Source organism: Nomascus leucogenys, chromosome 5 (assembly GCF_006542625.1).
Source record: "Nomascus leucogenys isolate Asia chromosome 5, Asia_NLE_v1, whole genome shotgun sequence".
Lineage (NCBI taxonomy): Eukaryota > Metazoa > Chordata > Mammalia > Primates > Hylobatidae > Nomascus > Nomascus leucogenys.
Genome location: NC_044385.1, coordinates 23348694 through 23492872, shown reverse-complemented (window position 1 = coordinate 23492872; position 144179 = coordinate 23348694). Strand labels below are relative to the sequence as shown.

General features: G+C 42.6%; 2 protein-coding genes and 1 non-coding gene across 4 annotated transcripts; all 3 read left to right on the top strand.

The window, feature by feature from the left end:
• Positions 1 to 62590: 62590 nt before the first annotated feature.
• FBXO28 (F-box protein 28) lies at positions 62591 to 108314 on the top strand. Its single transcript, XM_003275066.3, has 5 exons — positions 62591 to 62895; positions 78440 to 78549; positions 82333 to 82471; positions 99445 to 99640; positions 103640 to 108314. Exons 1-5 carry the CDS (start codon positions 62629 to 62631, stop codon positions 104032 to 104034), a joined length of 1107 nt encoding a protein of 368 aa, XP_003275114.1. The 5' UTR covers positions 62591 to 62628; the 3' UTR covers positions 104035 to 108314.
• Positions 108315 to 125531: 17217 nt separating this feature from the next.
• Positions 125532 to 125657, top strand: LOC115835293. The gene has a single exon (XR_004030281.1). It is a non-coding gene; the product is annotated as a small nucleolar RNA SNORA72 (small nucleolar RNA).
• A 3750-nt stretch (positions 125658 to 129407) lies between these two features.
• On the top strand, positions 129408 to 139814 carry DEGS1 (delta 4-desaturase, sphingolipid 1). Of its 2 annotated transcripts, none has more exons than XM_003275068.4 (3): positions 129408 to 129647; positions 136031 to 136773; positions 138708 to 139814. In XM_003275068.4, the coding sequence occupies exons 1-3, from the start codon at positions 129566 to 129568 to the stop codon at positions 138852 to 138854; spliced, it is 972 nt and encodes a 323-aa protein (XP_003275116.1). In that variant the 5' UTR covers positions 129408 to 129565; the 3' UTR covers positions 138855 to 139814. The 2 variants fall into 2 exon arrangements, with proteins under 2 accessions (XP_003275116.1, XP_030668679.1); XM_030812819.1 differs by lacking the exon at positions 129408 to 129647 and adding an exon at positions 129935 to 130011 and having other exon boundaries at positions 138708 to 139804.
• The last annotated feature ends 4365 nt before the right edge of the window (positions 139815 to 144179 follow it).

Here is a 144179-nt window from a genome sequence, read left to right as displayed (position 1 = left end):
CAGCTGACCATTCCTCATCTATTTGTCATGAAAGTGAGTGGATCACAGCAGAAGCTCAAAAAACATGAGTCCTTCCTCTTCCCATCCATTTGGACCAGCATGCCTGTGTAAAGGCCAGAAGTGTGAAACAGGATGGCAAGCACCAGTTGTACATTAGAATGCAGGATGTGAATGAAAGAAGGCATTAAGGGGGCGATCAGGCCCCTCCTCCCAATCTTTGGGTCCACCTGTGGCTTTCGTAAGTCCCAGGACCAGAGTATGCCCTTCATGACCCCATCCACCTTAACACATGCTACTCAAAGATGGGGTGCCCACCAACCCTTCAGTCCATCTTCTCCAGCCTGGGCCTGCCTGGGCTTAGTCAGGAGATGTTTCAAATCCTCCTTCCTTAAATTCATCTTGCCACAGTACTACCATTATTTACTTTTCCCAAACAAATTGAAAATGAGAAGATGTGCCCAAAAGGAAACTTGGAAACAGAGACACCAAAAAAATTCAGATAATGCATGGCACTCACCTAAGAAATCCTTCCACTTAACTGGATTCCAACACATTGGTTATTCTTTGTTTCCCTGGTTCTTATTCTGCTTGTCAATGATCAAAACGTCAGAAAACAATTAACATCATCAACAGCAGGACAAACTGACAGTTATGAGTTTCCTGATGTACAGCCCCAGGAAGGATGAATCACCATTTCTGGCTATTGTCACCATGTTCTCATGTGCAGCCTGAATCTCATCATGAGAAAACATGAAATGAACCCAAATGGAGAGACAGTCTATAAAACTACAGGCCTACACACCTAACAGCAAGGTCATGAAAAATAAACAAAAGCTGAGGAGTTGTTCCAGATTAAAGGAGACTAAGGAGTCATCTCAAGGAGATTATTAAGACAAGTGGTAAAATTTGAACAGGGACTGTATATTAGATAACAATATTATATCAAGGTTAAATTTCCTGAATTTTCTAATTGAGCCATGGTGATAGGATTTGGCTCTGTGTCCCCACCCAAATCTCAGGTCGAATTGTAATCCCCGCATGTCAGAGGAGGAGCCTGGTGGGAGGTGATTGGATCATTGGGACTTACCCTTGCTGTTCTCATGATAGAGTAATCACAAGATCTGGTTGTTTGAAAGTGCATAGCACTTTCCCCTTCACTCTCTCTCTCTCCTGCCTCACCATGGTAAGGCACACTTGCTTCCCCTTCACCTTCCTCCCCGATTGTAAGTTTCCTGAAGCCTCCCAGTCATGTTTCCTGTACAGCCTGCAGAACTGTGAGTCAATTAAACCTCTTTTCTTCATAAATTACCCAGTCTCAGGTAATTCTTTATAGCAGCCTGAGAACAGACTAATACATGTGGTTATGCAGGAGAATGTTCTTAGGAGATTTCTGCTAAAGTATTTTGAAGTAAAACAGCACCAATCATTTAGGAAAAAAGTAATGTGAATAAATAGAGAGTAATAACATAGGGAGTGATAGGCAAATGTGACAAAATGTTAAGAATTGGAGTAAAGCAAATGTGGAAATTTTTTGTACTGTCATAACTCTGCTGTAAGTTTGGGATTATTTCTAGAAAGAGAAAAGAGAAAACACAAAAATAGAACATTCAAGAATCAGATCCTTCAACTCTATTTTCTGATAGGTTTTTCATGTAAGAAAAGGGGAGAGTTTACCTGCAACTCTCCTGTCAGTAGCATTTTTAAGTTGAGTAGTAATAGTGATCATTGGGAAAGGGATTCGGTTATTTGGTTACATGGACTGTATTAGTTCATTTTCATGCTGCTATGAAGAAATACACGAGACTGGGTAGTTTACAAAGGAAAGAAGTTTAGATGACTCACAGATCTACATAGCCGAGGAGGCCTTGGGAAACTTACAATCATGGTGAATGGGGAAACAAAGACATCCTTCTTCACATGGCAGCAGGAGAGAGAAGAAGTACCAGCAGGGGGAATGCCAGATGGTTTATAAAACCATCAGATCTTGTGGGACTCACTCATTAACATGAGAATGGCATGGGGGGGAACCACTGTTGCGGGAAGTCAGGGACCCCAAACGGAGGGACCAGCTGAAGCCATGGCAGAAGAACGTGGATTGTGAAGATTTCATGGACATTTATTAGTTCCCCAAATTAATACTTTTATAATTTCTTATGCCTGTCTTTACTGCAATCTCTAAACATAAATTGTGAAGACTGCATGGACACTTATCACTTCCCCGATCAATACCTTTGTGATTTCCTAGGCCTGTCTTTACTTTGAACTCTTAATCCTGTCAGCTGAGGAGGATGTATGTTGCCTCAGGACCCTGTGATAATTGTGTTAACTGCACAAATTGTAGAGCATGTGTATTTAAACAATATGAAATCTGGGCACCTTGAAAAAAGAACAGGATAACAGCAATGTTTAGGGAACAAGAGAGATAACCTTAAACTCTGACTGCCAGTGAGCCAGGTGGAACAGAGCCATATTTCTCTTCTTTCAAAAGCAAATGGGAGAAATATCGCTGAATTCTTTTTCTCAGCAAGGAACATCCCTGGGAAAGAGAACACGCACCTGGGGGTGGGTCTATAGATGGCCCCTTTGGGCGTGGCCGTTGTCTATGGTCAAAACTGTAGGGATGAAATAAACCGCAGTCTCCCATAGCGCTCCCAGGCTTATTAGGAAGAGGAAATTCCCGCCTAAAAAATTTTGGTCAGACCGGTTGCTCTCAAAACCCTGTCTCCTGATAAGATATTATCAATGACAATGGTGCCCGAAACTTCATTAGCAATTTTAATTTTGCCCCGGTCCTGTGGTCCTGTGATCTCGCCCTGCCTCCATTTGCCTTGTGATATTGTATTACCTTGTGAAGTACGTGATCTTTGTGACCCACACGCTATTCGTATACTCTCTCCCCTTTTGAAAGTCCCTAATAAAAACTTGCTGGTTTTGCAGCTTGTGGGGCATCACGGAACCTGCTGACATGTGAGGTCTCCCCCAAACGCCCAGCTTTAAAATTTCTCTCTTTTGTACCCTGTCCCTTTATTTCTGAAACTGGCCGATGCTTAGGGAAAATAGAAAAGAACCTACGTGACTATCGGGGCAGGTTCCCCGATAAACCACCCCCATGATCTAATTACCTTCCAAGTGGTCACTCCCCCAACATGTGGGGGTTACAATTTGGATTACAATTCAAAATGAGATTTGGGTGGGGACACAGAGCAAGACCTTACCATGGGTCTACCAGCCTTTTTCCCTCATTAGAGAGAAGGCATTGATTTGCCTCATAGGTTCTCCTAATTAATCCTGAAGTCCTCTACCCAACTGGTCCGATGGAGAGTTTACTCTTCTATGTTCACAAATAATAGTAGTGGATGAGCTGGATGTGGTGGCTCACACCTGCAATCCCAGCACTTTGGGAGGCCAAGGCCAGTGGGTCACCTGAGGTCAGGAGTTTGAGACCAGCCTGGACAACATGGTGAAACCCCACCTCTACTAAAAATACAAAATTAGCCCAGTGTGGTGGCGCATGCCTGTAATCCCAGCTACTTGGGAGGCTGAGGCATGAGAATCGCTTGAACCTGGGAGGCAGACGTTGCAGTGAGCTGAGGTCACCCCATTGCACTCCAGACTGGGCAACAAGAGCATAGTATATCCACTACAAAATAGTAGTGGATAAGTATTAAATGCTTATATATGAAACACTGCCTTCTTAATTTTTATTTTATTTTTTAAAATTTATTTTTGAGATAGTGTCTTACTCTATCGCCCAGGCTGGACTGCAGTGGCATGAATGGCTCACTGGAGCCTCATCCTCCTGGGCTGAAGCAATCCTCCCACCTCAGCCTCCTGAGTAGCTGGGACCACTCAGCTATGCACCACAGGTATGCACCACCATGCCTGGCGCTAATTTTTTTATTTTTTGTAGAGACAGGTTTCCCCATGTTGCCCAGGCTGGTCTTGAATTCTTGTGCTCAAGCAATCCTCCCACTTTGGCCTCCCAAAGTGCTGAGATTACAGGTGTGCACTACCACACCCAGCCATGCTAACCTTTTAATAGCATTAAGTCATTTAATTCTCACAAGAATACTGTAAGCTATGTACTATTATTTATCCATTTTTACAAATGAAGAAACTGAGGCACAGAGAGGGCAATACATTTCATGACCTCACAAAACGACTTGGTGGATCAACGAGACAGAAAGTTAACAAGGATATCCAGGAATTGAACTCAGCTCTACATAAAGTGGACCTAATAGACATCTACAGAACTTTCCACCCCAAGTCAACAGAATATACATTTTTTTCAGCACCACACCACACCTATTCCAAAATTGACCACATAGTTGGAAGTAAAGCTCTCCTCAGCAAATGTAAAAGAACAGAAATTATAACAAACTGTCTCTCAGACCACAGTGCAATCAAACTAGAACTCAGGATTAAGAAACTCACTCAAAACCGCTCTACTACATGGAAACTGAACAACCTGCTCCTGAATGACTATTGGGTACATAATGAAATGAAGGCAGAAATAAAGATGTTCTTTGAAACCAACGAGAACAAAGACACAACATACCAGAATCTCTGGGACACATTCAAAGCAGTGTGTAGAGGGAAATTTATAGCACTAAATGCCCACAAGAGAAAGCAGGAAAGATCCAAAATTGACTCCCTAACATCACAATTAAAAGAACTAGAAAAGCAAGAGCAAACACATTCAAAAGCTAGCAGAAGGCTAGAAATAACTAAAATCAGAGCAGAACTGAAGGAAATAGAGACACAAAAAACCCTTCAAAAAATTAATGAATCCAGGAGCTGGTTTTTTGAAAAGATCAACAAAATTGATGGACTGCTAGCAAGACTAATAAAGAAGAAAAGAGAGAAGAATCAAATAGATGCAATAAAAAACGAAAAAGGGGATATCACCACCGATCCCACAGAAATACAATCTACCATCAGAGAATACTACAAACACCTCTATGCAAATAAACTAGAAAATCTAGAAGAAATGGATAAATTCCTCGACAAATACACCCTCCCAAGACTAAACCAGGAAGAAGTTGAATCTCTGAATAGACCAATAACAGGTTCTGAAATTGTGGCAATAATCAATAGCTTACCAACCAAAAAGAGTCCAGGACCTGATGGATTCACAGCCGAATTCTACCAGAGGTACAAGGAGGAACTGGTACCATTCCTTCTGAAACTATTCCAATCGATAGAAAAAGAGGGAATCCTCCCTAACACATTTTATGAAGCCAGCATCGTCCTGATACCAAAACCTGGCAGAGACATAACCAAAAAAGAGAATTTCAGACCAATATCCTTGATGAACATTGATGCAAAAATCCTCAATAAAATACTGGCAAACCGAATCCAGCAGCACATCAAAAAGCTTATCCACCATGATCAAGTGGGCTTCATCCCTGGGATGCAAGGCTGGTTCAACATACGCAAATCAATAAATGTAATCCAGCATATAAACAGAACCAAAGACAAAAACCACATGATTATCTCAATAGATGCAGAAAAGGCCTTTGACAAAATTCAACAACCCTTCATGCTAAAAACTCTCAATAAATTAGGTATTGATGGGACGTATCTCAAAATAATAAGAGCTGTCTATGACAAACCCACAGCCAATATCATACTGAATGGGCAAAAACTGGAAGCATTCCCTCTGAAAACTGGCACAAGACAGGGATGCCCTCTCTCACCGCTCCTATTCAACATAGTGCTGGAAGTTCTGGCCAGAGCAATCAGGCAGGAGAAGGAAATAAAAGGTATTCAATTAGGAAAAGAGGAAGTCAAATCGTCCCTGTTTGCAGATGACATGATTGTATATCTAGAAAACCCCATTGTCTCAGCCCAAAATCTCCTTAAGCTGATTAGCAACTTCAGCGAAGTCTCAGGATACAAAATTAATGTACAAAAATCACAAGCATTCTTGTACACCAATAACAGACAAACAGAGAGCCAAATCATGAGTGAACTCCCATTCACAATTGCTTCAAAGAGAATAAAATACCTAGGAATCCAACTTACAAGGGATGTGAAGGACCTCTTCAAAGAGAACTACAAACCACTGCTCAATGAAATAAAAGAGGATACAAACAAATGGAAGAACATTCCATGCTCATGGGTTGGAAGAATCAATATCGTGAAAATGGCCATACTGCCCAAGGTAATTTATAGATTCAATGCCATCCCCATCAAGCTACCAATGACTTTCTTCACAGAATTGGAAAAAACTACTTTAAAGTTCATATGGAACCAAAAAAGAGCCCGCATCGCCAAGTCAATCCTAAGCCAAAAGAACAAAGCTGGAGGCATCACTCTACCTGACTTTAAACTATACTACAAGGCTACAGTAACCAAAACAGCATGGTACTGGTACCACAACAGAGACATAGATCAATGGAACAGAACAGAGCCCTCAGAAATGATGCCGCATAGCTACAACTATCTGATCTTTGACAAACCTGACAAAAACAAGAAATGGGGAAAGGATTCCCTATTTAATAAATGGTGCTGGGAAAACTGGCTAGCCATATGTAGAAAGCTGCAACTGGAACCCTTCCTTATACCTTATACAAAAATTAATTCAAGATGGATTAAAGACTTAAATGTTAGACCTAAAACCATTAAAATCCTACAAGAAAACCTAGGCAATACCATTCAGGACATAGGCGTGGGCAAGGACTTCATGTCTAAAACACCAAAAGCAATGGCAACAAAAGCCAAAATCGACAAATGGGATCTCATTAAACTGAAGAGCTTCTGCACAGCAAAAGAAACTATCATCAGAATGAACAGGCAACCTACAGAATGGGAGAAAATTTTTGCAACCTACTCATCTGACAAAGGGCTAATATCCAGAATCTACAATGAACTCAAACAAATTTACAAGAAAAAAACAAATAACCCCATCAAAAAGTGGGCAGAGGACATGAACAGACACTTCTCAAAAGAAGACATTTATGCAGCCAGAAAACACATGAAGAAATGCTCATCATCACTGGCCATCAGAGAAATGCAAATCAAAACCACAGTGAGATACCATCTCACACCAGTTAGAATGGCCATCATTAAAAAATCAGGAAACAACAGGTGCTGGAGAGGATGTGGAGAAATAGGAACACTTTTACACTGTTGGTGGGACTGTAAACTAGTTCAACCACTGTGGAAGTCAGTGTGGCGATTCCTCAGGGATCTCGAACTAGAAATACCATTTGACCCAGCCATCCCATTACTGGGTATATACCCAAAGGACTATAAATCATGCTGCTATAAAGACACATGCACACGTATGTTTATTGCGGCACTATTCACAATAGCAAAGAGTTGGAACCAACCCAAATGTCCAACAACGATAGACTGGATTAAGAAAATGTGGCACATACACACCATGGAATACTATGCAGCCATAAAAAATGATGAGTTCGTGTCCTTTGTACAGACATGGATGAAACTGGAAAACATCATTCTCAGTAAACTATCGCAAGGACAAAAAACCAAACACTGCATGTTCTCTCTCATAGGTGGGAATTGAACAATGAGAACTCATGGACACAGGAAGGGGAACATCACACTCCGGGGACTGTTGTGGGGTGGGGGGAGGGGGAGGGACAGCATTAGGAGATACACCTAATGCTAAATGACGAGTTAATGGGTGCAGGAAATCAACATGGCACATGGATACATATGTAACAAACCTGCACATTGTGCACATGTACCCTAAAACCCTAAAGTATAATAAAAAAAAAAAAAAAAAAAAAAAAAAAAAAAAAAAAAACGACTTGGTGGAGGAGCCAGGAATTGAAATCAGGTGAATCTGGCACCAGCGTCGATGCTCTTAACCATGCTACTACACGACATCTAGGCAGAAAGAGCCCTTGCTGGGGCAGCATTTTGTTGGGAGGAGCGTTGATCTGGCATTCCTACTCTTGGCACTAGGATTGAATACTGCCCTGAGTCTGGATATCTACCTAACCGTCACATGCCAGAGATGGCTACAAAGCCTTTAAGAATAGAAGTAGGGGTCAGGCATGGTGGCTTATGCCTATAATTCTAGCACTTTGGGAGGCCGAGGCAGGTGGATCACCTGAAGTCAGGAATATGAGCCCAGCTTGGAAAACATGGCAAAACCCCGTCTCCACTAAAAATACAAAAATTAGCCAGGCATGGTGGTGGGTGCCTATAATCCCAGCTACACAGGAGGCTGAGGCAGGAGAATGGCTTGAACCTGGGAGGCAGAGTTGACAGGGAGCCAAGATAGCGCCACCGTACTACAGCTTGGGCAACAGAGCGAAACTCCATCTCAAAAAAAAAAAAAAAAAAAGAATAGAAGTAGGGTATCTTTCCCTCCTCCTCTGGCCCCCACCATCTGTATATGAGTCTTAGGGATTGTAAAGACAACCAAGATGATGATGGAACCCACACCATGGAGTGAGAAAGACAAAATTCGGCCATGATGAATTGTGATGTTAATGTACCTCCATCCCCCGTTGTCTGGTTCTGTGGGCCTCCTCCCTATTCCTCCTTTTCCCGTGCAGCTCCTCTGCAGCAGGGTCAATGCTGACTTCATATCAAGGCTCTCCCTTTCACTTCGCTCCACACCAACTCAAAGTTCAACTGAAGTCCAGTATGGGCTCTTTATTTCCCTCACACCTACCATACAAAATGCCCACAGCTGGTTACGGCTTCTGCCGCCTCTGATCTGAGTGTTTCTTTCTAGGAGAGTTCTCTGGTAGTGGCCTCCGTACTCAGCTATTCTGTCCCCTGCTCTGCCTTCTTTGGGGCAACAGAGGAAATATTTTATATTCTGCTTCTTTGGGCAGCAAAAGTAAATTACACAAGGTGTGGCTGGAGGGGGGTCCAAGTTGAAAACAGATTTCTATGTCAGGCAGAAACATGGATGCCTGTGACACTCTGAGTAACGACATTCAAAACCCATTCTGGATGCAGAAACCTGTAAACAAAATGTAGGCAGTGTGTAGGAGTGGGAGGGAGGAAAGAGCAAATCCTTTTAACTTTCCAGAGAGGGAAAAATTTGTAATGATCTGAAAATAATAAAACTGTTGGAAACACATGAAATCCGCCTTACAGCAGGCTCATCATTCCTTAAAACACATCTCTGTTTGTTCTGCAATGATGTAGAAACCACTAATCATGCGCCACCATAAACCGTTTAGACTTACCGCCGTCCCATCTGGTAATCTTCATTTCCATATACTGAGTCACGCTATGGCCATGCTATGTCAGTTTGAGTGCCAGCACGGCAGCAAGATGGGTAGATCTGAACTAGATCTGGTAGCAGGGGTGTGGCAGGTGCTTGGGGAATGACCAGTAGTAGGTAGCAGGACAGTACCTACACTGAAGAGAAAACTCTCCAGGGGTTAAAGGTGGAGCGTGTCCAGGTTCTTAGCGTCTTGAACAAAGAATTGGACAAAACGCACAAAGCAAGGAAGGAATGAAGGGATTTATTGAAAATGAATGTACACTCCACAGTGTGGGAGTGGGCCTGAGCATAGGGTTCAAAAGGCCCTGTTACAGAATTTTTGGGAGTTTAAATACCCCCTACAAAATTCCACTGGTAACTTTGGGTACGCCCTATGTAAATGGAGAGGATGAAGTAAAGTTACAGTGACTTACAGTGTACGCTCTATGGAGAGGATATTTTCTGTTATAGCCGAAGTGTGAATCGGCCTTATGTTCCCTGCCTCCAGACCCTATTTTCCTGCCTCACAGGAAGGCAGAACAATGACTCAGATGATAAACAAAGTCACAGTGAGTACCCAGTGACTAACATGATGTCTCGGGGTGTCCTGCGAAACAGGTGAAGCCCTACCTATAATACTCAGAAATCAGGGAGTTAGCATTGTGTAACTGTTAGCTGAATGCAGGCCACCAATCTCCAGGCCATGGCTCTTGGATAGACTGGCTTTTTGGAGTAGATGGTACTGGTGGGAAGAAAGTAAACTTTAGGATTTGAATAGAAAGAGTACTAGACAGACTTAAGCACATTAGCGATCACATCGAACCAGGCATCAGAACCAGCTCACAGGCTCCTCTAGTCTAGAAGCAAGGGTGAATTGGAGGCAGTCCTAGAATGTTGATTTACATGGTCAAATGTCTCTCTATGAGGTCAGGATTGGTCCTACAGATCAAAGCTCCAGGCCACACATGTTAAGGACCCTTAGCCCAGGGAGGTGGCTTTAATCTTGGTTCTCCAGTGTCAGGAAGAGATCCTTCAGTCATGGGGTAAGTATTTTCTGAGCACTTAGTATGTGCCAGGCACTGGACTATAATGGTGAATAGTCCCTGCCCTCAAGGAGCTCTGAGAAACAAGACTCATTGGACCATCAGTCTGGATTCACTGAAGCAGGATTCTTTACAGCACTTCTGATGCAATTGTCACGGACTGGAGACCAGCCTCCACACAGGACCTGCAGGCACATTTTGCTATGCCCTGCACAGCGAAATACAAATCCAGTAGAGGTAAATGCACAAATCTGAGGGGAACAGCTTGAAGATCTTATATACCACCCCACTACAGTGTTTTTAAAGGTTAGGCAAAGTCGCTGAAAATAGAGAAAAGGAAAGGTACATCCAGAACGTGGAATAATAACCCTCCAAAGACATCCACATTCCAATCCCCGGGATCTGTGAAGACGTTACCTGATGGAGTGAAATCGACTTTGCAGATGTGATTAAATTAAGGGCCTTGAGGTGGGGAGATTATCCTGTATTATCTGGACGGGCCCAATCCAATCACACGGTTCTTTGCATCAGAGAACCTTTCTTGGCTGAGTTCATAGTCAGAGGGAGATGTGACTACAGAAGAACGGTTGGAGACGTGCAACATTGTGGGCTTTACAGAGGAAGGAAGGAGACATGAGCCAAGGAACTCTGGCAGCCTCTAGAAGCTAGAAAAGGCAAGGAAACAGATTTTCCCTTAAAGCTTCCAGAAAGGGACACAGCCCTGTAACACTTTGATTTTAGCCCAACTGGGTGTGTGTCCCACTAGTGATCTCCAGAACTGTAAGATAAGTGTGTGTTGTTTTAAGCCATTAGGCTTGCTTGTGATTACTTGTTATAGCAGTGGTAAGAAACTGATACATTGGCTTTTTTTTTTTTTCCAGACAGATTCTCACTCTGTCGCCCAAGCTGGGGTGCAGAGGTGTGATCTCAGCTCACTAAAACCTCCGATGCCCGGGTTCAAGCAATTCTCCTGCCTCAGCCTCACAAGTAGCTGGGACTACAGGCATGCACCATCACGCCTGGCTAATTTTTGTATTTTTAGTAGAGATGAGGTTTCACCATGTTGGCCAGGCTGGTCTTGGCATCCTGACCTCAGGTGATCTCCCCACCTCAGCCTCCCAAAATGCTGGGATTACAGGCATGAGCCACCATGGCCAGCTGGCATGTTTTATGACGCTAAAAAGATTGGGTACTATCTATTCTCTAATACTTGCTAAATCTTCATCTATTGTAACAGGAAATAAATTGATAGTGTCCAAAAAGGATAAATTTTAAAATAACAGTTTAAGCTTATTCTTTACATATGGAGGCAAATATCAAAAGAAATGCCCAAGAGAAATGAAAGTGGGTGTCTCTGCAGAGTGAGACTAAAAAATGGGGCAGGAATCTGCTGTTTTGGTACTACTGATGCAATTTTTAAGAATCAGAATGCACTAAAACTTTGACTTAAGAGATGCTAAAACAATGTAATTAGACCAGTGTTTTCTTTCATATAAGCAGGTATTGTCTAGAGCTGTACTGATCTATATAGTTAGCCACTAGCTATATGTGGCTTTTACATTTCATGTTAAAATTAACTAAAATTGGCCAGGCATGGTGGCTCACACCTGTAATCCCAGCATTTTGGGAGGCTGAGGTGGGTAGATCACCTGAAGTCTGGAGCTCAGGTCAAGACCAGCCTGGCCAACATGGTGAAACTCTGTCTCTACTAAAAATACAAAAATTAGCCGGGCGTGGTGGCACATGCCTGTAGCCCCACCCAGCTACTCGGGAGGCTGAGGCAGGAGAATCGCTTGAACCTGGGAGGTGGTGGTTGCAATAAGCCGAGACTGCACCACCGCACTCCAGCCAGGGCGACAGAGTGAGACTCTGTCTCAAAAAAAAAACAAAACTAAAATTAAATTAAATTAAAAGCTCAGTCCCTCATTCACACTAGCCACACTTTGTGTGCCAGAAGTGTATTGGATTCGTAGATTAAGAACTTTCCATCAGAACATTCTATTAGGCTATGCTGGTCGAGGTTCTTTTGTTCTCTGCCCTGCACACCCCTGAAGCCATATGGGTTTGTAACTATTGCCTAGCGGCAAGATAGGTCTACAGATGTGAGTGTATGGGAGCCTGCAGGCCAGTTAAAGGAGTTACATCGCCAGTCAGGGTTAATGGAAAGCAAGATTAGAAAAGGAACAGACCAGCTCACCAGTTATCTAGGACTACATACCAAACCACCTCAAAACGTGTGTGTTGCACAATAACCATTGTATTTGACCCTCAGCTGGAATATCTAAGGATGGTCTCTCTGTGTGGCCTGGGCTTCTTCATCACATGGTGCCTGGGTCCAAGAGACAGGAAGTGGAAGCTGCCAGGTTCTGAAGACCTGGGCCTGGAGAATGGCACTGCTCACTTCCACTGTATTTCATTAGCCAAGTAAGCACAGAACCCAGATTCAAGGAGAGGGGACATAGACCCCACTTCTCAATGAGAAGAGTATCACAGAATTTGGGGGCCTTGTTTTAAAACCACCAAAGCTCAGAACTCCTCTTCTTCCTTATCAATGCCTACTTTTCAAGGAAAGATTTTTTTTTTTTACAAAACCTTCATAAAGACAGTCTTTACGACTTGCATGCCTTTGCTATTCTAAAACTATCAAGTATGCCACTACATGTCAAACGCTGTGTAGACTATTACTCTTTCAAGTAATGACATAAAGGAGGAAATAGAGAAATGCAATATGAAGAGAGTTTCTTTTATCTTTTTCTTTTTCTTTTCTTTTTACATTTTTTTACATTTTTCCCTAAAAATTTCACTGAAGTGAGAAAGATTTTTAGATGGGAGAAAATGTGAACACGTTTATAGACAGGAGAAAAAGGGTGTTGCCAATATAGAAAAAGATTCTAAGTGTTGGCAGAGAAGGAAGGAATTGGCTAAAGAGTACCAGGGAAGGTGGAGCTGATTTCCAGATTAATTTTTTTAAAAAGGCCGGGCGCGGTGGCTCATGCCTGTAATCCCAGCACTTTGGGAGGCTGAGGTGTGTGAAATGCTTGAGCACAAGAATTCAAGACCAGCCTGGGCAACATGGGCAAACCTGTCTCTACTAAAAATACAAAAATTAGCCAGGTATGGTAGTATGTGCCTGTAATCTCCGCTACTCTGGAGGCTGAGGCAGAAGAATCACTTGAACCCAGGAGGCGAAGGTTGCAGTGAGCCAAGATTGTGCCACTGCACTCCAGCCTGGGTGACAGAGTGAGACTCCATCTTAAAAAATACAATAAAATAATTTAAAAATTTAAAAAAGAGTACCAGGGAAGGAATTTACATCAGGCCACAGGGGGCTACTAATTCTTTGTCCCTTCCAGAAATTTTTACATTTTCCTTTTAGCGAGTTTGTGTCTTTCTCCCTATGAACATTAAAAAGCACATTTGCACAGAACACTGTGTGGCCCACTTGGAATCCAATTCTAAAGGCAAAATAGCCTTCAATTCCATTATTTCTACCACTACCTCACCCCACTTAGAAGAGGGTGCGCATGTCAGTGTTAAATGCTGCTCCTCCAACGGTTCTTCCAAGAAGCAAAGAAACAGCCTGCTGCAATGGGATCTCTGAGCAATTCTGATTTGCTGGGAATTGCAAAGGTTTTCTTTTACTCAGTGTTCTTGAGGTTTTGCTTCCATCTTCGAGAAATGAACCTTTTACCACTCCAAATTATTCACCTAGAGAGACACTTGCAAGTCCACAGACACAAAAATGGCATTTATTAAACATTTAAATCACCTATAGGGTAATTATCAGATAAATACAGTATAAGGTTGCATTATTATCATCTCTATGCCTGACATTTTCATAAAGCCATTTTATTCTGCAGTTTAAGAGAAATTATTACCAATAAAGCATTTTTTTTTTTTTTGAGACAAGAGTCTCGCTCTGTCGCCCAGGCTGGAGTGCAGTGGCACAATCTCGACTCACTGCAAGCTCTGCCACCCGGGTTCACGCCATTCACCTGCCCCAGCCTCCTGAGTAGCTGGGACTACAAGCGCCTGCCACCACGCCTGGCTAATTTTTTTTTTTTTTTTTGTATTTTTAGTAGAGACGGGGTTTCACTGTGTTAGCCAGGATGGTCTTGATCTCCTGACCTCGTGATCCGCCTGTCTCAGCCTCCCAAAGGGCTGGAATTACAGGCATGAGCCACCGCGCCAAGCCCAATAAAGCATTTTAATTGAATATTGTCAGTGATTGAGCTTTGGAAGGTTTTTAATTGGGTCATGTGATTTTCTAAAACTACTAAGTTCCTACTTTCTGATTTGAGAAATACATGTGACATTTATAAGTGTAACATCTAGTTACCAAGGGGGAACAAAATCCAAAAACCATGAGTAATTAGAGGGCCGAAGCTGTGACTCCTATCATGCATTCATCATGCTCCTCTCAGGTGTCTCCTGCCACTCTCGGATTACAGCTGTCCACAGCTCACAGGTAATAAACTCAGGCTATTCCAGCTTTCTGACTTCATTTTCATTCAAATCTCAAAAAATATTTACAAAGTACTTATTATATAGTAACACTGCACAGGAGGCCAGTCAAATATGAGGAAGACAGTGGTAAATGTATAAGATGGAGCAAGAACTGCAACTAAAGAATCAAAGAGGGTATCTCTTCTAAATCCAGAGATATGAGAAAGAAAAAAGAAAAACTCTTATTAGATGTAGGAGTCAGGGAGCTTACATGAGCAGAAATGGCCAACCCGAGGACAGAATAGAATAAAGAAATCAAGTTAAGATAGTGAATTCTGAGCCAAATCTTTTCTTTCTTTCTCTTTCTCTTTTTTTTTTTTTTTTTTTTTTTTTTTTTTTTTTTTTGTAGCTCCTGGTCTCTGGTTGAAGAGCCAAATCTTTTTGAAAGAGTAGTCCTGCGGAGGGCCCACTGGGCACCTGCTAGGGAAACAATGGGAGGGATGAAAACAGAGAAGGAAAAGAAAGCAGATCCAGAGTTCCCACCTCCCTGGGTGAACCCAACTATCAATGCCCACATTAGACAAAAGGAGACGAAAAGATGTTTTCCTGGGCTCCTGGTTTGTGTTATTTGAGGCCTTCCTTTCTCAAGCAATGTAATCTAATGTATCAGGTATCTGATTCAAGAGGCACATTCATTGACATTCATAGTTAATTTATGGACTTAGGGCTACTAATATTTGTTGGCTGTTACAAAACGTTATCCACAGCTCATAAAGATTTCTTAATTGTGAGCAATAGCGATTTAAATCTTTTCTTAGGGCAGGTTTGTTTTTTAGCTTAGTTTTTGCAAGATTATTACAGTAATAGAACTTTGGCACTTTTACTAAGGGAAGGGAATCTTGAAGGATTTCAAAGCCAACTGTGTTTTCTAGTAAGCTCAGACACACAGAACCCTAGGAAAGAGGCTCAGAAAACATGAGATGTAAGGTGAGGTTTGGCATAGACTTTGAATGAGGAATGGCAAAGGCTGGCATCTTCATTCCAAAGTACCCTCTGGCACACAGCATTTGCTAAGCAATTTACCGAGACAACAGGGGTAGCTTCCTTGGCTTTTTATTTATAAAAGCATGCTAGACACATCTTAGAACAGTGATTGGGAAGTCTGTCTGATATTGTTGTTGTTACTGTTATTATTGTTATCACTTTTTTGAAAATCGTGAGATTTTTTGAACTCTGATAATGTGCCATGTAGAAGACAAACCAAGAGGCTGGGCATGGTGACTCACGCCTGTAATCCCAGAACTTTGGAAGGCTGAGGCCAGGAGTTCGAGACCAGCCTAGGCAGCATGGTGAGCCTCCCATCTCTACTAAAAATACAAAAATTAGCCAGGTGCAGTGGCAGGCACCTGTAATCCCAGCTACTCAGGAGGCTGAGGCAGGAGAATCTCTTGAACCCAGGAGGCGGAGGCTGCAGTGAGCCAAGATTGTGCCACTGCACTATAGCCTGGGCCACATCTCAAAAGAAAAAGAAAAAGAAAGTAGACAAACTAAGATACAAAGGAAAGAAGAGACTTTTCAGAAAATCTATTTTTTAAGCTCTTGATTCATAAAGTACAAAATGATACTGGTCAAACAATTGCTTCAGAAGTCTAACCCTAAAGAAAATCTTATCATCTTCTGTAAGAACAGATTGCCAAAGTAAACAGTGAATATGTTCTCACTGCCCAGAAAGGCCCCACCTGTCACCTTTCTGGCAGGAGAGTGAAGGGAAGTAAAAGGTGAAAATGCACAAGGAAGTTGCAACCTAAGTGAACCACGAAACCATCCCCACAGGCAGGCAGTTGATATATGAAAATTCCATTGCTCTTTGGTCATTTTTAAAAATAATTTTCTTAACTGTTTTTACTTAGATTTTTTCAAAATCAGTTATAAACTTTCCTTATGGGCCGGGCACCATGGCTTATGCCTATAATCCCAGCACTTTGGGAGGCCAAGGCAGGAGGATTGTGTGAGCTCAGGAGTTTGAGACCAGCCTGGGTAATATAGTAGGACCTCTGTCTCTTCAAAAAAATAATAATAATAATTAGCTGGCATCAAGGCACACACCTACAGTCCCAGCTACTTGGGAGGCCAAGGCAGGAGAACTGCTTGAACCCAGGAAGTTGAGACTGCAGTGACCCATGATCATGCCACTGCACTCCAGGCTGGGCAACAGAACGAGACCCTGTCTCAAAAAAAAAAAACAAAAACAAAACTTTTCTCATGAAAAATTCCTGAAATATAAACATTTATTCCAAGGCCAGGCATTCATGCCTGTAATCCCAGCACTTTGGGAGGCCAAGGCAGGTGAATCGCTTGACTTCAGGAGTTTGAGACCAGCCTGGCCAGCATGGTGAAACCTCATCTCTACTAAAAATTAGCCAGATGTGGTGGTGGGTGCCTGTAATCCCAGCTACTCAGTAGGCAGAAGAATTACTTGAACTCAGGAGGTGGAGATTGCAGTGAGTCAAGATCATGCCACTGCACTCCAGCCTGGGCCACAGAGTGAGACTCTGTCTCAAAAAAAAAAAATAGTCCAAGCAACAGCACACACACCAAGCCTCACAAATCACCACCAGCTTTACATTTTTAGATTGTGATCATATGGAGAAGACACAGGCTGAGGGCTCTACTGGAACTCATTTTCCATCTGCAGAAACCACCATCTGGATAAATCTTTACCCAGAGAAGAAGCATCATATTTGTCCCAAAAGCTAGATGGTCTAATAGTATACCAGGGCTCTCTGTACCTCAGTGTCCTCAAGTGTAATTGCCTTATGCAGTTGTATAAATGCCCTAGTACTGTTTCTTTCTTTCTTTTTTTTTTTTTTTTGAGACAGAGTCTCGCTCTGTCCCCCAGGCTGGAGTGCAGTGGCGCGATCTCGGCTGACTGCAAGCTCCGCCTCCCGGGTTCACGCCATTCTCCTGCCTCAGCCTCTCCGAGTAGCTGGGACTACAGGCGCCCGCCACCACGCCCGGCTAATTTTTTGTATTTTTAGTGGAGACGGGGTTTGACCGTGGTCTCGATCTCCTGACCTCGTGATCCGCCCGCCTCGGCCTCCCAAAGTGCTGGGATTACAAGCGTGAGCCACCGCGCCTGGCCGTACTGTTTCTTTTTTTAACTTCTTTTCTTGCCTCAGGAACTTTGCACCTAGTACTTGTTTTAAAAGTGTACTACCAATATTAAGATGAGATCCAAAGGAAAATCTGAGTGGAGCTTGAGCAGTACAATCTGTAGCTTCACCCTTTAAGAATTTTTTTTTTTTCTTGAGATGGAGTCTCACTCTGTCTCCCAGGCTGAAGTGCAGTGGCGTGATCTCGGCTCACTGCAACCTCCACCTCCCAGGTTCAAGTGATTCTCCTGCCTCAGCCTCCCAAGTAGCTGGGATTACAGGCATGCACCACCACATCTGGCTAATTTTTGTATTTTTTTGGTAGAGATGAGGTTTCGCCGTGTTGGCCAGGCTGATCTCGAACTCCTGGCCTCAAGTGATCTGCCCGCCTCAGACTCCCAAAGTGCTAGGATTACAAGCGTGAGCCACTGCACCCGGCCTCCCTTTAAGAATTAATTTCCCTATTGAATCATTTAAAACAAAAAAGGCTCTGTAAATTATCACTGGGTTTCATCCTGTCTGGAAGCAAGAAACACCAGGGTGAGTTTAGCTGAGACTCAATTCTGAAGTACTTGCCTAAATGTCTAGGATAGTTATGAGTGTTTTCCTGAGAATCTTCAAGCAAAGAAATTCAGTTTCCTGAAACAGTTGAGCCTTCAAGTCAAACTACTACATAGGAGAGTTAAATTAAATAACCTCTAAAGGTTTTTTTCCAACCATGGCTTTCATTTTTAATTGTCTTAGGCTTCTCCCTCTCTCTCCTTTCAAAGGTAATCAGGAAGTCTCCTAGGATAAGGTTATTATATTCAAGTCCTGCCAAAAAATGTAAGAAAAGAAGCTCCTATTTGAGTGGACCAAAAAGAACAATTATACCTCCTAAAAATAAAATGAGCCTAAGCTAAGAAAATGAAAAGGTTTCTAGAGAAGAAGGTCAGTACTTCTTTTTTGGTCTCCTTTCATCACTGTGTGATTTACTTTAATAGTACCCTGTCAAACTAGATGACTCAGTGGCCTCATGATAGCTTACAGAGCATTTCATCTGTGGTCACTCATCCTGCCTATGAGGAAATTGACATGTAGTCACTACAGAGAAACACTGCTCACCAATGGTTGTTCACCACCATAACCTCCTGATCCTTGCCTAATCAAACAGAGAGATGCTATCCTGCTTTTACCTACACAGAAAAAGAAAAGATAAAACAATGTTAGGGGGTTGTGGCTCATTGATGGTCAGATATGAAAAGCTGCTTCAAATGCTGTCCCATCAGTTCCTAAAACTGCAACATGAAAATGCATCATCATAACTACCCTTTACCTATCTCCCAAGAGTGAAATTGTTTTCCCCAATAAAAGTTTAAGGAAATGAAGTAATTGCTGTTTGGGGCAGAAATGTTATGAGTATTACCATACAGTTTTTTCCCTAAATGGTTAATTAGAAGGAAGTATGGCATTCTTACAGCTATTTTTTAATTAAGCCAGCAGACTCTACCAAGAATCTGATCCCCTCTCTAAGCAGATAATTACAGTGACAAGTGACTTTCAAGTTTATGCCCATGTACTCCTAGATTTCTGATGTGCTCCAGAAGGAGGTTACCATTTCAGTGTTCTGAGTGCTGGCCTCTGGGCCTGACCCCCTGTCTGCCTGGATTTGGAACTTTGCTTTCCCTTAACTTGTGACTTGCCCCACTAGATTCCAGCCTGTCCTTGACCTCTGGCAACAGCAAACTCGTTAACACCTGCTCCACATGCATAAATCCTTGCCTTCTGCCCAATTCTTAATTCTGATTTTTGGACTTCTGGACCAGGCTAATCCTTACAGTCTGGGGAGAATGAAAACATTGTTAGACTGAAATAGCTAAGCCCAGAGTTTATGATTAACGAGGACAGACAGTCCAAGGAGTCAGTAACCATACAAATGTTCACAAATGATTTGCCATAAGGCCTTAGATTTTACGTATTATATATATATGAGGTTCATATGTTATAGCCAGTGTCAGGACACTAACAAGTGAAAGACTTTTCAAACCCAGGTCAGGGAACTCAAAGCGTAGCCCTCAAAATGTACCTCAGATCATAGGGCAAAAATATGCAGACATATGTAGTCACTGTTGCTGAGCTGACAGTGTCACCCGTGCCCCGAGGACAAGTTTGGTATCTATTTAAGACCTGAGCATTGAGAGTCTGTAAGAGGTGCATAAATTCTGGGAAAGTCTTCATCCTTTACAAACACAAATGCACAGTATGTAAAATTACATGCATTTCTTCGAGGAAACTCTCATTATAAATGTTCAAATATGGTAGGGGCTATAAAATAACAAATGGAGTTTGGACTATAAAAGGCTGGTGTGGAAGACCAAAAGGAATGCACAGTGGAGAATTAGAAGACTTGGTTGGAGAACTTGCTCAGGCACTGATCAGCTGGCTCTCAATTTCTTTGTTAAAAAATTGAGGAATATATTTCTAAATCATGTTTATAGCCCTTTCAGCTCTGAATGATTCTTTGACCTTGACATAGAATAATAGGACTGGAAAGGACCTTAGTTACTTAATTCAACCACTAATCCTTCAGGGACAGAGACAATAGCATCTCCTGGGCCAGCCCTTTCCAAAGAGCTCTTATCAGAAGAAAGGTCTTTTTTATCTTGAACTGGCACCTTTCTCTCTGTATTTTCTACCATTAGTTCAAATGCTGGCCTCCCAGAAAACATAATCCAAATTTAATCCTTAACCCACATGACAGCTTTTCACATTCCCCCTTAAATTCTGTCTCAAGCAAAGCACCGTTAGTTGCTTCATACATTCTTCATATGCTGAGGTTTTTTTGTTTTGTTTTGTTTTGTTTGAGACAGAGTCTCACTCTGTTGCCTGGGATGGAGTGTGATGGTGTGATCTCAGCTCACTGCAACCTCCGCCTTCTGGGTTCAAGCAATTCTCCTGTCTCAGCCTCCCAAGTAGCTGGAATTACAGGCATCCACCACCACGCCCAGCTAATTTTTTGTATTTTTAGTAAAGACAAGGTTTCATCATTTTGGCCAGGCTGGTTTCAAACTCCTGACCTCGTGATCCGCCCGCCTTGGCCTCCCAAAGTGCTGGGATTATAGGCATGAGCCACCTTGCCTGGCCCATACGTTGAGGCTTTAAAACCTATCTCCAACCATTCACTTTTTTTTTAGAGACGGAGTCTCATTATGTTGCCCAGGCTGGACTCCTAAACTCAAGGGATCCTCTTGCCTCAGCCTCCTGGAGTAGCTGGGAATACAAATGCACACCACCATGCCACACCCCACCTATTCACTTTTGTCTGCTTCTGTTATCTGCTGTCATTGTCCTTCTTAAAGTATGGGGTGGGGGACATCAGAGCATCCAGAAGCAAATACTAAGGCCAGAGGGAGTATCACTTTCTCTCCCCTGTTCTGAGCATTATTCTTCATTAATGCAGCCCACTTATGAATTAGCATTTGAAGAACAGTCATATCACATCATTGAATTACTGCATGTTTATCTTACAGTTTTTTCCACGTGTGGACATTAAGCAACACCTCTTCTATTCTGGGTTGTTTAATCAGGGTTTTTATTCCAAGTATAAAACCTTACAGTTTATCCCTGTTGGATTTCATCTTGTTAATGTTGAAAGATCCTATAAGAAAAGCCCAAAGCAAAAAGGAATCAGTAATGGATCTTCAAGGAAAAAGAAACAGGAAATAGTCCCAGAAATGCAAGGAGTTAACTAGGAAGCCTAGCTGAGGGACTACTAAATTAAGAAGGCAGACGGAACCCTGTGTTTATTTTTGCTTCCTCCTAAAACTCCAATGAATCAACATAACAGGATTCTTTCTAAGGCACAAACTCACAAAGAAGTATGGAAAAGCCATACAGCAATAAAATTTTGGAATTTGAAAAGCTGATGACCAAGTGGTAACTAACTAGCACATCTGAGAAAGCAGTTCTTAAGCTAGAAATGGGGAAAGCCAAAAAGCAATTTGACATTCACCTCCGAAGTCCTAAAAGGCTCAGGAATTGGTGGTATGAGGTTCTACTGAAAGTGAGGGGGAAGGAGGGCTAAAAGCAGATTGATTGGTTGAAGGGTGTTTGAAGAACACACAGGATCCCTGGAGCTTCTTCTCCACCTCATCAGTAGGAGGCATATTATCTGGACAATAAGGCACTATTGAAGGTTGGCATACTGTTTCCAGGAGATTAAAGGGAATATTCTCAGCTCAGTCTTTTTTTTTTCTTTTCTTCTCTTCTCTTCTCTTTAGACAGGTTCTCACTCCATCAACCAGGCTGGGGTACAGTGATATGATCTGAGCTCCTCTGCCTCCCCAGCTCAAGCCATCCTCCCACTTCAACCTCCCGAGTGGCTGGGACCACAAGTGCACACCACCATGCCTGACAAATTGTTTGTATTTTTTTTTATTGTTGAGATGAGGTCTCGCTATGTTGCCTAGGCTGGTCTCAAACTCCTGGGCTCAAGCAATCCACCCACCTTTGTCTCCCAAAGTACTGTGATTGCAGGCATGAGCCACCATGCCTGGCCAGCTCAGCATTTTTCTTTTTTTTTTTTTTTTTTTTTTACAAACAAAATATTAGAGCATCTTCTCTACAGAATCCAACCAGTCCAAGAGGAAATACAGAATAATTTCAACTTTAAGGGTTCCTCAATGACATTCCTCCCTTCCATGGTACCAGTCCATGGCCTGTTAGGAACTGGGCTGCACCGTACGAGGTGAGCAGCGGGCCAGCGAATGTTATCACCTGAGCTCCACCTCTTGTAAGATCAGCAGGAGCATTAGATTCTCATAGAGGTGTGAACCCTGTTGTGAACTGCACATGTGAGGGATCTAGGTTGTGTGCTCCCTATGAGAATCTAATGTCTGATGATCTAAGGTGGAAAAGTTTCATCCTGAAACCATCCCCCAACCCCAGATCATCATACAATGAAGCCCATAAATAAGCCCCACCCACATGCTCAGATCTTCCAAACAGCCTGCAAGAGTGCCTCTCTTGAATATAAGTAGCTATCTAAGACTCACCAAGCATCTGAGGCAAACCTCCAGTATGATAAACAGACCACAACAAACAGAAAACAAAACACCTAACTTGGAGGAAACAGACTGCAGAGAAAATAAGACATCACAAAACTGTAATTAATAACCTTAGAAAGATAAGAAGATATTGCATTCAAGAAATAAGGATATTTAGAGATTATTAGCAGAAATGAAAATCTCAGTGAAAGATTTGAAAGATACGGTTGAAGAAATTTCCCAGAAAGTGGAGCAAAATGACAAAAAGACAGGAAATAGGAATGTAGAGATTTAAAGAAAATAAAAAGATCATTCAAGAATATCTAGCACTTGAATAACAAGAATTCTATAAGACAGCCATCCCAAACCTTCTTGGCACCAGGGACCAGTTTTGTGGAAGACAATTTTTCCACGGATAAGGGTTGGGGTTGGGGGATGGTTTCAGGGTGAAACTGTTCTGTCTCAGATCATCAGATACTAGATTCTCATAAGGAGCACACAACCTAGATCCCTCACATGTGCAGTTCACAATAGGGTTCACACCTCTATGAGAATCTAATGCTCCTGCTGATTTGACAAGAGGTGGAGCTCAGGCAATAACGCTCACTTAATAATGCTCACTTGCCCGCTCCTCACCTCCAACTGTGCAGTCCAATTCCAGGCCATGAACCAGTGCCAGTCCACAGCCCAGGAGTTTGGGAACCCTTGCTCTAAGAGAAGAATTGGGAAAAAAAAAAATGAAAGGAGGAAATTATCAAAAACATCATTCAAGAAAATTTATCAGAACTGAAAGGCATAAGTTTTCAGATGGAAAAGGCCCATCTAATCCCAGCACAATATGTGAAAATAGAACCACAGAAAAAAACGCATGTACATGACATTTAAGAACACTGGGGTTTATAAAAGATTTCAGAAATGAAAACAGGCCATATATAAAGAGTAAAGAGTTAAAATGTCTAGAATCCAGAAGAAAATGGAGCAGTGCTTTCAAAATTCTGAGGAAAAATTACTTCCAGCCCAAAATTCACATATGAATTAAGCATAAGGGCAAAATGAAGACATCTTCAGACATGAACTGTCTAAAAATTACCTCCTATGTACAGTTTCTTAGGAAGCTACTGAAGGATGTATACCACCCAAACAAGGAGATAATGAAAGGAGAGAAAGAGACAAGAAAAAGAAGCTCCAACTCAAGAGAAAAGCATAAAGCATCCCTAGGAGAATGGTGAAGAGATATCCTGGGAAGATAATTGTGCAGCAGGCACAGAGAGCAGCCAAGTCAAATGGAGTAAGTTGGAAAGCTCAGGGAAAGATTTCTCCAAAAAGATGAAAATGATAGAATATGTGATGAGCTTGAAACTGTTGAGAGATTTAGGCAGTTGGAGAGAGATTGCGGTTGAATTAGTTATAACTACAGAGAAAACCAAGGGGAGAGGGGAAATAAGACAATTATTAACCTCAGAGAAATTAAAAAGTTGTGCGAGAAAGAATAAATAATCACAATATACTACATGGTTTATCTGCAAATAGTGGTTATTATAATGAAAATTTGGAATTGTGCTCCAACCAGGATAGAGTGGGCCAATGGAAAGTGTACATAGATATGGTAGTGGCGTAGTGGCAGGGGCAGTGGTGAAAGAAAATTCAATCTTTATCTTTCATGGTAGGAAGTCAATAGATAATGTCTAACACTGAAATACCAAGAAATAGCAATATAAGCATGTTATTTAGAAATAGGAAGATAAGGCCAGGCACGGTGGCTCACGCTTGTAATCCCAGCACTTTGGGAGGCCGAGGTGGGCCGATCACGAGGTCAGGAGATCGAGACCATGGTGAAACCCCGTCTCTACTAAAAATACAAAAAATTAGCCAGGCATGGTGGCGGGCGCCTGTAGTCCCAGCTACTCGGAGAGGCTGAAGCAGGAGAATGGCGCGAACCTGGGAGGCGGAGCTTGCAGTGAGCTGAGATTGCGCCACTGCACTCCAGCTTGGGCGACAGAGCGAGACTCTGTCTCAGAAAAAAAAAAAAAGAAGAAATAGGAAGATAAATACCAAAAAAAACAGTGTAAGTATTTGAAAATTGTTGCCTCTGAGGAAAGAAACAGGATGCAGGGTAAAGCAATATTTTTGTAACAAGGCTTGCAGAATTACTCATCTCTTTAAACTATGAACACAATAACAGCGATATAGTTAGGATGTTTGTCCCCTCCAAATCTCATGTTGAAATGTAATCTCCAATGTTGGAAGTGGGACCTGGTGGGAAATGTTTGGGTCACAAGGGCAGATCCCTCTTGAATGTCTTGGTGCTGTCCTTGTGATAGCGAGTGAGTTCTAGCAAGATCTGGCTGTTTAAAAGAGTGTGGCACCTCCCTGCCCCTCTCTTGTCATATAATACTTCAGCTCTCCCTTTGCCTACTGCCATGATTGGAAGCTTCCTGAGGCCTCATCAGGAGCCAAGCAGATGCTAGCATCATGCTTCCTGTACAGTCTGCAGAATCACAAGCCAATAGAAACTCTTTTCTTTATAAATTACCCAGTCTCGGGTACTTCTTTATGGCAACACAAATGGACTCACACAAACAGTAATAGAAATAAAAACTAATTTGAAACAAGAATGAATAAATGAATGAAGAAAGCAAGTAGGAAAGCCATGTACCCTCCCTAAGAAAACCCTTTGATGATGAATAAAGAGAAAATAGAACTCATCCAACACATCAAAGCCAAGTGGGAAGGGGACCAGAAGTGAAGCCAGGGACGAAAGACCACCGATTGAACATATAATTAGATTTGTGAGGAAGAAGCATGGGTCAGCCACCAAGGACTGTCACTTTCACCTTCTGGATGTTTCTTGATTTTATTCACTTTCCTCCAACTTTATTCCTGCTATCTCAATTAAGGCAACCTGCATCACCCTCCTGTGATCCCTCTGATAAAATACTGTTATGGTTTTTCATTGCTCTTAGCATAAAACGAAGTAATTTATCAGGGAAATGATATGACTTATTTTCTTTCTTTCTCTCTCTTTCTTTCTCTCTCTTTCTTTCTTTCTCTCTCTCTCGCTTTCTTTCTTTCTTTTTCAGAAAAAAAAAATTCCACCCTGTCGCCCAGGGTGGAATGCAGTGGCACAATCTTGGCTCACTGCAACCTCCACCTCCCGAGTTCAAGCAATTCTCTTGCCTCAGCCTCCGGAGTAGCTGGGATTACAGGTGCCTGCCACCACAACCAGCTAATTTTTGTATTTTTAGTAGAGACAGGATTTCACCATGTTGGTCAGGCTGGTCTCAAACTCCTGACCTCAAGTGATCCACCCGCCTCAGTCTCCCAAAATTTCTATTTTAGAAAGGGAATCTGGCTGCTGTGGAGAGTGGATTGAAAGAATAAAGCTAGAGCAGGGTGACTGTTGCAGTAACATAGGAGAGTGCCACATTCACCTCATATACTCAGCATCCAGTAAGTGGCTGACGTGGTAGATGTTCAATGACTATTTGTTGATCAGAGCCACTTATGCCCTGAGTGCATGATACTATATCTATTGCTGGGAATAAGTTAGTAAAAACACGTGATTGCTATAGCCAATTAGAAGAAAATAATTATAATAATTGCAAACGTTTACGTAACTTTTTATGACACTATACTAAGGGCTTTACATACATTAACTCAATCTTAAAACTCTATGAGGTAAATACTATTATTAACGTTGTTGAAATTGGGATTGTATTTAAAGCATTTCATCTGGAGGGACTAGCAACAACAACAGATATTAACTGGTAATTTAGAATCTGTGGAGGTGGAAGGAGTGGGTAACTGTTGACACCAAAACTAAGTCCCACCAAAGAACTGACTGTCCTCATTTGGAAGATGTTGCTGGACTCTTTAGTAGCTACACTGTCCTGGGGAGATTCTAAGAGGGTAATAACTAAGAGATTCTAAGAGGGTAAAACCATGGCCATATGTCATACCAGGGCCTTGCTTCCTAGAAACCATGTCCCCGCCTCCTTGAGAACGATATTCTTATTGCACGCTTTATTCTTCCCTGTCTTGACAAATACTTTGCTCTGAGTTACAGACGAGCTGCAGATAAGGGTTCCTCAAACTGAACCCCTCTCCACTCTCCTAATCAAGGTCATAGGAAAAGTGGAGACAGACACACAAATGAGGAGAGGGAGATTAGAATAAATAGTGGACCAGACACAGTGGCTCACTCCTGTAATCTCAGCACTTTGGGAGGCCAAGGCAAGCAGATCACTTGAGGTCAGGAGTTTGAGACCAGCCTGGCCAATATGGTGAAACTACTATATGGTCTCTACTAAAAAACACGAAAATTAGCCAGTTTTGGTGGCAAGTGCCTATAATCCCAGCTACTCAGGAGGCTGAGGCAGGAGAATCGCTTGAACCCAGGAGGCAGAAGTAGCAGTGAGCCAAGATCACGCCACTGCACTCCAGCCTTGGCGAAAGAGTGAGACACTGTCTCAAAAAAAAAAAAAAAAAAAAAGTGAATGAAAATAAACCAACTAAATTCCATTTATCATTATGACCAATAGATGCCATTACTTCATTCACTATGCACAGGCACTGAAACAGGCCCTAGTGAAACAGCAATGTTAAGGTAGCACTGTCCTCAATAAACCCAATCTGTTGGGAGTTTGCTGTCTTCATTTGATTTTTCTTCAGAATACAGCTCTTTTAGAAACGAGGAAGTAAGAGACAGGTGCAGAATGGAGTGCTAAAATGCCTAGCGTGCTCTGCTGGCTCACACTAAACTCTGCTGAACTTTGCTTTGGCAGCTTATCAGGTACACTATTAAATGTACTTGATAACTAAAGGTACACTACCATGTGTGCCTGTAGTTTCTAGCACATCACCTTTTCTCCAAGAAGTTTAAGCCACACTCAAATGACTAGTGATAACATTTAGCACAGCATAACCTCAAGCTGGGACCAGGGACAGCCAAAACCCAACCTGAGAGACTCTAATTCCAAGAACATTTGGGGGAATTCCTGATCATGTTAAGGGAAAAAGAAATGGTTCCTGAAAAGAAAGAGAAAAATAAAAGCCCAAAATCAATAGTAAATGGGGAAACATAACTTCAGTAACTGCCTAAGCAATCTTTCATTGGCTTGTAATACTGCAGCTCTAGGGTTACTCAGAAATAGAATGATGGCGTGTTCCTATGGGTTCCTTGAGGAGTTCATTCTTTCATGTAATCAGTTTGCTTACTTATTTGTTTGAGTGTGCATTTAGAACCTGTCTTAATCTAAAAAAGATTTAAGGTAACATGCTACTATAATATCTTCGGAGAGAAATTGAACAATCTATGTGGTTTTCTTTGCCCTCATTAAAAGAGATTTCTACTGACTGGAGAAAAAGATTATCTAAGTAGGAAAGTAGTACAATATTCTGGTATGCCAAAATAACATTAAGAAATTCTCTGCATCGAAACAATGCCATTTAGCCGGGCACAGTGGCTTGTGCCTGTAATTCCAGCACTTTAAGAGGTCGAGGCCAGAGGATCACCTGAAGTCAGGAGTTCAAAACCAGTCTGGCCAACAAGGTGAAACCCCCTCTCTACTAAAAATACAAAAATTAGCTGGGCATGCTGGCACACACCTATAATCCCAGCAACTTGGGAGGCTAAAGCAGGAGAATCTCTTGTACCCAGGAGGCAGAAGTTGCAGTAAGCTGAGATCGTACCACTGCACTCCAGCCTGGACAACAGAGTGAGACTGTTTCAAAAAAAAAACAAAAGAAAGAAAAAAATGACATTCAAAATATGCATTTTGAAGCCAATATTTTGCAGAGGAAAGAGTATTATGTGCTATATAAATACTTAGAGGAAGTCAGATTATTATTTTTATAAGCTACAGAGATGAAGGTGATACTGTCAAAGATGCCTTTTTGGTATAATGACATGTGAAGCTTTGTGATAGGAGCTATTTATTGCAAGAGTTTAGAATGTGGTCATAAAATAACCCACTAATGGCAAACTATAGATATGTCAAGAAGACATTATTTTTCACTAGAGAAAAAAAGGTGAGCGCTTTCTAGCCTGTTAAGTGTATTGCTGGCTTTTTGGCAGAACTTTATTATTGTGAATCTCTTTCACTTGAAAAGCGTATTTCCGACATTTGTCAACTTGACTCCTTGGGGAGATTATTACACTGGTGGATTTTTAAGCTTGCTTTACAGGATATAAAAGTGTAGAGGATTAAACCATTTTTCCTTGGTCACTGCTAAGGGGACAGGCTAGGAACCATGAACTTAGATGGCGGCAGCCCTTTGCTGCCACCTCAAATTTCAAGCTTCAATGACATTTCAGAAAGCCTACGAAGCTTTTAAATATAAATGGGAAGAGAAATAGATTTTGGCATTCCTAAGCCTATAGCAGGTCCTTCTAGATTCTAATAGAAATCTCAGTTTCAATTTTCAACATTTTGGTTTTGTTCAAAACTAATGCTGCACATATTGTCACTAACCATTAGTATAAGTAAGGTTTGGTGGAGAGTAAGCGGTCTCCACCAACTTGTACAGGGGGAAATGGACCCGAAGATCATTCATCCAGTCCATGAATATTTACGGAGCAACAGCTGTGTAGTGCCCTCCTAAATTCCAGCATAACCAAGTGCCAGCTGTTAAGCAGCCTTCAGGCCAGTGGGGAAATAAGATAATCACATACACAAAACGAAATAAGAACATAGGGCTGTGCATTCTTAAATGATCAATGAATGGGGCAGGCATTAAGTAGCCATCAACTGGTTCATTCTTTTCTTTTTCTTTTTCTTTCTTTTTTTTTTTTTTCTGAGATGGAGTCTGGCTCTTGTTGCCTAGGCTGGAATGCAATGGCATGATCTTGGCTCACTGCAAACTCTGCCTCTTGAGTTCAAGCGATTCTCCTGCCTCAGCCTCCTGAGTAGTTGGGATTACAGGCACCCGCCACCACGCCTGGCTAATTTTTGTATTTTTAGTAGAGACAGGGTTTCACCATGTTGGCTAGGCTGGTCTCAAACTCCTGACCTCAGGTGATCCACCCACCTCAGCCTCCCACTTTTCTTTTCTTTTTTGAGACAGGGTCTCATTCTGACACCCAGGCTGGAATGCAGTGCCACTATCGTGGCTCACTGCAGCCTCAACCTCCCAGGCTCAAGCAATCCTTCTGCCTCAGCCTCCTGAGTAGCTGGGACTACAGGTGCACACCAACATGCCCGGCTTTTTTTGTTTGTTTGTTTTTGTTTTTGTTTTGTAGAGAAGGGATCTCCCTATGTTGCCAAGGCTGAGCCACTAACTTTCTGAGAAGGGAGGTATCATTAGAGGATAGAGAGTCATCATCACTCAATGGAGCCCAGCTTCCTGTATTCAAATCTTGGCTCAGCCATTTGCCAGCCCTATGACCTGAAGCAAGTTACTTTACCTACCTCTGCCTTGGTTTCTGATCCGTAAAAAGCTGAGGTAAGGGTGGGGATAATGTAGAAGCAAAAACTGACACTTTGCATTGTCTCCAATACGATCAAACGTCTTATATTCCATAGTCAGGAAAAAAAAAAAACAAACAATGCTTTGAATATGAGATAAACCAAAAATAAGTCACCCTGTCTCATTCTGATCCCCAAAATAAAATCTTGAATATTTCCTACAAACTCCTTTAAAAAAAAAAAAAGTATCTCTTGTTTTTGCTATGTTGGTATCTGAAGACGTGTCATGACTTTCATGAATAGAATGATCATGTGAGAAAGTTGTTGCTTTTCCACCATAAGCTGATATGTAAACTTTGTACCTTTGTTAATTTTGTAGGTTTTATTCCGTTAAATGCCTGTATTTTGTATTTGGTAAGCCCGAACTTCTGAAGTCTCACTCTGTTATATTCTTTGCAAGAAAACTTTCTTTTTTTCTTTTTCTTTCTTTCTTTCTTTTTTTTGAGATGGAGTCTCGCTCTTGTCGCCCAGGCTGGAGTGCAATGGCATACCTCCGCCTCCCATGTTCAAGCAATTCTCCTGCCTCAGCCTCCCGAGTAGCTGGGATTACAGGTGCCCACACCCGACTAATTTTTGTATTTTTAGTGGAAATGGGATTTTGCCATGTTGGCCAGGCTGGTCTTGAACTCCTGACCTCAGGTGATCTGACTACCTCGGCCTCCCAAAGTGCTGGGATTACAGACGTGAGCCACCGTAACCGGCCTTTTCTTTCCTTTTCTAAATGCTTCTGCCTCTGAGTCTTCCTTTAAGTTATGATAGTACCTACCTCCTAAAGCTATTTTAAGGATTGAATGAGTAAACATTTATAAAACACACAGCACAGTGCAAGGGTTTTGTTAAATAATAAAGTGGAGGCCAGGCGCAGTGACTCATGCCTGTAATCCCAGCACTTTAGGAGGCCGAGGTGGGCGGATCACTTGAGGTCAGGAGTTCAAAACCAGCCTGACCAACATGGTGAAACTCCGTCTCTACTAAAAATACAAAAAAATTAGCCTGGCGTGGTGACAGGCGCTTGTAATCCCAGCTACTCAGGAGGCTGAGGCAGGAGAATCGCTTGAACCTGGGAGGCAGAGGTTGCAGCGACCTGATGTCATCGTCGTGCCACTGCACTCCAGCCTGGGTGACAGAGCGAGACTCTGTCTCAAAATAATAATGATAATAATAATAATAATAATAAAAGTGGAGAGAATTAGAAGGCTTCCCAGAGAAGAGTAGATTTTACTTGGTCCAGAAAAATAAGTAAGATTTAGATGGATGAGGGAATGGCGTGAGGACAAGGATGTGACAGTGTGACTAAAGAACACTGAGTAACCTCGTTGGAACAGAACAAAGGATTCACTTTGAGTGTGATGAGAGAGATACCATTGATGAGAGTTTTGAATTACACATTGAAGGGCCTGTTCTTGTGGGTGAAGATAATAGGGAGTCAGTGACATATTTCGACTCAGTGACATGACTTGGCCATAACTCTGCTGTAAGCAGAGTTTTCTTCCACAAATGCCTCTGGAAGCCAGAGCTTCCAGAAATCACAGAAATTTAAATGTATTTTGTATGCTGCCTGATGCCTTTGCTGAAAATGAAGCACAGCACTACTTCCTGCCTACTCCCTCCAACCTCCATAATGTCAGTGGCTGCTGTTTCCTGCAATCTGCTTAGAGGCCACAATTGAAGTTATTTTGTAAACTAATTAGAGAAGCCACAATTAGCTTCTTGCGTATGTTCTAGCAGCATTTTTTTCTGCCCATTGTATTTGAGGTCAAATCACTTCAGCTCTTGATACAATTTCTGTTAGCACATTGAGTGCTGTGCAACCTTCACTGAGAACTAGTTCCAGAACTCTACTGCCACTGATCACAACACTAACCAAGAAGAGAAGTTCATTTATGGGCCAGTCTAGAGAGCATTGCTAATTCTCTGTAAAGTATTCGTGTGAAGCTTGCTTTTGTTTTGCTTCTTCACTTTGTTTTCTAGCGTCTGAAATTCTATACTTCCTTTTTGATTTTCTAATTTTTAACAAAAATCGACCAGACATGGTAGCTCACGCCTGTAATCTCAGCACTTTGGAATGCTGAGGTGGGAGGATCATTTGAGATCAGGACTTTGAGACCATCCTGGGCAACATAGCAAGACCTTGTCTCTACTAAAAATTAATAAAATACAAAAGCAAGAAATTTAAAAATTCAGTACAACAGAAGACAAAGAGCCTTTCACAATTTTCTGCCAGTCAAAATATTTGCTGCCAAAATCTTTGACCCTACCCGAATCTTCTAATCCTTGGTGTTTTTCTATCTCTGCAAGGGAGTCCAGAAGCTCTATGGGTGTGTTTCAGGGAATGTAACTATTCACCTGTAGCAATTCCAATTTACTTGGTAGCTAGATTAAATCATTTAGTCAGCATGGTATTGGGAAAAGAGCACTGGGTTCTTGTCCTGACCATGATACTCACACATTGCATGTTCTCAAACAATACACCTACATTCACTAAGCCTGATTTTTCTCATCTGTAAAACAAGAGGGTTGAACTAAACTAGACAACACCTAGCATCCTTTCCACTATTAAAATTCTACAATCCATGACCTCATGTGTATTAACTAATCAAGATTCCCTAAGTCATCACACTCTGGGATACACTGATTGTGAAAGAAAACTTCTGACATAGCTCCCAACGTTCCATGACTCCTGATGTTCATTCCCTTATGTAATCCCCTGCCCTTCAGTGTGGGCTGGACCTGGCAACTTACTTCCAATCAGTAGAATACAGCAAACGTAATGTGATGTCACTTTCATGATTAAGTACAATACTGCAATGCCAACTGATGCTAATCTGATGCTAACCACCTGGGGTTAGAGCACACTCCACAGATGTAAGGGCACAGTCCCCAACTAGACTGCCTGCATGTCAGGCACCAGCTATAAGTTTAGTGGTCCCCAGGCCACCATCACTTTTGAACAATGAGCTACAAGTTTGGGGAGATTTCACTCTCCCCACCACCAGGTTCAATAATTTACTAGAGCAACTCACAGAATTCAGGAAAGTGCTACACTTACAATTACAATTTTGTTAGAAAGGATGCAAATCGGAACCAGCCAAATGAAGAGACACACAAAGCAAGGTCAGGAAGGGTCCCACACAGAGTTCCTGCGTCTGCTGTCCGTGGGATCAGGACACATCACCTTCCTGGTACATCAATGTGTTCACCAACCAGGAAGCACACCCAAACTTCAGTGTCCAGAGTTTTCTATTGGCATTCCATTATGTAGGCATGATTAACTGAATCACTGGTCATGTGATGTGATTAAACTCAATCTCCAACCTTCTCTGCTCCCTGGGGTTTATGCTGAAAGTTTCAACCCTCTAATCACATAATTGGCTGTGCTGGAATGGCCAGTCCCTATGCTGAAACTATATGAGGACCCATCATGAGTTATCTCATTAGCAAAAATTGAGGTGTGGTTGAGGGGCCCACCATGAGTAGCAAAGACATTCCTAGAACTCAGGAAATTCCAAGGATTTAGAGGTTATCTCCCAGGAACCAGGAGCAAAGACTAGACTAACTTTTTATTAAACAACATTAGGTCCCAAAATATTGTGACTTTTGTCTTGCTAGTAGAACAACTCTTTAACTGGCTTTGATGAAGCAAATGGCAAAGTATTGAGGGACGCCTCAGTCAGTGATGCTGGAGAAACTGAATCTCATCAACTGTGTGAGTGAGGTCAGGAGTATAGCCTTCCCCAGCTGAGCCTTCAGATGAGGCCCTTGTAAATGAAAAATAAAATGCTAAGCGCCCCAGCTGACGGAATGGACCCCTCCTCTCAGCCAAGGGGAATTTCAAAGAAACCTTTAAAAAACTAGTTTGGGCCATGATGGGAAGTTGGGGGTCAGATATGCCTCATTATACTCTCCTGTCTTTGGAATTCAGTCACAACTGACCATCATTAATATTAAAGCAGAGATCTTAAGATTGACAAAACAGACTCTTTGTAGCAATAAGATGCCAAATTCCAACCTGACTCTAGGATAGCATCATGACAGTTAGCAGGCCCTGAAAGTATGTTACCCTAAAATATATTTCCCTGACTTTTTTTTTTTTTTTTGAGACAGAGTCTCACTCTGTCACCCAGGCTAGAGTGCAGTGGCATGATATCTCAGCTCACTTTAACCTCCGCCTCCTGGGCTCAAGCAATTCTTCCACCTAGGCCTCCAGAGTAGTTGGGATTACAGGCGTGTGTCACCATGCCCAGCTAATTTTGTATTTTTAGTAGAGACAGGGTTTCACCATATTGGCCAGGCTGGTCTTGAACTCCTGACCTTGTGATCCACCCACCTCAGCCTCCCAAAGTGCTGGGATTACAGGCATGAGCCACTGCACCCGGCCACCCTGATATTTTTTCAATGGCCCTGCAAAGTTATCTTGTGTAGGGGAAATCTGCATTCTGTAGAGAATCCTCTTCTCTTTCCAGGTCTGTTTCTGATCCTGAAGAGATTAGCTGAGCGTTTAGCACCTTTTGAAAGTCTGAATAGAAAATATTTGGCTGGGAGCAGTGGTTCATGCCTATAATCCCAGCACTTTGGAAGGCTGAGGCAGGCAGATCATTTAAAGTCACGAGTTCAAGACCAGCCTGGCCAACATGGTGAAACCCCATCTCTACTAAAAATATAAAGATTAGCCAGGCATAGTGGCACATGCCTGTAATCTCAGCTACTTGGAAGGCCAAAGCAGGAGAATCACTTGACCGGGGAGGCAGAGGTTGCAGTGAGCTGAGATCAAGCCATTACACTCCAGCCTGGGCAACTTAGCAAGATTCTGTCTCAACAAACAAAAAAAAAAAAGTTTGCCATCTATTTCTTTTAAGAGTGGCCACCTATGAGACTTCTTCTACGTAATAAGAACCTTGGTCTTCACAGCCCCTTGTCTTCACCCAGACACCTCCTTTCTATTAATTCCTAGTCTTTAGATATTAATTTAACTCTTTCAATTCATTGCCAATGAGAAAATCTTTGAATCCTCTTATGACCTGTAAACTCCCACTTTGAGTTGTCCCACCTTTCCAGATTAACCAATACATACCTTACATGTATTGATTTATGTCTCCTTAAAATATATAAAACCAAGCTCTAACCTAACAACCTTGGGTACACGTTCTCTGGACCTCCTGGAGCTGCGTCACAGGTCATGGTCCTCATATTTAGCTCAGAATAAATCTCTTCAAATATTTTACAGAGTTTGGCTTTTTCATCAACGCCCTTGATTTCAGTCTTGTGAGAACTCCTGAAGCAGAGGACCTGTCTAAACCCTTCCCAGTTTCCTGATTCATGGTAACTGTGAAATAATAATTATGTGTTGTTTTAATCTGCCAAATTTTGAAATAATTTGTTATACAATACACATAACTACTACACTGGCTCTATTATGACTAAAAGCCAGTGATGTCCTGAACACAGAGAATGGGAAAATTAAAGAAATAGATTTTCTATGCTAATGCTAAGTGAAAGATAAAATGAGATGGATTTGTTTAAGCAGAAAACTACCAGTATTCTGAACTTCTTATCTTAGAAACAAAGTTGGAAAAGCTTGGCAATAAATCCTAATGTTAACAATGTTCATCTTAAACTGTATGCCAGGCATGGTTCTAAGTACTTTATAGTAATTATCTCATTTAATTCTCACAATAATTCTATGAAGGGGTTATATTTATCATTCCTGTTGCAGATAGGAAAACTGAGGCATGGAGAGACTGAATGACTTACCTTAGATCAAATAGGAAGTAAACTGTAAAGTGAAGATTTGAACCTCTGGTGGCCAGAATTCAGAACTATTGCACTAAAACACTACATTACACTGCCTCCAATAAAAAAAAACTGCAGGCTGGGCACTGTGGCTCACACCTGTAATCCCAGCATTTTGGGAGGCCAAAGTAGGTGGATTGCCTGAGCTCAGGAGTTCAAGATCAGCCAGGGCAACATGATGAAACCCCAGCTCTACAAAAAATACAAACATTAGCCAGGTGTGGTGACGCATGCCTGTAGTCTCAGCCACTCGGGAGGCTGAGACAGAAGAATCGCTGGAACCCAGGAGGCAGAGGTTGCAGCAAGCAGAGATCGTGCCACTGCACTCCAGCCTGGGCGACAGAGCGAGACTCCACCTTGTTAGATATGAGTTCTAAATTTCTTTTCAAATAATTAAAATGTCAGTATGTTCAATTCTTTGCCTTCTACTTTTAAACTTAACTTCCTCATAAAGCAACCTTTTTTGATTACCCTCCACCCTGACTCATTCCAATCACCTGCTCCACCCTAACTCATTCTGATTACCTGCCACCTGCTCTGCCCTGACTCCCGCCAAAGCACTCACCCCGTCATTCTCTTTCAATTAGCCAATCGGAATTAGTTTAGCCTGTGTGGTCTAACCCTAGCCAACAGGGGAACGACACAGCAGCAGAGGCCACGTGTGTCAGGGATAAGAACCCCTTCCCTTCTCTTGTCCAAGTGTGTGCTCACCATTGTTCCATCTGTAAGGGTGCACCCTTCTATACAGAAGTATCTTGCCTTGCTGAGAATTAAAAAGAAAATTTCATACTTGAGTGTTATTCCTTTTGCCGCACCAAAACTTTATATATAACACACCTCAAAAAAAAGAAGAGAGACAGGGTCTCACTCTGTTGCACAGACTGGAGTGCGATGGTGTCATCATAGCTCACTACAGCCTTGAACTCCCAGCCTCAAGTGATCCTCCCACCTTATCCTCTCAAGTAGCTGGGACTACAGGTGTGTGCCACCACACCTGGCTAATTTTTGTATTTTTTGTAGAGGTAGGGTTCTCACTGTGTTGCCCAGTCTGCCTCAACTCCTTGGCTTCAAGTGATCCTCCCTCCCTGACCTCCCAAAGTGCTGGATTACAGGCATAATTGCATCTGGCCCTAGTCAAATTGTAAATATGCTATTCAGACACACTGGATTCAAACACTTACAGCTTCTTATTTTGAAGTTGCAATATGATACTTATTCTTTGCTGTGAAATCTAAATCCTCTGAAACCACCCTCCACAGCCCAGCAGGAGAATGTCCTGCCACATGTAGCTATTTGAAGTCTCTGGCTCGCCTATTTGAATGCTCATTATTTCCTAGATTCAAATGGCCTTATAAATGCATCTATTGTATGATTATGGAAGAACTATTAAAAATAATTCAGGAAGCCAAAGGTTATAAAACAGAGACATGAGTAATTGCTTTGGTCTGTGATCGTTAAATGGCATCCATAAAAGACCAAGCATTTAAAGTGGGGCAGGATAAGGCAAAACACAGCACAACTTCCCAGAATGTCCTTTAGCAGATCAATGCTTATGGCTGTCTAATTTCATGTGATTATTAGAATAGACAAGTGAAGGCCGGGACGGTGGCTCATGCCTGTAATCCCAGCACTTTGGGAGGCTGAGGCAGGCGGATTCCTTGAGCTCAGGAGACCAGCCTGGCAACATGGTGAAACCCTATCTCTACTAAAAACACAAAAAATTAGCCAGGTATGGTGGCATGTGCCTGTAGTCCCAGCTACTCAGGAGGCTGAGGTGGGAGAATCACCTGAGCCCAGGAGGTCAAGGCTACAGTGAGCCGAGATCATGCCACTGCATTCCCGCCTGGGCAAATGGAGTGAGACCTTGTTTCAAAAAAAAAGACAAGTGAGTCTCGAAGGAAAGAATTAACCATGAAGGGGACTTCTCAGAACCTGGAGAAGTGGATTATGTAAATTGAAATCACATTGTAATGTTATACTATTATTTATATCAGTTAAAGGAAAAATGCATATCTTCATTGTAAAAATTCTTCTTCCTCTTCTTTTTTTTTTTTAAATGGAGGGAGTCTCCCTCTGTAGCCCAGGCTGGAGTGCAGTGGCACGATCTTGGGTCACTGCAACCTCCGCCTCCCGGGTTCAAGCAATTCTCCTCCCTCAGTCTCCCGAGTAGCTGAGATTACAGGTGTGCACCACCACACCCAGCTAATTTTTGTATTTTCAGTAGAGACAGGGTTTCGCTATGTTGGTCAGGCTGGTCTCAAATTCCTGACCTCAAGTGATCTACCCACCTCAGCCTCCCAAAATGCTGGGAAAGGTGTGAACCACCATACCTAGCCCTGTAAAAATTTCTAAAAGTAACATTTGCAAAAAATAATCTTGGCTGCTGAGAATACAAAGAAACAATGATTCTCAGAGTCATCAGAAAGCAGGGGAAATGAGGGTGTACCTCTCTGTGGATACACTCAGCACCTCAGGACAGGACCTGAGATATCTATGATTATAAAAGATAACGGGGGCTGTGCACAGTGGCTCACAAACACTTTGAGAGGCCAAGGCAGGAGGATCAGTCGAGCCCAGGAGTTCAAGACCAGCTTGAGCAACATCACAAGACCTCATTTCTACAAAAACAAATTTTAAGTTAGCTGGGCTTGGTGGTGTACACCTGTAGTCCCAACTACTCCAGAGGCTGAGGCAGGAGGTTTGCTTGAACCCAGGAGTTTGAGGCTGCGGTGAGCTATGATCACAACACTGCACTCCAGCCTCTGACACCACAGGTGAAAGAGTGCAACCCTGTCTCAAAAAAAAAAAGAAAAAAAAGATAATGAAGAAGGTATAAAAGAAGAAAAGGACTTAAAAGTTGAGAAAATTGGCTGGGCGTAGTGGCTCACACCTGTAATCCCAGCACTTTGGGAGGCCGAGGCAGGCAGATCACGAGGTCAGGAGTTCAAGACCAGACTGATCAACATGGTGAAAGCCCGTCTCTACTAAAAATACAAAAATTAGCCAGGCGTGGTGGCAGGCACCTGTAATCCTAGCTACTCAGGAGGCTGAGGCAGGAGAATTGCTTGAACCTGGAAGGCAGAGGTTGCAATGAGCCAAGATCGTGCCATTGCACTCCAGCCTGGGCGACAGAGCAAGACTCCGTCTCAAAAAAAAAAAAAAAGTTGAGAAACATTGTACCAGCCAGTGGGCCATGTCTAACTCATCTTCCTTTCCCCCATGCCTATAATTCCATTTAATAAAACTCTAGGACAAATAAATCTAATCTATGGTGATGGAGTGAATATCAGTGTTTGCTTGGGGCAAGGGCTGTGGGAAATGGAAACTGATTAGAAAGGGGCACAAGGAAACCTTTTGGGGTAATGAAAATGTTCTATATCTTGATTATGGTGTTGGTTCTATGAGGATATATATTTATTATTCATCAGACTGTACCAATAACTGTGTACACTTTATTATATGCAAATTATACCATTATTAAGGTTTTTTTAAGACTCTGTTGCCCAAGGTGAACTTGAACTCCTGGGCTCAATCAATCCTCCAACCTCGCCCTCCTGAGTAGCTGGGACTACAGGTACACACCACCACGCCCATCTATTAAGTTGATTTTAAAAGGAAACACAACATGTTCAAAAGAGAACCCTTGCCCTAAACCTGCTCCTCAAGTCTTCCCCATCTCAGGAAATGCCAACTCCATTCTTTCATTTATTTAGATCTTGGAGTCATCTTTGACTGCTCTATTTAATCTACATTTTCTTTATTTTCATTTACATTTGAAGGATACCCAGGCTCTGATCTCTTCTTAGTACTTTTCCCTCTTCCATCCTGGTGCAAGACACTGTCCTCTCACTGACGCAGGAACCTCTGAACTGGTCCCTTGCTTTCATAGCCTCCTGGCTTCTCCACTATTCTCCCTGCCATGACCAGAGTGATCCATTTGCAACATTTTTGCTCACATGACTCCTGTGCTCAACACCCCCCATAGTTTCCTTTCTAATTCAGTATAAATTCCAGAGTGCTTACATGGCCTGCAAAAGAACCTATGTGATCTGTCCCCAACCCTCTCTCTCACATTCACGCATTCTCTCCCACCCTCAACACACACACCTCTACACTTCTCATTACAATTCTCTTTGCTCATTAGGCTCACTGCCCTCCATGCTGTTTTTCAAACACACCAAGCACACTTCCACCTCAGGACCTTTGACTTGTGCCTTTGCCTTCAATAACATTGACATCCTCCCAGATGTCCCAAGGCCTCATCAGAGAAGCCATCACTGACTGGCCCATATAATAGCATTCCTTCTCCCTCTCTATCCCTCAATCCTGCTTTATCTTTCTTCATTTAACTTATCTTACATATTGTATGTGTTTTTTCTCTCCCCTAACTAGAATGTATTTTGTATGTTTTGTTTGCTGCTGTATCCCAAGAGCCTAGAGCAATACCTGGCACATTAAAGATGATCAATACATTTTTGCTAAATGAATTAATGAGTCCATTTTTCTTTCCTTTCAAGTCCTGACCATGAATATCTTAAAATTGGCCTGACTAAAATGTAACTCTTGGCTGGGCGTGCTGGCTCACACCTGTAATCCTAGCACTTTGGGAGGCCAAGGCGGGCAGATCACCTGAAGTCAGGAGTTAGAGACCAGCCTGACCAATACAGTGAAACCCCGTCTCTACTAAAAATATAAAAATCTCCCAGGCATGGTGGTGGACACCTGTAGTCCCAGCTACTCAGGAGGCTGAGGCAAGAGAATCACTTGAACCTGGGAGGCGGAGGTTGCTGAGCTACGTGAGCTGAGATAGTGCCACTGCACCCACCCTGGGTAACAGAGTGAGACTCTGTCTCAAAAAAATAAAAAATAAAAATAAAATGTAACTCTTGATTATTCTCATTGTGCTGAAACCTGTGCCTCCTTTAGTCTCTTCTTCCCATTTAACAGCCTCATCCTTCACCTTGGTGCTCAAAAGACTAGAAATCATCCTTGATTCCTCTCCTTACCTTATCTACCACATTCAATCCATCAAAGATGCTTTTATTAATAGATCTATCTCCAAAATATATCCTAATCCAACTATTTCCTTATATCTCTACTGCCACCATCCTAGCGCAAGCCAACATTGTCTCTGCACTGGATTATTAAAATAGATTCCTGACTATTCTACCCATATCCTCTTTCAATTCAATAGCCACACAGAAGCTGGTGACGTTTTCTTTTAGTGGTTGTTGTTTTTTTGGTTTTTTGTGGGTTTTTTGAGACACAGTGTCACTCTGTCACGCAGGCTGGAATATAGTGACGCAATCTCAGCTTACTGCAACCCTCGCCTCCCAGGTTCAAGCAATTCTCCTGTCTCAGCTTCCCCAGTAGCTGGGATTACAGATGTATGCCACCACACTCGGCTAATTTTTGTATTTTTGGTAGAGACGGGGTTTCACCATGTTGGCCAGGCTGGTCTCAAATTCCTGACCTCAGGTGATCCACCTACCTTGGCCTCCTAAAGTGCTGGAATTACAGGTGTGAGCCTCCATGCCCAGCCGCTGGTGACATTTTCAAATCAGAATATGTTATTTCCTGATGAAAAGACCACAAACTTCAGTGTCCAGAGTTTTTACTGGCATTTCATTATGTAGGCATGATTGATGTAGGTCATGTGCTGTGATTAAACTCAACCTCCAAACTCCTTGCTCCCTGAAAGTTGAGCTGAAAGTTCCAACCCTCTAATCACATAGTTGGCCATTCCAGCATGGCCAATCCCTATACTAAAACTATATAGGAGTCCATCATGAGTCATCATATTAGCATAAATTCAGGTGTAGTTGAGGGGCCCACACCATGAGGAACAAAGACACTGGTATAACTCAGGAAATTCCAAGGATTTAAAGGTTATCTCTCAGGAACCAGGACCAAAGACCAGACAAATTCTGTATTATACAACAAACCAACTGTTCTGGTCTGAATTTTTAGCGGCCTTGAGCCCTTAGAATAAAATATAATCATCTTCCTATGACCTAGAAGACCCTATGTGATCTATCTCTTGCCTATTACCTCCCTCTCATCATCATCCACCCCCCGGCTTTCTTTCAGAAACACCAAGTTCATTCTGACCTGGTATTCTCTTGCTTGAATCCTGTGATGGTTAATTTTATGTGTCAACCTGACAGGGCTATGGGGTGAAATGGCCTTTTGAAGACTCAGTGACTCAAATGTCCATGGTCTCCACTCCTACTACTAAAGGAAAATGCACTTATAAAGAGATGGAAGAGATGTATTAGAGAACGTTTGCAAGTATTCCTGTTGCAAGTAAACATGAAACTACTTTACCAATTTCTACCAATGTTGAAATATCTTATGTTCCAGTATTAGCCACTCTGACCTTAAAATATTCAAACCCTTTAATTCATTAATGTCTGATATAGCTTGGACATTTGTCCCCTCCAAAATCCATGTTGAAATGTAATCCCCAATGTTGGAGGTAGGGCATGGTAGGAGGTGTTTGGTTCATGTGGGCAGATCCCTCATGAATGTCTTGGTCCTGTCCTCATGATAGTGAGTGAGTTCTCACAAGATCTGGTTGTTTAAAAGTGTGTGACACATCCTGCCCCCCTTGCTGCCTCTTACTCTTGCCATGTGACGAGGCTGTTCCCACTTTACCTTCCACCATGATTGTAAACTTCCTAAGGCTTCACTAGAAACAGATGCTAGAGCCATGCTTGTACAGCCTGCAGAACTATAAGCCAGTTAAACCTCTCCTCTTTTCTTTATAAATTACCCAACCTCAGTTATTTCTTTATAGCAATGCAAGAACAGCCTAACACAATATCATTCCTGAGAAATTATTCTAAAATAGTTTTAATTTTTAATTTTAATCTATAATGTAACTAAAAAATTAGAAACAACCAAAGTGTCCAATATTTGGTAAATGGATGGGTTAACTGTAGACATTTTTTTTTCTGAGATGGAGTCTCGCTCTGTCACCCAAGCTGGAGTGCAGTGGTGCCATCTTGGCTCACTGCAACCTCTGCCTCCCAGGTTCAAGCAATTCTCCTCCCTCAGCCTCCCAAGTAGCTGGGATTACAGGCACATGCCACCACACCCAGCTAATCTTTGTATTTTTAGTAGAGACGGGGTTTCTCCATGTTGGCCAGGCTGGTCTCAAACTCCTGACCTCAAATGATCTGCCTGCCTCGGCCTCCCAAAGTGCTGAGATTACAGACATGAGCCACCATGCCCAGCCTAGACATTTAACATTATAATTACCAATTGCTATGGTCTGAATGTCTATGTCCCCCCAAAATTCATATGTTGAAACCTATTCCCTAATGTGATAGTATTAAGAGGTGGGGGTTTGGGTAGGTGATTAGGTTATAAGGGTGGAGCCCTTATGAATGAGATGAGTGCTCTTATAAAAGAGGTCCAAGGAAACTTATTCATCCTTCCCACCAGGTGAGGACATAGCAAGAAGGCATCATCTATGAAATAGAATGAGCCCTCACTAGACATGAAATCTGGTGGCACTTTGATCTTGGACTTTGCAGCCTCTAGAACTGTAAGAAAGAAATTTAAATTGTTTATAACCCACCTAGTTCATGGTATTTTTATTACAGCAGTTTGAATGAACTAAGTCATCGACCTTATACAACACCAAGGAAAAAAATATTTCTAATATATTCTATATTTTAAAAAAACCACCAAAATGTATTTATTTCCTTTTTTTTAGACAGGGTCTTGCTGTGTCACCCAGGCTGAAGTGCACTGACACAATCATGGCTCACTGCAGCCTCAACCTCCTGGACTCAACTGATCCTCTTGCCTCAGTCTCCTAAATAACTGGGACCACAGGTGCTCGCCACAATGCCTAGTTAATTTTTTATTTTTTTTTAGTAGAGACAAGATCTTGCTATGTTGCTCAGGCTGGTCTTGAACTCCTGGGCTCAAGCAATTCTCCCACCTCAGTCTCCCGAAGTGCAAAGTTTAAATTTATAAATTTTTGGCCGGGCGCGCTAGCTCATGTCTGTATTCCCAGCATTTTGGGAGGCCGAGGCAGGTAGATCACTTGAGGTCAGGAGTTCATGACCAGCCTGGCCAACATGGTGAAACCCTGTCTCTACAAAAAATACAAAAATGGTGCCATGCACCTGTATCCCCAGCTACTCAGGAGATTAAGGCCGAGAATCACTTGAACTCAGGAAGCAGAGGTTACAGTGAGCCAAGATTGTGCCGCTGCACTCCAGCCTGGGTGACAGAGTGAGACCTTGTCTTAAAAAAATAAATAAATAAATTTGTAAATGTTTATGTTAAAAATATGTAAAATGAGAGTATAGTATATAAGGAATTGCAGAGAAGTGAAACTACTGTATTAGAATAGCAAAAATAGTGGTAGTTTATGTTTTTAAAATTTTTCTTTAATGCTGGTTCAATAAATTTTTACAAGAAAAATTTTATACAAAACAAAATTATGTTTACTCTCAGATCTTGTGGGTACTATTCAGCAATGTATGCCTGAAGACTGGGTTTTCCAAACCTGCTAAACCTAAGAACTCCCTGAAGTTCTTGTTAATATAGGTTCCCTGGATGCACCCCAGATGCATTGAATCAACATCTCCAGAGAAGGTACCCAAGAATCTTTGTTTTTAATAAGCACTGATGATTTGGCAACCACCAATTTAGGGCAGCAAATGACATCATTGTGAGTTGAAAGAGCCACTGTCCACCAATTGACTTGCACCCATAAGTACATGTTTCTCATGCCTCCTTATTCCCTCTTATTAAAGAACCTCAACCTTGTTCTTTTATGAGCTCAAAGGATAGCAATGTTCTCAAGTAATACATGCTAACAGAAAAAAAAATTAGAGCCTGCCTTGGGTTACTCAATGAATTACAGGTAGAGAGCAGACCAAGATATTGTTTATGCAATCTGCAGGCAGAAAAAAAGCAGCTATTTTTTTAGTGGCATTAAAATGATTGCAATGATAGATTGGGAAGAGGGTGATAACAGAAGAAGGAAGTAGATAGGAACACAAAATCCAGCTTCCTATAGTCAGAGGGAAAGATGCCCCTGTTCCTTCATTTTCCTTCCCACCCTCAGCCCAAGGTAAGGGTGAGTGGCTACATAGTCAGAGTCTGTCCAGGAACCCAGCTCAAGTTTTATTAGGCTAAATGCTGTGAAGAAGTTCCCAGGGGGAAATGGTGGCCATATATTCATTCCCAATATGTGACAAGGTGGAAGGGTGTTTCCAGAACCTGTCAAATGAACTGTGAAGATATGTACTGGGAGAGTCAAGAGAAAGAACAAAGTACAAAACAGGTCAAGTGACTCAGTGGTTTGGTTCTTGACTGCATACCCCCTTTTTTAGGCAACAGCCAAACTGATGATGACAGCGGCCAAGTTATTTAGCGCCCCTATATTAGTCTGTTCTCACACTGCTATAAAGAACTGCCTGAGACTGGGTAATTTATAAAAGAGTTTTAATTGACTCATAGTTCCACATGGCTGGGGAGGCCTCAGGAAACTTTAATCATGGCAGAAGGAGAAGCAAATAAGTTCTTCTTCACACAGCGGGAGGAGGGAGAAAAATGAGAACTAAGCAAAAAGAGAAGCCCCTTCTAAAACCATCAGATCTTGTGAGAGCTTACTATCACAAGAATAGCAAGGGGGAACCACCCCCATGATTCAATTACCTCCCACCAGGTCCCTCCCACCACACATGCGGATTATGGAAACTACAACTCAAGATGAGATTTGGGTGGGGACACAGCCAAACCATATCAGCCCTCCACTGTACTGGACAAGAGCCTCCCTCTACTATGCATCTTGCTGGCCCAGCCCATAAGATTAGGAAACTGCCTGCCCTGGTTTTCCACTTAACTCTGCAAGTTCACACTTAATCCAGCCCAGAACATTATTAGCTTACCTAGGAATTCTCGTGCATGCCTTTTTCTCATCAGCCTCTCCCCATTCACCGCCTGCTCTCTGAGATGATTTCTTAAACCATAGTTCTGCCAAATATTGCTCCAACCCACCAGACAAAATTTCCTTTGATAAGAATATCGTGGTCCATGTGCCACTGCACCCCAGCCTGGGCAACAGAATAAGAACACTGTCTCAAAAAAAAAAAGAAAGGAAAAGAAAAAAATAATGGTCCAGTTCGTGAAACCCCTGGGTTAATGGACTGCTGGCTCCTCCATCCTAAGGAGCAGTTTCTCCCACTCTGGTTCCACCTAGTGCCTTAACCCAAACCCTTGACATTGTACTCAAGTCATCATAAGAGATGACTGATACACAAAGGACATCAGAATGATGCTCAATGATCGTAGCTACATGCATGCGTCTGATATGTTGTAATAGTGCTGAGGATAAAGACACCTTTACAAGGTAACAATTGTTTATTTCCTTCAGAGACAATAATGCCTCAAGAATATCAGGACCTGAGCAGAAAGGCAGGCATGTGGCTCTTTAAAAGTTCTTCTCTCCAGTCTCCTACTTTCTGAGATGCATTCAGATCTGGTGAATGGGGTCTGAACCACAATTATTAGTTCAGAACCCATCATTTAAATTCAGAAATATTCCTGACACCCCCAAGTCTTCAGCCTTTGCCATCCAGTTTTCTCCTATAATATTAGTTCTCCCATTCCATGCCTCCACATCTGTAATCCACCCTTCTCAGTTCTTGGCATCTTCTGTTCTGACATGTGACAAGTTGGCTTTGCCCCTTGACTCTGTCCTCACTTCCTAATCTGGCTCTGATGTACTTCCGCTGCACTGCTTCCACTACTGATACCCTAAAACCTGCCTCCTCCAGTGGGCACAAGACAATGACCCGGGGACAGTAAAGACATCAGAAATGCTGTGTGGTGTATTTCTAAGCAAAGTTTGCAGACCTTTCTTCTTTTGAAAGCTGCAGAATCATTCTGGCTTATTGTTTATGGCTTAGGACTCCAAACCATGGTGTCACATTTAAATGAAACAAAAAAAAATGAAGCAGTTATTAATGAGAGTTGTCATCTCCAGGACCATAATTGCTGTCAAAGACTCCACAGACAGGAGTCTCCAGTTAGTCTTAAATCAGAAACACTTGATCCTGAAGCTGCGTAGATTCAGATTTCACTTGGGGAAGAGTATCCTTCACAGTGCATACGGGCTCTGGTTCACACAGCTGACAGCTGCTCTATCCACAAATGCCCAACCCCTGAAGATGGCAGGCAGTGATGCTGAACCCTCATTGTTAAAGAGCTAAACAAACACCTCACCCCCATTCCAGACCAATGGCTAATTAACTTTGAACACTGCCCATTGTGCATCATTATAGTTTTATCTAATTCATTAGATATTTGCAAGCCTCTACTATGCCAAAGTACCATGCCAGGTACTTGAGGCATACAAAGATAAATGAGACAAGTTCTCGGCTGTGCGCGGTGGCTAACACCTGTAATCCCAGCACTTTGGGAGGCCAAGGCAGGCAGATCACTTGAGGTCAGGAGTTTGAGACCAGCCTGGCCAACATAACATGGTGAAACCCCGTCTCTACTAAAAATACAAAAATTAGCCAGGTGTGGTGGGCGCCTGTAATCCCAGCTACTCAGGAGGCAGAGGCAGGAGAATCACTTGAACCTGTGAGGCAGAGGTTGCAGTGAGCTGAGATTGTGCCACTGCACGCCAACATGGGCAGAAAAAAAAATAAAGAGAAAGACAAGTTCTGGCTTGAGAAGAATTATAAATCCAAACCTAGATTTTAAAAATCAAACATCTATTAGAAAAAGTCAAATGATGACCTATCTCCCACAAAGCTTTATGAAAATCACTTAAGTAGAGGCCAGTGTCTGAAAGTAAGAGGAAAATGGCCAAAAAAAAAAAAAGTAAAAAGAGTTCTGAAATATTTACTGCTCAGAAAATCTGAATTACAATGGTACTATGAATTTGATTATACAATTACACAATTACCGCAGCTTTTTTACAGATTTGGGGGTAAAACATAAATACAAACAGAGCCTACAGTATGCCTGAGAAACAGGTGTGGAGCTTATTTACCATGAGATTCTCAGAGTTTCTGATTTGGTAGATCTTGGGTATGGTGCAAAAACCTTAACTTTTTTTTTTAAACAAGATCTTGCTGTGTTGCTCAGGCTTACCTCAAACTCCTGGGCTCAAGGGATCCTTCCGCCTCAACCTCCTGAGTAGCTAGGACCACAGGTGTGTGTCACTGCATCTGGTTGGAACCTTATTTATTATTATCACTATTATTATCATTTGTATTTTCTGTAGAGACGCAGTTTTGTCATGTTGGCTAGACTGGTCTTCAACTCCTGTCCTCAAGTGATTGCCCACTTCAGCCTCCCAAAGTGCTGAGATTACAGGCATGAGCCACCACACCCAGCCTAGAACCTTAATTTTTAACAAATGCTCCAGATGTTTCTGATCCAAGTTTCTCACCAGAATTTTGAGAAATACTGACCTTTAGCAACAAGAGATGGACAGATAATGCCTAGCTGGCTCAAGACTAAATTGGTATATTGAGATTCAAATATCCAAATGCCCTGCTGTCTACCAACTCCTCAGACCTCATTATCCTCCATTAAAATGTTCTCTGACTAAAGGCCATTACCCTAAGTGAAATAAATCAGAAACAGAAAGCCAAATACTACATGTTCTTACTTCTAAGTAGCAGCTAAACAATGGGTACACATGGGCATACAGAGTAGAATAACGGACACTGTAGACTCCACGAGGTGGCAAGGTGGAGAGGGGATGAGGGTTGAAAAATTACCTATTGTGTGCAATGTTCTCTATTTGGGTGATGGGTACACTAAATGCCAGAGTTCACTGCTATACAATATATGCATAAGAAATCTGCACTTGTACCCCCTAAATCTATAAAAAAAAGTTAATTTTTTAAAATAAAATGTTTTCAGAAAGTGAGAGAAGGGTCCTGTAGCAAGTGAAAGATGCTGACACTCAAGATGCATTTGCTTTATGAAGCTGGGCATGGTGGCTCATGCCTGTAATCCCAGCACTCTGAGAGGCTGAGGCAGGTGGATTGCTTGAGCTCAGGAGTTCAAGACCAGCCTAGGAAACATGGCGAAACCCAGTATCTACAAAAAAATACAAAAATTAGTCAGGCGTGTGGCATGCACCTGTAGTCCCAGCTATGCAGGAGGCTGAGGTGAGAGGATGGCTTGAACCTGAGAGGGGGAGATTGCAGTGAGCCAAGATCGCACCACTGCTCTCCAGCCTGGGCAACAGAGCCAGACTCTGCCTCAAAAAAAAGAAAAAAGAAAAAAAAAGATTCATTTGCTTTATTGAAAATCCAATTCTGCAAAAAAGTGAGCCATGGAAATATTTGGGTAAAGGACTTTCCAGGCCAAAAGAATGATGCTGAGGAGGGAGAAAGTTTGGTGTGAGAAGGAAAGAAAGACAGTGAGACCGAAGCAAAAGAGAGACGAGGCGTAAACTATGAGGTCAGGGCAAACCCAGAAGACAGACCTTGTCAAGTCTTACACGTCTTTATGAGGCCGTTGGGCTTTTATTGGGTGGAATGGGAACCGTTGAGCAAAGAGATGTGATCAGACTTATATTATAATAGGATCATTCTAGCTGCTGGATTGAGAATAGACTGAAAGGGGGTCAGGGAGGATGCAGGGACATCAGCTAAGAGGCTGTTACAATAACCCAGGCAAGAGATGATGGCAACTTGGTCAAGCAGCATAGATGGTAAGAAGTGATAAGATTCCCAGTGTGTTCCGAAAGTGGAGCCTATGGGATTTGCTGATGGACTGGATATGGGATGTGAAAGAGAAGAGTCAAAATGTCTTCAGCTAAGGAGGATGGGGTTTCCTTGTGGGGTAATGAAAATGTTCTAAGATGGATTGTGGTAATGGCTGCATCACTGTGAATATACTAAAAGCCAGTGAATTGAATACTTTAAGTGGGCAAACTGTTTGATACATATTATATCTCAATAAAACTGTTTTTCTAAAAAAATAATGATTTCAAGATTTTTGGTCTGAGCAACAGGAAGAGCGAAGTCACCCCTCTACTGAAATAAGGAACATTTTGAAAAGAGCCAGTTTAATGGAGCTCAGTTGGGGATACAGTAAGTTGGGAGATGCTAACTTTGAGATGCCTATTAAATATCTAAATAGAGAAACTCCTTAGACAGTTGGATATTTGAATCTCAAATTCACAAGAATGGTCTGGGCTGGAGATATGTTTGTTTTAAAAGCCAAGCACGGGCCGGGCGCGGTGGCTCACGCTTGTAATCCCAGCACTTTGGGAGGCCGAGGCGGGCGGATCACGAGGTCAGGAGATCGAGACCACGGTGAAACCCCGTCTCTATTAAAAATACAAAAAAATTAGCCGGGCGTGGTGGCAGGCGCCTGTAGTCCCAGCTACTTGGAGAGGCTGAGGCAGGAGAATGGCGTGAACGCGGGAGGCGGAGCTTGCAGTGAGCCGAGATTGTGCCACTGCACTCCAGCTTGGGCGACAGAGCAAGACTCTGTCTCAAAAAAAAAAAAAAAAAAAAGCCAAGCACGGTGGTTCCCACTTGTAATCCCAGCACTTTGGGAGACAAAGGTGGGAGGACTGCTTGACCTCAGAACTTTGAGACCAGCCTGAGCAACATAGCAAGACCTCATTTCAACTTAAAAAAAAAAAAAAAAAAAAAATCAACCAAACTTGGTGGCACATGCCACGTGCCTGTAGTCTCATAGTCTCTGCTACTTGGGAGGCTGAGGCGAGAGGATCACTTCAACCTAGGGCATAAAGGCTGCAGTGAACTATGATCAAGCCACTGCTCTCCAGCCTGGGTGACAGGGCAAGACCCTGTCTCAAAAATAAATAAATATTTTAAAAAATTATAATAAATAAAAATTAAAAAGACTAGATGAAATCACCTAGAGAATTAATGAAGGCAATAAAGAGAAGAGGTCCATCTGGGCACGGTGGCTCATACTTGTAATCCCAGCACTTTGGGAGCCTGAGGTGGGTGGATCACAAGGTCAGGAGTTCCAGACCAGCCTGACCAACGTGGTGAAACCCTGTATCTACTAAAAATGCAAAAATTAGCTGGGTGTTGTGGCGTGCGCCTATAATCCCAGCTACTCAGGAGGCTGAGGCAGGAGAATTGCTGGAACCTGGGAGGCAGAGGTTGCAGTGAGCCCAGATCACACCACTGAACTCCAGCCTAGGTGACAGAGTGAGACTCCGTCTCAAAAAAAAAGAGAGAGAGAGAGAGAAGAAGCCCAAGGACTGGGCCCTGGGGCACAGCAATGTTAAGGAGGGAGATGTTTTGGTTGCTATAGGCTTGTAGTATGATTTGAAGTCAGATAATGTGATACCTCCAGATTTGTTCTTTTTGCTTAGGATTGCTTTGGCTTTTCAGGCTCTTTTTTGATTCCATATGAATTTTAGGGTTGCTTTTTCTAATTCTGTGAAAAATGACATAGTACTGGTATAAAAGTAGAAACACAGACCAGTGGAACAAAACAGAGAACCCAGAAATAAAGCCAAATGCCTACAACCAACAGATCTTCAACAAAGCAGACAAAAACACACACTAGAGAAAGGACACCCTATTCAATACATGATGCTGAGATAAATGGATAGCCGCATGCCAAAGAATGAAACTGGATCTGTATCTCTCCCCACATACAAAAATTAACTCAAAATAGATTAAAGATGTAAATGTAAGACCTGAAACCATTAAAATTCTGGAAGGAAACATAGGAAAAATTCTTCTGGACATTGGCCTAAGCAAATAATTTATGACTAAGAAAACAAAAGCAAAATCAAGAAAACCAAAAATAAATAAATGAGACTTAATTAAACTAAAAAAGTGTCTGCACAACAAAAGAAATAATTAACAAAGTAAATAACCTACATCTGACAAAGGACTAATATCAAGAATCCACAAAGAATTCAAAAAACATCAAGAAAAAAATCCCATTAAAAATCAGGCAAACGACATGAACAGACATTTTTCAAAATAAGATACGCAAATGGCCAAGAGGTTGGGCACGGTGGCTCGCACCTGTAATCCTAGTATTTTGGGAGGCCAAGGCAGGCAGATCTCTTGAGATTAAGAGTTCGAGACCAGCCTGGCCAACATGGTGAAACCCCATCTCTACTAAAAACACAAAAATTAGCCAGTGTGCTGATGCACGCTTGTCATCCCAGCTACTTGGGAGGCTGAGGCAGGTGGATCACTTGAACCCAGGAGGCAGAGATTGCAGTGAGCCAAGATCGTGCCACTGCACTCTCGCCTGGGCAACAGAGCAAGACTCCATCTCAAAAACAACCAAACAAACAAATGGCCAAGAAACATATGAAAAAATGTACAGCATCACTACTCATCAGGGAAATGCAAATTAAAACCACAATGAGATACTACCTGACCTCAGTCAGAATGGCCATCATTAAAAAATCCATGGCCAGGCAAGGTGGCTTATGCCTGTAATCCCAGCACTTTGGGAGGCTGAGGCGGGCATATCACTTGAGGTCAGGAGTTTGAGACCAGCCTGGTCAACATGGTGAGACCCTGTCTCTGTTAAAAATACAAAAATTAGCCAGGCACAGTGGCAAGTGCCTATGGTCCCAGCTACTCAGGAGGCTGAGGCAGGAGAATCACTTGAACCCAGGAGCCAGAGGTTGCAGTGAGCTGAGATCGTGCCATTGCACTCCAGCCTGGGCGACAGAGCAAGACACTATCTCAATAAATAAATAAATAAATAAGTCCAAAAATGATAGATGTTGGTGCAAATGCATTGAAAAGCGAACATTTATACACTGTTGGTGGGAATGTAAATTAGTACAACCTCTGTGGAACATAGTGTGGAGGTTTCTCAAAGAACTAAAAGTAGATCTACCATTCAATCCAGCAATCCCACTACTGGGTATCCACTCAAAGTACAAGAAGTCATTATATCAAAAAGACACCTAAACCCATATGTTTATTGCAGCACAATTTACAACTGCATAGATATAGAATCAATCTAAGTGTCGGTCAACCAATGAGTGGGTAAGTATATACTACATTTATATCCCATGGAATACTACTCAGTCATAAAAAAATGAAATAATGTATTTTGCAGCAACTTAGATGGAACTGAAGGCCATTATCCTAAGTGAAGTAACTTAGGAATGGAAAACCAAATACTGCATGTTCTCACTTATAAGTGGGAGCTAAGCTATGGGTACACAGCAGTGTAATGGACATTGAAGACTCAGAAGCAGGGAGGGAGGTGAGAGATGAAAACTTATCTGCTGGGTACAATGTACACTATTTAGGTGATGGGTACACTAAAAGGCCTGACTTCATTATGTAATTCATTCATGTAACCAAAAACCACTTGTACCCTAAAGCTATTGAAATTAAATAGTAATAATTTTAAAAGATGCAATTGATTGATAAGGTATAAGATTGTCTTGAAAACTTACATTTGTTACAATAATTTCAGTCTTGTGTAAAGCTGCTAGAGCTAGTCCACTGATTAAAGACTCTCTAGGAAGTGTTACCATATCAACAAATGATATGGTATGGATTGTCTCATTTTTTCTCTTTCTAAAAAGAGAAAAAAAAAAGAATGAGGGAGATGAAGAGAGGTAGAGGAAAGGCCAGTGGAATAGAAGCAAAATCAGGATGGCATATTGACCTGAAAGCCAAGTGCAGGAAGTGTTTTAAAGAGGGTAGAATAATCAACTGTGTCAAATGCTCCTGACAAGTCAAGTAAGGTGAGTATTAAGAATTGACCCTTGGATTTAGCAATGTGGAGGTCCCCAGAGAACTTAATAAGAGCCATTTTGATGATATGGTCAGAGTAAAAGCCTGATTGAAGTGGGATCAAGAGAGAATATAAGAAGAGAAATCGGAGGCAGCAGCAAGAGTAGCCAACTCTTTCAAGACGTTTGGCTGTTAAGAGAAGGAGAGAAATGGGGTAGTAGCTAGAAGAGTAGATGAGGCAAAGAGATGTTTTCCTAAGATGGGAGAACTAATGGCATGTGTATATGCGGAAGAGAAATAGAAGCAATCAGAAGAAACATCCACAGACTGTTATATTTACCCATCAGTCTGCACCTACCTATGTGCTCTGCCTCCTCTTCTGTTACTGCGGATGAACTTTTTCAGTTCCCAGCGTTTCCACTTGCATAATAGATCCTGTCCTCTCTCCTCTACTCAAGAAATCAGCAATTCCTTCTCTCCCACTAAAGTTTCCTTGTCTCCCCTAAAATCTCTCTCTTTACCTACTATTTTGACATTGAAATAAAAAGTCAGGTCAATAGTTGGATGGGGGATTGAAGGTTTGAGAAGAGAGGAGAAGATGTAAAATAATCATTTAGAAAAAGAGTAGAGGAAGTGAACTTGGAAAATATGCAGTGACTTCAGGGTAGCAGTAGAACCCACTGGAGGGTCACAATTACAAAGTTAAAGTGAAAACAGTCAGCAAGGTTGCATATATTTTGGTAGCCACTGTCAGCTCTCTAATGCAGGAAGGAGTAAGTAGAGAGTTGGATTTAACAATATTCTAACCTGGCCAGGCACGATGGCTCACACCTGTAATCCCAGCACTTTGGGAGGCTGAGGCAGGTGGATCACCTGAGGTCAGGAGTTCAACATGGTGAAACCCCCTCTCTCCTAAAAATACAAAAATTAGTCAGGCGTGGCGGTGGACGCCTGTAGTCCTAGCTACTCGGGAGGCTGAGGCAGGAGAATTGCTTGAACCCGGGAGGCAGAGGTTGCAGTAACTGAGATCGCCCCACTACACTCCAGCCTGGGCAACAGAGTGAGTGAGACTCCTTAAAAAAAAAAAAAACAACTTAATAACTGTAGCAGGGAATTGGAACAATGAGGGATTGGCTAGTAAGAAGTAAAGAAAACTCTAAAGAATAAAAGAATAACAAATAAAGTAGCAGCCATGTTCTTTGAGCTGGGATAGAGTATCGAAGGAAAAGGCTCCCCAGGCCCAGGACCCAGATCTTGGAGGGCACAGGTATGGCTCACTAGGCAGCAGAGAAGTTGCTGTGGTTCTGTGTTGGCAGAACTGGCTGGAAATCTGCCCTTTGGAATTTACCAGAAATCTGTCCTCTGGGATGTCAGGGAAAGCACATCATGGAGAGGTGTCGCACCAGACACTTTACTACAAAGCCATTCAAGGGAAAAGGTGATGCCAAGGGAAGCTGCTGGTCAATGGGTGCTACTGACCCTGCCAGGCAGGACATGGTGCTGGAGAATCTGCGTGTGTGCTGCAGGAGCTGCCAAGCAAGCACACCGTAACCAGGAAGCAAAACTCTTTGCTCTTGCAATGTCTGCCCAGAGCCCTCTACTGACATAGCTTCACACTGCACCAGCTGATAAAGAAAAAAACATTTAATGGGCCCATATGTATTTTCACAAAGCAGGCAAAAAAGGGTGAATTTAGAGCTCAGAGGTAATTAACTGATAATTGACACAAACATTTTTTAAATAATTAAAAGCAAAAACAATCACCACTGGTCTACAGAATTAAAGTCCAAAATCCTGTGCACACATGCACTTCTCTCAACTTTTGGATGTTTACCTAATTCATGCTATTTGCTTTTACTGTTACCTTTGTTTGAAATGTCCTCACACCCTTCTTCACCTTTTAATTAACAAAACCACTGCAAGTATCCCAACATCATCATCCCTCTAAGTCAAGCTGAAAAAGAACCTTCTCTGTGAAACTTTCCCTGGTGTTCCCATAATTTTTGTTTACACACCTTTCTAATGGCAGAACAGAGGCAGCTGAATCATATGTCCAGAATAGTCCAGGAAATTAAGTTTTTCTTCCTGAATATACAACTTTAGGAAAACTGCACATGAGAAAATAAGGAAACACCAGTCCAGTCTGCCAGGTCAATGGAATCAATTCGGGCCATCAATGTGGTGACTGGTACTGCAGCCAGATTCATATCATCCCCAGGGTGGGAAATATTGTTTATATCTTAGTATCTTCCTAACGGTACCCATGTAGCAATCAATAAACACTTGCTGAATTGAAAGTCTAGTGGACTACCTTTTTCTGGAGTCAAACTTTAAATTTTAAAAAATTTATCTAATCGTAAAATTTCATATATTAGTCATGATAGAAAATGTCTCATCTAGTCAAAAGACGGATCTTTAGGCTGGGTGCAGTGGCTCACACTTGTAATCCCAGCACTTTGGGAGGCCAAGGCAGGCAGATCACTTGAGGCCAGGAGTTCTAGACCAGCCTGGCCAACATGGTGAAACCCCATCTCTACTAAAAATATAAAAACTAGCCGGGCATGGTGGCTTGTGCCTGTAGTCCCAGCTACTCGGGAGGCTGAGGCACGAGAATCTTTTGAACCTGAGAGGTGGACATTCCAGTGAGCCAAGATCACACCACTGCACTCCAGCCTGGGTGACAGGGCAAGACTGTCTTAAATAAATAAATAAATATTTAAAAAGATGGATCTTTAAAAACACAGTTAATTGCAATCCATAGAAATTTCAAATCTCTTTTTAGTTAGGATATGAGCTCTTCTTTCGTTCTTTCTAAATATATTACAAATCTGCTAACAAATAGAAAAATAATATTTAGTTTTAGCCTCTTTTTTAATATATAAAGCCCATCTTCCTATGGAGGTACCATTGAATAGGCTAGATCACCCCTCACCATGCCCCACCACACCCAACACCCGCCATCTCCTCAACACACACCCTAACCAGGGAAGTAGAAGCATAACAGAGTCCTCATTGTAGTAAATTCATTTTAACACCTTTAATCAGAGGCATTCAAAACCCCACCCATTTGCAGTCTCAGTTCATCCTCATTTCAACTGTGTGATATAAGAGAGGTAATATTCTCCCCTTTTACAAATACAAAACTAGAAACACACAGATCTTAAGAAGCATGTGTCCATCTCATACCCGAGACCACTGTCTTATAAAGGTCCTATTGTAGTCTGTTGGCATAAAACTATATTTAGAACCAAGAACTACTTTTGAATTCAAATATTTGTATTAGTTACAAATAATTGTTGTGATTGGAAAGCATATCCAAAACCAGCATTGATTTTAATAATTGAAACAAATCCAAAACAAATATTGATTCTAATAATTGAAACAAAGCAACCATTTGCTTTGAAATTCTCTTATTAAAAATATGTATGGGCTCACACTTGTAATCCCAGCACTTTGGGAGGCTGAGGTGGGCAGATCACTTGAGCTCGAGTGTTCAAGACCAGCCTGGGCAACATGGTGAAACCCTGTCTCTACAAAAATACAAAAATTAGCCAGGTGTGGTGGTATGCACCTGTAGTCCCAGCTACTTGGGAGGCTGAGGTGGAAAGATGGCTTGAGCCCAGGAGGTGGAATTTGCAGTGAGCTGAGATCATGCCACTGCACTTTAGCCTGGGCGACAGAGTCAGACCCTGTCTCAAATAAATAAATATGAACTTAAATAAATTTTAAAATGTAGGAGATATAAGGGCACAAATCCAATATACATAAACAGAACCATTTGAATGAGCTACTGGCAGGAACTGGTTTAAATTGTTCCCTACATTGTATTTACTCTATTGTTAGATCAATATTATTCTATTCAATGTATTCTATTGTTAGGTCACCTAATCTAGATGTTAACTAGCTGTCCTCCAGTGGAGAGTTAAGGGAGTGGGAAGGCTTTTCATGTGTCCACTTCAAGCAAACAAGTAATGATTGGATTTACAAAATAAAGTTAGAGAGTGATGATTCATATTTTAAAGGATTTTCTATGGGTTTCCTTTAAATGAGTTTCCATAATGAATTTAAAGCATGATTCTATTTACGAAAATTATATTTCAATCTAACCTATCAAGAAGCCATCTAGTTTTAATTAAAAAGGTAGAAAATGAATTTAATTAAGACTAAGTTGTAATGGGTTCTATGAAGAGACAGCAATATCATAGAAGAAAAGTAAAATTACAATCTATTAGTGGAGATAAAACTAACATATTATAAATATGCAAACATGTCAGAAAGAGTCAAGCATAAAGCATATGTTGAATGCTAAACAACCCAAAGTAGTAGAATCAAAGGAACAACTTCAAAACTTTTGCAACAATCATAGGTAAAATGATAATTGTTCACACGCCAAGTGAATGGGGAAAAGATGCCAATTCTGACAAGCTCAACACCACCAATTAATTTCTTTGCTTCAGTTGCCCCCACTTCCCTTAACCTTTAGTCATACTTAGTTTTTTCTGCAGTTTCCACATCTACTGTGCAAAAATTAGATTCCAAAAGAAAGGACATACTGGAAGCTTTAAGAATAAGACCAAAGCACTAGGGAGAAGAAAGCTTCAAAATTTAATGATTTGGCAGGCATGGTGGCTCATGCCTGTATCCCAGCACTTTGGGAAGCTGAAGTGAGAAGATTGCTTGAGCACAGGAGTTCAAGACCAGCCTGGACAATACAGTAAGACCTCATCTCTACAAAAAATTTTAAAAGTAGCCAGGCATGGTGGCGCACAAGTAGTCCCTACTTGGTAGGCTGAGGTAGGAACATTCCTTGAGTCCAGGAGGTCAAGGCTGCAGTAAGCCATGATCATGCCACTGCACTACAGCCTGGGCAACACAGTGAGACCCTGTCTAAAAAAAATAGTGATTTGTATACCTTTATCTTTGTCATAGGACATTATAAGTATGCAAAGATACAGAAAGTTTAGGCAACCTTTAAATTTTTTTTTCTGAAATAATTACAAGATAGTAGAAGGACGACTCTGGTATACTCTTCAACCAAATTCATCAATTAATAACATTTGTTGTATTTGCTATATTAACCTCATCCTCTATCTATTTACTTGAACCATTTGAAAGTAATTTGAGGCATCATTTCCCTCTACCCGTAAATACAGAAATACCTCTGAGATATTGAGAGTTAGACCACACAGGCCACCACAATAAAGCAAGTAGTGCAATAAACCCAGTGACACAAGTAAGTTTTGGTTCCCAGTGCATATAAAAGTTATGTTTATATAAAACTGTAGTCTATTAAGTGTGCAATAGCATTATGTCTAAAAAATAGTATACTTTAATTTTAAAATATTTTATTGCTAAGAAATGCTAATCATCTGAGCCTTTGGTGAGTCATAATCTTTTTGCTGGTAGAGGGTCTTACCTCAATTTAACAGCTGCTGATAGATCAGGATCGTAGTTACTGAAGGTTAGGGTGGCTGTGGCAATTTTCTAAAATAAGATAGCAATGAAGTTTGATACACTGATTGACTCTTTCACAAAGATTTTTCCATAGCATATGATGCTGTTTGATAACATCTTGCCACAGTAGAACTTTTTTCAAAATTGGAGTCAATCTTCTCAAACTCTGCCATTGCTTTATCAACTACGTTTATGTAATATTTTAAATGCTTTGTTGTCTTTTAATAATGATCACAGCATCTTCACCAGGAAGAGATTCCATATGAAGAAATCACTTGCTTTGCTCATTCACAAGAAGCAACTCCTCATCCATTCAATCCATTCAAGTTTGGCTTTTTTTCTTTTCTTTTTTGAGCTGGAATCTCGCTCTGTTGCCGAGGCTGGAGTGCAGTGGCACGATCTCAGCTCACTGCAACCTCTGCCTCCCGGGTTCCAGCAATTTTCCTGCCTCAGCCTCCCAAGTAGCTGGGATTATAGGCGCATGCCACCACGCCTGGCTAATTTTTGTACTTTTAGTAGAGATGGGATTTTGCCACATTGGCCAGGCTGGTCTCGAACTCCTGACCTCAGGTGATCCACCCACCTCGGGCTCCCAAAGTGCTGGGATTACAGGTGTGAGCCACCGCACCTGGCCTCCATTCAAGTTTTATCATGAGATTGCAGCAACAATTTAGTTACATCTTCAGGCTCCACTTCTAATTCCAGTTCTCTTGCTATTTCCACCACAGCTGCAGGAGAGGAAGAGAAATGAGGAAACAGCCAGTCAGAACACCTACATGTATTGATTAAATTTGCCATCTTATATGGGTATGATTGATGGCACCTCCAAACAATTACAATAGTAACATAAAGATTACTGATCTGCCAGGCATGGTGGCTCACTCTCGTAATCTCAACACTTTGGTAGGCCAAAGCAGGCAAACTGCTTGAGCACAGGAGTTCAAGACCAGCCTGGGCAACGTGGCAAGACCCTGTTTCTACAAAAAAAAAATACAAAAATTAGCCAGGTGTGGTGGCACACACCTGTAGTCCCAGCTACTCAGGAGGCCAAGGTTGGGGGATTGCTTGAACCCAGGCGGTGGAGGCTGCAGTGAGCCATCATCCTGTCATTGCACTCCAGTCTGGGCGACAGAGCAAGACGCTGTCTCAATAAACAAAAAAAATTACTGATCACAGCTCACCATAACAGATATAACAATAATAAAAAAGTTTGAAATATCAAAGGAATTATCAAAATGTGACAGAAAGAAACAAGGTGAACACATGCTGTTGGAAAAATGGCACCAAGAGACTTGCTCACGGGTTGCCACAAACCTTCAATTCATTTTTAAAAACGCAGTATCTGAGAAGCACAAGAAAGCAAAGTGCAATAATACAAAGCATGCGGCCAGGCGCCGTGGTTGCCTGTAATCCCAGCACTTTGGGAGGCCAAGGTGGATGGATCACGAGGTCAGGAGTTCGAGACCAGCCTGGCCAAGATGGTGAAACCCTGTCTCTACTAAAAATACAAAAATTAGCCGGACGTGGTGGTGGGCGCCTGTAATCCCAGCTACTTGGGAGGCTGAGGCAAGAGAATCGCTTGAACCAGCTGACATTGCACCACTGCACTCTAGCCTGGGTGACAGAGCAAGACTCCATCTCAAAAAATAAATAAATAAAGGAAAATAATAGAAGCATGCTTATCCTTCAACGAGTATTTCCTAAAGACAAAGACATTGTCTTATATGACCATAATACAATTATCCAAATCGAAAATTTTAATGATTACAATATCATCTAATATACTGTCCATTTTAAAATTTTGCCAGTTGTCACAATAACGCTCTTCATAGTTATTTCTTCCTTAATCCAGGATCCCATCCAGGATCACCCATAGATTTAGTTGCCATGTCTCTTTAGTCTCCTTTAATCTGCCACAAACCCTTAGTCTTTGTCTTTTGTAACATTAATACTTTTGAATAATTTATGGGCCAGTCATCTAGCGATGTCTACCTCAAACGCAACTCATGTGCTTTTTTTGCATGAATACTACATTATGCTGTGTCCTTTTCAGGATATTATATTAATAGGCATATGATATTGGCTCCTCCTATAATTGTGATGTTAGTCTTGATCATTTGGTTATGATGGTGTCCACCAAATTTCTCTATTGTAAACTTTTTTTTTTTTTGAGACAGAGTCTCACTCTGTTGCCCAGGCTGGAGCGCAGTGGCAGGCTGACGGTTCACTGCAGCCTCGAAATCCTGTGGCTCAAGCAATCCTCCCATCTCAGCCTCACGAGTAGCTAGGACCACAGGACCTAGCCACCACATTTGGCTAATTTTTTTGTATTTTTTGTAGAAATGGGATTTCTCCACGTTGCCCAGGCTGGTCTCCAGCTCCTGAGCTAAAGTGATTCTCCGGCCTCAGCCTTCCAAAGTGCTGGATTACAGGCGTGAGTCAACACGCCTGGCCTTGTAAACTATTTCTTTTCATCTTTGTAAATAATATATAATTTATGGGGAGTTATTCTGAGACTACGTAAATATCATGTTCCTCATCACGTTTACCTCCTAGTTTTAGTACCTTTTGATGATTCTTGCCTAAATCAGTTATTAGACTATAATTCATATATGATAAAATTCATTAAAGTATATAGTAATTCAGTGGTTTTTGTATATTCATACGGTTGTGTAACCATTACCACTAATTCCAGAGCATTTTTATCACCCTGAAAATGAAACCCTTCACCCATTAGCAGTCATTTCCCCATTTCCCCCAGCCTCTGGCGACCACTAATCTACTTTTTATCTCTATAGATTTGCCTATTTAAGACGTCCTATATAAATGCAATCACAATATGTGGTCCTTTGTGTCTAACTTCTTTCACTTAATATGTTCTCACAGTTCATTCATGTTGTAGTTCTTATTGATATTTCATACCTTTTTATTTGCCTAAATCAATCATTTCTATGATTCCTGAAAAATGGTGCTAGTGTAACTACATTATTTCCATCTACACTTACTAGGCAACATCTTTATCATCCTTTGTCAGGAAGCCCTTTAAGAAAACTGCACAGTAAAGTTCATTTTAATAAAAAGGGTTTCCTTGCTCTCAAGTAGTTACTAATCTTAGACAAAAGGGTCTAGGATGACTACCTTTCTTGAGGTTTACATGATGTTTCCTGACTTCCACTTGAAAGGTACCCTGTGAGTCTCTCTCCGCCTGTTATCCCACAGGCTCCTCCCCACTCCTCCAGGTACCCCTTCCCCGGCGGCTGCAGGAGGAGGAAGTGACGCACCGGAAGTGTCCCTGTTCCCCTTGCTGTGGGGGGTAAGGAATCAAACCCCCAAGATGGCGGCGGCGGCGGAGGAGCGGATGGCAGAGGAAGGAGGCGGCGGCCAAGGCGACGGCGGCTCCTCTTTGGCCTCCGGCTCTACCCAGCGACAACCCCCACAGCCCCCGCCACAGCACCCGCAGCCGGGGTCCCAGGCGCTCCCATCTCCGGCGCTGGCTCCGGACCAGCTGCCTCAAAACAACACGCTTGTGGCGCTGCCCATCGTAGCCATCGAGAACATCCTCAGCTTTATGTCCTACGACGAAATTAGCCAGCTCCGCCTGGTGAGGCCCCCGCAGAACTCCTGCCTCCCTCTCCCCGCGGCCGAGGTCTGGGAGGGGAGGAGAAGGGAGCGCGTTCCCCGGGAAGGGAGCCCCCCGCGAGCCCCAGCCGGCTACAGATCCGGGAGGGCGCCGCTCCTGTCCCGAACTCTCCCTTGGCGTCAGTCAGCAGGAGTGGGCTGGTTCCCGATTGCGTCCTAGCTGCGGAGCTGGGGTTACTTCCTGAGGGAACTTCGCCTTGGGGGCTCCTTGCCCCCCGCCCGGAAGCGGGCCCTCTATGGGAGGGGTAGCGGAGCTGGTCTTTCCACCTTCCGCCTGGCCTGAGAGTAGACCCGGAGAGGTCATGTCGCCTGCCTTTTGTATGCCGCTTCCAGCCCCCGACCTGGGTTTGGGGAGAAAACTCAGAAGTAGGCAGATGATCCCAGCCAGGTTTGGTTTATCTTGCAAGAATAACGTATTGTTCCCCACCCCAACCACCCAAGTTTTCTTGCTCGAGAAGATTGAGTAGAGTAAGGTGGCTCAGTGACCCCAAACCGGGTAGAGGTTCCGAAGAATTCGAACGTGTTTACTTAGCCTTAGCCCCAGCGCCCTAGTTGACCACTAAAGTAGAGCCTTGGGAAATGACCATTCCTGCTTTGCCTCATCCTAACGCTTCCCACCGTAGAGAAGCAACTTACCCCTTGACGGGTTTTTTCTCTTTTGCAATTTATTTTTAACTAGTGATTTACGCCCACCCACCTGCTTTAGGAGAGGTTTCTTTATACCTTAAAATCACAATAGGTCAGTCCATGATTTTTAAGAATAATGAATTTGCCATTGGGCTTTTACTTCACTCCAGAGGTTTGAAGATGTGGTGATTGTTAGTTCAGTTAGATATTTTGCTGCCTTTCAATGAAATTATCTTTAAGTGGTAAAGAAATTGAAGGAGGTGGACATTTTGAAGTGATTGCAAGCCGATTCTATGGAGAAGCTAAATCTGTGCTGGGGATTGTTTTTAAGAGGACAAAGACATATTTCTGAATGTGCTGTGTATAACATCTTCATATTACTCAATATGCTATATTGTAGGCATACACCTCCAGTTTCAAGTGGATTATAATTGCATTTTTAAAGGAAATCATAACTGGTTTTTAAAAGAGAGCTTATAAATATTAATTCAAACTGATGGCCAATTTTTTTTCTAGTCAACACAGCAGTTCAACCATGCCAGTCTGCAGGATGGAAAATTTCTTCAACTGAAAATAGATATTTCACAATTGATTGCCTCTGGATTTCCAAAACATTTTCATCCTAGAATTTCATGTAGAATCTTAAATATTCCTTCAGATTTTTACAATCGATGGCGTTTAATCAAAATTCGCGCTGTACATTCATGGTGTTTGGAAAATTGAGCATATAACATTTGATTGAATTGAACCATTCAACCAGACAATGGCTTTGTAAATCTTGGAATATTCACAGTTCTGTTTTGTAAGTGTTGAGAAAAACTGAGTTTTATTTGTTTATCATTTTACTATTAAAAAAAATGTAAAGTTGTGGGGGGGGGGGACCAGCCTGTCCTAAGTAGAGTTACAACACATCCCACAATTTATGAATAAATGACATCTCTGTCAGGTGAGATACTCAGCTGCATTCTTAATTTTTAAGCAGTTTTCTGGCCTTTTAAGGTTATAAATTTATAATTTCAAACTCAGATTTTTCGTAAGGAGTCCCTTCAGTACAACTGCCCACCCCCAGGAAAAGATTCTGCCCCGTTTTACATCTGCAAATATGATTTTTGAGTAATGGGGAACTGTTTTTCTTTACTTAAGGCTAATGGATAATTCTTGAATAGATTAAATAGATAATCTTTTGTGGGGAGGTGGAAGTGTCTTTGCTTGGAAGGTACAATTCAGGTAACGTTATAAAAGAAAGATGTTCCTTCTTGCCACTAGGTGTCAGCATTAATTTAATTATGATCTTTTCTGAACTTGGCAGTCAAGAGACAGTGCTTAGGTGTGCTGTACATGCCTTCGTAAGTAGCCATTTATACCTAAAGAATTGTTTGCAAAAAATCAAGGGACTTTAGTATATGCTGCTATCTGACATATAAGTTACATAGTTCTCTTCATTGTAGGTATATTTGTGAGTGGAATTAAGGCTGGATATGCTTTGAAGGGGGTAATATTAAGAACAGAATTAGTTTTCATAAAGCTAAATGTCAGCTGTTAGGTAGCTGAGACAGGAGAATCACTTAAACCCCGGGAGGTGGAGGCTGCAGTGAGCCAAGATGGCGCCACTGCACTCCAGCCTGGGTGACACAGTGAGACTCTGTCTCCAAAAAAAAAAAAATCCAATTTATTTTTATTTTTATTTTTGAGACGGCGATCTCGGCTCACTTTGTGCAACCCCCGCCTCCCGGGTTCAAGCAATTCTCCCACCTCAGTCTCCCGAGTAGCTGGGATTACAGGCACCCACCATTATGCCTGGCTAATTTTTGTATTTTTATAAAGATGGGGTTTCACCATGTTGGCCAGCTGGTCTTGAACTCCTGACCTCAGGTGATCCGCCCACCTCAGCCTCCCAAAGTGGCAGCATTACAGGTGTGAGCCACCGCGCCCAGCCAAAAATCCAATTTAATAAGGCATTCACACAGTCCCTTGGAAATCAGTTATTCATGGTAAGAGGAAGCAAAGACTATTATCAACTAAACAGTACAAATAACTGAAAAATGTTATTATTTTTTTTTTTTTGAGACGGAGTCTTTCTCTGTCCCCCAGGCTGGAGTGCAGTGGCGTGATCTCGGCTCACTGCAAGCTCTGCCTCCCGGGTTCACGCCATTCTCCTGCCTCAGCCTCCCGAGTAGCTGGGACTACAGGCACCCGCCAACACACCCGGCTAATTTTTTGTATTTTTTTTAGTAGAGACGGGGTTTCACCGTGTTAGCCAGGATGGTCTCGATCTCCTGACCTTGTGATCCGCCCGCCTCGGCCTCCCAAAGTGCTGGGATTACAGGCTTGAGCCACCGCGCCCGGCCAACTGAAAAATGTTATTGTAGCAATTTCAACATAGAGCAAATCTTTTAAAGAAAATGCAGAGTAATAAGTACATGGATTGTGTACCTATTGTCTACATTAGGTGCTAAGCATAGTTGTAAGTGAGGTCCCAATAAGACAAGCAAACTGAGAAGGAAGAAAAAAAGTCCAAAAAAAAAGTCCCTGAACAATACATAAAAAAAAAAAAAAAAAAAAAAAAAAAAAAAAAAAAAAAAAAAAAAAAAAAAAAAAATGAACAATAAAAACTAGCTCAATATGGTTTCACCATATTGCCCAGGCTGGTCTCGAACTCCTGAGCTCAGGCAATCCACCCACCTAGGCCTGGATTTATTTATTTTATTTTATTTTATTTTATTTTTTGGCCATTGACTATTGATCAAAAGATGTATCCTGAGTCTGGTGGTTTCATAGAAATTACTCCTTAAATATTGAACTCCTCCAATGTAAAATTATTTGGCTGAACACAACCTTTGAAATGACAAAACATGTACTTTGAGTTGTTTTTCCAGTAAAACAGACAAATTTGTGCTGATGCAGCACTAGTATGTCATCTAGGCCCCCTTGGCAGGTGGGTGAGAGACTTTGAAACAAGTGACAAAGGTTAAGAAGTGAGATCCTGGCCGAGTGCGGTGGCTCACGCCTGTAATCCCAGCACTTTGAGAGGCCAAGGTGGGCGGATCACTTGAGGTCAGGAGTTCGATACCAGCCTGGCCAACATGGTAAAACCCCATCTCTACCAAAAATATAAAAAATTAGCCAGGCGTGGTGGCACGCGCCTGTAATCCCAGCTACTTGGGAGGCTGAGGCAGGAGAATTACTTGAACCCGGGAGGCGGAGGCTGCAGAGAGCTGAGATTGTGCCACTGCACTCCAGACTAGGTGACAGAGCGAGATTCCATGTCAAAAAAAAAAAAAAAGAAGTGAGATCCTACCTTCGGGAGCAGATCAGAGCTAACTTTGGACCTATGTAACTGGCTTATGAGCATTATATTCTTACCTACTGAAAAACAAGTATAGGGAGCTTTTTAAATTATTTATTTATTTATTTATTTTCAATTTTTGAGACAGGGTCTCCCTCTGTCACCCAGGCTGGAATGCAGCAGCGTGATCACAGCTTACTGAGGCCTTGATTTCCTGTATTTTTTGTGGAGATGAGGTTTCTCCATGTTGCCCAGGCTGGTCTTAAGTTTAAACTCCTAGGCTCAAGTGGTCCACCCACCTCAGCCTTCCAAAGTGCTGGGATTACAGACGTGAGCCACCGCACAGTATAAAAAGGGAAAAAAATTTTTTTTCTATTTATTTAAAGTACAATATAAAAAGGGAAAAAAATTTATCCTGTTTCAAACACAGCATTATATAATTTTACCTGCCCTACAGGAGGCTTTTAAAAGATGTTTTAGAGAGATACTATCAGTTTTTTTCCTCTGTGATTCAACTGGAGCTCTTATCATTTTAATTGGAATCATATTAGTGGTTCAGAACATGAATTTGACTAAAGGTTAAGTTGAAAATTCTTGCTTATTTTCTGGAATGAAATTTTCCAGTCAGCAACAAAATACATAAATACGTGCTTTTGTCTCAAGATATTTCTCTAGAGCACTTTAGCTAATTAAATCTATTACCTATTTATAGTTCTTTTCACATCTTTTCTTCAACTATGTTAGAAAATTTTAGTTATAGAGTGGGTTGGTTGGTAGGAAATATGAAGGAAAATGAAGAACCATTACTTCTTTTTTTGTTTTTGTTTTTAAATAGGCAAGCTGTCTTCCTTGTATCTCTCACTCTGCACAAGAGTTCTCAGTTTTTTTGGTCTGAAGACACCTTTACACTTTTAAAAGTTATTGAAGACCCATAGAACTTACCTTGGAAAATTCTGGAAAACACAAGAATACACATAACATATTCCATTAGCTGTCAGAACAATAATGTCAGCACATGTCATATTGCTTCTGGAAAATTCCACTGCATACTCGTGAGAGAATGAGTGGAAAAGGCAAATAACTTCTTGGTACTCTGAGAGTAGTTTGGCCTTGCAAACCTCCTGAAAGGGTCTCCGGGACCCTGGGGATCTCCCACTGCCCAGACCACACTTTGAGGACCACTGCTCTGTATCGCTCCATTCCAGAGAATACATTCTGTTGCCGATTTTTTCTTTTCTTTTTTTTTTTTTTGACGGAATCTCCCTCTGTCGCCCAGGCTGGAGTGCAGTGGCGCGATCTCGGCTCACTGCAAGCTCCGCCTCCCAGGTTCATGCTATTTTCCTGCCTGAGCCTCCCAAGTAGCTGGGACTACAGGCGCCTGCCACCACGCCTGGCTAATTTCTTTTTATATTTTTAGTAGAGACGGGGTTTCACCGTGTTAGCCAGGATGGTCTTGATCTCCTGACCTCATGATCCGCCTGCTTCAGCCTCCCAAAGTGCTGGGATTACAGGCGTGAGCCACCGTTCCCGGCCCCGCTGATTTTTTCTTGTATTTTTCTCCCACTGTCTCTTCAGGCTGTTGATTTTATTAATAAGTGTGTAAGTACAGGTAAGAAATTATAATCTCTTGGGGGCAGTTCATTCTTCCTGTTCTCACAAAGTAAAGAGGTTCAGTCAGTAAGTCTGTCCACTGTATCGTCATCAAGAGAAAATATACATACCTTCCTTGAGCACGATTATACAGCACCAGGATAACAAATGCAAAGATGGTAAATATAAGTGTTGAGGTTACTTAGGACTTAATCAGGAAAGACCTCCTCAAGATAATAAGTTTTTATCCAGTTAATAAAGGTAGAAGAGCATTCCCAGCAGAAAAAAACGATGTGTAAAGTAATGAAGTGATTGGAGAAGACTGACTTAGAGGGATTCAGATAAACTTGAATTTGGATATGTGAAATTGTTAATGTTCTAGATTAGTGGTCAACCATCCTCCTATCTCCCCAGCTTTTTTATTTCACAGACCAGTCAGATTTAAGAAACTGTTTTTGAGAACCTCCAGGGTTGACATCTTTTGGTGGGTGGAGCAAATAAGGGCATTTTAAAAAACAAAACAACTTCCATCTCTTATCATCATTTCTTAAAAGACACCAGATATATCTGCATACCTTGATAAACTGAATAGTATGAATTCTTACAATATTGAAGAAGATACTATGTTAAAAGGATGACCTGTGCATATAAATCCAATTTCATAATTTTTGAGACTGGGAGCAAAAGATAACCTTTAATAGAGGTTTCCCTTAAACACCTACTTCTAGCATCTTGTACTTAAGATTGATTGAAACATCAAGCTCTTCAGTTTCCCAAATACCTTGGGCCTCTCCAAGCACATGCCTTTTCCTGTTTTCCCTCTCCTAGAAAATATTTGTACCTTTGGCATATACCTCATTCTATAATTCTTCTCTGAACTTTATGTAGGTAGTATTTCTAAGTTTCCATTGCATCATTATTGCACTTACTACATTGGAATTATCTTTGGAAGAGCCTGTTTTCCAATTGCCGTAGTCTGTGATGCAATATAAGTACTCAGTAATTACTGAATAAATGAAGTAGCTCTTAAAAACCATTTCACTGCTCTGAATAAACAATAGAAAATATATGTCATTGTAGGGCTGGACGTGATGGCTCACGCCTGTAATCCCAGCACTTTGGGAGGCTGATACAGGTGAATTACCTGAGGTCAGGAGTTTGAGACCAGCCTTACCAACATGGTGAAACCCCGTCTATACTGAAAATACAAAAATTAGCTGGGCGTGGTGGCGGGCACCTGTAATCCCAGCTACTCAGGAGACTGAGGCAGGAGAATCACTCGGACTGGGAGCCAAAGTTTGCAGTGAGCCGAGATCATGCCATTGCACGCCAGCCTGGGCAACAAGAGTGAAACTCCATCTCAAAAAAAAAAAAAAGAAAGAAAAGAAAATATATGTCATTGTAAGATAAATGTTTTCCGTATAAACTATAATAGTGTTACAAAATCAGTTGCTTAATATTTACTTCTGAGAGAGGAGATTTGAACTTTTTTTTTTTTACATTTTTCATTCACCCTAGAATGTCTTTAACATTTTACAAGACCATTTTATGAAAATGAGTGACTAAAGAAAACTCTTAGGAGTTATTAAAATTGATTGATGACACTGATCTGAAGCCAGTATGTAATTAACAAGATAGCCATTTACAATAGTGCATCAGGGTTCCTTTGTTTTAGTCAACATTTAATTGATTTATTAATGAGAAAGATAATGGTACAGATAATCAGAAACAGAACAATCCAAAAGGTTTTTTTATGTGGTGGTTAGAATGCATTATAGGAATCCTAAGAAGAAATTATTCTTCCTAATTGTTTTACTGAGATTAAAATGAATTTATATTTTCTTTCCAAGTGAGTATCTAGGGTATATACCCAGAGAATCTAAAATTTGTTGTAATTCTACCAGCAGATAATTGAGAATTTCATATACATATATATGTGTAGTATATACACAACACACACAATATAGTAATACAAGTGATGTGATCTTAGGCAGTCCGTAGAAGAGAGTTGCTCTGTCACCCATGCTGGAGCGCAGTGGTGAGATCACAGCTCACTGCAGCCTCAAACTCTTGGCCTGAAGCAGTTTCCTGCCTTGGCCTCTCTAGGTGTTGGGATTGCAGACGTGAGCCAGCACACTTGGGCAAATAGAACTTTTTTTTTTTCTTTTGAGACAGAGTCTCAAGGCTGGAGTGCAGTGGTGCGATCTTTGCTCACTGCAACCTCCACCTCCCAGGTTCAAGTGATTCTCCTGCCTCAGCTCCAAATAGAATTTTTTTTTTTTTTTAGACTGAGTCTCGCTCGCTCTATCGCCCAGGCTGGAGTGCAGTGGCATGATCTCGGCCCATTGCAACCTCTGCCTCCTGGGTTCAAGCGATTCTCCTGCCCCAGCCTCCCGAGTAGCTGGGATTACAGGCCTGCACCACCACGCCTGGCTAATTTTTGTATTTTTGGTAGAGACAGGGTTTCACCATCTTGGCCAGGCTGGTCTTGAACTCCTGACCTCGTGATCCACCTGCCTTGGCCTCCCAAAGTGCTGGGATTACAGGCGTGAGCCACTGTACCTGGCCCCAAATAGAATTTTTTTTAAAGATTAAAGTATTCTTTTGGAAGAGGTGGCAAGTTGTATCCATATTTAGGTGAGGGAAATTAAGATGAGTTCACTGAAAACACAAACAGGACAAGAGAAAGAGCCAGAATGGTTGTGATTCGTTCATTATTCATTTTTTAAATGATTTTTTTGGTCCATCATTAACTTTTTGCCACATTTGCTTTATCTGTTTCACTTTTGTGCTCATTTTCTCTCTCCTGAATGTGTGTATGTGTGCATCTATCCCATGAACATACTTATTTTACCAAACCATTTGAAAGATGAAAATACTGATATTTTGCCCCGAGTACTTTTTTTAATGTGATCACAATATCCTCATTTCCAGGGTATTTAACATTACAGTTTTTATTCAGATTTCTCAGTTGTCCCCAAAATGTTCTTTATAGCTCTTTGAGGTGGGTTTCTTCAGTCTAATTAAGGATTGGTCTCTAATCTAGAACATTGTCCCCACTTTTTTCATTCTTTCATGCCATTGACTTTTTTTTTACAGCCCCCCACCCACACACACACACAATGAATGCCACTGACTTTTTGAAGACTAGGCCAGATGGCTTGTAATGGTTCTGTAATTCACATTTGTCTAATTTTTTCCTTGTGATTGACTTCAGGATTTTGAACTTTGGAAGGATTATAGGAAGGTCTTGGTCTAGCTCCATCTGTCTAACCTTTAGCAGTGTGGTGAGAATGCCTATTAATGTCCTTAAAAATCCCTTATTACCTCAAGAAGTCCTAGCTTTTAGAGTAGTGCCAGCAGTTCTATAACAGCAGAGTATCAGTTGGGACTCTAATCAATTTGAAATAAATAGGATAATTATTTCAGTTTATATAGCTGTGGGTCACCAAGTTTAAAATGGCACAAATTAGAAGACCTGGATTCTTAGTTTCCCTTTTGCTGCTGAATAGCTGGATGACCTTGGACAAATCACATAATTTCTTAAGGCCTCAGCTTTCTCACTTTAAAAAAAAAGGATAGGTTCTGATGTCTTTAAGTTCCTTTCAGTTCTGGAGTCTTAACAAGCAGCCTAATCAGCTTGTGATCATTTAAGAACTGTAGAGTACCAAATTAATACATTTTATCTATTTATTTATTTATTTTGGTTCTCTGTTTATCTTACACAATGATGAATACATTTTAAAACTGGGTTCCAGCTAGGCGCAGTGGTTCATGCCTGTAATCCTAACACTTTGGGAGACCGAGGTGGGTGGATCACTTGAGCCCAGGAGGCTGAGGTGGGAGGATTGCCTGAGCCCCAGGGAGGTGGAAGCCTCAGTGAGCCATGATCATGCCACTGCACTCCAGCCTGGGCAACAGAGGGAGACCCTGTCTCAAAAAAAAAAAAAAAATTGGGTTCCATTACAATATTTCCTTGATTCTAAGATACAAGAGTCTCATATTTAACATTTTTGAAATCAGTGCATCTTGATCAATTTGTATGTATATTATCGTGGTGGTGCCTTTTTTTTCCCAGAAAAGTTTTTATTAAGTTGGTAACATGTCTCAAAAGTCTCTACAGCATCTTAAAATCGAAGGAGTCGAGCATACCATATTTCAAGGCATCTAAGAAAAAAATGCTGCCAATTATAATTCTAAGACATTATATATCGTAGGTCTATTCCACTGTCAAATGTTTTAAAATGTGCATCTTAGAATCAGTTAAGACTTAAATAAATAAAAATTTTTTTAAAAGAATCAGTTAAGACTTGAGGCCGGGCATGATGGCCCATGCCTGTAATCCCAGCACTTTGGGAGGCTGAGGCGAGTGGATCACCTGAGGTCAAGAGTTCGAGACCAGCCTGATCAACATGGTGAAACCCTGTCTCTACTAAAAACACAAAAAATTAGCCGGGCGTGGTGGCAGGTGCCTATAATGCCAACTACTTGGGAGACTGAGGCAGGAGAATCACTTGAACCTGGGAGACGAAGGTTGCAGTGAGTGGAGATTGCACCGCTGCATTCCAGCCTGGGCAACGAGAGCAAAACTCCATCTCAAACAAAAAAAACTTGAAATTAAAGATAAAACAAGAAAATCACGTTTCACAAATGTATAGCCTATGTGTCTTGCATTATTAAGAAGGACCATGGTAGCACAAATCTAAAAACAAACAAAGAAAATTTTTCATTACTGACCACAACTAAGAAAACTACATTTATTCTCTTACAGTAGAACAGTAACAGGAGCCCAAGCTCTATCTTTATTCTTCAGTGATTTATTCTATTCATTCCCTTTTGTTTTTATAGTATATTCTTTTCCTAATCTTTCAGTGCCCTGATAGTTTTTGACATAGTCATCATCTTTACGCTCCATATATTAGGCTTCAGGATTTTATTTTACTGTCTTGGGTAAATTGCCAAATTGCTAGGATTTTTGTTTGGTTGTAGTCACTGGGGAAATAAAATTTCTTCCCCTTAGCTTTGGGAAAGTATTAAAATACTCCTAAATTTAGAGCTACACTTTAAATGAGATAATGTGAGTTACAAGTTAGCATACATTATCAGCAGCTATCATTAAATTGCTTGTCCTAGGGAAGTTTAGTATATTTCTTTTTTCCAGATGTGACTTCTTTCTGAATCCTAAACAAAAGTTGTATGATCTCTTTTGTCGTTTTGTTTTGTTTTTGAGATGGAGTCTCGCTCTGTCACCCAGGCTGGAGTGCAGTGGCGCGATCTTGGCTCACTGCAACCTTCACCTCTCAGGTTCAAGCGACCCTCCTGCCTCAGCCTTCCAAGTAGCCGGGATTACAGGCACCCGCTACCATGCCTGGCAAATTTTTGTGTTTTTAATAGAGATGGGGTTTCACCCTGTTGACCAGGTGTTCTCGAACTCCTGACCTCAGCTGATGCGCCCAGCCAAAAGATGTATGATCTCTTGTGTTTTTGTGCTATTGGTTAGTCAGTGCTTCTTGAACATTTGAACATACGGGAAAGCTACCACATTAAGTACTGTTCTTTCCTTACAGTATTGCCTAGTATTGGTGCAGTCTCAGCCCACTGCAGCCTCCACCTTCCGGGTTCAAGCGATTCTCCTGCCTCAGGCTCCCAAGTAGCTGGAATTTACAGGCGCCTGCCACCACGCCCAGCTAATTTTTATTTGGGGGTTCACCATGTTAGCCAGGCTGGTCTCGAACTCCTGACCTCAAGTGATCTGCCCACCTCAGCCTCCCAAAGTGCTGGGATTACAGGCATGAGCCACTGCTCCCGGCCATTCATTATCTTTTTAAAGTTATTTATCTGATTTCTCAACTCAAAACATGGGAAATTTTATTCCTCTTAGCTTGGCCCACACATCTCATCTGTCTTCGGAAGTAGTTTGCTTGCTAACGGTTTGTTCATTCCAGACTTTGTGCCTTTGCATACACCATTACATCTAACTTAGCAGTCTTTGCCCTCTCCTCCTTCAAAGCCTAATTCAAATCTTTTGTCATGTGAAATCTTCCTTAATTGGGCCTGTCTGGTTATTTATTCTTATTCTCATCATCCAGCCAGTACTTAAATACTTACGCTAGCCAGCACTCATATTCATTTGAGTTTATAGATTATTGAAAGATATCTAAACCCTAGAAGTTAGCTAGATTCAGTGCGGCAAAACTAGTAAAATAATTTTGACTGAACCTTGAAAATTGTTACAACAGTAATTGACCTTAATTTTTGTCTTTGTAAATATATATTTCTGCTAAAAATTATTTCTTCTCAGAAATTATCAACAAGGTTGTAGAGTCTACAGAGACAAGAAGTGTTTTTCTACAAGGTTATGTTAGAGGGTACCTCAGTTTATTTTTAAGTCCACTATCTACTCATCTGATGATTTAACGTATCAAATAGGCTGGGTGCAGTGCTCAACGCCTGTGAACCTAGCACTTTGGGAGACCAAGGCAGGAGATCACTTGAGGTCAGGAGTTCAAGACCAGCCTAACCAACATAGTGAAGCCCCGTCTCTACTAAAAATATGAAAAATTAGCCAGGTGTGGTGGCAGGTGCCTGTAATCCCAGCTACTTGGGAGGCTGAGGCAGGAGAATCGCTTGAACCCAGGAGATGGAGGTGGCAGTGAGCCGAGATCACGCCACTGCACCCCAGCCTGGGCAACAGAGCGAGACTCCCTCTAAAAATAAATAAATAAGTAAAATAAAATATCAAATAGTTTTAATAACAAAACATAGTTTTTATAGTCCCCAGTTTTTATTCTCCAGAGGCACCACTTTCAAGTCTTTTGGCTGATTTTCTTCTATTTGATATTATCTGTTAACTTCCTAATAAGTTGAGAAGTTAGCCCTGTTGCCCTCATTTCACACACACAGACACCCCCTTTTCTTTCCTTCAATAACATGAAAGTTTTTTTTTCTCCCACATGAAGTTCAGTACTGGTATTTGTGGTCATGTGATTATTCAGGACTGGGGCACTGGTTCTCAAAGTGTGGTCCAGACACCCCAGAGAGGTTTCCAAGATCCTGTCACAGGGTCCATAAGATCTAAAGTTGTTTTTTTTTTTTTTTTTTTTTTTACAGTACTAAGGTTTTATTTATGTTTGGCACGCTTATTTTTTCCACAAGTATACATGGAGTTTTCCAGTAGCCACATGACATTTGATGATGGCATCACACTGATAGCTAATGAAACGTGCACTTGTGTGTTCTTGTGTTTTCCAGGATTTTCTGAGGTAGGAATACCTCAGTCGATTGAATGCAGAGACAGGTATGAAAATTGACCTGTGTTCTATTAAACCACATATCAAAAAGCCTTGCAGAAATGTAAAATAAGGCCAATCACTAAATGTTTTGTTTTGGAAAAAAGTTACTTTTCATTAAAAGCAGTTACATATATTGATATGTATTGTGTTTATGTCTTTGCTTTTTTCAGTAGACACTGAACAAATACTGATAACTGGTTTAGTTTAGTTAGAAATAGATTCTACCATATTTTGACATATTATTGGCCAAGCAGGGTGGCTCACCTGTAATCCCTGCACTTTGGGAGGCCAAGGCAGGCGGATCACCTGAGGCCAGGAGTTCAAGACCAGCCTGGCCAACATGGTGAAACCCCATCTCTACTTAGAATGCAAAAATTAGCTGGGCATGGTGGCGTGCAACTGTAATCCCAGCTACTCGGGAGGCTGAGGCAGGAGAATCGCTTGAACCTGGGAGACAGGTTGCAGTGAACCAAGATCACGCCACTACACTTCAACCTGGGTGACAGTGAAACTCTATCTGAAAACAAACAAACATTATTTATTAGAAATTACTCCGTACTTAAAGTTTATTGTGCTTTAATTTTGAAATTGAAAAGAACGGTTTTCCTTAATACCCTTTTAGGAAGTTATCTGGTTTTTAATATTAGAATATTAAAGCCTTCTTGAGCTTCAACCCAGTTTGCCAGGATTTTTGTCAGCCCTGTGTTCTCAGGAGAAAACAAACTTACATCAAGAGTTTCATCAGCATTTTGTTTCAACAAGTATTTGTTGATGATTTGTGTTTGGGTGCTATGAGATGCAAAAGAAGCATAAGACCGATCCTAACTGTCCATGTCTTGTACTGCAACATCTACCCCATAGGGTGAGAATTAACCTTCAGGTTGATGACTCAGTTGCTGCAGAATTCTTAGAGATCAAATCACAAATGAATTCTGTATACTAGATCTAATTAAGATAAGAAAGATGCTAGGATATCTCAGAAATATAACAAATATATGAAACAAAGTTTTCAAATTAGTACTAAGATAAACAAAGTTTATTTAACAATTTTATATAGCACTTTAGAGTTTACCAAGTGATTTAGTGTGTGTTTCATTTAATCCTAATGATATTGTATGGGTTAGATATTAGCCATGTCTTACAGGTAGTTTTCAAATGTAAGATGACTTGGACAAGAATGCATATAAGTTGTACTCAAATTTAGCTGTTCTGACTTCCGATCCTGTGCTTTTGCTGTATAAAAACACTATATCTGGCTGGGCATGGTGGCTCATGCCTATAACCATAGCACTTTGGGAGGCCAAGGCAGAGGATTGCTTGAGCCCAGGAATTTAAGACCAGCCTGGGCAACGTAGACTCCCATCTCTACAAAAATTTTTTTTAAAAATTAGCTGCTTGTGGTGTTGCATACCTGTTGTCTCAGCTACTTGGGAGGCTGAGACAGGAGGATTGCTTGTGCCCAGGAATAGGATGCTGCAGTGAGCTGTGATCGTGGCACTGCACTTCAGCCTAGACAACAGAGCAAGACCCTGTCAAAAAAAAAAAAAAAAACTATATTAAGGATTCAAAGTAGTTGATGTTCTGCTACACATGCTAAGATATTTTGGGCCAAGCGCAGTGGCTCACACCTGTAATCCCAACCCTTTGGGAGGCCAAGGCAGATGGATTACTTGAGGTCAGGAGTTCAAGACCAGCCTGACCAACATGGTGAAACCCTGTCTCTATTAAAAATACAAAATTAGCCAGGCGTGGTGGCACATGCCTGTAATCCTAGCTACTCAGGAGGCTGAGGCAGGAGAATCACTTGAACCTGGGAGGCACAGGTTGCAGTGAGCTGTGATCACACCATTGCACTACAGCCTGGGCGACAAGAGTGAAACTCCATCTCAAAAAGGTATTTTGGAGGATATACAGTGTCTAATATAAAGGCCTTGGTCATCATAAGCTCTCCATAGTTAAGCCAGATCACTAAAAGAAATAAGTAATAATTCTCATTATGGTTATAGATCATATAAACTTTATAAGAAGTTAGACTCAAATGGATACATTTCTGACTAAAAAGGAATTTTTCTTGTTTCAAACTATTAAAAAACCTGTAAATATATTGTTTTACTGATCTTCAGGACTATAGTCTCTGACCATAATAATGGGAATACATTCAGAACATCCAACAAACACCTAAAGTAAATGATGCTTTTTTGCCTGCACATAGTGTTAATTTCTTAATGAGATATTACAGAAATTACATGGTGTGAGAGATTCACCCACAGATATGAATCAGAGTTACATACAGCAGGCCAGCTGTGGTGGCTCACTCCTGTAATCGCAATATTCCAGGAGGCCAAGGTGGGCAGATCACTTGAGGTCAGAAGTTTGAGACCAGCCTGGCCAGCATGGTGAAACTCCGTCTCTACTAAAAATATAAAAATTAGCCAGGCATGATGGCACACACCTGTATTTCCAGCTACTGGGGAGGCTGAGGCAGGAGAATTGCTTAAACCTGGGAGGCGGAGGTTGCGCTGAGCTGAGATCATGCCACTGCACTCCAGCCTGGGCAACAGAGTGAGACTTTGTCTCAAAAAAAAAAGACATATACAGCAAACTGAGGAACAATAGTGGGATACAGAGAGCTTTAAGCCATCAGTTATGAGTCTCAGTTGTCTCTTATTAATTTGGTTATTGATTTTTTTGTTCTTTTTTTTTCCCTGAAGGTTTGTAAAAGAATGGACTTGGTCTGCCAGAGAATGTTGAATCAGGGATTTCTGAAAGTGGAGAGGTACCATAATCTATGTCAGAAACAAGTTAAAGCACAACTCCCAAGGTACGTTGTGGGTGGCAGTGACAATGATGTACAGTTGGTTTTGTTTGTTTCTTGACTTCTTTTTTTCAGTCTCATGGTTTACATATTGCTTCCCAAGTTTTTATAGAAAAGGGCACAGAGGTCACAATGTGATTTCTGCAGTGGTTTGTCCATTCTCACCGTTTGTGATCAACATTTTATTGGAGGTTCTAGCCAGAGAAATTAGGCAAGAAAATGAAATATAAGGCATCCAAATGGGAAAAGAAGAAATAGAACTCTCTGTTCACAGATGATATGATCTTGTGGACAAGGAGTACACTAATTGATTATTAAAGCTAGTAAACCAGTTCAGCAAGGATATGGGATATAAGAATAATATACAGAAGTCAATTATATTTATATACACTAGCAATGAACAATCCAAAAAGGAGATTCAAAACATTTTATCATAGTTTCAAAAAGAATAGAATACTTAGTAATACATATAACAAAAGCACAAGACTTGTATACTAAAAACTACAAAACACCACTGAAAGAAATTAAAGAAGACTTAAATAAGTGGAAAGGCATTCTGTGTTCATGGATTCGAAGACTTCATATTGTTAAGATGACAGTGCTCCCCAAATTAATCTACACATTCAGTGTGATAGGGGTTGACAATAAGGTACAATAAGTTTTGTTTGTTTCTTGACTTCTTTTTTTTTTTTGTAACCCCTGTCAAAAATTCCAGTTGTCTTTTTTTTTTTTTCCAAAACTTGATACACTGATCCTAAAATTCCTGTGGAAATACAAGAGTCTGACAATAACCAAAGCAGTTTTGAAAAAGGAGAGCAGTGTTGGAAGACTCACACTTCCCACTTTCAAAACTTAGTACAAAGCTATAGTAATCAAAACAGTATGGCAGTGGCATAAGGATAGACCTGTAGATCAAAGAAATAGAAGCAAGAGTCTGGATAATAAACCTTATATTTTTAATCAGTTGATTTTAACAAGGATGTCAAGATAATTCAATGCAGTAAGAATAGTATTTTCAACAAATGATGCTGGGACAACTAGTTATCTTGAAAATGAATGAAGGTGGACCTCTTCCTCATACTGTATATAAAAGTTAACTCAAAAGGGATCATAGATCTAAGTGTAAATGTCAGCACTATACTATATAACCCGTAGAAGAAAACATAGTAGTAAGTCTTCATGAACTTGGATTAGGCAGTGACACCAAAAGCACAAGTAGCAAAAGAAAAAATTAAGCAAATTGGACTTAAAATTTAAAACTTTTGTGGCTCAAAAGACACCATTCAGAAAATGAAAAGACACCCCATAAAATGGGAGAAAACCTGCGCAAATCATGTATCCGGATTATATGAGGAACTCTTACAACTCAACAATAAAAAGAAAACCTAGTTTAAAAATGGGCAAAGGGGCCAGGTGCAGTGGCTCACACCTGTAATCCCAGCATTTTGGGGGACTGAGGTGAGTGGATCACCTGAGGTCAGGAGTTCAAGACCAGCTTGGGCAGCATGGTAAAACCCTGTCTCTACTAAAAATAGAAAAACTACCTGGCATGGTGGCTGGCGCCTGTAATCCCAGCTACTCAGGAGGCTGAGGCAGGAGAATCACTTGAACCTGTTGGCGGAAGTTTCAGTGAGCCAAGATTGCACCACAGCACTCCAGCCTGGGCCACAGAGCAAGACTCTGTCTCCAAAAAAAAAAAAGGACAAAGGATTTGAATAGACACTTACTCCAAAGAAGATAAGTTAATAGCCAACAAGGACATGAAAGGTTCTCAACATCATTAGTCATCAGGGGGATGCAAATCAAAATCACTACGAGGTTTATATCCACTGGCGCTTTATATCCACTAGGATGGCTACAATGGAAAAATGTTGGGGAGGATGTGGACAAATTGGAACCTTCATATATCAATGTTGAGAATGTAAAATGGTGCAGTCACTTTAGAAAACAGTTTGGCTGTTCTCAGGCCGGATGTGATGGCTCACGCCTGTAATCCCAGCACTTTGGGAGGCCAAGGCAGGTGGATCACCTGAGGTCAGGAGTTCAAGACCAGCCTGGGCAACATGGTGAAACCCCATCTCTACAAAAATTTGAAAATTAGCCAGGCATGATGTCGGGTGCCTGTAATCCCAGCTTCGTAGGAGGCTGAGGCAGGAGAATTGCTTGAACCTGGGAGGCGGAGGTTGCAGTGAGCCAAGATCATGCCATTGCACTCCAGCCTGGGCGACAGAGTGAGACTCCGTCTCCAAAAAAAAGAAAACAATTTGGCTGTTCTCAAAAAGTTACACAGAGAATTATTGTCTGAGCCACCAATTTCATTCCTAGATAAGTACTCAAAAGAAATGAAAACATAATGTTTGCACAAAAGCTTGTACACAAATGTTTTTAGCAGCATTATTCATAATAGCCAAAAAGTGGAGACAACCCAAATGTCTATCAGCTGATGAGTAAACAAAGTATGATATATCCGCATGATGGAATATTATTGGGCAATAAAAAGGTACATGCTACAACAAGAACAAACCTGGAAAACTATGCTAAATGAAAGAAGCCAGAAACATAAGGCCACTGTATGATTCCGTTTATCTGAAATGTTCAGAATAGGTGGATCCAGAGAAACAGAAAGTAGATTAGTATTGCCAGGGGCTGGGAGAATGGGAGTGGCTGATAATGGTTACAGGAGTTCATTTTGTGGTAATGAAAATATTCTGAAATTAGATTGTGGTGATAGTTGTACAATCCTGTGAATATACTAAACACCACTAAATTTAGTCCTCTTTAAGATAATTTTATTATGTCTGAGTTATTTCTCTTTTTTTTTTTTTTTTTTTTTTTTGAGTCGGAGTCTGGCTCTATTGCCCAGGCTGGAGTGCAGTGGTGCAATCTTGGCTCACTACAAGCTCCGCCTCCCGCGTTCCCGCCATTCTGCCTCAGCCTCTCCGAGTAGCTGGGACTACAGGCGCCTGCCACCACGCCCGGCTAATTTTTTTTTGTATTTTTAGTAGAGACGGGGTTTCACGGTGGTCTCGATCTCCTGACCTCGTGATCCGCCCGCCTCGGCCTCCCAAAGTGCTGGGATTACAAGCGTGAGCCACCGTGCCCGGCCGAGTTATTTCTTAAATTGTTAAAAAGTTTAAAGGCGTTAAATTTTATCATCAAAACCGTATCATCTCCTGCCTATATTTCCATGTGTAATCCATTCATTTATCTAATTTCTGTGGTTCTAATAGCCATTAGATTTGATAACCAAAAAACCTTTTTTTTTCAATTTTTTATTTTTGAGATGGAGTCTTGCTCTGTCACCCAGGCTGGAGTGCAGTGGTGCAGTCTTGGTTCACTGCAACCTCCGACGCCCAGGTTCAAGCGAGTCTCCTGCCTCAGCCTCCCTAGTAGCTGGGACTACAGGCATGCACCCAACGGGGTTTCACCATGTTGCCCAGCCTGGTCTCAAACTCCTGACCTCAGGTGATCTACCCGCCTCAGCCTCCTAAAGTGCTGGGACAGGCTTGAGCCTCCAAGCCCGGCCCCAAAAAACCTAATTAAAATATATATATATATAATTTGTTTTGTTTGTTTGTTTTCAAATATTTTGTCAATGAGAACGAGTCCTTGGTAAGGATTTCTAGGCATAGTGATTCATTCGTCATTACAGTTAAATTATGACTCAATTGTAGATTTCTAAATTAACATGTAAAAGTCTGTTTCATTAAGCCATCTTGATTGCTTAATATTTTAGTCCGCAATACTGCTTTAATGGTTGCCTTGCTTTTATTATTATTATTATTATAGGAGAGAGTCAGAAAGGAGAAACCATTCATTAGCTCGTCATGCAGACATTCTTGCTGCTGTTGAAACAAGGCTGTCACTATTAAATATGACTTTCATGAAATATGTGGATTCCAATCTCTGTTGCTTCATCCCAGGAAAGGTAAAATAGAATTGCTTGCCTAGAACAGCTGGACTGCCCTACATAAACTTATTATAAAGTTATGAATTTTTGATTTTAGAAATGTTAGAATTGTTTCTACTTCTCTGAATGAGTTTCTACTAATGAATTTGGTTTCTGTACAGTTATCAATATAAATATGTATCATTTATACGATCTTTATATTTAAAATTCTAATTATGAAATAGTCGAAACCCTAATATTCTTTAGAGAAGTTTGTTAAGAGTTCATAAGAATAAAATTTGAGGTTTTACTGGTTGTTACGATGCCAGAGATAAGCAATGAACAATATACATATTGTCCCTGCCTTCAAGACTGTTATAATTTTGGGGAGGTAGAATAGGAGGGACAAGCTGGTTTTTGTTTTGTTTGAAAAATGTTTCATAAAGACAACTTTATAAACTTTCAGATTTGACAAGAATAAACAATTGCTATTTACCAATATTCACAGAACTAAGTAACAGTTCTTTTTAACACAGAAATAAGTATATTGTGGCATATTTACCATTACTAAGTTAATAAAAACTCCAACATTCAACACACTACTTATACCTTCAGTAGTACCCTACTCCTTGAATTAAGTGTAAATTGAGATATGTCTGTATCTTTTTATATGGAAGTGGTAGAGATATAATTAAAGGTCATTTTGCTACTTGGTTGATGCTGGCAAAAGTTTCCCTTAACATAGTTGGAAATAATTAATATCTAGTAAAATTTGAATGTTTGCTTTTTGTTATTTCCAAAGATAATTTACATTGGCAATATTTAATATGTACTTTGTCCATTTTTAGTTTTCTTTGACATTTATTTTTGGGGGGAATCCCATTAGAATTGTATTTGAAATATTTTGGTATATCTCACTTTCTTCACATTACATACATTTTCTTTTAAAGATCTTGTTGCATACCAACACATTACCTGCTAATGCTTTTTGTAGGGTGCTGTAAGAGGATGACCAGTTAGAAATTTCAGAGTGATTCTTATGCCAGATTTTTCTGAATCTGACTTAAAGGCCTTAACTTTTAAGTGTTCCTGAGAAGTTCTTTGAACTTAGCTTGTTTCATATAGCATTATAGTTTTTATTGCATATCTCATTGTTAGAAACATGAATATCTAAGAAACATCTCACAGTTATCATAACTTCAAAGACAGTTCAGTCAGTTGTTAAGGCAGAGGTTGCAGTGAGCCCAGATCACACCAGTGCACTCCAGCCTGGGCTACAGAGTGAGATCCTGCCACAAAAAAAAAAGAATTTAGACAGGTTACAAGTTTGCTATTATCTAGGACAGGGATCAGCAAACTTTTTTTGGTAAAAGGCCAGATCATAAATATTTTTGGCCTTGTGAGCCTTGTGCTCGCTGTGACAGCTATGCAATTCTGAGAAACAGCCGTGTGCAATGTGTGGTAAATGAATGCTTGTGCCTGCGTTCCTGTAAAACTTTATTTACAAAACCAGGCATAGGCTAAATAGGGGCATAGTTGGCCAACCCTAAGTACCACATTGATATTCTCTTTATCTTCTCTCAGAACTAAGATGTTATAGAATGCTGGCTTACTCCTGTATACATTTCTCAAATCTTCTATCTAACACATGGAAGTTACACTTTTTACAGGAAGCTCATATTAGTATCAGCAGTTCACATATACTGACGCACAACTGTATGTGAGCATTGAGCAACCAACCATTCATAGAGATAATAATGAAAAAACAAAACATGTGGATAGTCTCTGCTCTTCTTTTTTATTTTATTTTATTTTTTTTTTAAATATTTTTAGAAACGGGGTCTCACCATGTTGCCCAGGCTGTCTTGAACGCCTAGACTCAAGCAATCCACCCACCTCAGCCTCCGGCTGGAGTCTCAGCTTACTGCAACCTCTGCCTCCTGGGTTCAAGCGATTCTCCTGCCTCAGCCTCCCGAATAGCTGGGACTACAGGCACATGCCACCATGCCCAGCTAAGTTTTTTTGTATTTTTAATAGAGACGGGGTTTGACCGTGTTAGCCAGGATGGCCTCGATCTCCTGACCTCGTGATCCACCCGCCTTAGCTTCCCAAAGTGCTGGGATTACAGGTGTGAGCCACTGCGCCCGGCCCAGTCTCTGCTCTTAACTGTCCCTAGTAGCCCTGGTAAACCTTTTGTTCTTATTGAAACACAGTGGTCCCCCAAAATTAGGGTTTTTACAGTATAATTGACTACATAAGGCCATGAAGCTATATTTCCCTGAACAGACATAAAAATCTATATATTAGGCATTATTGGCTTGTATTTATTGTTCTGGGAAAGAAAATTGATGGTGGTAAATTTTTTTATTCCTTTTTTGTGTGTGTAAATTTTTGTTTTCTTATAATTTCAAGTTTACACAAAAATTACAAGACTAGTACAAGGAGCTGCCATATAGCTTATTTGCAAATCCAGCAGTTATTTACCTTTCATCCTGTTTGCTTTTATTTTCTCTTTATAAATACGTTTTGGCTGGGCACGGTGGCTCACGCCTGTAATCCCAGCACTTTGGGAGGCTGAGGCAGGCGGATCACAAGATCAAGAGATTGAGACCAGCCTGGCCAACATGGTGAAACCCCGTCTCTACTAAAAATACAAAAATTAGCTGGGCAGGTGGCGCACGCCTGTAGTCCCAGCCACTTGGGAGGCTGAGGCAGGAGAATCACTTGAACCCAGGAGGCGGAGGTTGCAGTGAGCCGACATAGCGCCACTGTACTCCAGCCTGGTGACAGAGTGAGACTTCGTCTGAAATAAATAAATACATACATACATTTTGGCCAGGCGTGGTGGCTCATGCCTGTAATTCTAATACTTTGGGAGGCTGAGACGGGCAAATGGCTTGAAGCCGCCAGGAGTTTGAGACCAACCTGGGCTGCAAAGTAAGACCCCTGTCTCTAAAAAAAAATTAATTAGCTCGGTGTGGTGGCATGCACCTGTAGCCCCAGCTACTTGCTTGAGCCTGGGCAGTCAAGGCTGCAGTGAGCTATCATCATTCCATTGCACTCCAGCCTGGGTGACAGAGCAAGATCTTGTCTCAAGAAAATAAAATATAAATACTTTGTTTTCCTGAACCACTTGAAAATAAGTTGGAGACACTGTGCTCCTTAGTTCCTAAATATTTCATTGTATTTCCTAAAAGCTAGAATACTCTTACTTAACCACAGTACAGAGAGCAAAATCAGAAAATTGTAACACTGATGTAATACTGTTATGTAGTTGACAGTTCATATTCAAGTTTCATCACATATTCCAATAATACTCTTCCTAGCAATTTTTTTTGTTAATACAGAATGTAATCGAGAACCGTGCATGGACTGTAATCTTATATCTGGAACAGTTCCCTAGGCTCTCTTTGTGTCACTTGATCTTCACATTTTTGAAGAACATAGGTCAGTTATTTTGAGGGATATGCTTCCATTTAAGTTTAATGCTTACAGAATGTTGTTTTTGTTTCTTTTAAAGTTGATTTTAAAGTGGAGATACTCTTAAAAATCAAGATTAGTTGGGAACGTTTCTCCTTTTACTATGCTTGTCCCAAAATAAATATATACAGCCATGAGCCTTTAAAAAAAAAAAAAAAAGTCTGTTTTCATATTAAAGAGAATATAACAGGCTGGGCAGGATTGCTCATGCCTGTAATCCCAGCATTTTGGGAGGCTGAGATGGGTGGATCACCTGAGGTCAAGAGTTCTAGACTGCCGGGCGCGGTGGCTCACGCTTGTAATCCCAGCACTTTGGGAGGCCGAGGCGGGCGGATCACGAGGTCAGGAGATCAAGACCAGGTGAAACCCCATCTCTACTAAAAAAAAAAATACAAAAAATTAGCCGGGCGTGGTGGCGGGCGCCTGTAGTCCCAGCTACTCGGAGAGGCTGAGGCAGGAGAATGGCGTGAACCCGGGAGGCGGAGCTTGCAGTGAGCCAAGATTGCGCCACTGCACTCCAGCCTGGGCAACAGAGCAAGACTCCATCTCAAAAAAAAAAAAAAAAAAAAGAGTTCTAGACCAGCCTAGCCAACATGGTGAAACCCCATCTCTACTAAAAATACAAAAAAATTAGCCAGGCATGGTAGCACATGCCTGTAATTCCAGCTACTCAGAAGGCTGAGGCAGGAGAATTGCTTGAACCTGGGAGGTGGAGGTTGCAGTGAGCCGAGATCATACCACTGCACTCCAGCCTGGGCAACAGAGTGAGACTCTGTCTCAAAAAAAAAAAAATTATTCTGAGAAATAAGAAAAGATACACCAGCCTGGCCAACATGGTGAAACCCTTTCTCTACTAAAAATGCAAAATTAGCCAAGTGTAGTGGCAAACACCTGTAGTCCCAGCTACTCAGGAGGCTGAGATAGGAGAATCGCTTGAACCTGGGAGGCGGAGGCTGCAGTGAGCCGAGACTGAGCCACTGCACTCCAGCCTGGGTGAGACATAGTGGGGAAAAAAAGATACAATCGGCTGGGTGCGGTGGCTCACGCCTGTAATCCCCGCACTTTGGGAGGCCAAGGTGGGCGGATCATGAGGTCAGGGGATCAAGACCATCCTGGCTAACAGGTGAAACCCTGTCTCTAATTAAAATACAAAAAATTAGTCGGGCATGGTGGCGGGCACCTGTAGTCCCAGCTACTCGGGAGGCTGAGGCAGGAGAATGGCGTGAACCTGGGAGGCGGAGCTTGCAGTCAGCCAAGACCGCGCCACTGCACTCTAGCCTGGGCGACAGAGCAAGACTCCGTCTCAAAAAAAAAAAAAGGAAGATACAATCATGCGTCATTTAGCAAAGAGGATCCATCCCAAGAAATGCGTTGTTAGGTCACTTTGTCATGTGAACATCAGAGTGTATTTACACAAACCTAGATGGTTCTTACACACATAGGCTATATGGTATAGTCTATTGCTCCTGAACTACAAATCTATACAGCATGTTACTGTACTATTGTAGGCAAATTTAACACAATCATATTTGTATATCTAAACATAGAAAAGGTACAGTAAAAGGGTATTAAAAAATGGTACACCTGTATAGGGCACTTACGAATGAAACTCAGTTTCTCTGGGTAAGTCAGTGAGTGAGTGGTGAGTGAATGTGAAAGCCTAGGATATTACTGTACACTTTGTAAACACTGCATACTGAGGCTGTATTAAATTGTTTTTTTTTTTTGATACTGGGTCTTGCTGAATCACCTAGGCTAGAGTGCAGTGGCATGACCACAGTTCATTGTAGTCGTGACCTCCCATACTCAAGATGATCCTCCCACCTCAACCTCCCGAGTACCTGGGACTACAGGCACATTAAAATTTTTTTTTCTTTTTTTTTTTTAATTTTTGGGGCCAGGCATGGTGGCTCATGCCTGTAATCCCAGCACTTTGGGAGGCCGAGGCAGGCGGATCACCTGAGGTCAGGAGTTCGAGACCAGCCTAGCCAACATGGCAAAACCCAGTCTCTGCTAAAAATGCAAAAATTAGCCAGGCATGGTGGCGTGCACCTGTAGTCCCAGCTACTCAGGAGGCTGAGGCAGGAGAATCGCTTGAACCCAGGAGGTAGAGGTTGCAGTGAGCTGAGATTGTGCCATTGCACTCCAGCTTGGGCGACAGAGCAAGACTCTGCCTCAAAAAAAAAAAAATAGGGGGGCAGGCGTGGTGGCTTATGCCTGTAATCAATCCCAACACCTAGGCCAAGGTGGGAGGATCAGTTGAGCTCAGGAGTTCTTTAAGTTTTAACTTCTTGACTTTTTTATAATAACACTTAGCTTAAATGTCGTTTTGTTATAATATTGATGAGAAAAAAAAATCAGGCTGGGCTCATTGGCTCATGCCTGTGATCCCAGCACTCTGGGAGGCTGAGGCAAGTGGATCACCTGAGGTCAGGAGTTCAAGACCAGCCTGGCCAACATGGTGAAACCCTGTCTCTACTAAAAATAAAAAAATTGCCAGGCACAGTGGCTCCCACCTGTAATCCTAGCACTTCAGGAGGCCAAGGCAGGTGGATTGCCTGTGTTAAGAGTTTGAACCGGCCTGGGCAACCTGGTGAAACCCTGTCTCTACTAAAAGTACAAAAAGTTAGCCAGGCATGGTGGTGTGCGCCCTTAATCCCAGCCACTCAGGAGGCTGAGGCACGAGAATCGCTTCAACCTGGGAGGCAGAGGTTGCAGTGAGCTGAGATTGTGCCACTGAACTCCAGCCTGGGGGACAGAAAGACACTCTGTCATAAATAAATAATTGTACCACTGAACTCCAGCCTGGGGACAGAAAGAGACTCTGAAATGAATAAGTAAGTAAATAACAGAATGAGAGTGTCTTAAATAAATAAGCAACCAAGCAAGCGTGTGGTGGTGCGGGCCTGTAGTCCCAGCTAATAAATACATATGTTAGCCAGGTGCGGTGGTGCAGAACCCAGGAGATGGAGGTTGCAGTGAGCCAACATTGTGCCACTGCACTCCAGCCTGGGCAACAGAGTGAGACTCTGTCTCAAAAAAAAAAAAAGAAAAAGAGAAAAAAAAATCAGTTCCCAGCCAGGGCCACTGTCTGTTGAATTTGTGCATTCTCCATATATCTGCATGAGTTTTCTCTGGGCACTCTGATTTCCTCTGACATCTCAGAGCTGTGCCTCTTAGGTTCATTGACACGTCTTAGTGGTCCCAGTCTGAGTGAGTGTGGGTGTGAGGGTACCCTACAGTGATATGGCATCCTGGCCAGGGTGGATAACCACCTGATGCCCTGAGCTGCCAGGATGGGCTCCAGCCACCTGCAACCCTGAACTAGAATAAGCAGATTGAAAAATGAATTAATAGGCCGGGCGTGGTCGCTCACGCCTGTAATCCCAGCACTTTGAGAGGCTGAGGCAGGCAGATCATGAGGTCCGGAGATCGAGACCATCCTAGCTAACACGGTGAAACCCCATTTCTACTGAAAATTCAAAAAATAAATAAATAAATTAGCCAGGCGTGATAGCGGGCACCTGTAGTCCCAGCTACTTGGGAGGCTGAGGCAGGAGAATAGCGTGAACCCGAGAGGCGGAGCTTGCAGTGAGCCGAGATCGCGCCACTGCACTCCAGCCCGGGCGACAGAGCAAGACTCCATCTCAAAAAAAATGAATGAATAGCCAGGCGTGGTGGCTCACACTGTAATCCCAGCACTTTGGGAGGCTGAGGTGGGTGGATCACTTGAGGTAAGGAATTTGAGACCAGCCTGGCCAGTAGAGACAGTGAAACCCCATCTCTACTAAAAATACAAAATTTAGCCAGGCATGGTGGCATGCAACTGTAATCCCAGCTACTCGGGAGGTTGAAGCACAAGAACCACTTGAACCCAGAGATGGAGGTTGCAGTGAGCTGAGGTTGTGCCACTGTACTCCAGCCTGGGAAACAGAATGAAACTGTGTCTCAAAAAAAAAAAAGGAATGAATGAATGAACCAGGTGTGGTGGTTCATGCTTGTAATCCCAGGACTTTGGGAGGCCAAGATGGGAGGATCACTTGAGACCAGGGGTTCAAGACCAGCCTGAGCAACATAGGGAGACTTCGTCTCTACAGAAAAAAAAAATTAGCCAGGCATGGTGGCACACACCTATGGTCACAGCTACACAGGAGACTGAAGTGAGAGGATTGCTTTAGCCCAGGAGGTCAGGGCTGCAGCGAGATGTGGTCATGCCACTGCACTCCAGCCTGGGCAACAGGGCGAAGACCCTGTCTCAAAACAAAAAAGGCCAGGCACAGTGACTCACACCTGTAATTTCAGCACTTTGGGAGGCGGAGGTGTGCAGATCACGAGGTCAAGAGATCAGGACCATCCTGGCTAACATGGTGAAACCCCATCTCTACTAAAAATACCAAAATTAGCTGGGTGTGGGGGTGTGTGCCTGTAGTCCCAGCTACTTGGGAGGCTGAGGCAGGAGACTCATTTGATCCGGGAGGTGGGGGTTGCAGTGAGCCGAGATCGCGCCACCACTGCACTCTAGCCTGGTGACAGAGCAAGACGCCATCTCAAAAAATAAATAAATAAATAAAAAGCCCTCCTATTTGTTATTGTTTGTTTCTGAACTGTATGTTGGTAGGAGGTGCTCCTTAAAATTTTTGCTCTACAAACATGTATTCCCTGATGTAACCCAATACCATGATGACTGCCATAGCTCACTGATTGACCAAAAATTGGACACATTATCTTACTTGTTTTTATTAATCTTTCTTAAATGTATATACAGTTCACATTTATTTCAGTGTTTGATATTAGAAGTGTTTTAGGGGCTGGGCGTGGTGGCTCACACCTATAATCCCAGCACTTTGGGAGGCTGAGTTGAGTGGATCGCTTGAGGTCAGGTGTTCGAGACCAGCCTGGCCAACATGGTGAAACCCCATCTCTACTAAAAAAAAAAAAAATACTAAAATTAGCCGGGCGTGATGGCGGACATCTATAGTTCCAGCTACTCGGAGGCTGAGGCAGGAGAATCGCTTGAACCAGGGAGGAAGAGGTTTCAGTGAGCTGAGATCGCACCACTGCACTCCAGCCTGGGCAACAGAGCGAGACTACATCTCAAAAAAAAAAAGAAATGTTTTAGGTCTTTATTTAGAGGTTTGGTGGTTTTTGTGACCAGAAATATGCCTTAGGAACTTAACACTTGTTTATATTAATTAGCCTATGATAAAATTGGTTTCATTACATGTCATTTCACTTAAAGTCAGGATTTTCAAGAACCTATCAACATTAAAATGAGGACTTCTGTATAATATAGTAAATACTAGGTGATGGGAATTTTTCAACTCCATTATAATCTTACAGGATGACCCTCATATATGGTTTGTCATAGACCATAACATCATGATGCAGCACATAACCGTATTCAAACAAACATGCCATATAAAGAATATTCGGCCCGGCCTGGTGGCTCATGCCTGTAATCCCAGCACTTTGGAAGGCTGATGCAGGCAGATTACCTGAGGTCACGAGTTCGAGACCAGCCTGGCCAACATGGTGAAACCCCATCTCTACTAAAAGTACAAAAATTATCCGGGCATGGTCCAGGCGCGGTGACTCACGCCTGTAATCCCAGCACTTGGAAGGCCAAGGCAGGTGGATCACCTGAGGTCAGGAGTTTGAGACCAGCCTGACCAACATGGAGAAACCCCGTCTCTACTAAAAATACAAAATTGGCCAAGTGTGGTGGTGCAAGCCTGTAATCCCAGCTACTCAGGAGGCTGAGGCAGGAGAACTGCTTGTACCCGGGAGGTGTAGGTTGCAATGAGCCGAGATTGTGCCATTGCCCTCCAGCCTGGGCAACAATAGCGAAACTCTCTCAAAAAAAAAAAAAAAAAAAATGTCTGGGCGTGGTGGCACGCGCCTGTAGTCCCAGCTACTCAGGAGGCTGAGGCAGGAGGATCACTTGAACCTGGGAAGTGAAGGTTGCAGTGAGCCGAGATCACACCATCACACTCCAGCCTGGGCAATAGAGTGAGACTCTGTCTCCAAAAAAAAAAAATAAAAATTAAAAAGAATATTCAGAAAATTTTAGATGCACTTAAGTTTTTAAAATATAGAGGAATTTTTTTTTCAAAAAAATAAAGGGTAGAAGGGAAAGTTAAGGAAATCTCAAGTACAACAAAAAGACAAAGATGAAAAATGAGAAAAAAAATGAGAATTTATGAGGTTCAATATTCTAGGAGGAGCTTTGTTTGCTAAACAGTAGATTAAAAAAGATTATTTCTCACCCACAATAGTCTAAAGGCCTAAATGATATTCATTGTATATAATTTGTTACTGTACCATTTTAGACATAAGCATGGTACTTCTACTGTGTGTTAGAGATGTGATGGTGTACTTTTTAATTTTCGTAGAGACTGTTTCTAGCTATGTTGCTCTTGAACTCCTGCCTCTCTTGGCCTCTCAGTGTGCTGAGATTACAAGCATAAGCCACCAGCCACAGCCTGTACTGTACTTTTATAAAACTAAATTTTTTTTTTTTTTTTGGAGACTGAGTCTTGCTGTGTCGCCCAGGCTGGAGTGCAGTGGCACAATCTGGGCTCACTGCAACCTCTGCCTCCCGGGTTCAAGCGATTCTTCTGCCTCAGCCTCTGGAGTCGCTGGGATTGTAGGCACGTGCCACCATGCACGGCTAATTTTTGTATTTTTAGTAGAGACGGGGTTTCACCATATTGGCCAGGCTGGTATCGAACTCCTGACCTTATGATCCGCTCTCCTTGGCCTCCCAAAGTGCTGGGATTACAGGCGTGAGCCACTGCGCCTGGCCAAAAATATTTTTTATAACTTGTAGTCAGCTCTGTATTCATGGGTTCCACATTCATGGATTCAACCAACCGTGGATAGAAAATATTTAGTGAGACTCTGTCAAAAAAAAAAAAAAAAAAAGAAAATATTTAGAGAAGAAAAACAGTTGCCAGGCACGGTGGCTCACGCCTATAATCCCAGCACTTTGGGAGGCCGAGGCAGGCAGATCACGAGGTCAAGAGTTCAAGACCAGCCTGACCAATATGGTGAAACCGCGTCTCTACTAAAAATACAAAAAGTAGCTGGGCGTGGTGGCAAGCGCCTGTAGTCCCAGCTACTCAGGAGGCTGAGGCAGGAGAATCACTTGAACCCAGGAGGCAGAGGTTGCGGTGAGCCGAGATCATGCCACTGCACTCCAGCCTGGGCAACAGAGCGAGACTGTCAAAAAAAAAAAAAAGAGAAGAAAAACAATTTTTAAAACCACAGCTATTTTTAAAATATGAATTTTTAAATAGTACAATAGGCCGGGCGCGGTGGCTCACGCTTGTAATCCCAGCACTTTGGGAGGCCGAGGCGGGCGGATCACAAGGTCAGGAGATCGAGACCATGGTGAAACCCCGTCTCTACTAAAAACATAAAAAAAATTAGCCGGGCGTGGTGGCGGGCGCCTGTAGTCCCAGCTACTCGGAGAGGCTGAGGCAGGAGAATGGCGTGAACCCGGGAGGCGGAGCTTGCAGTGAGCTGAGATCGCATCACTGCACTTCAGCCAGGGTGACAGAGCGAGACTCCGTCTCAAAAAATAAAATAAAATAAAATAAAATAAAATAGTACAATATAACTACTATTTACAAAGCTTTGACATGGTATTAGGTAGTGTAGGTAATCTAGAGGTGATCTAGGTTATATGCAAATACTATGCCATTTTATATAAAGGACTTGAGCACACACACATTTTGGCAATATGGGTCCTGGACCCAAACCCCTGAGGATGTGGAGGGACTGACTGTTTTATTTCTTACAGCCTGGGTAAGGTTCAACATGTGGTATATATCATTGGAAAGGTGTAGAAACAGCCATTAAGAGTTTAAATGACCTTCCTAAGGCCTGTGGTTTTCCACTAGACCTCAAGACTCATACCATTACATTCTTGTTAATGTAATTTGCAAAAAGAAAAAGATTAAATCTACTCAGAAAATGAACTATTTTGAAAATTTGTTAAATACCTTGCTTTCTTTTTTTTTTTTTTTTTGAGACGGAGTCTTGCTCTGTCGCCCAGGCTGGAGTGCAGTGGCGCAATCTCGGCTCACTGCAAGCTCCGCCTCCCGGGTTCACGCCATTCTCCTGCCTCAGCCTCCTGCGTAGCTGGGACTACAGGCGCCCGCCACCACGCCCGGCTAATTTTTTTTATGTTTTTAGTAGAGACGGGGTTTCACCGTGGTCTCGATCTCCTGACCTCGTGATCCGCCCGCCTCGGCCTCCCAAAGTGCTGGGATTACAAGCGTGAGCCACCGCGCCCGGCCAATACCTTGCTTTCTTAATATATGCCTCTAAAGCCATGGCAGCCACTTAAAACTCTGAATGGTAGAAGCAGTATGGTTCTCACACACATACTTTGCTTCACCTTATCCTCTGCTTAAAGCTTTTGGACAAAGAAAAGAAACTATTTTGAATTTTATTGAAAACATAGATTATCCCATTTGACTAAAATAATCTCTATACAGTAAGATTTTTAAATGTTCTTTTTTAATGGAAGACTGGGGCAAATGGAAAGAGTGAACTTGCTTTTACACTATATTTAGAAGACTACAGTAAAGATAATATTTCACAAATTATAGATGTGTTTTCACATTACTCTTAATGGCAAAACCACAGTTACTTTGGAACCGACCTAATAATTTACTGTCAGTTAGCAATCCCTGTAGGATATTTTGATATGAAAGTTATTCTGAAGAATAAGCCTCATGGAAGAGGACTGATTGTATAATATATGTTAAGAAACGGCCAGGCGCGGTGGCTCACACCTGCAATCCCAGCACTTTGGGAGGCCGAGGCAGGTGGATCATGAGGTCAGGAGATCGAGACCATCCTGCCTAACACGGTGAAACCCTGTCTCTACTAAAAATACAAAAAAGAAAAAAAGTGGCCGGGCGTGGTGGCAGGCGCCTGTAGTCCCAGCTACTCAGGAGGCTGAAGCAGGAGAATGGTGTGAACCCGGGAGGCAGAGCTTGCAGTGAGCCAGGATCGCGCCGCTGCACTCCAGCCTGGGTGACAGAGCGAGACTCTGTCTCGAAAAAAGAAAAAAAAAAAAAAAAAAAGAAAAGAAACACCCTAGAATAAATGCTTGGTATGTGATAGTACTGCATAACTACTGTATAAATGTTGACTTGCTATCCTATCACCTATCCATCCACATCATCCCTGTGCTCAACTCCACACTGTTTAGCCAGGTGTACCTTCCTCCTGCTCTAACTTTCCTTACCTGTTGAAATTTTACTTACTCCTCATTACCATGTCCTTCATTAGACCTACCCAGCTGTCTCAAGCGGATCTTAATCTCTACTCTGTTTTCACACAGCACTTTGCCTATACATTGAACTTATTACAGTCTGAGTTTTGCTTTGCTGTTTATGGGTCTTTCATGGAGTCATCTTTCACTGGATAGGATCTGTGTCTTATTCATGCCTATACCATTACAACAGTCCTATTCTAGCTCAAATACACTATAAATATTCTTCTGTCTACCAGTATTTATATACATAGAATATCTAGAGGTATATTAATAAGGCCGTGGGTATTTTATTATATAAGTACTATTTTAAGTATTATGTATTTTTACAAGTCCGTCTCAATAGAAATCTTGTTTACTATGACCTTTGTGTTCAAAACATAATCATTTGACTTCTGAAAAACTATATAATCTTTTTTTTTTTTTTGAGACAGTCTTGCCCCGTCACCTGGGCTGATCACAGCTCATGGGACTATAGGCATATGCACAGCTAATTTTTTAATTATTTTGTAGAGACAGAGCTCACAGTGTTGCCCAGGCTGGTCTCAAACTCCTGTCCCCAGACAATCTTCCCACCTCGGCCTCCCAAAGTGCTGGCACCATAGGTATGAGCCACCACGCCCGGCCAAAAAACAAATTCTTATGTTGAATTAACCCTGTCATTTGCCCTTAAACAGTTTTGTTTAGATGTATCAATTAATATTAAACAATTAATATACTTAACCGTCTTTACCCCTTATTTACTATCTGCCATGTGCCAGATGCTGCTAGGCTCTGGGGATCTGACAGTGAAACATGGTATGATCTCTTCTGTCATAGAGTTTACTGCATTATAGGGAAGATAGAAATTAACAAAAAGATGTACTTACAAATTGTAATGTGTGTTCTGGAGGGGAATAAAGGGTTGGATGAAGATGTTAACATGATTTAAACTGGAGGAGGGTTCAGAAAAGACTTCTGAGAAAGTACAGTGTTACTGTGACCTCATGTATAACTAAGGAATTTGAAGTGAGGGAGATACACAGGGACGGCATTCCAGGAAAGGGATCAGAATGTGCAAAAGCCTTGGGACAAAAAGGTGGGGGACTTGATTTAGTTCAAAGGGCTGATGGCCAGTTTGTATCTATAGATGCAACATATTAGCCTTTGGGGACAACATTTAAAAATTATGGAAGGCCAGGCGCAGTGGCTTATGCCTGTAATCCCAGCACTTTGGGAGGCCAAGGCAGGCAGATCACCTGAGGTCAGGAGTTTGAGACCAGCCTGTCTCTACTAAAAATACAAAAATTAGCTGGGTGTGGTGGTGGGTGCCTGTAATCCCAGCTACTTGGGAGGCTGAGGCAGGAGAATCGCTTGAACCCAGGAGGCAGAGATTACAGTGAACCAATACCATGTCATTTCCAGCCTGGGCAACAAGAGCGAAACTCCGTCTCAAAAATTATGGAGTACTGTGGTACTTTTCCTATATATAACCCATATGTAAAACTTTGATAAACACAAAACTGCTATGGGTCAATTAATATCCTAGCGCTATACATAAAATATCAGTCAGTATGAAGGACCCTTTAAATACTGGTTTTCTACTTTGGCTTATATTTTTAATTTTATTAACTATTTCTTAATTATGTATAAATATTATATAACTTTTAAAGCTTTGAGCAGCTAGCTTCCACAAATATTTTCTCTTTGGAGATATACATGTATATATAAAATTTGTCTATTTCTAGTCCTTGAACTCCTTGAACAAGCCAAGCTGACACTGACCTTGGGGCCACTGTCATTACTATTTCTACCTGAATGACTTTTCTCCCCTTATCTTCAATTGATCAGTTCTTCCTCATCCTTCAGTCTTACCTTACAAATGGCAAAGAATCCTTTCCCAACCACCCATCTCATGTTATTCCTGCCTTTCCTGGTAGAAACTGTCACATTACCCTCTTTTTTCCATGTGGCACTCCTTTAAATTATTTTTCTGTTTAGCTTCATGAGAATGATAATCTTGTCATCCTTATTTACTGTTTTTTTACTCCAGTACTTTGAAAGGTGACAAGTACATAGTAAGAACTCAATTAATACTTGAATAATGTTTATCTTCAAGTTATGATAGGCTTACATAATTAAATTGTAAGTCCAAGGGAAAGTACTCCATTTTTCATTTCTTTATATATATAGTTCCTAACATAGTAGTTCAGTAAGTTTTTATTGGGGAAAGGGGTTATCTTCTTCTAAAGTGAGCTCATAATATAGTAATATTGCCAGAAATAAATGTGTTTTCTCTTTTGGCAATCAGCCATCATCCAAAATTCCTCTCCTGAACTCCCATCCTGTATCTCAAGCCACCTGCTAGCAAATATCACCTACATGTCCCATGTGATGCAAAATCACACATCTCATCTCCCATCGTATCTGCCTGCGTACACCACCTCCGCCCAAGCCATTTCCTGTTCAGTTCTCCAGGCCCACAAACCTGGCCTCTTCTATGATGTCTTCTCAGGCTTATGATAAGGACACATCCTAAGGTTATATTTTGCTGACATTTATTAAGCACACATCATGCTCCATTAACAATGATCATCATGTTATGCTGAGAGTCTAGAAAATGTGAAGGGCTATGAATTTGTCCTGATACTATTCTGCAAGATTGTTTCTCTGGCTGTGCTCAGCAGCCTAAGTAAGTAAAAGAGAAGGGAAGATGGATTATAAGATTGATCCAGAGTTGGGAACAAGCTAGATAAATGCAGTGGGAGGAATATGTGGGATGCCAGGTTGTTTGAGATTTTGGTGACAGAATGGTTTGGTTGATTAATCCTCAGTTCTTATGAGGTAAGGGCCCATAGATGTCATCCAGATTGAGGTCTTTAGAATAGGAATTTTAGGTCAGGCATAGTGGCTCACACCTGTAATCCCAGCACTTTGGGAGGCCAAGGAGGGTGGATCACCCGAAGTTAGGAGTTCAAGACCAACCTGGCCAACATGGTGAAACCCCATCTCTACTAAAAATACAAAATTAGCCAGGTGTGGTGGCACATGTCTGTAATCCCAGCTACTTGGGAGGCTGAGGCAGGGTAATCACTTGAACCCTGTGGTTGGAGGTGACAGTGAGCCAGGATTGTGCCACTGCACTCCAGCCTGGACAACACAGTGAGACTCCATCTTAAAAACAAAAAAGGAATTTTATCTTCAGGTCTGTACTGAAGCCACGGGGAAGAATTAAGGATAACCTCACCGGGATGAAAGCTAATATCATAAATGCCTAAGAAAGGTTCACTTACCATTCCAGCAAGAGAGTTAGGTGTTCTCCCCATTACAATTATCACTAAAACAAAAAAGGATCTTCTGCTACCTTTTGGTGATGACAAGGAAGTGACAAGACTTCATTCCAATCCATAACAAGTCTCAGAAACAAAACTTAAAGGGATAGAGCACATGGGGGCAGTATTAAAAAGAGCAGAGAAATCACGCTCAGTCCCTGCAGCTTAGGGGAACAGATTCAGGTTTGGAGGTTTAATAAAATGGGTTTGGGCAATCTCCAACCCTACCCCAGCTCCCATACAGGATTTAATTTCTTAGTTTAGTCCTCTAGTGTCTATAGCAATTTGTACACCTGTTTGTGTCACTTATGTACACACATATCTCCCCAGTTACACTGTGATTTCCTTCAGGGTTAGAAGCTTTATTTTATTCATCCTGATTCCTCAGTGCCAACATAGTACCTGATACATAAAAGGTGCTTTATAAATGCAAGTATAAAGTATTGTAACAGGCTGGGCACAGTGGTTCACACCTGTAATCCTTGCACTTTGGGAGGCCGAGGTGGGTGGATCCTGAGGTCAAGAGTTTGAGACCAACCTGGACAACATGATGAAACCCATCTCTACTAAAAATACAAAAAATTAGCCACGCGTGATGGTGGGCGACTGTAATCCCAGCTACTTAGGAGGCTGAGGCAGAGAACTGCTTGAACCCAAGAGGCAGAGGTTGCAATGAGCTGAGATTGCACCACTGCACTCCAGCTTGGGCAACGAGCGAAACTCCATCTCAAAAAAAAAAAAAAAGTACTGTAGCAAGCCCAAAAGCTATGTGTTGCAAATAGCAATATTCATCAGTGGCCAGTACATCACTTAAGTCACCCTACAGGTCTTTACTGGAATTGCAAAACAAGCAGTTACTTCTCTGCCTGTTTAGCTATTTTCTTTATTAAAAAAGAAAAATCTAAAATGCTAATGAGAATTCATTATTTTAGGTGATTGATGAGATTTATCGTGTGTTGAGATATGTCAATTCTACCAGAGCCCCTCAACGAGCTCATGAAGTACTTCAAGAATTAAGGGATATATCCTCTATGGCAATGGAGTACTTTGATGAAAAGATTGTTCCAATTTTAAAGAGGAAATTACCAGGATCAGATGTTTCTGGAAGACTCATGGGCTCTCCTCCAGGTATCTCTACTTTACAATCATGTTTGTACATAGTTTTGTAACTTGCTTCCGGTTTTTTTCCACTTAACCAAGTGTCTTGAACTTTTTTGTGTTAGTAGTTGTTTATTGGCAGCATCATTTTTAATGAGATTTGATTATCAACTATAACTTATACAACCAATCCACTAGTTAGGCTCATTTCTTGTTTCTAGCTTTTCAGTACTTATACTCTGAAGAACAATCTGAGCGGTCTTGTGACTAAATCTTTGCACATATCCTTATTGACTTACAGTAAACTTACTAGAAATAGAATAGCTGGGCCCGGCCAGGCGCAGTGGGTCACACCTGTAATCCCAGCACTTTGGGAGGCCAAGGTGGGTGGATCACCTGAGGTCAGTAGTTCAAGACCACCCTGGCCAACATGGTGAAAACCCATATCTACTAAAAATACAAAAATTTGCTGGGCATGGTGGCACACACCTGTAATCCCAGCTACTCTGGAGGCTGAGGCAGGAGAACCGCTTGAACCCCAGAGGCAGAGGTTGCAGCGAGCCAGATTCATGCCATTGCACTCCAGCCTGAGCAACAAGAGCGAAACTCCATCTCAAAAAAAAAAAGAAATAGTACTGCTGGACCAGGCACAGTGGCCCACACCTGTGGTCCCAGCAGTTTGGGAGACTGAGGCGGGAGGATCGTTCCAGCCCAGGAGTTCAAGGTGAAAAGTTACATACAGATGCTCCTTAATTTACGATGGGGTTACATCCTGCTAAACCCATCATAAGTAGAAAATATTGTAAGTCAAAAAATGCACTTAATACACGAACCTACCAAACATCATAGCTTAGCCTAACCTACCTTAAACATGCTCAGAACACTTCCTTAGCTTACAGTTGGGCAAAATTATCTAGCAAAGCTATTTTATAATAAAGCATCCTTGTGTAATTTACTGAATTCATTTTCTGTTGTACTGAAAGTGAAAAACGGAATGGTTCTGTGGATACCTGAAGTACAGTTTCTACTAAATGTCTATCATTTCCATACCATCCTAAAGTCAAAAAATCATTAAGTTGGCTGGGCGCGGTGGCTCACGTCTGTAATCCCAGAACTTTGGGAGGCCGAGGCGGGTGGATCACCTAAGGTCAGGAGTTCAAGACCAGCCTGGCCAACATGGTAAAACCCTGTCTCTACTAAAAAATACCAAAAAATTGGCCAGGCACGGTGGCTCACGCCTGTAATCCCAGCACTTTGGGAGGCTGAGGCGGGCGAATTACAAGGTCAGGAGATCGAGACCATCCTGGCTAACATGGTGAAACCCCATCTCTACTAAAAACACAAAAAATTAGCTGGGCGCGGTGGCAGGTATCTGTAGTTCCAGCTACTTGGGAGGCTGAGGCAGGAGAATGGCGTGAACCCAGGAAGCGGAGCTTGCAATGAGCCGAGATCACGCCACTGCACTCCAGCCTGGGTGACAGTGCAAGACTCCATCTCAAAAACAAAAAATTAGCCAGGCGTGGTGGCGCATGTCTGTAGTCCCAGCCACTAGGGAGGCTGAGGCATGAGAATCACTTGAACCCAAGAGGCGGAGGTTGCGGTGGGCCAAGATCACGCCACTGCACTCCAGCCTGGGCGACAGAATGAGACTCTGTCTCAAAAAAAAAAAAAAAATCATTAAGTTAAACCATTGTAATTTGAGAACCATCTATATTTTTTTTATGTTTCTGATGAATTAATATTCATTTTTTTAAAAACAAATATACCAGATAAAATGCCAAAAACTCTTCAGGGAAATATTTGGTGAATTATTTCAGCCCCCAAAGTGTCTGCCTGCTACTTTATTTTTTTTATTATTATTTTTTTGAGATGGAATCTCACTCTGTCGCCCAGGCTGGAATGCAATGGCGTGATACCTCTGCTCACTGCAACCTCCGCCTCCCAGGTTCAAGCAATTCTCCTGCCTCAGCCTCCTGAGTAGCTGGGATTACAGGCACGTGCCACCACACCCGGCTAATTTTTGTATTTTTTAGTAGAAACAGGGTTTCACCATGTTGTTCAGGCTGGTCTTGAACTCCTGACCTCGTGATCCGCCTGCCTTGGCCTTCCAAAGTGCTGGGATTACAGGCATAAGCCACCACGCAGGGCTGCTACTTTAAAAGAGAGGGTTCATAAGGCTACTTTGAACAGTATCACTTCATCTGTGCTAAATAACTGTTTTTGCAAAAGTATATTGGCTCCTAGAGATTTGTGCCTTTATCTACTGAAAGACTAAATTATTTAGTATCCCCAACTCTGGCAAGTACTTTAAATTAGGAAAGAATTTAGTAAAACTTTTTGTTTTGTTCAGATTAGTTAGCTCCCTGTAGTACTCAGTGAGGCAACCGAGTGGCTTTCTGTAATTGAGTAATAAAGCCTACACATCTCAGCATTAATGTATGTTATTTATTGAGTACCTATTATGTGCACAGCACTGTACTGTGTCCTGTGGAGACTAAAAAGAAGTGTAATACGTGGTGTCTGCTCTCAAGGATCTTACTATTTCAAAAGGTAAGATACACCCAGACTTGAAGTTAAATTATCATAGGCAAAACAAATAAGGCAATGTCCAATTAAATGTCAAATGAGAGTGGAGAAACAATTTTAAGGTAGATAAGATCAGTGTTGGCTGGTCTGATGGAAACATCGCAGGAAGTAATGATTGATTTAAGCCTTGGTGAATAAGTAGAAGTTGGATATGGATAAGCAGAGAGGGAAAGAAGAATGCATCCATAAAGGAAATACAGTTATTTAGATGTGCAAGGAGAAGATTAACATGATGGATTTAGGATATGAATGGACCCATCTGGTTCTTTTAGAAAACCTTCAGTAGATAAGTTTAAAAGAAAGTAGGTTATTTGTTTAAAATAGTTATTTTTATGCTTGTGTCACATTCTAATTACTCCTAAAAGAATAGGTCCAAGGCCTTCCTACACCATGTCAGGAATTCTCTGTGGTCATAATGTATGATGTAACCCACTCTTTAATGGAGTCCCTATCATTTGGCTAAAGTTGAAGCCTTTGCATATAACTTAAGTGCAGAGTGAACTTAAGAACACGATACAGGTTGAGTATCCCTTATCCAAATTTCTTAGGACCAGAAGTGTTTCAGATTTCGGCTTTTTTTCAGATTTTGGAATATTTGCATTACACTTACTGGCTGCACAATCTCTTATCCACATACCCACAATCCAAAATGCTCCAATGAGCATTTCCTTGAGCATCATGTTGGTGCTCAAGAAGTTTCAGATTTTGGATTTCAGATTTCTGGATTAGAAACATGCAACCTGTAGGTGTATACTTCTAACTTGAAAGTTTATGTTTGTTATGTGAATTAGATAGAAAATAATTATTTTCTGGCCAGGTGCAGTGGCTCACGCCTGTAATCCCAGCACTTTGGGAGGCCGAGGCGGACGGATCACGAGGTCAGGAGATCCACACCATCCTGGCTAACATGGTGAAACCCCGTCTCTACTAAAAATACAAAAAGAAATTAGCCGGGCATGGTGGCGGGCGCCTGTAGTCCCTGCTACTCAGGAGGCTGAGGCAAGAGAATGGCGTGAACCCGGGAGGCGGAGCTTGCAGTGAGCTGAGATCACGCCACTGCACTCCACCCTGAGCGACAGAGTGAGACTCTGTCTCAAAAAAAAAAAAATTATTATTTTCTAATTTTACTGCTTGTATTTTGTTACTAGGTTCTAAAAATATCGTACAATATCTTAAATTCAAGTTTATGCCATTAAATGCCTTTCTCTGTTTCCTAGCAGTCTATATACTGCCACATGAGCAGGAGAATCAGAATTTAAACTCATTTATAGTTAAAATAAGGTGTTAAATTATGATGATTAACCCAACTGACCAAATGGATTGCAAAGAAGAAGAAATTATCAGAAGTGACATAATAAGGGTATTCCATTTTTAAATAAGTGTAAGTATTACTGGTAGAGAAACATTTTAAGTGACTGACCCTTTTGAATTATTCCTTCACAGTTCCAGGACCGTCTGCAGCCCTAACAACAATGCAGCTCTTCTCCAAGCAAAATCCTTCAAGACAAGAGGTTACCAAACTCCAGCAGCAGGTTAAAACTAATGGTGCTGGCGTGACTGTTCTCAGGCGTGAAATTTCTGAGCTTCGCACCAAAGTGCAAGAACAGCAAAAACAGCTTCAAGACCAGGACCAGAAACTGCTAGAGCAGACCCAGATCATAGGTGAACAAAATGCACGGTTGGCAGAGCTAGAACGCAAACTACGAGAAGTAATGGAAAGTGCTGTAGGAAATTCCTCAGGGTCTGGGCAGAATGAGGAGTCTCCTCGGAAACGAAAAAAGGCCACGGAAGCCATAGACTCTCTTAGGAAATCTAAACGTCTTCGGAATAGAAAGTAAATTGGAATGTGGTTCTGGTTCCAGAGGAAGACACAGCTTAGTAGCTTAAGCAGTTATGCATATCAGGATACTGTGAGCAACATGGTGTCCCTTAAGCTTCTAGGCTTTCAGTACACAACTTAAACTTGAACTCTTATGGTTGGGACATTCTTTTCCTGCTTCTCCTGATTGAACTGATGCACAGAATCTTTTTACTTTGCAATAGATTTGTACTAACCAGACCTGTTCTGTCATGTTTTGAGGAGTTAACTTTTTTCTGTGCAGATAATGTTGAAAGTAAGTTAATTTGTTTCTGCATATATGCACATACATAAGGATCTTAAACCCAGTCTTGACAGACTAGAAGTTAAGTTTAATACAGAAAATGTCCTGTTCACTTGAAAGAAAAGACCTACTTTTTAAATGGACACTATCTTGGTTCTTTTTTTTTTTAAGTCGTCCTTTTGTTATAAGTGACCTTTGTCTGGAATGTCTGAAAAGTAGTTAATGCTTTTTGGTATTGAAGTAATGGGTAACTAAAATGGACTTCCATAGTATTGACTGTAGAAGGAGCCTCTACAGTATTGACTATATATTTTTATAAACTACTGGCAAGGAACTTACCCAGCTGTTATACATGTTTTCAGTTCTCTTTGGGGGCCATGTCCTACATTTGCATGGATGGATGCATGCATTGCCTAGTCAACTCACTTAAAAAGCTCTTGCACTGGTATTGATCTTGAACCTCTATACTTCTCCACTTTTTAGAGCGGCGTCTTAGTTTATTTAAGCGCTTAACATCTTCCACCACAACAGCTTGCCTCTAGAGGGGGAATTGTTCATCCATTTGTCCTCCAGTTTTATAGGAACAAGAGACTATTAAAGCCCATTGCTTTATCTGTTCTCTGTAGGGTTCAGGTACACTGGCTAAGGCAGAACCCCAAATTTCAAGGCTTTTTCTATCAATATTGGACCTCTGGGAGCTACAACTCCTCTTTGCTCACCACCATGTGATCATTGGTCAGATGTGGTGAATGAGTAGGGGACTGGACTTGCGGGATACAGTTTTGCCATCGCAGCAAAGTTCATTGGGGAAAATTGTACCATGAAAAAGCATTTTGATTATTTCATTTCTGGAGGATGACCCTGAGGGAAGCTTTTTAATATTAGTTTCAAGCTTTCCTTACCGTACAACTTTAAACAAAAGCTTTAATTTTGTTTGCACTCCTGTTTTGAGCTTGTAACTGGAAAAGCATGTCTTGCACTGTTCAACCTCCTGAGTGGTCACTTTAACAACCTCCAAATTGTGTACAGTGGTTATTTTCCCCAGTTGTATAGTTTTGAGACATTCAATTATCACTGTCTTAGTTGTATTTTAATTTACTAAATTATGTAGCTATTTGACTGTTAAGTTCTTTTAAACAACTGTTGCCTTGGGCTTCAGTTATTTAAAGTAAATTTAGGTGTAATATAGAAAACTGTCCCTTTCCAGGTGGGAGCTTAACACCTGTATAAAACCTAAGGTTTTGGTAAGTACCTTAGTTGAATAAAAGCACAAGGTTATCACCTTTTTTATCCGTCCACCGTGACATGGTTATGCATCCTTTAGATTAACCTCACCAAATGAAGCTTTTTCTATCCATTTTTAATATTGTCCTTACATAATATTGTCCTTAGATTTTGATCAATTCTATGTCTGACTTTGAAATTCCATTTACAATGTAGTATGTTTTCAATGAAAAACCATAAAGTAAAAGTAACATCCAAGTGTTTCATGGTTTGTTGGGAAGGTAATTTTAAAATAAAACAATTTCCAAAAAACATTTGTCAGCCAAGGTCATCCATAAAAGTCCCCGTCTGGAACTCATTTTCTCAGCACTTCTCATTTTTATAATCATAGTATTTAGCCATATTAGCATATCTTTAGAGGAGGCCTGGTGGAATACCCAGGGCCTGTACTAGTCTGCTTTTCCGGTCATAGGAAGACTTTTTTTTTTATGTATCACAGTATGTGTTTACAGATTTACAGAGTGTGATCCATATGCATCAAAGGGATACAGCCCCAGACTGTTTCTTTAATGGTCATTCATGAACTATTAAAAGTTTCCTGAATTTCTTTTTAAACTACATCTAGATAGCCTAAACATCTGTGTAGTCTTCCATTAGTTAACATGTGTATATGGCTTTCGTAATAAGTAGTCACACTGTTAGAAGGTAAATTTTCTATTACAAAATCCAAATTTCTATTGCATACACTTATAATAATCTATTCATAAAGCTAATTCGTTGTACTTGTTAATGCATGAATGTTCCATGCAGTAGGAGAATAAAGCACTACAGTTCGGTTGTTCAAATCTTAAATCTTAGGCTATTTAGCTGAAACATGTTAGGATATTGCCTTCACCACTTACTAGGACAGTTATTTGATAGCCGTTATGCTTACCTATGGATAGCATAATGGTATTTAAGGTTCAACAAATCGCAAATTATTTTGATCAGCTAGAACTGACATACGTTACAAGAAAACTGTAAATTAACCTCCTGAGAGAACCATTTTGCCCTGCATTTTAAGCCAGGTATTTAAATGCTGTGTGTTGTTAATACTGCGTTGTCTTAGTGCAACATTTCTTAAAGTATTCCCGTCATCTTCCTTGGCTGTTTTTCAGAGGAGACGTCTCCATGTTAATGGGTCATTCCCACATAGAAATGTATTATGGTACAGCGCTACACACATGGATAACAATGTGAAAAGGCATGCCTAAGAAACGAAAACGGCTGACCTTACCCCCACCCCAGCCGGATCCTCTCCTTATCTCCCACCTGTACTTGGCTTACCTGGTTTTCACAGATTCTGAGGTTATAGAACCTGTTGTTTTTCAAACTCCTGTACAGAGCCTGGAAATAATGGAGCAAATGCAAATGTATTGAGAGTCATTATACTTAGTTTTAAAGACTATTGGGTCAAAAGCCACTGATTTGGGAAGCAATTTTTTTGTAAAACACTTTTTTTGGAGTACTGAACTTTACAGGGGCTTGCCTTAATCTCTATTTAGTAGTTTCAAGATGTATGCGCAATTATTCTACGTGTTAAAAATGTTAAAATATTCTATGTAGCCCCAAACGTGGGTAAAACAGTATAAGTAATGCCTAAATTAATAAGCTAAAAGGTGTCACTACAGCTGGATTTTTGAGAGAAAATGGACATAAAACTAGGCTATGTGTAATAAAAATAATGGCACCTTAGGATTGCACTATTTTACGCATTATTTTATATGCCATTTCATAGCCTGCACTTTAATCTCCAAAGAAACGATGTATGATGTCCCACTTGTTCCTTATTCTTAATAAACTTTTTCCTGAGACAGGGCACTTAATTCTATTTTACTATACTGAATTAGTTTCTTGGAGGTAGATTCCTTTCTTGAGTTCTCTGTTTCCTTAGCCATAATATTTTCTAGGATCCGGGAACTCCCTATATTGTCTATTTCCAACATTATATAATTTTAATTTAATGTAAATCTCATACTTGGTGATCAGCACATTCTTGTATCCTGCTCTAGCAATGAGTACCCATTTGTTACACTTACCAAACTCTCTAAAAACATATACTGTAAGATTTGAAGCCAGGAATAAAAGGCAGTCTGAAAGAAAACATCCTATACGATGCAGTTGTTTGGAAATGGCTAATTTCTGATATGAAACCCAATTTGATGCACTGTTCAGTTTTTGACTTGGGGTCTATCTGAATTGCTTTAACTAGTACACAAAAGGTTAAGTTAAAACTACTTTAAACTTGTATAGCCTGCCATCTGAGGTGAATTATTTTCAAAAAATACTAAATCTATGAACTGAGACTAGCGATTAGTTGGCTGCTCCCTACCATGATTTTACTTTTAATAGCAATAAAGTTATATTGGTGAAAAATATGACAGGCTTAAGTACTGCCGGCCTTTTGCATCTTCCTAAGCATCTTGGTTAAATTTCTGAAGTTTAAAAATTAGATCCAGATTTCTTCTGTTGTGTCTGAAGAGAACCATGACATTTAGAAGTATATTGGTAATCTATTAGGTCCATTGGCAAAGTATATTGGTCCATATTCAAACCTATTCCAAAAGGTTAGTGAAGTGTTTAAGATTCCTTTATTGTGGTACCATGTCTGTTTACCTATGCTTATGAGCAACAATAAATTACTAGTTTACCTTCTGGAATTTTAATTGTTATAACCGAATCAATTATTGGAAAGTGAAAAACACCTCCCGGTCACACAACAGGGTACGTAAATAAATGTGTTGTTACCAGTGCTACTTGTTTTCTTTGTATTTCATGCACAAAAGAATATGGAGCTCTATTGCTAACATACCATATTAATAGCTACTGTCTTTTGGAGCACTGTACTGTGTGTTTTACAGATGTTACAGTGGTCCTCACAGCTACCTTATAAAGTAGGTTTTACTCTACATGGGGAAGTTGAACTCAGCCTAAGCAACATGTCCACAGTGTTATGCAAGTAAGTGGCATAAGTGGGATTTGACCCATGAGCTCTGAAGTTTATAAACTTGCTACTCCACTATACTACATCCTAGAAACCTGAGAACAATGAGACTCTGAACTTAATATAAGCAAGACCATCCCACACATCCACTAGAAGCAGTCAATGCCCAAATCACTAATGCTATCAGTAGTATATAGAACTGAGATCAAGAAAAAGCTGGGCTAGGCTGGACACGGTGGCTCACACCTGTAATCCTAGCACTTTGGGAGTCCAAGGTGGGCAGATCACGAGGTCAGGAGTTCAAGACCAGCCTGACCAACATGGTGAACCGTCATCTCTGCTAAAAATACAAAAATTAGCCGGGCGTGGTGGCAGGTGCCACTAATCCCAGCTACTCAGGAGGCTGAGGCAGGAGAATTGCTTGAACCTGGGAGGCAGAGGTTGCAGTGAGCCAAGATTGTGCCATTGCACTCTAGCCTGGGTGACAGAGCGAGACTCCGTCTCAAAAAACAACAAAAAAGCTGGGCTTGGAGGAGGCAACTTTTAAGGTTATTTGCACACAAGGGGTTCACCCTAGGTGTGCAAGTAAAAGAATGTTTTTAAGGCTTCCAGAACCTATAATCTAAAATCAGAGGATGTCCTGGCAGTAGATGTGCTCTAAGGCTACTGACATGTCTGAAGTCAGCTTCTGGCCAGGTGCAGTGGCTCACACCTGTTACCACAGCATTTTGGGAGGCCAAGGCGGGTGGGTCATTTGAGGCCAGGAGTTTGAGACCAGCCTGGCCAATGTGGCAAAAACCCATCTCCACTAAAAATACAAAAATTAGCCAGGCATGTTGTTGCACACCTGTAGTCTCAGCTACTAGGGAGGCTGAGGTATAAGAATCGCTTGAGCTGGGGAGGTGGAGCTTACAGGGAGCCGAGGTGGAGCTTACAACAGCCTGGGCAACAGAGCAAGACTGTTTCAAAAAAAGTCACCTTCGTATAATATATGCTGCTGGTCAGTAGAAAAGTAGCAACTATCAATTATTTTACCCTGCAAGGGTGGGGTACTAGTTCTCTTTTCAAGACTACATCCAATTCCAAAACTAAATGGTTAGAATTTCAACAACATAAAATCATATAAACCAGTTTAACCTGTTCCTTAAAGGTGTAACTGATAGGGAATTGCTGAAAACAATTCTCTGAAGAAGAGAAAACTTAGCTAAGTGCTTTAGCCCCAGCCTGTAGACAGCTTAAGATTTTCAGAAAAGAGATCACAGATAACTTGATACTGTGGGTGAGGATGACAGCAGTGGTGTCAATTGTCCTAGCACCATTACTGCATTCTAGTCATCTAGATAGCCTAGAAAGATAAAGGTGGCTGTTGTGTATTCCAGTCTTCAGAAGGTAGATGAGTGTGGAAATTTGAATTTTCATATTCTCCAGGTGGCTCAGTTGCTGTGTAATAGATTCACATTGTTAGAAACCAAAGATCTTCACCAGTATTCTTGCTTTTTTGCTTTTCTTTAAAAAACTTTTTTTAAAAGATCTCACCTGTATGAACTTTCCCATGTTAATTGCTGAACCAATTCTTACAGAATTCATTAAAGATGATGTTCTTTCCAAAAAGATGTATCTCAACTCGCTGGTATACATTCCTCTGGTTTTTTTGTTTGTTTGTATGGAGTCTCTGTCGCCCATGCTGGAGTGCAGTGGCGCAATCTAGGCTCACTGCAAGCTCCGCCTCCTAGGTTCAAGAGATTCTTCCCCCTCAGCTTCCCAAGTAGCTGGGATTACAGGCGTGCGCCACCACGCCCACCTAATGTTTGTATTTTTAGTAGAGATGGGGGTTTCACCATGTTGGCCAGGCTGGTCTCGAACTCCTGACCTCAGGTGATATGCCCGCCTCAGCCTCCCAAAGTGCTGGGATTACAGGCGTGAGCCACCGCGCCCAGCCTACATCCCTCTGGTTTCTGATTAATCATTTCCTCAAAGCAAAATTACAGTAAATGGTACGCAGAAGAAATGCGAGCAGTTGGGTGTTTGAGCAAAGTGTACAACTGATAACTGGAAAGGAAATACAAATCAAGGATAAACTTCCCCTAATTCAATAAATTCTGTTCAAAGAGACACAACTAAATAGCTTTCAACTTTCTCAGCTTTTGTGTTTTTAAACTCTTTTTTCCTCCTCTCCTTTGGATTGAACAAAAGTCAAATTCAAATTAACTGATTTGTTAAGAATTTGTGATGCAGCAATATAAATAGCAAAACTGACTCCAGAATGCAACATCTAAGATGTACTTTTCTGTGATAAGACAAGGGGAACACCCTACCCTTCTCAAGGCCAAGCCAAAGAGAATTAGTTGGGGTGGGGTAGAGAAGAGAAGGCTAAACTGCTTGTTCTTTCTTTGGAGAGTTGGAGCAAGCTTACAAGAAAGTGCTCTTTAGATAAACAGTTTCTGTAACCCTACTGTAAGAAGACACTGCCTCTTTTACAGTGTGGCCCATGGATCAACAGCGTCAATCACCTAGGAGCTTCTGTGAAATGTAGAATCTCAGGCCCCATTCAGAATCAAATCTGCATTTTAACAAGATCACCTGGTGATTAGTTTGCACATAAAAATTTGAGAAACACCACTGTAAGGCACATTTGTCATTCTGAATCTAAATGCTAAACATAATATAGCTCCCTATATTTAGCAATAACAAAGAAAATGGAGAGAGAGAAGAGAGGAAGGAGAGTAAAAGGGAGGAGAAAGCAGGAAGAAAATACGAAAGTTAGTATTGGTCAGGGACAGTTCTTGAAACCAGTAGAGGTCATGACCATCAGCCATCCCAAACAAAACAGTTTCATCACCTTTGGTGTCATAAAAGAAATCTATATATATATATATATGTGTGTGTGTATATATATATATATATATATATATTTTTTTTTTTTTTTTTTTTTTTTTTTTTTGAGACGGGGTCTCCCTCTGTCGCCCAGGCTGGAGTGCAGTGGCACGATTTCAGCTCACTGCAAGCTCTGCCTCCCAGGTTCACGCCATTCTCCTGCCTCAGCCTCCCGAGTAGCTGGGACTACAGGTGCACGCCACCACACCTGGCTAATTTTTTGTATTTTTAGTAGAGATAGGGTTTCACCATGTTAGCCAGGATGGTCTTGATCTCCTGATCTCGTGTTCCGCCCGCCTCTGCCCCCCAAAAGTGCTGGGATTACAGGCATGAGCCACCACGCCCGGCCAAGAAATTTGTGTTACAATTCCCACCAGTATCAAACCAGTCACTACCATTTGAGAATAAAGAAATTATTTTTAAAAATATAATTTGGGAGGCCAGGGTGGGAGGATCGCTTGCATCTAGGAGTTCACGACCAGCCTGGGCCACATACCAAGACTTCTTCTCTACCAAAAACAAAAATTTTAAATTTAAAAATTAAAAAAAAAAAAAATTAGCCAGGCTTGGTGGCATACACCTGTAGTCCCAACTACTTGGGAGGCTGAGACAGGAGGATCGCTTGAGCCCAGGAGGTCAAGGCTGCAGCGAGCTGCCACTGCACTCAGCCTGAGTGACAGTAAGACCCTGTCTCAAAAAATAATAATAAAATATCCATCAATAGGAGACGGGTTTCATAAATTGGGATATATCCTTACAGTAGAATACTAGGCACCTGTAAAAATAAGAAAATTATCTATATGCTAAGAAATATTTCTGGCCAGGCGTGGGGGCTCATGCCTGTAATCCCAGCACTTTGGGAGGCCAAGGTGGGCAGATCACTTGAGGTCAGGAGTTCAAGACCAGCCTGGCCAACATGGTGAAACCCCATCTCTACTAAAAATACAAAAAGTAGCTGGGCATGGTGGTGGGCACCTGTAATCCCACCTACTCAGGAGGCTGAGGCAGGAGAATCGCTTGAACCTGGGACGCAAAGATTGCAGTGAGCTGAGATCGTGCCACTGCACTCCAGCCTGGGAGACAGAGCAAGACTACGTCTCAAAATGAAAAAAAAAAAAAAAAAAAAGGCCAGTGTGGTGGCTCATGCCTGTAATCCTAGCACTCTGGGAGGCCAAGGTGGGGGGATCACCTGAGGTCAGGAGTTTGAGGCCAGCCTGGCCAATGTGGTGAAACCCTGTCTCTACTAAAAAATTCGAAAAGCAGCCAGGCATGGTGGCATGTGCCTGTAATCTCAGCTACTCAGGAGGCTGAGGCAGGAGAATCGCTTGAACCCAGGAGGTGGAGGTTGTAGTGAGCTGAGATTGTGCCACTGCACCATAGCCTGGGAGACAGAGTGAGACTCTGTCTCTAAAAGAAAAATATATATATATATTTCCAAGACTGCTAAGGGAAATAACAAAATACAGAACAATATTACAGTATACTAACTTTTGTGAAAAATAAAGAGGGAAATAATATAGAGTCATGCTGAATAACAACATTTCAGTCAACAAGCAGCAGCATATTTTATGACAGTCCCATAAGATTATACTACCATATTTTTACTGCTTTTTTTCTATGTTTATGTGTTTAGATACACAAATACCACAGTGCTACAAGTGCCTACAGTATTCAGAACAGTAACATGCCATACAATTTTGTAGTCTAGGATCAATAGGCTGTACCATATAGCCTAGGTGTATATAGTAGGCTAAACCATCTAGGTTTGTGTAAGTAAACTCTATGATATTCATACAACAAAATCACTTAATGATGCATTTCTGAGAGCACATCCCCATCTTTAAGCAGTTCATGACTGTACTGCTAAGTAGTGGCATGCATATGCATAAAGAAACCGTAGGCCGGGCATGGTGGCTCATGCCTGTAATCCCAGCACTTTGGGAGGCCGAGGAGGAGTGCAGATCACTTGAGGTCAGGAGTTTGAGACCAGCCTGGCCAACATGGCGAAATCTCACCTCTACTAAAAATACAAACATGAGGCAGGCATGGTGGTCTGTGCCTGTAGTCCCAGATACTCAGGAGAATCACTTGAATCTGGGAGTCAGAGGTTGCAGTGAGCTGAGATTATGCCACTGCACTCCAGGCTGGGAGACAGAGTGAGACTCCATCTCAAAAAAAAAAAAAAAAAAGAAAAGAAAAATAAAAAAATTCTAGAAAAATGCACAGGGAATCAATAACAGTGGTTGTCTTTTGGGGTTTGACAACATAATAGGAACAGGAGCTGGGAGGAGCTTATCACTAGATACCTTCTGTATGTTTTTCTATTTTTAAACCATGGAAGTGTATTCAACAATTAAACCAGCTGCTACAGACTGAAAGTTTGTGTCCCCCCAAAATGTATGCCTTGAAGCCTAATCCTCAAGGGGAGGAGACTAGGAGGTTGGGCTTTGAGGAGGTGATTATGTCATGAGAGTGAAGCCTTCATGAATGGGGTTAGTGTTCTTTTAAAAGAGACCCCAGGCTGGGTGCGGTGGTTCACGCCTGTAATCCCACCACTTTGGGAGGCCGAAGCAGGTGGATCACCTGAGGTCAGCAGTTTGAGACCACCCTGGCCAACATGTGAAACCCCATCTCTACTAAAAATACAAAAATTAGCCAGGCATGGTGGTGCGCACCTGTAGTCCCAGCTACTTGGGAGGCTGAGGCAGGAGAATTTCTTGAACCCAGGAAGTGGAGGTTGCAGTGAGCTGAGATCATACCATTGCACTCCAGCCTGGGTGACAGAGCGAGACTCCATCTCAAAAAAAAAAAAAATTAATTAATTAATTAATTAAATAAATGAGACCCCAGAAAACTCCTTCACCTCTTCTGCCATGTGAGGTTATAGCCAGAAGACGGCCATCCACGAACAAGGACGCAGCCCCTCACCAGATACTGAATATGCCAGTGCCTTGATCTTGGACTTCCCAGGCCCCAGAATTTTTTTATTTTTTATTTGTTTTATTTTATTTTTTTCTGAGACGGAGTCTCTGTCACCCAGGCTGGAGTGCAATGGCACGATCTCGGCTCACTGCAACCTCCACCTCCCGAGTTCAAGTGATTCTCCCACCTCAGCCTCCCGAGCAGCTGGGATTACAGGCATGTGCCACCATGCCTGGCTAATTTTGTATTTTTAGTAGAGATGAGGTTTCTCCATGTTGCTCAGGTTGGTCTCAAACTCCCGACTTCAGGTGATCCACCCGCCTCAGCCTCCCAAAGTGCTGGGATTACAGGGGTGAGCCACCATGACTGGCCTAATTTTGTATTCTTAGTAGAGATGGGGTTTCACCATGTTGGCTAGGCTGGTTTCGAACTCTTGACCTTGTGATCCATCCGCTTTGGCCTCCCAAAGTGCTGGGATTACAGGCGTGAGCTACTGCTCCCGGACTGACTGTTTTCTTAAAAACCAAAAGCCTGGAAAAAAATATATATATATCTTGCAAATGTATTCTCAATCCCAGTCAATCCCCTGCAAAACTCAGACTCTGGAAGAATGAAAGCCATGCGCTCTTTTCTCCACTCATTCATATTGTTGGCTTCACACATATAGAAAAAGCTACTTCATCCTGCAGAACTGCTCTATCAGTTCATGGTGTTTGCCTGGATCCTGGACCCCCGCCTTCCCCACCATGAGTCACCTCTGGATCGAGTCCATCTTCTATTTGGGATTTGGAACCAGACAACTTTTGTCCCTTTTTAGCCTCTGCTGCACTCTAAGCTGTGTGATCTAAGACACGTCACTCACATTCTGGAAGTATTCGCTTCCTCATACATGAAATGGGGGAAATTTCTCTAACCATAAGCCTGCGGTTTTGATTTCAGTGCTCACTAGTTCAAGACTTTTCTTCTTGCCTATGCCCCTTAAGCCTCTTCCTTTGTCAATTTCCTTTTTTCATAAGCTGTGGCTGCTGGTGAATGAGATAGTCATCTGAGTACAACTGCTTTTGCATGAGATAGACTTGGAAGGGTGCAAATGGAAGCAGATTCATGTCTTCTCAGTAACTGCTCTTTTAGACTGTCCTGTTGCATTGTTCTGCCCTGATCCCGGAAGGAATCTCGGGCAGATCCCAGAGCCTTGTAGACTCTCTTGGTCACGTAACAAATTAATCACCTTTATCCGGTTATTTAAAAATCCAGCCTGATCCAAAGAAAGACTTTATTGTCTCAATTGATTAAAGCTTCTTTCCTCTTTTTTTTCTCTCTTTTTGAGATGGAGTCTTGCTCTGTCTTACAGGCTGGAGTGCAGTGGTGCGATCTCGGCTCACTGCAGCCTCCACCTCCCAGGTTCAAGCGATTTTCCTGCCTCAGCCTCCCAAGTAGCTGGGATTACGGGTGCCTGCCACCACGCCCAGCTAATTTTTGCATTTTTAGTAAAGACAGGGTTTCGCCATGTTGGACAGGCTGGTCTTGAACTCCTGACCTCAAGTGATCTGCCCGCCTTGGTCTCCCAAAATGCTGAGATTACAGGTGTGAGCCACTTTGCCCGCCCGCTTCTTTCTTCTTTCTATAAGTCAGGCCTGAGTTGGACTTCGGAGAAGCTTTGAGTTGGGCTTCTCCTTTTCAGTCGACAAGGGCAGGAAGGAGGATGTCTTCCATTTCTTCTCTTTGCTTTTCCTCCTCCCCCTCCTGCAAGACTCTCTGCTGTCTAAGTCAGTGGGGAGGAGAGACAGAATAAAGAAAAAAAATCTGCATTACTGGTATGGTTGGAATTCGTCATGTGTGTCTCTTGGTTGAGGCAGAGATCACACTTTGGGGCTGTTTTCCCCAAGGCATTTTCCACTGTTGTTGTTGTTTTCTTTTTCTTTTTTTAAGAGACAACGTCTTGCTCTATCACTCACTACAGTCTTAAACTCCTGAGCTCAAGTGATCCTCCTGCCTCAGCTTCCTGAGTAGCTGGGACTACCATGCCTGGCTAATTATTTTTATTTTTGATAGATGCAGAATCTTGCTACATTGCCCAGGCTGGCCTCAAACTCCTGGCCACAAGTGATCTTCCAGTCTCAGTCTCCCAAAGTGCTGGAATTACAGGCATGAGCCACTGCTGTCAGCCCTCCATTGGTTTTTAAATAATTTCCTCACGGGTTACCTTCACCATGAATTTTTCTTCCGAGTTATCATACAGCTGACTCATAGGAACCCCTCCTTAGCCCTAGGCATCTGGTGGTAAATGTTCTTTCAAAAAGAAGCATTAGGATGCATGACCTATGAGACCATAGACAGCAACCAAATCTAGCCCTTGTCAAATGGTTACACATCTGGTCCACCTATACCTGATCAACGTGGCAGAAAAGCTACTATCAGCAGAAACCCTCTTTCCATACTCAGTGACCACGGACAGCTTCTGATTGCCCCTCACCTTTAGGCATGCTCAAGTCCAAGTCAGGTACCAGTCCCTGTGTCTCTCCAAACACAAAAGTCAAGTTCAAGGAATGGTTCTGAGAAACTCTTCACTTGGCTGTAATTAGCAAAGCAACAGTTCCTTCTGCCACCAGAGGGTGTGCAGCACAACCTGCTACCAACTCTCTCTAAAGAAATTCTTTTCTCTAGGCTGGGCACGGTGGCTCACGCTTGTAATCCCAGCACTTTGGGAGGCCAAGGCGGGTGGATCACGAGGTCAGGAGATCGAGACCACGGTGAAACCCCGTCTCTACTAAAAATACAAAAAAATTAGCAGGGCGTGGTGGCGGGCGCCTGTAGTCCCAGCTGCTCGGAGAGGCTGAGGCGGGAGAATGGCGTGAACCCGGGAGGCGGAGCTTGCAGTGAGCCGAGATTGCGCCACTGCACTCCAGCCTGGGCGACAGAGCAAGACTCCGTCTCAAAAAAAAAAAAATAGAAATTCTTTTTCTCTTTTTTTTTTTTTTTTTTTTTTTGAGATGGAGTTTCACTGTTGATGCCCAGGCTGGAGTGCAATGGCGTGATCTCGGCTCACTGCAACCTCCACCTCCCAAGTTCAAGCGATTCTCTTGCCTCAGTCTCCTGAGTAGCTGGGACTACAGGTGAGCACCACTGCGCCTGGCAAATTTTTGTATTTTTTTTAGAGACAGGGTTTCACCATGTTGGTCAGGCTGGTCTCAAACTCCTGACCTCATGATCCGCCCTCCTCAGCCTCCCAAAAGGCTGGGATTACAGGCATGAGCCACCACACTCAGACCCCTTGCCCTCATTTTTGACAGATAGTTTTGCTAGACACAGATCCTTGGTTGATAAGTTTTTTCTTTCAGCACTTTGAATACACCATCCACTGCCTTCTGGCCTCCACTGTTTCTCATGAGGAGTCACCTGTTCATCATATCAGGGTCTCCTTTTCAGTGATGAGTCATTCTTCTCCTGCTGTTTCAAGATTTTCTCTTTGGCTTTCAGAATTTTATTATAATGCATCTGGGTGTGGATCTCTGTCTTGTGTTCATTCTACTTGGGTTCTTTTTTTTTTTTTTTTTTTTTTTTTGAGACAGAGTCATGCTCTGTCACCCAGGCTGGAGTGCAGTGGCACAATCTCGGCTCACTGCAACCTTGCCTCCCAGGTTCATGCCATTCTCCTGCCTCAGCCTCCTGAGTAGCTGGGACTACAGGTGCCCACCAACATGCCCGGCTAATTTTTTATATTTTTAGTAGAGACGGGGTTTCACCATGTTAACCAGGATGGTCTTGATCTCCTGACCTCGTGATCCGCCCACCACAGCCTCCCAAAGTGCTGGGATTACAGGGGTGAGCCACTGTGCCCAGCCTCTACTTGTGTTCACTGCATCTCTTGGATGTGTAGATTAATGTTTTCCATCAGATTTAGATCATTTTAGATATATGTTTCCTTTGATTTTTTTTTTTCTTGCCCTTTTCTTTCCTCTCCTCTGGTATTCCCATCAGCTGTATTTTGATGAGCTCAATGATGTCCCAGATTTCTCTGAGGCTCTGTTCATTTTTTATCATGGTAAATATACATAATAAAATTTACCATTTTAACCACTTTTACATGTACAATTCAGTAGCATTAAGTATATTCACAAAGTTGTTCAATCATCACCACTATCCAATCACAGAAATTTTTCATCATCCCAAACAGAAACTCTATACCAATTAAAGACTAGCTCCCCACTCCCCTTTTCCCCAACCCCTGTTAATCTCTAGTATTCTTCCTGTCTCTAACTTTTATAGTTTGATCATAACAATCCCCTTTTCATCAGGTTTTCATGGAGAGTAGGAGGGGTAATTCTTTGACTTAAAAATATAATTTGAAGAAAATGACTGCTTAGGAAAGAGAGACAGAGAGAAAGAAAGAGAGAGAGAAAGAGAGAGAGAGAAAAGAGAAAGAAAAGAAAGAGAAGAAAGAGAAAGAAAGGAAAGAAAGAAATAAAGAAAGAGAAAGAAAAAAGACAGACAAGAAAGAAAGAAAGAAAGAGAAAGAAAGAAAAAAAAAAAGAAAGAAAGAAGAAAGGCAGGAGGGAGGACGGAAGGAAGGAGGGAAGGAGGGAAGGAGGGAAGGAAGGAAGGAAGGAAGGAAAAGGAGGAATGAAAGAGGGAGGAAAGTAGAGAGGGAAGAAGGGAGGAACAAAGAAAGCTATGAAAGCCATTGACCACAGGTCGGGATGGGAATGGGGATAATTCATCAATTTTTCTACCCTGACATAACTCCGGAGAGTTCCAGACTATTCATTGGCTTTCACAGATTTGTCAAGAGGACAAATCTCAGCTTAATTAGTAAAGGATAAAATCATGAAATTAGTGGATTCTGTAATCTGGGCATACCACATAGATGAATATGATTGCAAGGGCAGGTTTGGAAAAGGGAATGATGCCTGAATATACTGATATTCCCAAATATTTTGGACCTCGAAGTTTGGGCTTTTAAGGAACTACCATTTAAATCTGCAGTTTGCTGTAAATAATGGTTAAAAGAGCTCTGGGCCAGGCACGGTGGCTCACGCCTGTAATCCCAGCACTTTGGGAGGCTGAGGCAGGCGGATCACCCGAGGTCAGGAATTTGAGAGAGCCTGGCCAACGTGGTGAAAACCCGTCTCTACTAAAAATACAAAAATTAGCCAGGTGTGGTGGCACGTGCCTGTAATCCCAACTACTCGGGAGGCTGAGGCCAGGGAATTGCTTGAACCTGGGAGGCAGAGGTTGCAGGGAGCCACCGCTCTCCAGCCTGGCCAACAAGAGCAGAAACTCCGTACCAAAAGAAAAAAAAGTTCATTGTGCAGAACTGAACATGTTTGTCAAATAATAGGCTGGCCAGCCATGGAGAGAAGCTCCTATTATAGTCAAAAGCGATTCAAAAATATTAATGTGGGTGGGGTGCAGTGGCTCATGCCTGTAATCCTAGCACTTTGGGAGGCAGAGGTGGGTAGATCACTTGAGGCCAGGAGTTCAAGATCAGTCTGGCCAACATGGCGAAACCCCATCTCTACTAAAAATACAAAAATTAGCCGAGTGTGGTGGCACACGCCTGTAATCCCAGCTACTTGGGAGGCTGAGGCAGGAGAATCACTTGAACCAGAGAGGCAGAGGTTGCAGTGAGCCAAGATCACGCTACTGCACTCCAGCCTGGTCATAGAGTGAGATTCCGTCTCAAAAAAAAAAAAAAGAAAAAAATTATAGTGCATTTGAAGTGCATTCAAAAACTATGAGAACATGATGTTAGCTGTGAGCTTGTAAAAACAAAAGCAAACAAAACTTATGAAAACACTTGTACCTCCCTAGCCTGAGGGGCATGGTGTATAGCCTCTTTCAGGACTGATGGTACGTGTCCCTTTGAATATTCACTGTGGAGAATCTTTTTTAGCAAGCGTAGCTAAATTGTATCTGCTCCTCTAAACATTTGCCAGAAGAAGAAATAGTTTATTTTCAGGTTCAGGCTCTACACATTCTCTTTTTTCTTTTCTCTTTTTTTTTTTTTGACAGAGTCTCACTCCTTCACCCAGGCTGGAGTGCAGTATCGTGATCTCGGCTCACCGCAACCTCTGCCTCCCGGGTTCAAGCAATCCTCTGGCCTCAGCCTCCCAAGTAGCTGGGATTACAGGATCCTGCCACCATGACCAGCTAATTTTTGTATTTTTTAGTAGAGACGAAGTTTCACCATGTTGGCCAGGCTGGTCTTGAACACCTGACCTCAGGTGATCCACCTGCCTCCGCCTCCCAAAGAGCTGGGATTACAGGTGTGAGCCACCGCACCGGGCCCTCTTCTCCCTCCCTTTCCCTTTCCCTTTCCCTTTCTTTCTTTCTTTTTTTTTTTTTTTCTTTGACAGAGTCTCACTCTGTCACCCAGGCTGGAGTGCAGAGGCATGAGCTTGGCTCACTGCAAACTCCACATACTGGGTTCAAGAGATTCTTGTGCCTCAGCCTCCCAAGTAGCTCGGATTACAGATGCGCACCACCACACCTGGCTAATATTTTGTATTTTTAGTAGATATGGGGTTTCGCCATGTTGGCCAGGCTGGTCTTGAACCCCTGCCCTCAAGTGATCAGCTCATGTTGGCCTCCCAAAGTATTGGGATTACAGGCATGAGCCACCACACCTGGCTTCTACACATTTTATGAGCAATAAATAATGTTGATAATCTCTCAATTTTCTTCTTTCTTCCTGTCTCTCCCTCCCCAATGGTCCTGCAGCCGTTCTAATCCCATTCCCATCACCAGTTGATCAGAAACCTAGCATTTTTAGGAAGGTAGCAGCCTTTATTTATTTTATATATTTATATTTATATTTTTACTTATTTATTTTTGAGACAGAGTTTCACTCTTGTTGCCCAGGCTAGAGTGCAATGGCGCGCTCTCGGCTCACTGCAACCTCTGCCTCCTGGGTTCAAGTGATTCTCCCGCCTCAGCCTCCAGAGTAGCTGGGATTACAAGCATGTGCCACCACGCCCGGCTAATTTTGTATTTTTAGTAGATCTGGGGTTTCTCCATGTTGGTCATTTTTAGTAGATCTGGGGTTTCTCCATGTTGGTCAGTCTCCATGTGGGGACAGAATTTTGCCATGTTGCCCAGGCTGGGCTTGAACTCCTGGGATCAAGTGATCTGTCTGCCTCAGCCTTCCGAAGTGCTGGGACTACAGGTGGGAGCCACCATGTCCAGCCTGCATACTTTTTATGTTATCAGAAATGCTATCATTCTCTTTGGTTACATTTCTTGATCATGGTATCTCCCCAGCCAAGTAAGTATCTCTTTGATTACATTTCTTTTTTTTTTTTTTGAGACAGAGTCTTGCTCTTGTTGCTCAGGCTGGAGTGCAATGGCACTTTCTCAGCTCACTGCAACCTCTGCCTCCCGAGTTCAAGCAATTCTCCTGCCTCAGCCTCCTGAGTAGCTGGGATTACAGGCACCCGACACTACACCCAGCTAATTTTTTGTATTTTTAGTAGAGACAGGGTTTCACGATGTTGGCCAGGCTGGTCTCGAATTCCTGACCTCAGGTGATCCACCCGCCTCAGCCTCCCCAAATTCTGGGATTACAGGCATCAGCCACCATGCCTTGCCTGATTATACTTCTTCTTTTTCTTTTTTTTTTTTTTTTGAGACGGAGTCTCTCTCTGTCGCCCAGGCTGGAGTGCAGTGGCATGATCTCGGCTCACTGCAAGCTCCACTTCCTGGATTCACGCCATTCTCCTGCCTCAGCCTCCTGAGTAGCTGGGACTACAGGCACCCACCACCATGCCCAGTTAATTCTTTGTATTTTTAGTAAAGGCGGGGTTTCACCATGTTAGCCAGGATGGTCTTGATCTCCTGACCTCATGATCCACCTGCCTCAGCCTCCCAAAGTGCTGGGATTACAGGCGTGAGCCACCATGCCTGGCCTATTACATTTCTTAACTGGCTGTTGCTGGTGTATAAAAATACAAAACATTGGCTGGGCATGGTGGCTCATGTCTGTATTCCCAGCACTTTGGGAGGCCAAGGCAAGTAGATCACTTCAGGTCAGGAGTTTAAGACCAGCCTGGCCAACTGGACAAAACTCTGTCTCTACTAAAAATAGAAAAATTAGGCCGGTTGTGGTGGCTCACACCTGTAATCCCAGCACTTTGGGAGGCCGAGGTGGGAGGATCACCTGAGGTCAGGAGTTCGAGACCAGCCTGGCCAACACGGTGAAACCCTGTCTCTGCAACAAATACAAAAATTAGCTGGGTGTGGTGGTAGGCGCCTGTAATCCCAGCTACTCGGGAGGCTGAGGCAGGAGAATTGCTTGAACCTGGGAGGTGGAAGTTGCAGTGAGCCGAGAATGCACCACTATACTCCAGTGAAACTCTATCTCAAAAAAAAATAAATAAAAAGCCCAATAATTAGCTGAGTGTGGTGGCATATACCTGTAGGCCCAGCTACTCGGGAGGCTGAGGCTGAAGAATCCCTTGAACCTGAGAGGCAGAGGTTGCAGTGAGCTGAGATTGTGCCACAGCACCCCAGGCTGGGTGATAGAGTGAGACTCCGTCTCAATAATAAAAATAAAAATAAAAAATATTTTTGTACTTTGAGGTTTTTTGTTCGTTTGTTTTTAAGATGGAGTCTCACTCTGTTGCCCAGGCTGGCGTGCATTGGCACAATCTTGGCTCACTGCAACCTCTTCCTCTCTTGTACAGGAGATTCTCTGCCTCAGCCTCCTGAGTAGCTGGGACTACAGGTGCTCGCCACCATGCCTGGCTAATTTTTGTATTTTCAGTAGGGATGGGGTTTCACCATGTTGGCCAAGCTGGTCTCGAACTCCTAGCCTCAAGCGATCCGCCTGCCTCGGCCTCCCAAAGTGCTGGGATTACAGGCATGAGCCACCACGCCCAGCCCCTGCTTTCAACATGATGTGTATGTAGTAGATTAGCACTCTTTAAGGGAAGTGTCTAACCTGATGGGCCTGAGGACAAACACAGAGAATCCTGTACATCCCTTCATGGATGAGGCAATCAGCTGAGAGAGATCATCCTTCCACAGGAGTGAGACCCAGAAGCCCAGAGAAGGCTATGGACTGGGAGAAACTTACACAGGGGCCGAGGGAGACAGGTCTGGTGTATAGATCCCGAGACTGGAGGTCACTGTGGTACTAAAGATAACAGGAGTAAATGGCAGCACATCATGCCCCCAAACTGGCCAGGACTAGCTACACTGAGTGAGGCCAGCATGGCAGAAGACAAAACAGGCAAGGGATTATTTCCCCCGCCACACTAAGTCAGCTTTAGTTATGGACAAATTGGTGAATTTATTTTATTTTATTTTATTTTATTTATTTATTTATTTTTATTTATTTATTTTTTTTTGAGACGGAGTCTCGCTCTGTCGCCCAGGCTGGAGTGCAGTGGTGCAATCTCGGCTCACTGCAAGCTCCGCCTCCCAGGTTCACGCAATTCTCCTGCCTCAGCCTCTCCGAGTAGCTGGGACTACAGGCACCCGCCACCACGCCTGGCTAATTTTTTTTGTATTTTTAGTAGAGACGGGGTTTCACTGTGGTCTCGATCTGTCGACCTCGTGATCCGCCCGCCTCGGCCTCCCAAAGTGCTGGGATTACAAGCGTGAGCCACCACGCCCGGCCTTATTTTTTTTTTAGACGGAGTTTTGCTCTTGTTGCCCAGGCTGGAGTGCAATGGTGCAATCTCAGCTCACTGCAACCTCTGCCTCCCAGGTTCAAGCGATTCTCCTGCCTCAGCCCCCCAAGTAGCTGGGATTACAGGCATGTGCCACCAAGCCCAGCTAATTTTGTAGTTTTAGTAGAGACGGGGTTTCACCACGTTGGCCAGGCTGGTCTCGAACTCCTGACCTCAGGTGATCCACCTGCCTCAGCCTCGCAAAGTGCTGGGATTACAGGCATCAGCCACCGCGTCCAGCCTTATGTCATCTATTTCTTGACACCAATAACAGACAACTACTCTAGTCAGTAATTAGTTGTCAATAAATATTTTTCTTACTTAAAATGTATTATTTAAATATAAAATTAGCGCATGTAAATTTGCAGTTAAAACATTCATGAATTTGGGCCGGGTGCTGTGGCTCATGCCTGTAATCCCAGCACTTTGGGAGGCTGAGGTGGGTGGATCACCTGATATCAGGAGTTTGAGACCAGCCTGACCAATATGGTGAAACTAAAAATACAAAAATTAGCCAGGCGTGGTGACGTGAGCCTGTAATCCCAGCTACCTGGGAGGCTGAGGCAGGAGAATCACCAGAACTCAGGAGGTGGAGATTGCAGTGAGCCAAGATTTGGCCACTGTATTCCAGCCTGGGCAACAGAACGAGACTCCATCTCAAAAATAAAATAAAATAAAAAGAAAAGAAATAGATAACATAAAATTCTTACAATTATTTGCTTGAAGTGAATAAAGAATGTTTTCTGTATTACTCTTCTATGAATTACAGTAGTCAATACCGTTCAATCTCAACTGTTATCACTATTGAAATGGTCTCAAAAATAAACTGCCCTTTCAAAAATCAAGCAAATGGAAAAGGAAAAATCTATATTGATTTCAAAAGTATAGCTGCCCTCATCTGAAAACTACTTCATCTTAAATTTCCTAATATGATCATGGCTGGCTGCGATTCACCACAGCTTCCAACAGCCGATTGGAGAGTGTTTTTCCAGAATAACTAGTATGTTTGCTTCAAGAAAAAATATTTGACAAGGTTAAGGAAAAGATGTGAAAGCTAGATAATCTATTAAGAATCTTTTTTTAAAACTTCAAGGCATTTTATTTATACTTCTTTTTTTTTTTTTTTTTTTTTTTTTTTGAGGCAGAGTCTCACTCTGTCTCCCAGGCTGGAGTGCAGTGGCGCAATCTCAGCTCACTGCAAACTCCACCTCCCAGGTTCAAGCTATTCTCTGCCTCAGCTTCCCGAGGAGCAGCTGGGATTACAAACACCCACCACCATGCCCAGCTAATTTTTGTATTTTTCGTAGAGACGGGGTTTCACCATCTTGGCCAGGCTGGTCGTGAACTCCTGACCTCGTGATCCACCCGCCTCGGCATCCCAAAGTGCTGGAATTAGAGGCGTGAGCCACCGCGCCCGGCTATACTTCTTAGCTTACTTTTTTGTTATGCATACATATTAAGAACTTTTAAAAGTCCAAATTAAAGAAGCATGCCTAGACATCATTAAAATAGCTATCAATGCCCATGACAATCCTGTAGCTCAAATAGTTTACTTTAGAATGTCAAAACTGATTTTGTAATAGTCAGGACAGGACAAGCTAAACATTCGCTGTATTAAGACCATGCATGTGTCCCTAGACCTAGTTCTTTCCCTACATCTGTTTTTATAAATGCTGGTGATAAACCAGGTCTGATTAATATATAATCATTTTGTGTGATTATGTAACTGCTGTAAGTCCATCTTTGGTCAACCTTAAGAAAAATGGCAGTATATGTAATGACTTTTGCAAATGATCAGTGCTAATTTGCAGACTTTTGTTTAAAGAAGGTTTAAACAAAATAAGAAAATTTCATGATTACCAGTTGCTATTAAATGAATTGTAACTTTAAAAAAAAAAAAAAAAGAGAATGTCCAAGCCAGGTGTGGTGCTCATGCCTGTAATCCCAGCACTTTGGGAGGCCAAGGAGGGCAGATCACTTGAGGTCAGGAGTTTAAGACCAGCCTTGCCAACATGGTGAAACCCCGTCTCTACTAAAAATACAAAAAGTAGCTGGACATGGTGGCACACACCTGTAATCCCAGCTACTCGGGAGGGTGAGGCAGGAGAATCGCTTGAACCCGGGAGGCAGAGGTTGCAGTGAGCCAAGATCGTGACACTGCACTCCAGCCTGGGCAACAGAGCGCAACTCCATCTCAAAAAAAAAAAAAAAAAAAAAAAAATGGTATATCCAGATCCACATTTTTTTTTCAAACTCTGCATTTTTCTTTCTTTCTTTTATTTATTTATTTATTAATGTTTTTGAGACAAAGTCTCACTCTGTCACACAAGCTAGAGTGCAGTGCCACAATCTCAGCTCATTTCTCAGCTCATTCAAGCCTCGACCTCCTGGGCTCAAGCAATCTTCCCACCTCAGCCTCACCCTTAGGTGGGACCACAAGCATGGGCCACCACGCCCAGTTAAATTTTTTGGTTTTTGTTTTTTTTTTTGAGACAGTCTCGCTCTGTCGCCCAGGCTGGAGTGCAGTGGTGCGATCTCGGCTCACTGCAAGCTCTGCCTCCCGGGTTCATGCATCCTCCTGCCTCAGCCCCCCAAGTAGCTGGGACTACAGGTGCCCCCCACCATGCCCGCCTAATTTTTTTGTATTTTTAGTAGAGATGGGGTTTCAACGTGTTAGCCAGGATGGTCTGGATCTCCTGATCTTGTGATCCGACCGCCTCGGCCTCCCAAAGTGCTGGGATTACAGGCATGAGCCACCACACCTGGCATAATTTTTGTATTTTTTATAGAGGTGGGTTTTCGCCATGTTGCCCAGGCTTGTCCCGAACCCCTGCCCTCAAGCGATCCCCCTACCTCGGCCTCCCAAAGTGCTCACACTACAGACGTGAGCCTCTGTACCTGGCCTGCTTTTGGACTGGTGTGCCAGTTCACACATGCCTGTGATAGCAACTGCGTTCTGAACTGCAGGGATACATTTACTTGTCAGCACCTGAAAACTTCCTCCTGAGTTGAGTCCAAATATCAGCTTCATGTGCCATCTGCCAATCCAGATGAAACTTGGCAAATACAAAGCCATTCATTTCCAGGTGACGCTCCCCACCTTCTTTTTCCTCCACCGTTTCATTAACAACTGAAAAGCTCCTGCATGATCAGACCTGTGTATATATCCATCATCAAATCCTACTCCTTTTTCGAGACCGGGACCCTCTGGAGGCTGACCCAGCCCCGCATTTGCTAGCACGCCCTGCAGACATGACCCTCGCTGGGCTCTGATCAGCCTTCAGGCCTCCACTCCAGGTGTCACTGTTCTGTCTCCCCTCTGCTCTCACAGCCTTCTCTGCTAGATGTCTCAGCCGTGCTGGCCTTCTCTATTTCAGAAGTGAATGTACTGAGAGGGTCTTAGGGATTTATTAATAATGCTCCTGGGGTCGGATGTGGTAGCTCATGCCTGTGATCCCAATACTTTGAGATCACTTGAGCCCAAGAGTTTGAGACCAGCCTGGGCAACAAGGTGAGGCCCTGTCTCTACCAAAAATTTAAAAAAGTAGCCAGGCATGGTGGTGCACACCTGTGATCCCAGCTCCTTGGGAGACTAGGGTGGGAGGAGGGCTTAAGCTCAGGTCAAGGCTGAAGTGAGACATGAGGCCACCACTGCACTCCAGCCTGGGCAACAGAGCAAGACTCTGTCTCAAAAAAACAAAACCCACTACAACCATAATACTATTATCACACTTAAGAAATTCATAATTCCTTAATATCATCACATATCCAATTGATATTTGAGTTCAATTATTTCATGTCAATGTTTTTAAACTATTTCAATCAGAATCTAAATAAGGTCAACACATTGCAATTGGTTGGTATGTCTTTTAAACTCCTTTTAATCTACAGGTTTCTCTTCTTTTTTTTCCTTGAGTTTCATTTATTAGAGAACCCAGACATTGGCCTATATAGAGTCTCCCAGAGTTGGATCTTGCTAGTTTCACCCCATGGCCTAGTTTAACACATTCCTCTGTCCTTTCTATTTTCTTTTTTTTTTTTTTTCTTAAGAGGGAGTCTCTGTCTGTCCCCCAGGCTGGAGTGCAGTGGCTCCATCTCAGCTCACTGCAAGCTCTGCCTCCCACGTTCGAGCGATTCCCCTGCCTCAGCCTCCTGAATAGCTGGGATTACAGGCGCCTGCCACCACACTCAGCTAATTTTTATATTTTTAGTAGAGACGGGGTTTCACCATCCTGATCAGGCTGGTCTCGAACTCCCATCCTCAGGTGATGGACCCGCCTCGGCCTCCCAGAGTGCAGGGATTACAGGCGTGAGCCACGTACCCGGCCAAATGTCCTCTCTATTTTCTATAAATTAGCAGTCAGATCTAGGGGCTCGATCAGATTTGTGTGTGTGTGCCGTGTGTGCGTGCACAGCATGTTCTTTGATTAGGAGTCACACCCGCTTTGGTGATCTTCTTTTTGTAATCTTTAAGTTGCTCTTTGATGTAGACGTGGTAACTAATGTTGAAACAAAATTAGTTTCAAAACCTTTCTTTCAAGAAGAGGTTGTGGTTGATTACTTCTGCGACAGATAGATGCAAGGTTGAGCAATCATCTCTTAACAGAAGTGGTCGGCCGGGCGCGGTGGCTCACGCCTGCAATCCCAGCACTTTGGGAGGCCGAGGCGGGCGGATCACGAGGTCAGGAGATCGAGACCATCCTGGCTAACACGGTGAAACCCCGTCTCTACTAAAAATACAAAAAATTAGCCGGGCGTGGTGGCGGGCGCCTGTAATCCCAGCTACTCGGGAGGCTGAGGCAGGAGAATGGCGTGAACCCGGGAGGCGGAGCTTGCAGTGAGCCGAGATCGCGCCACTGCACTCCAGCCTGGGGGACAGAGAAAGACTCCATCTCAAAAAAAAAAACAACAACAACAAAAAAAAACAGAAGTGGTCACACTAGAATAATTCCAGCACAACAACAAATCTCATATCATCTCCCCCTCTTAATAATGGTGTTTTCTTTTTATTTGATTAGCTTTTAATAGTCACGCACTCTGCATTTTTTCCCTGAGGTATTATTTCCAGAAGGCAGCGAAATATGACTCAATGGCTAATTTGCTTTCTAAAAATTAAACAAAACTTAAGCCAGCTGCCATTTAAGAAGGGCTCCGGCGCCTCCAGACTCGGTGTGACCGCAGCCATGCCCGGTGCTCCGCTCGCGGAGGCGTTAAGGCGGCAGGTTTATCTCACTTGAGACCTTTCCTTCCTTTTTCATCTTCTCCGGGCTCCGGCGCAGCAGGCCGCAGGGGCGGGGACTCGCAAGAACGCGGCATCCTGAATGGTGGCCGAGTCACCGAAGCTAAGAACCCCGCGTCCCAGAATCGCTGAGAGCCGGCCCCGCACGGGGGCCTGGGAGAGCCACGCGCCCTCCACCCAGCGAGGCGGGCGGGCCGGGAGGGGCGGGGCCTCAGGACTCCGCCCACGCCTCAGTCCCCGCGCTCCGCCACAGCCGGCCGACACCACACGAGCCGGGGAGCTGCCGCCGCCACCTCTGAGCAAGCCGGCCGGGAGCGAGAGTCGACAGCTAGTCTGCAAGCCACCGCCGCCACCATGGGGAGCCGCGTCTCGCGGGAAGACTTCGAGTGGGTCTACACCGACCAGCCCCACGCCGACCGGCGCCGGGAGATCCTGGGTGAGGGCCAGCGGGCGCCCCGTTATGTGCGTGCGTGGCCTCCCGGCGCCGGGGCGCGCTCTCCCCTCGCGGGCCCTGCGTGGCCGTGGGCGCCGGAGGCCCGTTAGCAGCCTGCTCCCCGTAGCGTCCCGCCGCCGCTCGGGCCGCCAGCCCGCGGGTCAGCGCGGGAGAGGCTGGGCGAGGCGCGGGGGGAGGGACGGGTCCTCGGGGCCGCGCAGCTCCGACCCTTCCGCGAAGAGGCGCAGGCGCGTCCCCGAGCGCGGGAGTCCCCGCCAGGCCCACGCCGGCCGGTTGGGGCGAAGGGTGTACCCGGCTGCGCCAGCCTTGGGTAGATCTTCTCGCTGGAAGATTCCTGTGCTCTCAGGTGGGCGCCCTTTCCTCTCCCTCCTCCCTCTCCTCCGGAGCGGGCCGAGGTGACCGGGTGCTGGCGCTGGGGCTGCCCGAGTGCTAGGCAGGGTGTGGTTCTGGGCATCCCGGGGCCTACCAGCGAGCCCTGCTCAGGGTGTCGGGCGCCGGCCGGCAGTACTGGCGGGGGCTGCCGCAGTCCCGGCCTTGGGCCCGTTTGGGGGGCCGGCGCCCCTCCCTATGCCCCCCGGGGCTTTTCGGACTTGATGGGCCCCGGTCGGTTCACGCCGCTTGTCCCATTGATCCTCACGACAAGTCTGGGACGTAAGAACGGCGGATTCGTAGACATTTTTCATCCATTACGGTTTTGTGGATGAAAAGACTGAAAATGGAAGACTTGCCAAATAAGGAAAATATGTGGCGTGGCCTGCTGGTACCCTGACAGCTAATTGAGAGGCCTTAACTCTCCAGAGGATTCGGGCCTTCTGTGTTACATAGAGAATGCACATCTCTCCCAGGCTACTTCTAATATGCTAGGGATTGCGTGGAATGCTTTACAAACATTACCCAATTTCATCCTCTTGGTAATTCTACTAGGTTGGTATTATCGCTGTTTTAAAAAATGAAATAAGAACGGGTGACTAAATGCGAGAGGGATTCTAATGCGCATTCGGTTGCCTCTTCCAGAGCATGTGTTTGTTTTTTGTTTTTTGAGACTGAGTCTCACTCTGTTGCTCAGGCTGGAATGCAGTGGCGCGATCTCCACTCGCTGCAACCTCTGTCTCCTGGGTTCAAGCGATTCTTCTGTCTCAGCCTCCTGAGTAGCTGGGATTACAGGTGCCCACCACCACGCCTGGCTAATTTTTGTATTTTTTTTTGTTAGAGACGGGGTTTCACCATGTTGGCCAGGCTTGTCCCGAACTCCTGACCTTAGGTGATCCGCCCGCCTTGGCCTCCCAAAGTCTTGAGATTACAGGCGTGAACCACCGTGCCCCGCCAGAGCAGGAGCTTTTTAACCCCTGCTGTGTCTTCAAAAATTGAGGAAACGGGGACCGGTCATGGTAGCTCAGGCCTGTAATCCCAGCACTTCGGGAGGCCGAGGCGGTAGGATCACTTCAGCCCAGGAGTTCGAGACCATCCTGAGCAACAGTGAGACCCCCCCCGTTTACACACACACACACACACACACACACACAATTTTTTTAAATTGAGGAAACAGATGGTGAGTTGAACATGAGAAATTATTCCTTATATACAGTATTTCCTTAGTTTTTCTTCTCAACATTCAATTGCCCAGTGAAAAGAAAAAGCAAGTAGCTGGGACCACAAGCGCACACTACCATGCCCGGTTGATTTTTCTATTTTTTGTAGAGATGGGTTTCTCTGTGTTACCTAGGCTGGTCTTGAACTCCTGGGCTCAAGCAATCCGTCCGCTTTGGCCTCCCAAAGTGCTGGGATTTTAAAGGCGTAAGCCACTGCACCCGGTAACTGGGTTCTTGAATTCCCTTCCTCCTGTTCTTCCTCCCCTACACTCCGTGAGACAGGGTCTTGCTCTGTTGCCCAAGCTGGAGTGCAGTGGCTGTTCACAGGCATGATGATCACTGCAGCCTGGGTTCAAGTGATCCGCATACCTCAGCCTGCTGGTAGTAATTTGTTTGGCAAATCACTTACACATACTTGATATGAGATAGCATGATACTTTTTTGAGAGGAGCCTCACTCTGTCACCCAGGCTGGAATGCAGTGGCCCGATCTCGGCTCACTGCAACCTCTGCCTCCCGGGTTCAAGCACTTCTGCCTGCCCCAGTTTCCCGAGTAACTGGGATTACAGACGCCCGCCACCACGCCTGGCTAAGTTTTTCTATTTTTATTTTTAGTAGAGACAGGGTTTTGCCACATTGGCCAGGCTGGTCTCAGATGATCCGCCTGCCATGGCCTCCCAAAGTGCTGGGATTACAGGCATGAGCCACCCTGCCAGGCCACATATGATATATTTTATCAATGCCTTATCTACATGTTACATAGGAATAATCTAGTGTCCTACCTGTGTAAAAACCAACTCTGGAATACTGAAACTGAGCTATTTAATATTCTGAAAATCAGGATGGGTGTGGTGGCTTTTTTTTGCCTGTAATCCCAGCACTTTGAGAAGCTGAGGCAAGAAGATCGCTTGAGGCCAGTTCAGAACAGCCCATCTGCACAAAAAATTAAAAAATTAGCTAGGTGTGCACGCCTGTCCTGCTACTCAGAAGGCTGAGGCTAGAGGAACACTTGAACTCAGGAGTTCGAGGCCAACCTGGGCAACATGGCGAAACCCCATCTCTACAAAAAAAAAAAAAATTAAATTAGCGGGGCGTGGTGGCGTGTGCCTGTGGTCCCAGCTACACAGAAGGCTGAGGTGGGAGGATTGCTTGAGCTGGGGAGGTAGAGGCTGCAGTGAGCCATGATTGCCCCACTGCATTCCAGCATGGGCAACAGAGTGAGACTGTCTTAAAAAAAGAGAGATGAAGGAAGTAAGAAGGTGCTGATTGATACTTACCTCACACTGAGCCTTTTTTCCCCCACAAACTTATCACTGAACCATTTCACTGGGAAAGTAAAAGGACTACATATTTCTTGGCCGGGTGCGGTGGCTCACGCCTGTAATCCCAACACTTTGGGAGGCTGAGGCGGGCGGATCATGAGGTCAGGAGATAGAGACCATCCTGGCTAACACAGTGAAACCCCATCCCTACTAAAAATACAAAAAATTAGCTGGGCGTGGCGGCATGCACCTGTAGTCCCAACTACTCAGGAGGCTGAGGCAGGAGAATGGCGTGAACCCAGTAGGCGGAGCTTGCAGTGAGCTGAGATCACGCCACTGCACTCCAGCCTGGGCGACAGAGTGAGCCTCTGTCTCAAAAAAAAAAACAAAAGGACTACATATTTCTCAATGAAAATACAATGTTTTCCATGCAGGTGTAAATACTGACCCATGTTCTGTTTCAGGGTGGGAGATGGAATAACCTGTAGAAAGATAAGAATCTTTAGATTTGTTTAAATTATACACAAATGATAAGAGAGCGTTCTGAAAGTGTTGAGTTTTTTGGCAGGGGAGGGAAGGGGCCTGATAGAACAACCAACAATTGTACACTTTAAGTTAACATTTAGAGTTCGTATTAAAAGTTCATTTATAAGGCATCTGTTTGAAATTAGTGAGGATGAGCCGGGCTGGGTGGCTCATGGCTGTTAATCCCAGCCCTTGGGTGGCTGAGGCGGGCAGGTCACCTGAGGTTAGGAGTTCAAGACCAGTCTGGCCAACATGGTGAAACCCCGTCTCTACTAAAAATACAAAAATTAGCTGGGTGTGGTGGTGGCCACCTGTAATCCCAGCTACTGGGAAGGCTGAGGCAGGAGAATTGCTTGAACCCAGGAGGCAGAGGGTGCAGTGAGCCGAGATCTCACCATTACACTCCAGCCTGGGCAACAGAGCGAGACTCTGTCTCATAAAAAAAGAATAAATCACAAGAAATGCTTCCTTCACTGCTATACTTTCACATGATAGTTTTTTAATGTTTTATTTTTTGAGACAGAGTCTCACTCTGTTGCCCAGGCTGGAGTGCGGTGGTGTGATCATAAATTCTTGGGCTCAAGTGATGCTCCCGCTTCAGCGCCCTAAGTAGCTGGGACTACAGGCTTGTGCCACCTCACCTGGCTAATTTTTTTTATTTTTGGTAGAAATAGAATCTCTGTTTGCCCAGGCTGGTCTTGAACACCGGGCCTCAGGCAGTCTTCATGCCTCAGCCTCCCAAAGTGCTGGGATTAATGGTGTGAGCCACAGCACCTGGCCAATAGCTTTATTGAGATTATAATTCAACTATCATGATTTATTCATTTAAAGTGTACAGTTCAGTATTTTTTAGTATATTCACTGAGTTGTGCAGCTGTCACCACCATATAACTTCAGAACATTTCATCATCACAAAAAGAAACCCTGTACTCATTAGCAGTCCCTCATATCCCCTGCTTCTACCAAGGTAACCATTATCTACTTTGTGGCCTACAGATTTGCTTATTCTGGACATTTCATATACATGAAATCATAAAATACCTCATCTTTTATGATTGGCTTTCACTTAGCATAATATAAATTTTTTTTTTTTTTTTTTGAATCGGAGTCTCGCTCTTTCACCCAGGCTGGAGTGCAGTGGCGCGATCTCGGCTCACTGCAGGCTCCACCCCCTGGGGTTCACGCCATTCTCCTGCCTCAGCCTCCCACGTAGCTGGGACTACAGGCGCCCGCCACGTTGCCCGGCTAATTTTTTTTTTTTTTTGTATTTTTGGTAGAGACGGGGTTTCACCGTGTTAGCCAGGATGGTCTTGATCTCCTGACCTCGTGATCCGCCCGCCTCGGCCTCCCAAAGTGCTGGGATTACAGGCGTGAGCCACCGTGCCTGGCCAATATAAATTTTTTTAATTTTTAATTTTTTTTTTTTTTTTGTAGAGATAGGGTCCTGTTATGTTGCCCAGGCTGATCTTGAATTCCTGGGCTCAAGTGATCCTCCTGCCTTGGCCTCTCAGAGTGCTGGCATTATAGGTGTGAGCCACTGCATCCAGCCATTAGCATAATATTTTAGCTGGGCACAGTGGCATGCTCCTGTAGTCCCAGTTACTAGGGTGACTGAGGCAGGAGGATCACTGGAGTCCAGGAGTTTGAGGCTGTGGTGAGCTATGATGGCACCACTGTACTTCAGCCTGAGTGACAGAGGTAGACCCCATCTCTAAATATTTTAAGGTTCATTCATGTTGTAGCATGTGTCAGTGTATGATTCCTTGTAGCATGTGTCAATGTATGATTCCCTTTTGTGGCTGAATAATATTCCTTTGTATGGATATACCAGGTGTTTAACATTTTGAGGAACTGCTCTACAGTTTTCCAAAGCAGCTGCACCATTTTACCTTCCCACTAGCAAAGTATGAGGGTTCTAATTTCTCCACATCCTTGTTTTTACCTACCTTTTTTTATTATAGTCATCCTAGTGAGTGTGAAGTGGTATCTATGGTTTCAGTTTGCACTTTCCTAATGACTAACGATGTTGAGCATCTTTCATGTGTTTCTTGACTTTCCATATCTTTTGAAGAAAAGTCTGTTCAGATCCTTTGCCCATTTTTTAATTGGATTATTAGTTGTAAGAGTTCTTCATATATTCTGGATATAGGTCCCTTATGAGATACATGATTTGCAAACATAACCCCGCTTCTGTGGATTGTCTTTTCACTTTCTTGACAGTATCGTGTTTAACAGAAAAGTTTTTGACGCAGTCCGATTTCTGTTTTCTTTTGTCGCTTGTACTTGTTATAGTATCTAAGAAACCACAAAGGCCATGAAGATTTATTTCTATGTTTTCTTATCAGAGTTTTATAATTTTCTTATAAATTTGGGTCTGTGATCTGTGTTGAGTTCATTTTTGTGTATGGTGTAAGGTAGGGGTCTGAATCCATTCTTTTGCCTGTTGGTAACAAGTCAGTCTAGCACCATTTGTTGAAAGGACTGTTCTTTCCCTGATTATATTGGTAGCCTGTAGTATTGGTTTTTATATACTATTACAATTTTGGGAAAATTCAGTACAGAATTACTTGGAGCATGTTGATTTGTCTGAGAGAACTGTGAATATCAGTTTCATGATTTTAGGGTAACTACAAAATGTATATTCTATCCTTTGTCAGATGTGTTAATTTAATTGTTTTATATAAGGTAAGAATGCTGTACCTCTGTCTAAACACAGAAATAACACATTTTAATATAAAGGATGTGAAACTTCTAAACTTTGAGGCTAATTTTTCCTGTATAAATTCTCAAATTATTGTGACATGATATTTCATAACTTTGCTAGTAGAATCCTTCCTTTTGTTATTAAATATCCACTAAAGTCTCTAGTAAAGGGAATATGATTTACAGAACAAATTTAATGTGTTAGTTTAATTGGTGTTAATTTAATTATAATTGCTGAACTATTATGTACTTTTCTTAGTTCCTGTTTTTTTGTTTTTTCTTTACAGCAAAGTATCCAGAGATAAAGTCCTTGATGAAACCTGATCCCAATTTGATATGGATTATAATTATGATGGTTCTCACCCAGTTGGCTGCATTTTACATAGTAAAAGACTTGGACTGGAAATGGGTCATATTTGGGGCCTATGCGTTTGGCAGTTGCATTAACCACTCAATGACTCTGGCTATTCATGAGATTGCCCACAATGCTGCCTTTGGCAACTGCAAAGCAATGTGGAATCGCTGGTTTGGAATGTTTGCTAATCTTCCTATTGGGATTCCATATTCAATTTCCTTTAAGAGGTATCACATGGATCATCATCGGTACCTTGGAGCTGATGGCGTCGATGTAGATATTCCTACCGATTTTGAGGGCTGGTTCTTCTGTACCGCTTTCAGAAAGTTTATATGGGTTATTCTTCAGCCTCTTTTTTATGCCTTTCGACCTCTGTTCATCAACCCCAAACCAATTACTTATCTGGAAGTTATCAATACCATGGCCCAGGTCACTTTTGACATTTTAATTTATTACTTTTTGGGAATCAAATCCTTAGTCTACATGTTGGCAGCATCTTTACTTGGCCTGGGTTTGCACCCAATTTCTGGACATTTTATAGCTGAGCATTACATGTTCTTAAAGGGTCATGAAACTTACTCATATTATGGGCCTCTGAATTTACTTACCTTCAATGTGGGTTATCATAATGAACATCATGACTTCCCCAACATTCCTGGAAAAAGTCTTCCACTGGTAAGTAAAGGATTTGATACAGATTCTAATTTCGTTTTTTTGTTTGTTTTTTGAGACAATATCTCACTCAGTCACCCAGGCTGGCGGGCAGTGGCACAATCTCGGCTCACTGTAACCTCCACCTCCCAGGTTCAAGCGATTTTCATGCTTCAGTCTCCCAAGTAGTTGGAATTACAGGCACATGCTACCACGCCCAGCTAATTTTTGTATTTTTAGTAGAGATGGGGTTTCACCATGTTGGCCAGGCTAGTATTTTGTCAGTCCAAGCAGCTCATTAAAAAAAAAAAAAAAATAGCAAGAACAAAGGGTTCACTCTTGGGTCCTTAAGCTTAGTGGTTACACTTAGGATTTATTTTTAATTTTATTTTTTTAGAGACAGGGTCTTGCCCTGTCACCTAGTCTAGAGTGCAGTGGTGCGATAGCTCACTGCAGCCTCAACTCCTGGGTTCAAGCGATCCTCCCACTGCAGCCTCCTGAGTAGGCAGGATTATAGGCACGTGCTACCATGCCTGGCTAATTTTTTATTTTTTGTAGAGGCAGGGTCTTGCTGTGTTGGTCAGGCTGGTCTCAAACTCCTGGATTCAAGTGATCCTCCTGCCTCAGCCTCCCAAGTAGCTAGGACTACAGGCACATGCTATGACAGGCTATAATTTCTTTTAATCCTCCAAATGGTTTGTTAAAATTTTTAAAATTTTTAGCATTTTGGTAGAGATGGGGTTTCCTGGATGGGTGCAGTGGCTCACACCTGTAATCCCAGCACTTTGGGAGGCCTAGGTGTGTGGATCATCTGAGGTCAGGAGTTCAAGACCAGCCTGGCCAACATAGTGAAAGCCTGTCTCTACTAAAAATACAAAAAAATTAGCTGGGCATGGTGGCGGGCGCCTATAGTCCCAGCTACTCGGGAGGCTGAGGCAGGAGAATCGCTTGAACTTGGGCAGTGGAGGTTGCAGTGAGCCGAGATTGTGCCACTGCACTCCAGCCTGGGTGACAGAGTGAAACTCCATCTCAAAAAAAAAAGAGAGAGAGAGAGATGGGTTTCCCTGTGTTGCCCAGGCTGGTCTCTAATTCCTGGGCTCAAGTGATTCTCCTGCCTTCTAAAATGCTGGGATTATACATACGAGCCACTGTGCCCATCCAGATAGTTTTTTAACTTGAGATGTAAAGACATTTTTAACTTGAGATGGCAGAATTGCACACTTGGTAAGTGCTTAATTTTTTTTTTTTGAGATGGAGTCTCTCTCACCCAGGCTGGAGTGCAGTGGCACAATCTCGGCTCACTGCAACCTCCACCTCCAAGTTCAAACAGTTCTCCTGTCTCAGCCTCCTGAGTTGCTGGGACTACAGGCACACGCCACCATGTCTGGATAATTTTTTTATATTTTTAGTAGAGATGGGGTTTCACCATATTGGTCAGGCTGGTCTCGAACGCCTGACCTCAGGTGATCCACCTGCCTCGGCTTCCCAAAGTCCTGGGATTACAGGTGTGAGCCACCGCACCCAGCCAAGTGCTTAATTTCTATCTAATTAGCATGCCACAATTTATTAGTATTTGTAAGTTCCTGGATGGCAGGGATCAGATGTTGCCTTTATATTCTACGGTGTCATCCATGCAGTACATTCTTTAATAATATCCAGTTAATCTGATCGTATGTATTTGTTGTTAATTTTACAAATAAGCCAGATATTTAGTCCCTTGGAATGTGATGGGAGAGAGTCCTAGAGGGTCGAGTGTATTCAACTGCTGCTGAAATGTAGACTGCTTTTTGTTTAGAATTCCCTCAGCTGCTGCTGCTGCATTTTTTTTTTTTTTTTTTAAGAGGAGGGAGGCAGGTCTCATGGTTTCCCTTCTCAGTGTTTGTGTCAACCATTCATCAGTCATCTTTGAAAGAACCTAGTAACTCATTTTTAATCTTGCTGTGTTTTTTCCCTTCTAGGTGAGGAAAATAGCAGCTGAATACTATGACAACCTCCCTCACTACAATTCCTGGATAAAAGTACTATATGATTTTGTGATGGATGATACAATAAGTCCCTACTCAAGAATGAAGAGGCACCAAAAAGGAGAGATGGTGCTGGAGTAAATATCATTAGTGCCAAAGGGATTCCTCTCCAAAACTTTAGATGATAAAATGGAATTTTTGCATTATTAAACTTGAGACCAGTGATGCTTAGAAGCTCCCCTGGCACAATTTCAGAGTAAGAGCTCGGTGATATCAAGAAGTGAATCTGGCTCTTAAACAGTCAGCCTGACTCTGTACTGCTCAGCTTCACTCACAGGAAACTTGTGACTTGTGTATTATCGTCATTGAGGATATTTCACTCATGTCTGTCATTTTATAAGCATATCATTTAAAAAGCTTTTAAAAAGCTATTTCGCCAGGCACGGTGGCTCATGCCTGTAATCCCAGCACTTTGGGAGGCCAAGGTGGGTGGATCACCTGAGGTCAGGAGTTCGAGACCAGCCTGGCCAACATGGTGAAACCCCATCTCTACTAAAAATGCAAAAATTAGCCGGGCGTGGCGGCGCATGCCTGTAATCCCAGCTACATGGGAGGCTGAGGTGGGAGAATTGCTTGAACCCAGGAGGCGGTGGCAGAGGCTGCAGTGAGCCAAGATTGTGCCACTGTACTCCAGCCTGGGCAACAGAGCAAGACCCCATCTCAAAAATAAATAAATATATTTAAAAAATAAAAAGCTATTTCTAGTTTATTTCACTATAAAGTTTTGCTTTATTAAAAAGCTAATAAACAGCTATTAATCACAGTGTATTAGTATTTGTTACATTTTTGTATTTCACTATCTTTATAATATGGTAACCTGGGTACTGGGGGAACTTTAAAATTTCATCTCAAAAATAATTTTTAAAAAGCCTGAGGTATGATATAGCATAAAAGATGGAGATGAAAATATATTTCCCTGTAAGCTGAATTACTCATTTAAAAATTTTAACTTCTATATAGGACCCGAATTACACACTGCTGAATCCTGTACAGCCTTACTCATAAATAAAGTACTTACTGAATTTCCACCATTCAAATTCATTTTTCAGATGTGTTGACTCTCACTTAGAAACTGCTCAATTGATAAAGACTTACTTTCATGTTATTTCACTGCGGTGGGAACTGGCTGTGGTCTGATGGTAGATCATTGGTCTCAAGTAGCTGGTAGCATGGGCTGTTATGTCAGCAGTCTTGCTTACCTCAAATATGTCACTTGGATACGTTTAGTGTAATATGGTGAATTATTTTAAAAATACATCAGCAGCTGGGTGTGGTGGTTCACACCTGTAATTCCATACTTTGGAAAGCTGAGGCAGGAGGATCGCTTGAGACCAGGAGTTTGAGACCAGCCTGGGCAACATAGTGAGACCCCATCTTTTTTTATTTTTTATTTTTTGAAATGGAGTCTTGCTGTGTTGCCCAGGCTGGAGTGCAGTGGCACGATCTTGGCTCACCACAACCTCTGCCTCCTGGGTTCAAGCAATTTTCCTGCTTCAGCTTCCTGAGTAACTGGGATCACAGGCGTGCACAACCATGCCCAGCTAATTTTTTTGTTGTTGTATTTTTAGTAGAGACAGGTTTTCACTATGTTGGCCAGGCTGGTCTCGAACTCCTGATCTCAGGTGATCTGCCTGACTTGGCCTCCCAAAGTGCTGGGATTACAGGCATGAGCCGCTGTGTCTGGCCCCCATCTTTTCAAAAAATAAAATTAGAGTGGTGTGGTGGTGTGCACCTGTAGTCACAGCTACTCGGGAGGCTGAGATTGAGGCTACAATGAGCCATGATCACACTACTACACTCCAGCTTGGGTGACAAACACCCTCTAAAAAAAAAAAAAAAAAGGTTGGCTACAGTGCAGTTTCATAAAGAATAAAACAACACCCAGACTGCTGAGGGTGGGGTGAGGAGTAGAATCCTCTGTGGGACTGCCAGGCTTGCCTCACAGACCTCATTTCATCACCAAAATACTTTGCTTTCCCTTCCTGACCCCCTTGCCTAGGAAAATTCCTAGTATGTTCTAATCTGTTACTCAAAGAACAATCAAAGAGTGACAATAGAACCAAGTTTACAATTCAGATTTTACTCAGTCACTAAAGTATTTGCAAAACATACCCCTGGATTTGATGCTAGATCATAGAGATCATGTACTCCCATCAAGTCTATAGAACTCTGGCCAATGGCACTGGGCGTGGTGGCTGTCATCCCAACACTTTTGGGAGGCTGAAGCAGGTGGATCACGAGGTCAGGAGTTTAAGACCAGCCTGACCAATATGGTGAAACCCTGTCTCTACTAAAAAAAGCACAAAATTATCTGGGCGTGGTGGCATGTGCCTGCTACTCGGGAGGCTGAGGCAGGAGAATCGCTTGAACCCAGGAGGCAAAGGTTGCAGTGAGCAAGATCATGCCCTGCACTCTAGTCTGGGCGACAGAGCAAGACAATGTCTCCAAAAAAAAAAAAAAGGGCCAGGTACGGTGCCGCAAGCCTGTAATCCCACCGCTTTGGGAGGCCGAGGCGGGCCGATCATGAGGTCAGGAAATCAAGACCATCCTGGCCAATACGGTGAAACCCTGTCTCTACTAAAAAATACAAAAAAGTAGCCAGGCGTAGTGGCAGGCGCCTGTAGTCCCAGCTACTCGGGAGGCTGAGGCAGGAGAATGGCATGAACCCAGGAGGCGGAGCTTGCAGTGAGCCGAGATCGCGCCACTGCACTCCAGCCCAGGCGACAAAGCGAGACAACGTCTCAAAAAACAACAACAACAAAAAGAACTCTAGCCAATGGCGGCAGCTGCCATGTAAATGCTGAAAACCTCCAAATGATCACTTCAGACCTCTCACTACCTGCTGGATGACAGAGTGGGTTGTCATCCCTCTCCAAAACTCCAGTCTCCACTTACATAACCACTTCTTTCCTGAATGGAAGTTTCAGTCTTCGTAGCGGGCATCCCAATTATTCTGGCTCCCATCTGCCAACTCGATCCATTCTTTAAGAGATCTACCAATCTGGGCAGTAAGAAGGCTGGGCCCCATAACCTCTAAAGAATAAGTCCAAACAAAATTAGCCGGGCCTGGTGTTGTGTGCATCTGTGGTCCTAAGCTACTCAGGAGGCGAGGTAGGAGTTTCACTTCTTTTTTTCTTTTTTTGAGATGGAGTCTTGCTCTGTCGCCCAGGCTGGAGTGCAGTGGCACGATCTCAGCTCACTGCAAGCTCGGCCTCCCGGGTTCACACCATTCTCCTGCCTCAGCCTCCCAAGTAGCTGGGACTACAGGCGCCCGCCACTACGCCCAGCTAGTTTTTTGTATTTTTAGTAAAGATGGGGTTTCACCGTGTTAGCCAGGATGGTCTCAATCTCCTGACCTCGTGATCCGCCCGCCTCGGCCTCCCAAAGTGCTGGGATTACAGGCCTGAGCCACTGTCCACGGCTGGAGTTCTGCTTCTTGAACCCAGGAGGTGGAGGTTGCAGTGAACTGAAATTGCACGCCATTACACTCCAGCCTGGGTGACAAAGCGAGACCCCGTCTCAGACAGTCCTGAGAAATCACTCAGTAGCTTTGCATGAGTTCTCCCTTCTGTATAAACTCCTTTCTCCGTTTCTCTTCTGGTTCAAAGCTTCACACCTTCAAGGCTCACACCAGCCTTCTGTTACCCACCCCCAGTCCCCAGCAGGTCAGGTGTCAATTTTTTTGACTTTGAGAACCAATGATTATCTCTTCATGGCCCTAATCATACCATTGTGTAAATAGGCACCGTTTCTCCATAAATTGTAACTCCTTAAGAGCAGGACACATCTTTTATTTCTGTTTCCCAAACCTAGCAGGGTGTTTGACTTAAAGTAAGTGCTTGATAAATGGAGAGAGACCAGCAGGGAGAGTCCTTGAACTTGAGAAGCTTTTTCTAAAACAAAGACAGAGGGCACTTGTATAATCTTCAGGTAAAAGTATTTTATACTACAAATAATGGACATTCAATGAGAATCCTTACTTTTCACTGAGCCCTGTACCAAGTGTTTTACATGAACTATTGTACTTTTTTGTTGTTGTTTCTTTTTTGTTTTTTGTTTTTTTGAGACAGAGTCTTGCTCTGTGGCCCAGGCTGGAGTGCAGTGTTGCAATCTCAGCTCACTGCAACCTCCGCCTCCCAGAGTCAAGCAATACTCCCATGTCAGCCTCCCAAGGAGCTGGGACTGACTACAGGTGTAAACCACCACACCTAGCTAATTTTTGTATTTTTTGTAGAGATAGGGTTTCGCTATGTTGCCCAGGCTGGTCTCAAACTCCTAAGCTCAAGTGATCCAACCGCCTCGGCCTCCCAAAGTGCCGGGATTACAGGTATGAACCACAATTTATTGTATTTAAGTCTCAACATTTATATGCTATAAGTGGTACTATTAATATCTTCATTTTGTAGATGACAGAAAAGGCTTAGAGAGATTAAGTAACTGGCCAAAGGTCACACTTAGTAAACTGCAGAAACTGAACCTGAAATGCAGACTGTGTGGACTCCAGACCCAGAACCCTGAACCATACTCCATTTGGCTTACATTATGAGCCTAGTCCTGAAGTAGTAATGAGAATGAAAAACACATGTTCCTATTTCTACGCACATACTCTACTGCCTCATTAACCATTTCCTGTATGCCAGCATTTTGGCTAGGTCTCCATTTTTTTCCAACTCCCGAATCTAAAATTCAAATATGAAACATTAATGTTTAAATCCATGCAAAAAATGCATTAATGTATTCATTTATTCATTCTACAGATACTTTTGGCAGGCTTGCACTAGGCAGTGAGGATACAAAGACAAAATGTTGCCCCAAATTAAGGAGCTAATGCGCCGGGCGCGGTGGCTCACGCTTGTAATCCCAGCACTTTGGGAGGCCGAGGCGGGCGGATCACGAGGTCAGGAGATCGAGACCATGGCGAAACCCCGTCTCTACTAAAAATACAAAAAATTAGCCCGGTGTGGTGGCGGGCGCCTGTAGTCCCAGCTACTCGGAGAGGCTGAGGCAGGAGAATGGCGTGAACCCGGGAGGCGGAGGTTGCAGTGAGCCGAGATCGTGCCACTGCACTCCAGCCTGGGGGACAGAGCGAGACTCTGTCTCAAAAAAAAAAAAAAAAAGCTAATGCTCTAGTGCTGGGAGGTACATGTTAAGTAAGAAAGGACTTAACGTAAAACAGGAGAATCAGGATGTGGCTGGGACTGAGTAGAGGGCACACACTGCTATTGCGGATCGGGGTGAGTGCTCTGCCGGGCTGTACGTGCAAATATTGTGCTAATCCACAGCAGCCTGGGAAGGTAGGTGTCTCCCACGCTTTTCACATGAAGAAACAGGGTTAGGCAAGTAACTAGCCTGAGGTCACACAACATGGGCCAGGGCCTGAAGCTATGTATGTTAAAGCCAATGCTT

Bases quoted from the DNA above. Each gene is read 5' to 3' on its own strand.
- FBXO28 (XM_003275066.3), top strand. From the start codon at position 62,629: ATGGCGGCGGCGGCGGAGGAGCGGATGGCAGAGGAAGGAGGCGGCGGC. The intron at 82,472-99,444 runs GTAAAATAGAAT...TCATTATTTTAG, and splicing joins GTTGCTTCATCCCAGGAAAG to GTGATTGATGAGATTTATCG. The intron at 99,641-103,639 runs GTATCTCTACTT...ATTCCTTCACAG, and splicing joins ACTCATGGGCTCTCCTCCAG to TTCCAGGACCGTCTGCAGCC.
- DEGS1 (XM_003275068.4), top strand. From the start codon at position 129,566: ATGGGGAGCCGCGTCTCGCGGGAAGACTTCGAGTGGGTCTACACCGAC. The intron at 129,648-136,030 runs GTGAGGGCCAGC...TTTTCTTTACAG, and splicing joins CCGGCGCCGGGAGATCCTGG to CAAAGTATCCAGAGATAAAG. The intron at 136,774-138,707 runs GTAAGTAAAGGA...TTTCCCTTCTAG, and splicing joins CTGGAAAAAGTCTTCCACTG to GTGAGGAAAATAGCAGCTGA.